Source organism: Argiope bruennichi, chromosome 7, assembly GCF_947563725.1.
Source record: "Argiope bruennichi chromosome 7, qqArgBrue1.1, whole genome shotgun sequence".
NCBI classification, from domain to species: Eukaryota; Metazoa; Arthropoda; class Arachnida; order Araneae; family Araneidae; genus Argiope; species Argiope bruennichi.
Genome location: NC_079157.1, coordinates 10,375,622 through 10,519,800, shown reverse-complemented (window position 1 = coordinate 10,519,800; position 144,179 = coordinate 10,375,622). Strand labels below are relative to the sequence as shown.

General features: G+C 32.9%; 1 protein-coding gene and 21 non-coding genes across 27 annotated transcripts; 21 read left to right on the top strand and 1 right to left on the bottom strand.

Moving 5' to 3' along the window:
* Positions 1–573: 573 nt before the first annotated feature.
* Trnaf-gaa (transfer RNA phenylalanine (anticodon GAA)) lies at positions 574–646 on the top strand. The gene has a single exon. It is a non-coding gene; the product is annotated as a tRNA-Phe (tRNA).
* Positions 647–6,201: 5,555 nt separating this feature from the next.
* Trnaf-gaa (transfer RNA phenylalanine (anticodon GAA)) lies at positions 6,202–6,274 on the top strand. The gene has a single exon. It is a non-coding gene; the product is annotated as a tRNA-Phe (tRNA).
* A 1,049-nt stretch (positions 6,275–7,323) lies between these two features.
* Trnaf-gaa (transfer RNA phenylalanine (anticodon GAA)) lies at positions 7,324–7,396 on the top strand. Its single transcript has one exon. It is a non-coding gene; the product is annotated as a tRNA-Phe (tRNA).
* Positions 7,397–8,075: 679 nt separating this feature from the next.
* On the top strand, positions 8,076–8,148 carry Trnaf-gaa (transfer RNA phenylalanine (anticodon GAA)). Its single transcript has one exon. It is a non-coding gene; the product is annotated as a tRNA-Phe (tRNA).
* Positions 8,149–9,203: 1,055 nt separating this feature from the next.
* Trnaf-gaa (transfer RNA phenylalanine (anticodon GAA)) lies at positions 9,204–9,276 on the top strand. The gene has a single exon. It is a non-coding gene; the product is annotated as a tRNA-Phe (tRNA).
* Positions 9,277–10,331: 1,055 nt separating this feature from the next.
* On the top strand, positions 10,332–10,404 carry Trnaf-gaa (transfer RNA phenylalanine (anticodon GAA)). Its single transcript has one exon. It is a non-coding gene; the product is annotated as a tRNA-Phe (tRNA).
* Positions 10,405–10,790: 386 nt separating this feature from the next.
* Trnad-guc (transfer RNA aspartic acid (anticodon GUC)) lies at positions 10,791–10,862 on the top strand. The gene has a single exon. It is a non-coding gene; the product is annotated as a tRNA-Asp (tRNA).
* Positions 10,863–11,835: 973 nt separating this feature from the next.
* On the top strand, positions 11,836–11,908 carry Trnaf-gaa (transfer RNA phenylalanine (anticodon GAA)). The gene has a single exon. It is a non-coding gene; the product is annotated as a tRNA-Phe (tRNA).
* Positions 11,909–12,294: 386 nt separating this feature from the next.
* Trnad-guc (transfer RNA aspartic acid (anticodon GUC)) lies at positions 12,295–12,366 on the top strand. Its single transcript has one exon. It is a non-coding gene; the product is annotated as a tRNA-Asp (tRNA).
* An 8,853-nt stretch (positions 12,367–21,219) lies between these two features.
* Positions 21,220–21,292, top strand: Trnai-gau (transfer RNA isoleucine (anticodon GAU)). Its single transcript has one exon. It is a non-coding gene; the product is annotated as a tRNA-Ile (tRNA).
* A 380-nt stretch (positions 21,293–21,672) lies between these two features.
* On the top strand, positions 21,673–21,744 carry Trnai-gau (transfer RNA isoleucine (anticodon GAU)). Its single transcript has one exon. It is a non-coding gene; the product is annotated as a tRNA-Ile (tRNA).
* Positions 21,745–21,965: 221 nt separating this feature from the next.
* On the top strand, positions 21,966–22,038 carry Trnaf-gaa (transfer RNA phenylalanine (anticodon GAA)). The gene has a single exon. It is a non-coding gene; the product is annotated as a tRNA-Phe (tRNA).
* Positions 22,039–33,296: 11,258 nt separating this feature from the next.
* On the top strand, positions 33,297–33,368 carry Trnad-guc (transfer RNA aspartic acid (anticodon GUC)). The gene has a single exon. It is a non-coding gene; the product is annotated as a tRNA-Asp (tRNA).
* Positions 33,369–33,964: 596 nt separating this feature from the next.
* Trnay-gua (transfer RNA tyrosine (anticodon GUA)) lies at positions 33,965–34,037 on the top strand. Its single transcript has one exon. It is a non-coding gene; the product is annotated as a tRNA-Tyr (tRNA).
* A 9,515-nt stretch (positions 34,038–43,552) lies between these two features.
* On the top strand, positions 43,553–43,625 carry Trnal-caa (transfer RNA leucine (anticodon CAA)). Its single transcript has one exon. It is a non-coding gene; the product is annotated as a tRNA-Leu (tRNA).
* Positions 43,626–46,565: 2,940 nt separating this feature from the next.
* On the top strand, positions 46,566–46,638 carry Trnay-gua (transfer RNA tyrosine (anticodon GUA)). Its single transcript has one exon. It is a non-coding gene; the product is annotated as a tRNA-Tyr (tRNA).
* A 2,942-nt stretch (positions 46,639–49,580) lies between these two features.
* On the top strand, positions 49,581–49,653 carry Trnay-gua (transfer RNA tyrosine (anticodon GUA)). The gene has a single exon. It is a non-coding gene; the product is annotated as a tRNA-Tyr (tRNA).
* Positions 49,654–51,086: 1,433 nt separating this feature from the next.
* On the top strand, positions 51,087–51,159 carry Trnay-gua (transfer RNA tyrosine (anticodon GUA)). The gene has a single exon. It is a non-coding gene; the product is annotated as a tRNA-Tyr (tRNA).
* Positions 51,160–52,970: 1,811 nt separating this feature from the next.
* Positions 52,971–53,043, top strand: Trnay-gua (transfer RNA tyrosine (anticodon GUA)). The gene has a single exon. It is a non-coding gene; the product is annotated as a tRNA-Tyr (tRNA).
* A 2,565-nt stretch (positions 53,044–55,608) lies between these two features.
* On the top strand, positions 55,609–55,681 carry Trnay-gua (transfer RNA tyrosine (anticodon GUA)). Its single transcript has one exon. It is a non-coding gene; the product is annotated as a tRNA-Tyr (tRNA).
* A 1,057-nt stretch (positions 55,682–56,738) lies between these two features.
* On the top strand, positions 56,739–56,811 carry Trnay-gua (transfer RNA tyrosine (anticodon GUA)). Its single transcript has one exon. It is a non-coding gene; the product is annotated as a tRNA-Tyr (tRNA).
* A 15,038-nt stretch (positions 56,812–71,849) lies between these two features.
* On the bottom strand, positions 71,850–119,170 carry LOC129976680 (E3 ubiquitin-protein ligase Arkadia-like). 6 transcript variants are annotated; one of them, XM_056090380.1, is made up of 16 exons: positions 119,051–119,126; positions 117,527–117,610; positions 105,861–106,404; positions 100,068–100,227; positions 98,494–98,541; positions 95,038–95,241; positions 92,667–92,841; positions 89,987–90,077; positions 86,511–86,722; positions 85,575–85,639; positions 82,277–82,600; positions 80,795–80,909; positions 78,336–78,500; positions 73,777–73,875; positions 73,575–73,657; positions 71,850–73,055 (listed from the first exon to the last, which is right to left on the bottom strand). In XM_056090380.1, the coding sequence occupies exons 2-16, from the start codon at positions 117,551–117,553 to the stop codon at positions 72,929–72,931; spliced, it is 2,439 nt and encodes an 812-aa protein (XP_055946355.1). In that variant the 5' UTR covers positions 117,554–117,610; positions 119,051–119,126; the 3' UTR covers positions 71,850–72,928. The 6 variants fall into 6 exon arrangements, with proteins under 6 accessions (XP_055946355.1, XP_055946359.1, XP_055946356.1 ...); XM_056090379.1 differs by having other exon boundaries at positions 71,852–73,055; positions 82,277–82,618; positions 117,527–117,576; positions 119,051–119,170; XM_056090378.1 differs by having other exon boundaries at positions 71,852–73,055; positions 82,277–82,618.
* Between the last annotated feature and the right edge of the window lie 25,009 nt (positions 119,171–144,179).

Genomic DNA, 144,179 nt, shown 5'->3' with positions numbered 1-144,179 from the left:
TATTTTTATTGGATAACACTAATAATTCTACATGTGCGCTTTCGATTGACTTTAGAAATCTTGACAAACCACATTCGCTGAGTAACACAATTCTTCCTTAGATGTATCTTCTCTCGTCCTTTTATGAACAAATAACATCGTGCTGATTCTTTCCAGTTTCATTCTGGTAAAGCTGCTTTCCGATTTCTCCTAGGCGTGCCGAAATAGCTCAGTTGGGAGAGCGTTAGAATGAAGATCTAAAGGTCCCTGGTTCGATCCCGGGTTTCAGCAAGCGTAACTGTCCTCGGCAGTATAGTGATCAGTATCCCCGCCTGAAAAGCGGGAGACTGGGGTTCGATTCCCCGCCGGGGAGTTTGTGATATATCAATAATCTTTATAGTTTTATTGGATAACACTAATAATTCTACATGTGCGCTTTCGATTGACTTTAGAAATCTTGACAAACCACATTCGCTGAGTAACATAATTCTTTATTAGATGTATCTTCTCTCGTCCTTTTATGAACAAATAGCATCTTGCTGATTCTTTCCAATTTCATTCTGGTAAAGATGCTTTCCGATTTCTCCTAGGCGTGCCGAAATAGCTCAGTTGGAAGAGCGTTAGACTGAAGATCTAACGGTCCCTGGTTCGATCCCGGGTTTCGGCAAGCGTAACTGTCCTCGGTAGTATAGTGGTCAGTATCTCCGACTTAGACGCGGGAGACCGGGGTTCGATTCACCGCAGGGGAGTTTGTGATATATCAATAATCTTTTTATTTTTATTGGATAACACTAATAATTCTACATGTGCGCTTTCGATTGACTTTAGAAATCTTGACAAACCACATTCGCTGAGTAACACAATTCTTCCTTAGATGTATCTTCTCTCGTCCTTTTATGAACAAATAACATCGTGCTGATTCTTTCCAGTTTCATTCTGGTAAAGCTGCTTTCCGATTTCTCCTAGGCGTGCCGAAATAGCTCAGTTGGGAGAGCGTTAGAATGAAGATCTAAAGGTCCCTGGTTCGATCCCGGGTTTCAGCAAGCGTAACTGTCCTCGGCAGTATAATGATCAGTATCCCCGCCTGAAAAGCGGGAGACTGGGGTTCGATTCCCCGCCGGGGAGTTTGTGATATATCAATAATCTTTATAGTTTTATTGGATAACACTAATAATTCTACATGTGCGCTTTCGATTGACTTTAGAAATCTTGACAAACCACATTCGCTGAGTAACATAATTCTTTATTAGATGTATCTTCTCTCGTCCTTTTATGAACAAATAGCATCTTGCTGATTCTTTCCAATTTCATTCTGGTAAAGATGCTTTCCGATTTCTCCTAGGCGTGCCGAAACAGTTCAGTTGGGCGAGCGTGAGACTGAAGTTCTAAAGGTCCCTGGTTCGATCCCGGGTTTCTGCAAGCGTAATTGTCCTCGGTAGTATAATGGTCAGTATCCCAGCCTGAAAAGCGGGAGACTGGGGTTCGATTCCCCGCCGGAGAGTTGGTGATATATCAATAATCTTTTTATGGGATAACACTAATAATTCTACATGTGCGCTTTCTATTGACTTTAGAAATCTTGACAAACCACATTCGCTGAGTAACACAATTCTTCCTTAGATGTATCTTCTCTCGTCCTTTTATGAACAAATAACATCTTGCTGATTCTTTCCAGTTTCATTCTGGTAAAGCTGCTTTCCGATTTCTCCTAGGCGTGCCGAAATGGCTCAGTTGGGAGAGCGTTAGACTGAAGATCTAAAGGTCCCTGGTTCGATGCCGGGTTTCGGCAAGCGTAACTGCCCTCGATAGTATAGTGGTCAGTATCTCCGACTGAGACGCGGGAGACCGGGGTTCGATTCCCCGCAGGGGAGTTTATGATATATCAATAATCTTTTTATTTTTATTGGATAACACTAATAATTCTACATGTGCTCTTTCGATTGACTTTAGAAATCTTGACAAACCACATTCGCTGAGTAACACAATTCTTTATTAGATGTATCTTCTCTCGTCCTTTTATGAACAAATAACATCTTGCTGATTCTTTCCAATTTCATTCTGGTAAAGCTGCTTTCAGATTTCTCCTAGGCGTGCCGAAATAGCTCAGTTGGGAGAGCGTTAGACTGAAGATCTAAAGGTCCCTGGTTCGATGCCGGGTTTCGGCAAGCGTAACTGTCCTCGGTAGTATAGTGGTCAGTATCTCCGACTGAGACGCGGGAGACCGGGGTTCGATTCCCCGCAGGGGAGTTTGTGATATATCAATAATCTTTTTATTTTTATTGGATAACACTAATAATTCTACATGTGCGCTTTCGATTGACTTTAGAAATCTTGACAAACCACATTCGCTGAGTAACACAATTCTTCCTTAGATGTATCTTCTCCCGTCCTTTTATGAACAAATAACATCTTGCACATTCTTTAAAGTTTCATTCTGGAAAAGCTGCTTTCCGATTTCTTCTAGGCGTGACGAAATAGCTCAGTTGGGAGAGCGTTAGACTGAAGATCTAACGGTCCCTGGTTCGATCCCGGGTTTCGGCAAGCGTAACTGTCCTCGTTAGTATAGTGGTCAGTATCGACGCCTGTCACGTGGGAGACCGGGGTTCGATTCCCCGCCGGTGAGTTTGCGATATTTCTTTAATCTTTTTATTTTTATTGGATAACACTAATAATTCTACATGTGCTCTTTCGATTGACTTTAGAAATCTTGACAAACCACATTCGCTGAGTAATACAATTCTTCCTTAGATGTATCTTCTCTCGTCCTTTTATGAAAATATAACATTTTGCACATTCTTTAAAGTTTCCTTCTGGAAAAGCTGCTTTCCGATTTCTCCTAGGCGTGCCGAAATAGCTCAGTTGGGAGAGCGTTAGACTGAAGATCTAACGGTCCCTGGTTCGATCCCGGGTTTATTCAAGCGTAACTGTCCTCGGTAGTATATTGGTCAGTATCCCCGCCTGTCACGCGGGAGACCGGGGTTCGATTCCCCACCGGGGAGTTTGTGATATATCAATAATCTTTTTATTTTTATTGGATAACACTAATAATTCTACATGTGCGCTTTCGATTGACTTTAGAAATCTTGACAAACCACATTCGCTGAGTAACACAATTCTTCCTTAGATGTATCTTCTCTCGTCCTTTTATGAACAAATAACATCTTGCCCATTCTTTCCAATTTCATTCTGGTAAAGCTGCTTTCCGATTTCTCCTAGGCGTGCCGAAATAGCTCAGTTGGGAGTGCATCAGACTGAAGATCTAAAGGTCCGTGGTTCGATCCCGGGTTTGGGCAAGCGTAACTGTCCTCGGTAGTATAGTGGTCAGTATCCCCACCTGTCACGCGGGAGACCGGGGTTCGATTTCCCGCCGTCGAGTTTGCTATATTTCTTTAATCTTTTTTATTTTTATTGGATAACACTAATAATTCTACATGTGCGCTTTCGATTGACTTTAGAAATCTTGACAAACCACATTCGCTGAGTAACACAATCCTTCCTTAGATGTATCTTCTCTCGTCCTTTTATGAACAAATAACATCTTGCTGATTCTTTCCAATTTCATTCTGGTAAAGCTGCTTTCCGATCGCTCCTAGGCGTGCCGAAATAGTTCAGTTGGGAGAGCGTTAGACTGAAGATCTAAAGGTCCTTGGTTCGATCCTTGGTGTTGGCAAGCGTAACTGTCCTCGGTAGTATAGTGGTCAGTATCCCCGCCTGTCACGCTGGAGACCGGGGTTCGATTCCAAGCCGGGGAGTTTGCGATATAACATTAATCTTTTTATTTTTATTGGATAACACTAATAATTCTACATGTGCGCTTTCGATTGACTTTAGAAATCTTGACAAACCACATTCGCTGAGTAACACAATTCTTTATTAGATGTATCTTCTCTCGTCCTTTTATGAACAAATAACATCTTGCTGATTCTTTCCAATTTCATTCTGGTAAAGCTGCTTTCCGATTTCTCCTAGGCGTGCCGAAATAGTTCAGTTGGGCGAGCGTTATACTGAAGATCTAAAGGTCCCTGGTTCGATCCCTGGTTTCGGCAAGCGTAACTGTCCTCGGTAGTATAGTGGTCAGTATCCCCGCCTGAAAAGCGGGAGACTGGGGTTCGATTCCCCTCCGGGGAGTTTGTTATATATCAATAATCTTTTTATTTTTATTGGATAACACTAATAATTTTACATGTGCGCTTTCGATTGACTTTAGAAATCTTGAGAAACCACATTCGCTGAGTAACACAATTCTTCCTTAGATGTATCTTCTCTCGTCCTTTTATGAACAAATAGCATCTTGCTGATTCTTTCCAATTTCATTCTGGTAAAGATGCTTTCCGATTTCTCCTAGGCGTGCCGAAACAGTTCAGTTGGGCGAGCGTGAGACTGAAGTTCTAAATGTCCCTGGTTCGATCCCGGGTTTCTGCAAGCGTAATTGTCCTCGGTAGTATAATGGTCAGTATCCCAGCCTGAAAAGCGGGAGACTGGGGTTCGATTCCCCGCCGGAGAGTTTGTGATATATCAATAATCTTTTTATGGGATAACACTAATAATTCTACATGTGCGCTTTCGATTGACTTTAGAAATCTTGACAAACCACATTCGCTGAGTAACACAATTCTTCCTTAGATGTATCTTCTCTCGTCCTTTTATGAACAAATAACATCTTGCTGATTCTTTCCAGTTTCAATCTGGAAAAGCTGCTTTTCGATTTCTCCTAGGCGTGCCGAAATAGCTCAGTTGGGAGAGCGTTAGACTGAAGATCTAACGGTCCCTTGTTCGATCCCGGGTTTCGGCAAGCGTAACTGTCCTCGGTAGTATAGTGGTCAGTATCCCAGCCTGTCCCGCGGGAGACCGGGGTTCGATTCCCCGCCGGGGAGTTTGCGATATAACATTAATCTTTTTATTTTTATTGGATAACACTAATAATTCTACATGTGCGCTTTCGATTGACTTTAGAAATCTTGACAAACCACATTCGCTGAGTAACACAATTCTTTATTAGATGTATCTTCTCTCGTCCTTTTATGAACAAATAACATCTTGCTGATACTTTCCAATTTCATTCTGGTAAAGCTGCTTTCCGATTTCTCCTAGGCGTGCCGAAATAGTTCAGTTGGGCGAGCGTTAGACTGAATATCTAAAGGTCCCTGGTTCGATCCCGGGTTTCGGCAAGCGTAACTGTCCTCGGTAGTATAGTGGTCAGTATCCCCGCCTGAAAAGCGGGAGACTGGGGTTCGATTCCCCGTCGGGGAGTATGTGATATATCAATAATCTTTTTATTTTTATTGGATAACACTAATAATTCTACATGTGCGCTTTCGATTGACTTTAGAAATCTTGACAAACCACATTCGCTGAGTAACACAATTCTTCCTTAATGTATCTTCTCTCGTCCTTTTATGAACAAATAACATCTTGCTGATTCTTTCCAGTTTCATTCTGGTAAAGCTGCTTTCCGATTTCTCCTAGGCGTGCCGAAATAGCTCAGTTGGGAGAGCGTTAGACTGAAGATCTAAAGGTCCCTGGTTCGATTCCGGGTTTCAGCAAGCGTAACTGTCCAAAGTAGTATAGTGGTCAGTATCCCCGCCTGAAAAGCGGGAGACTGGGGTTCGATTCCCCGCCGGGGAGTTTGTGATATATCAATAATCTTTATATTTTTATTGGATAACACTAATAATTCTACATGTGCGCTTTCGATTGACTTTAGAAATCTTGACAAACCACATTCGCTGAGTAACACAATTCTTCCTTAGATGTATCTTCTCTCGTCCTTTTATGAACAAATAACATCGTGCTGATTCTTTCCAGTTTCATTCTGGTAAAGCTGCTTTCCGATTTCTCCTAGGCGTGCCGAAATAGCTCAGTTGGGAGAGCGTTAGAATGAAGATCTAAAGGTCCCTGGTTCGATCCCGGGTTTCAGCAAGCGTAACTGTCCTCGGCAGTATAGTGATCAGTATCCCCGCCTGAAAAGCGGGAGACTGGGGTTCGATTCCCCGCCGGGGAGTTTGTGATATATCAATAATCTTTATAGTTTTATTGGATAACACTAATAATTCTACATGTGCGCTTTCGATTGACTTTAGAAATCTTGACAAACCACATTCGCTGAGTAACATAATTCTTTATTAGATGTATCTTCTCTCGTCCTTTTATGAACAAATAGCATCTTGCTGATTCTTTCCAATTTCATTCTGGTAAAGATGCTTTCCGATTTCTCCTAGGCGTGCCGAAATAGCTCAGTTGGAAGAGCGTTAGACTGAAGATCTAACGGTCCCTGGTTCGATCCCGGGTTTCGGCAAGCGTAACTGTCCTCGGTAGTATAGTGGTCAGTATCTCCGACTTAGACGCGGGAGACCGGGGTTCGATTCACCGCAGGGGAGTTTGTGATATATCAATAATCTTTTTATTTTTATTGGATAACACTAATAATTCTACATGTGCGCTTTCGATTGACTTTAGAAATCTTGACAAACCACATTCGCTGAGTAACACAATTCTTCCTTAGATGTATCTTCTCTCGTCCTTTTATGAACAAATAACATCGTGCTGATTCTTTCCAGTTTCATTCTGGTAAAGCTGCTTTCCGATTTCTCCTAGGCGTGCCGAAATAGCTCAGTTGGGAGAGCGTTAGAATGAAGATCTAAAGGTCCCTGGTTCGATCCCGGGTTTCAGCAAGCGTAACTGTCCTCGGCAGTATAGTGATCAGTATCCCCGCCTGAAAAGCGGGAGACTGGGGTTCGATTCCCCGCCGGGGAGTTTGTGATATATCAATAATCTTTATAGTTTTATTGGATAACACTAATAATTCTACATGTGCGCTTTCGATTGACTTTAGAAATCTTGACAAACCACATTCGCTGAGTAACATAATTCTTTATTAGATGTATCTTCTCTCGTCCTTTTATGAACAAATAGCATCTTGCTGATTCTTTCCAATTTCATTCTGGTAAAGATGCTTTCCGATTTCTCCTAGGCGTGCCGAAACAGTTCAGTTGGGCGAGCGTGAGACTGAAGTTCTAAAGGTCCCTGGTTCGATCCCGGGTTTCTGCAAGCGTAATTGTCCTCGGTAGTATAATGGTCAGTATCCCAGCCTGAAAAGCGGGAGACTGGGGTTCGATTTACCGCCGGAGAGTTTGTGATATATCAATAATCTTTTTATGGGATAACACTAATAATTCTACATGTGCGCTTTCGATTGACTTTAGAAATCTTGACAAACCACATTCGCTGAGTAACACAATTCTTCCTTAGATGTATCTTCTCTCGTCCTTTTATGAACAAATAACATCTTGCTGATTCTTTCCAGTTTCATTCTGGTAAAGCTGCTTTCCGATTTCTCCTAGGCGTGCCGAAATGGCTCAGTTGGGAGAGCGTTAGACTGAAGATCTAACGGTCCCTGGTTCGATCCCGGGTTTCGGCAAGCGTAACTTTCCTCGGTAGTATAGTGGTCAGTATCCCCGCCTGTCACGCGGGAGACCGGGGTTCGATTCCCCGCCTTGGAGTTTGCGAGATAACATTAATCTTTTTATTTTTATTGGATAACACTAATAATTCTAAATGTGCGCTTTCGATTGACTTTAGAAATCTTGACAAACCACATTCGCTGAGTAACACAATTCTTTATTAGATGTATCTTCTCTCGTCCTTTTATGAACAAATAACATCTTGCTGATTCTTTCCAATTTCATTCTGGTAAAGCTGCTTTCCGATTTCTCCTAGGCGTGCCGAAATAGCTCATTTGGGAGAGCGTTAGACTGAAGATCTAAAGGTCCCTGGTTCGATCCCGGGTTTCGGCAAGCGTAACTGTCCTCGTTAGTATAGTGGTCAGTATCCCCGTCTGTCACGTGAGAGACCGGGGTTTGATTCCCCGCCGGGGAGTTTGCGAAATTTCTTTAATCTTTTTATTTTTATTGGATAACACTAATAATTCTACATGTGCTCTTTCGATTGACTTTAGAAATCTTGACAAACCACATTCGCTGAGTAACACAATTCTTTATTAGATGTATCCTCTCTCGTCCTTTTATGAACAAATAACATCTTGCTGATTCTTTCCAATTTCATTCTGGTAAAGCTGCTTTCCGATTTCTCCTAGGCGTGCCGAAATAGCTCAGTTGGGAGAGCGTTAGACTGAAGATCTAAAGGTCCCTGGTTCGATCCCGGGTTTCGGCAAGCGTAACTGCCCTCGGTAGTATAGTGGTCAGTATCCCAGCCTGTCACGCGGGAGACCGGGGTTCGATTCCCCGCCGGGGAGTTTGCGATATAACATTAATCTTTTTATTTTTATTGGATAACACTAATAATTCTACATGTGCTCTTTCGATTGACTTTAGAAATCTTGACAAACCACATTCGCTGAGTAACACAATTCTTTATTAGATGTATCTTCTCTCGTCCTTTTATGAACAAATAACATCTTGTTGATTCTTTCCAATTTCATTCTGGTAAAGCTGCTTTCCGATTTCTCCTAGGCGTGCCGAAATAGTTCAGTTGGGCGAGCGTTAGACTGAAGATCTAAAGGTCCCTGGTTCGATCCCGGGTTTCGGCAAGCGTAACTGTCCTCGGTAGTATAGTGGTCAGTATCCCCGCCTGTCACGCGGGAGACCGGGGTTCGATTCCCCACCGGGGAGTTTGTGATATATCAATAATCTTTTTATTTTTATTGGATAACACTAATAATTCTACATGTGCGCTTTCGATTGACTTTAGAAATCTTGACAAACCACATTCGCTGAGTAACACAATTCTTCCTTAGATGTATCTTCTCTCGTCCTTTTATGAACAAATAACATCTTGCTGATTCTTTCCAATTTCATTCTGGTAAATCTGCTTTCCGATCTCTCCTAGGCGTGCCGAAATAGCTCAGTTGGGAGACCGTTAGACTGAAGATCTAAAGGTCCTTGGTTCGATCCCGGGTGTTGGCAAGCGTAACTGTCCTCGGTAGTAAAGTGGTCAGTATCCCCGCCTGTCACGTGGGAGACCGGGGTTCGATTCCCCGCCGGGGAGTTTGCGATATTTCTTTAATCTTTTTATTTTTATTGGATAACACTAATAATTCTACATGTGCGCTTTCGATTGACTTTAGAAATCTTGACAAACCACATTCGCTGAGTAACACAATTCTTTATTAGATGTATCTTCTCTCGTCCTTTTATGAACAAATAACATCTTGCTGATTCTTTCCAATTTCATTCTGGTAAAGCTGCTTTCCGATTTCTCCTAGGCGTGCCGAAATAGCTCAGTTGGGAGAGCGTTAGACTGAAGATCTAAAGGTCCCTGGTTCGATCCCGGGTTTCGGCAAGCGTAACTGCCCTCGGTAGTATAGTGGTCAGTATCCCAGCCTGTCACGCGGGAGACCGGGGTTCGATTCCCCGCCGGGGAGTTTGCGATATAACATTAATCTTTTTATTTTTATTGGATAACACTAATAATTCTACATGTGCTCTTTCGATTGACTTTAGAAATCTTGACAAACCACATTCGCTGAGTAACACAATTCTTTATTAGATGTATCTTCTCTCGTCCTTTTATGAACAAATAACATCTTGCTGATTCTTTCCAATTTCATTCTGGTAAAGCTGCTTTCCGATTTCTCCTAGGCGTGCCGAAATAGTTCAGTTGGGCGAGCGTTAGACTGAAGATCTAAAGGTCCCTGGTTCGATCCCGGGTTTCGGCAAGCGTAACTGTCCTCGGTAGTATAGTGGTCAGTATCCCCGCCTGTCACGCGGGAGACCGGGGTTCGATTCCCCACCGGGGAGTTTGTGATATATCAATAATCTTTTTATTTTTATTGGATAACACTAATAATTCTACATGTGCGCTTTCGATTGACTTTAGAAATCTTGACAAACCACATTCGCTGAGTAACACAATTCTTCCTTAGATGTATCTTCTCTCGTCCTTTTATGAACAAATAACATCTTGCTGATTCTTTCCAATTTCATTCTGGTAAATCTGCTTTCCGATCTCTCCTAGGCGTGCCGAAATAGCTCAGTTGGGAGACCGTTAGACTGAAGATCTAAAGGTCCTTGGTTCGATCCCGGGTGTTGGCAAGCGTAACTGTCCTCGGTAGTAAAGTGGTCAGTATCCCCGCCTGTCACGTGGGAGACCGGGGTTCGATTCCCCGCCGGGGAGTTTGCGATATTTCTTTAATCTTTTTATTTTTATTGGATAACACTAATAATTCTACATGTGCGCTTTCGATTGACTTTAGAAATCTTGACAAACCACATTCGCTGAGTAACACAATTCTTTATTAGATGTATCTTCTCTCGTCCTTTTATGAACAAATAACATCTTGCTGATTCTTTCCAATTTCATTCTGGTAAAGCTGCTTTCCGATTTCTCCTAGGCGTGCCGAAATAGCTCAGTTGGGAGAGCGTTAGACTGAAGATCTAAAGGTCCCTGGTTCGATCCCGGGTTTCGGCAAGCGTAACTGTCCTCGTTAGTATAGTGGTCAGTATCCCCGCCTGTCACGTGGGAGACCGGGGTTCGATTCCCCGCCGGGGAGTTTGCGATATTTCTTTAATCTTTTTATTTTTATTGGATAACACTAATAATTCTACATGTGCTCTTTCGATTGACTTTAGAAATCTTGACAAACCACATTTGCTGAGTAACACAATTCTTTATTAGATGTATCTTCTCTCGTCCTTTTATGAACAAATAACATCTTGCTGATTCTTTCCAATTTCATTCTGGTAAAGCTGCTTTCCGATCTCTCCTAGGCGTGCCGAAATAGCTCAGTTGGGAGAGCGTTAGACTGAAGATCTAAAGGTCCTTGGTTCGATCCCGGGTGTTGGCAAGCGTAACTGTCCTCGGTAGTATAGTGGTCAGTATCCCCGCCTGTCACGCGGGAGACCGGGGTTCGATTCCCCGCCGGGGAGTTTGTGATATATCAATAATCTTTTCATTTTTATTGGATAACACTAATAATTCTACATGTGCGGTTTCTATTGACTTTAGAAATCTTGACAAACCACATTCGCTGAGTAACACAATTCTGTATTAGATGTATCTTCTCTCGTCCTTTTATGAACAAATAACATCTTGCCGATTCTTTACAATTTCATTCTGGTAAAGCTGCTTTCCGATTTCTCCTAAGCGTGCCGAAATAGTTCAGTTGGACGAGCGTTAGACTGAAGATCTAAAGGTCCCTGGTTCGATCCCGGGTTTCGGCAAGCGTAACTGTCCTCGGTAGTATAGTGGTCAGTATCCCCGCCTGAAAAGCGGGAGACTGGGGTTCGATTCCCCGCCGGGGAGTTTGTGATATATCAATAATCTTTTTTTTTTTATTGGGTAACACTAATAATTCTACATGTGCGCTTTCGATTGACTTTAGAAATCTCGACAAACCACATTCGCTGAGTAACACAATTCTTCCTTAGATGTATCTTCTCTCGTCCTTTTATGAACAAATAACATCTTGCTGATTCTTTCCAATTTCATTCTGGTAAAGCTGCTTTCCGATTTCTCCTAGGCGTGCCGAAATAGCTCAGTTGGGAGAGCGTTAGACTGAAGATCTAAAGGTCCCTGGTTCGATCCCGGGTTTGGGCAAGCGTAACTGTCCTCGGTAGTATAGTGGTCAGTATCCCCGCCTGTCACGTGGGAGACCGGGGTTCGATTCCCCGCCGGGGAGTTTGCGATATTTCTTTAATCTTTTTATTTTTATTGGATAACACTAATAATTCTACATGTGCGCTTTCGATTGACTTTAGAAATCTTGACAAACCACATTCGCTGAGTAACACAATTCTTTATTAGATGTATCTTCTCTCGTCCTTTTATGAACAAATAACATCTTGCTGATTCTTTCCAATTTCATTCTGGTAAAGCTGCTTTCCGATTTCTCCTAGGCGTGCCGAAATAGCTCAGTTGGGAGAGCGTTAGACTGAAGATCTAAAGGTCCCTGGTTCGATCCCGGGTTTCGGCAAGCGTAACTGTCCTCGTTAGTATAGTGGTCAGTATCCCCGCCTGTCACGTGGGAGACCGGGGTTCGATTCCCCGCCGGGGTGTTTGCGATATTTCTTTAATCTTTTTATTTTTATTGGGTAACACTAATAATTCTACATGTGCGCTTTCGATTGACTTTAGAAATCTCGACAAACCACATTCGCTGAGTAACACAATTCTTCCTTAGATGTATCTTCTCTCGTCCTTTTATGAACAAATAACATCTTGCTGATTCTTTCCAATTTCATTCTGGTAAAGCTGCTTTCCGATCTCTCCTAGGCGTGCCGAAATAGCACAGTTGGGAGAGCGTTAGACTGAAGATCTAAAGGTCCTTGGTTCGATCCCGGGTGTTGGCAAGCGTAACTTTCCTCGGTAGTATAGTGGTCAGTATCCCCGCCTGTCACGCGGGAGACCGGGGTTCGATTCCCCGCCGGGGAGTTTGTGATATATCAATAATCTTTTTATTTTTATTGGATAACACTAATAATTCTACATGTGCGGTTTCTATTGACTTTAGAAATCTTGACAAACCACATTCGCTGAGTAACACAATTCTGTATTAGATGTATCTTCTCTCGTCCTTTTATGAACAAATAACATCTTGCCGATTCTTTACAATTTCATTCTGGTAAAGCTGCTTTCCGATTTCTCCTAAGCGTGCCGAAATAGTTCAGTTGGACGAGCGTTAGACTGAAGATCTAAAGGTCCCTGGTTCGATCCCGGGTTTCGGCAAGCGTAACTGTCCTCGGTAGTATAGTGGTCAGTATCCCCGCCTGAAAAGCGGGAGACTGGGGTTCGATTCCCCGCCGGGGAGTTTGTGATATATCAATAATCTTTTTATTTTTATTGGATAACACTAATAATTCTACATGTGCGCTTTCTATTGACTTTAGAAATCTTGACAAACCACATTCGCTGAGTAACACAATTCTTCCTTAGATGTATCTTCTCTCGTCCTTTTATGAACAAATAACATCTTGCTGATTCTTTCCAATTTCATTCTGGTAAAGCTGCTTTCCGATTTCTCCTAGGCGTGCCGAAATAGCTCAGTTGGGAGAGCGTTAGACTGAAGATCTAAAGGTCCCTGGTTCGATCCCGGGTTTGGGCAAGCGTAACTGTCCTCGGTAGTTTAGTGGTCAGTATCCCCGCCTGTCACGTGGGAGACCGGGGTTCGATTCCCCGCCGGGGAGTTTGCGATATTTCTTTAATCTTTTTATTTTTATTGGATAACACTAATAATTCTACATGTGCGCTTTCGATTGACTTTAGAAATCTTGACAAATCACATTCGCTGAGTAACACAATTCTTTATTAGATGTATCTTCTCTCGTCCTTTTATGAACAAATAACATCTTGCTGTTTCTTTCCAGTTTCATTCTGGTAAAGCTGCTTTCCGATCGCTCCTAGGCGTGCCGAAATAGTTCAGTTGGGAGAGCGTTAGACTGAAGATCTAAAGGTCCTTGGTTCGATCCTTGGTGTTGGCAAGCGTAACTGTCCTCGGTAGTATAGTGGTCAGTATCCCCGCCTGTCACGCGGGAGACCGGGGTTCGATTCCAAGCCGGGGAGTTTGCGATATAACATTAATCTTTTTATTTTTATTGGATAACACTAATAATTCTACATGTGCGCTTTCGATTGACTTTAGAAATCTTGACAAACCACATTCGCTGAGTAACACAATTCCGTATTTGATGTATCTTCTCTCGTCCTTTTATGAACAAATAACATCTTGCTGATACTTTCCAATTTCATTCTGGTAAAGCTGCTTTCCGATTTCTCCTAGGCGTGCCGAAATAGTTCAGTTGGGCGAGCGTTAGACTGAAGATCTAAAGGTCCCTGGTTCGATCCCGGGTTTCGGCAAGCGTAACTGTCCTCGGTAGTATAGTGGTCAGTATCCCCGCCTGAAAAGCGGGAGACTGGGGTTCGATTCCCCGTCGGGGAGTATGTGATATATCAATAATCTTTTTATTTTTATTGGATAACACTAATAATTCTACATGTGCGCTTTCGATTGACTTTAGAAATCTTGACAAACCACATTCGCTGAGTAACACAATTCTTCCTTAATGTATCTTCTCTCGTCCTTTTATGAACAAATAACATCTTGCTGATTCTTTCCAGTTTCATTCTGGTAAAGCTGCTTTCCGATTTCTCCTAGGCGTGCCGAAATAGCTCAGTTGGGAGAGCGTTAGACTGAAGATCTAAAGGTCCCTGGTTCGATCCCGGGTTTCAGCAAGCGTAACTGTCCTCGACAGTATAGTGGTCAGTATCCCCGCCTGAAAAGCGGGAGACTGGGGTCCGAATCCCCGCCGGGGAGTTTGTGATATATCAATAATCTTTATATTTTTATTGGATAACACTAATAATTCTACATGTGCGCTTTCGATTGACTTTAGAAATCTTGACAAACCACATTCGCTGAGTAACACAATTCTTTATTAGATGTATCTTCTCTCGTCCTTTTATGAACAAATAACATCTTGCTGATTCTTTCCAATTTCATTCTGGTAAAGCTGCTTTCCGATTTCTCCTAGGCGTGCCGAAATAGTTCAGTTGGGCGAGCGTTAGACTGAAGATCTAAAGGTCAAGGTTCGATCCCGGGTTTCGGCAAGCGTAACTGCCCTCGGTAGTATAGTGGTCAGTAGCCCCGCCTGAAAAGCGGGAGACTGGGGTTCGATTCCCCGCCGGGGAGTTTGTGATATATCAATAATCTTTTTATTTTTATTGGGTAACACTAATAATTCTACATGTGCGCTTTCGATTGACTTTAGAAATCTCGACAAACCACATTCGCTGAGTAACACAATTCTTCCTTAGATGTATCTTCTCTCGTCCTTTTATGAACAAATAACATCTTGCTGATTCTTTCCAATTTCATTCTGGTAAAGCTGCTTTCCGATCTCTCCTAGGCGTGCCAAAATAGCACAGTTGGGAGAGCGTTAGACTGAAGATCTAAAGGTCCTTGGTTCGATCCCGGGTGTTGGCAAGCGTAACTGTCCTCGGTAGTATAGTGGTCAGTATCCCCGCCTGTCACGCGGGAACCGGGGTTCGATTCCCCGCCGGGGAGTTTGTGATATATCAATAATCTTTTTATTTTTATTGGATAACACTAATAATTCTACATGTGCGGTTTCTATTGACTTTAGAAATCTTGACAAACCACATTCGCTGAGTAACACAATTCTGTATTAGATGTATCTTCTCTCGTCCTTTTATGAACAAATAACATCTTGCCGATTCTTTACAATTTCATTCTGGTAAAGCTGCTTTCCGATTTCTCCTAAGCGTGCCGAAATAGTTCAGTTGGACGAGCGTTAGACTGAAGATCTAAAGGTCCCTGGTTCGATCCCGGGTTTCGGCAAGCGTAACTGTCCTCGGTAGTATAGTGGTCAGTATCCCCGCCTGAAAAGCGGGAGACTGGGGTTCGATTCCCCGCCGGGGAGTTTGTGATATATCAATAATCTTTTTATTTTTATTGGATAACACTAATAATTCTACATGTGCGCTTTCTATTGACTTTAGAAATCTTGACAAACCACATTCGCTGAGTAACACAATTCTTCCTTAGATGTATCTTCTCTCGTCCTTTTATGAACAAATAACATCTTGCTGATTCTTTCCAATTTCATTCTGGTAAAGCTGCTTTCCGATTTCTCCTAGCCGTGCCGAAATAGCTCAGTTGGGAGAGCGTTAGACTGAAGATCTAAAGGTCCCTGGTTCGATCCCGGGTTTGGGCAAGCGTAACTGTCCTCGGTAGTATAGTGGTCAGTATCCCCGCCTGTCACGTGGGAGACCGGGGTTCGATTCCCCGCCGGGGAGTTTGCGATATTTCTTTAATCTTTTTATTTTTATTGGATAACACTAATAATTCTACATGTGCGCTTTCGATTGACTTTAGAAATCTTGACAAATCACATTCGCTGAGTAACACAATTCTTTATTAGATGTATCTTCTCTCGTCCTTTTATGAACAAATAACATCTTGCTGATTCTTTCCAGTTTCATTCTGGAAAAGCTGCTTTCCGATCGCTCCTAGGCGTGCCGAAATAGTTCAGTTGGGAGAGCGTTAGACTGAAGATCTAAAGGTCCTTGGTTCGATCCTTGGTGTTGGCAAGCGTAACTGTCCTCGGTAGTATAGTGGTCAGTATCCCCGCCTGTCACGCGGGAGACCGAGGTTCGATTCCAAGCCGGGGAGTTTGCGATATAACATTAATCTTTTTATTTTTATTGGATAACACTAATAATTCTACATGTGCGCTTTCGATTGACTTTAGAAATCTTGACAAACCACATTCGCTGAGTAACACAATTCCGTATTTGATGTATCTTCTCTCGTCCTTTTATGAACAAATAACATCTTGCTGATACTTTCCAATTTCATTCTGGTAAAGCTGCTTTCCGATTTCTCCTAGGCGTGCCGAAATAGTTCAGTTGGGCGAGCGTTAGACTGAAGATCTAAAGGTCCCTGGTTCGATCCCGGGTTTCGGCAAGCGTAACTGTCCTCGGTAGTATAGTGGTCAGTATCCCCGCCTGAAAAGCGGGAGACTGGGGTTCGATTCCCCGTCGGGGAGTATGTGATATATCAATAATCTTTTTATTTTTATTGGATAACACTAATAATTCTACATGTGCGCTTTCGATTGACTTTAGAAATCTTGACAAACCACATTCGCTGAGTAACACAATTCTTCCTTAATGTATCTTCTCTCGTCCTTTTATGAACAAATAACATCTTGCTGATTCTTTCCAGTTTCATTCTGGTAAAGCTGCTTTCCGATTTCTCCTAGGCGTGCCGAAATAGCTCAGTTGGGAGAGCGTTAGACTGAAGATCTAAAGGTCCCTGGTTCGATCCCGGGTTTCAGCAAGCGTAACTGTCCTCGACAGTATAGTGGTCAGTATCCCCGCCTGAAAAGCGGGAGACTGGGGTCCGAATCCCCGCCGGGGAGTTTGTGATATATCAATAATCTTTATATTTTTATTGGATAACACTAATAATTCTACATGTGCGCTTTCGATTGACTTTAGAAATCTTGACAAACCACATTCGCTGAGTAACACAATTCTTTATTAGATGTATCTTCTCTCGTCCTTTTATGAACAAATAACATCTTGCTGATTCTTTCCAATTTCATTCTGGTAAAGCTGCTTTCCGATTTCTCCTAGGCGTGCCGAAATAGTTCAGTTGGGCGAGCGTTAGACTGAAGATCTAAAGGTCAAGGTTCGATCCCGGGTTTCGGCAAGCGTAACTGCCCTCGGTAGTATAGTGGTCAGTAGCCCCGCCTGAAAAGCGGGAGACTGGGGTTCGATTCCCCGCCGGGGAGTTTGTGATATATCAATAATCTTTTTATTTTTATTGGGTAACACTAATAATTCTACATGTGCGCTTTCGATTGACTTTAGAAATCTCGACAAACCACATTCGCTGAGTAACACAATTCTTCCTTAGATGTATCTTCTCTCGTCCTTTTATGAACAAATAACATCTTGCTGATTCTTTCCAATTTCATTCTGGTAAAGCTGCTTTCCGATCTCTCCTAGGCGTGCCAAAATAGCACAGTTGGGAGAGCGTTAGACTGAAGATCTAAAGGTCCTTGGTTCGATCCCGGGTGTTGGCAAGCGTAACTGTCCTCGGTAGTATAGTGGTCAGTATCCCCGCCTGTCACGCGGGAACCGGGGTTCGATTCCCCGCCGGGGAGTTTGTGATATATCAATAATCTTTTTATTTTTATTGGATAACACTAATAATTCTACATGTGCGGTTTCTATTGACTTTAGAAATCTTGACAAACCACATTCGCTGAGTAACACAATTCTGTATTAGATGTATCTTCTCTCGTCCTTTTATGAACAAATAACATCTTGCCGATTCTTTACAATTTCATTCTGGTAAAGCTGCTTTCCGATTTCTCCTAAGCGTGCCGAAATAGTTCAGTTGGACGAGCGTTAGACTGAAGATCTAAAGGTCCCTGGTTCGATCCCGGGTTTCGGCAAGCGTAACTGTCCTCGGTAGTATAGTGGTCAGTATCCCCGCCTGAAAAGCGGGAGACTGGGGTTCGATTCCCCGCCGGGGAGTTTGTGATATATCAATAATCTTTTTATTTTTATTGGATAACACTAATAATTCTACATGTGCGCTTTCTATTGACTTTAGAAATCTTGACAAACCACATTCGCTGAGTAACACAATTCTTCCTTAGATGTATCTTCTCTCGTCCTTTTATGAACAAATAACATCTTGCTGATTCTTTCCAATTTCATTCTGGTAAAGCTGCTTTCCGATTTCTCCTAGCCGTGCCGAAATAGCTCAGTTGGGAGAGCGTTAGACTGAAGATCTAAAGGTCCCTGGTTCGATCCCGGGTTTGGGCAAGCGTAACTGTCCTCGGTAGTATAGTGGTCAGTATCCCCGCCTGTCACGTGGGAGACCGGGGTTCGATTCCCCGCCGGGGAGTTTGCGATATTTCTTTAATCTTTTTATTTTTATTGGATAACACTAATAATTCTACATGTGCGCTTTCGATTGACTTTAGAAATCTTGACAAATCACATTCGCTGAGTAACACAATTCTTTATTAGATGTATCTTCTCTCGTCCTTTTATGAACAAATAACATCTTGCTGATTCTTTCCAGTTTCATTCTGGAAAAGCTGCTTTCCGATCGCTCCTAGGCGTGCCGAAATAGTTCAGTTGGGAGAGCGTTAGACTGAAGATCTAAAGGTCCTTGGTTCGATCCTTGGTGTTGGCAAGCGTAACTGTCCTCGGTAGTATAGTGGTCAGTATCCCCGCCTGTCACGCGGGAGACCGAGGTTCGATTCCAAGCCGGGGAGTTTGCGATATAACATTAATCTTTTTATTTTTATTGGATAACACTAATAATTCTACATGTGCGCTTTCGATTGACTTTAGAAATCTTGACAAACCACATTCGCTGAGTAACACAATTCCGTATTAGATGTATCTTCTCTCGTCCTTTTATGAACAAATAACATCTTGCTTATTCTTTCCAATTTCATTCTGGTAAAGCTGCTTTCCGATTTCTCCTAGGCGTGCCGAAATAGTTCAGTTGGGCGAGCGTTAGACTGAAGATCTAAAGGTCCCTGGTTCGATCCCGGGTTTCGGCAAGCGTAACTGTCCTCGGCAGTATAGTGGTCAGTATCCCCGCCTGAAAAGCGGGAGACTGGGGTCCGATTCCCCGCCGGGGAGTTTGTGATATATCAATAATCTTTATATTTTTATTGGATAACACTAATAATTCTACATGTGCGCTTTCGATTGACTTTAGAAATCTTGACAAACCACATTCGCTGAGTAACACAATTCTTTATTAGATGTATCTTCTCTCGTCCTTTTATGAACAAATAACATCTTGCTGATTCTTTCCAATTTCATTCTGGTAAAGCTGCTTTCCGATTTCTCCTAGGCGTGCCGAAATAGTTCAGTTGGGCGAGCGTTAGACTGAAGATCTAAAGGTCAAGGTTCGATCCCGGGTTTCGGCAAGCGTAACTGTCCTCGGTAGTATAGTGGTCAGTATCCCCGCCTGAAAAGCGGGAGACTGGGGTTCGATTCCCCGCCGGGAAGTTTGTTGTATATCAATAATCTTTTTATTTTTATTGGATAACACTAATAATTCTACATGTGCGCTTTCGATTGACTTTAGAAATCTTGAGAAACCACATTCGCTAAGTAACACAATTCTTCCTTAGATGTATCTTCTCTCGTCCTTTTATGAACAAATAACATCTTGCTGATTCTTTCCAGTTTCATTCTGGAAAAGCTGCTTTCCGATTTCTCCTAGGCGTGCCGAAATAGCTCAGTTGGGAGCGCGTTAGACTGAAGATCTAAAGGTCCCTGGTTCGATCCCGGGTTTCGGCAAGCGTAACTGTCCTCGTTAGTATAGTGGTCAGAATCCCCGCCTGTCACGTGGGAGACCGGGGTTCGATTCCCCGCAGGGGATTTTGTGATATATCAATAATCTTTTTATTTTTATTGGATAACACTAATAATTCTACATGTGCTCTTTCGATTGACTTTAGAAATCTTGACAAACCACATTCGCTGAGTAACACAATTCTTTATTAGATGTATCTTCTCTCGTCCTTTTATGAACAAATAACATCTTGCTGATTCTTTCCAATTTCATTCTGGTAAAGCTGCTTTCAGATTTCTCCTATTCGTGCCGAAATAGTTCAGTTGGGCGAGCGTTAGACTGAAGACCTAAAGGTCAAGGGTCGATCCCGGGTTTCGGCAAGAGTAACTGTCCTCGGTAGTATAGTGGTCAGTATCTCCGACTGAAAAGCGGGAGACTGGGGTTCGATTCCCCGCCGGGGAGTTTGTGATATATCAATAATCTTTTTATTTTTATTGGATAACACTAATAATTCTACATGTGCGCTTTCGATTGACTTTAGAAATCTTGACAAACCACATTCGCTGAGTAACACAATTCTTCCTTAGATGTATCTTCTCCCGTCCTTTTATGAACAAATAACATCTTGCACATTCTTTCCAGTTTCATTCTGGAAAAGCTGCTTTCCGATTTCTCCTAGGCGTGACGAAATAGCTCAGTTGGGAGAGCGTTAGACTGAAGATCTAACGGTCCCTGGTTCGATCCCGGGTTTCGGCAAGCGTAACTGTCCTCGTTAGTATTGTGGTCAGTATCCCCGCCTGTCACGTGGGAGACCGGGGTTCGATTCCCCGCCGGGGAGTTTGCGATATTTCTTTAATCTTTTTATTTTTATTGGATAACACTAATAATTCTACATGTGCTCTTTCGATTGACTTTAGAAATCTTGACAAACCACATTCGCTGAGTAACACAATTGTTTATTAGATGTATCTTCTCTCGTCCTTTTATGAACAAATAACATCTTGCTGATTCTTTCCAATTTCATTCTGGTACAGCTGCTTTCCGATTTCTCCTAGGCGTGCCGAAATAGTTCAGTTGGGCGAGCGTTAGACTGAAGATCTAAAGGTCAAGGTTCGATCCCGGGTTTCGGCAAGCGCAACTGTCCTTGGTTGTATAGTGGTCAGTATCTCCGCCTGTCACGTGGGAGACCGGGGTTCGATTCCCCGCCGGGGAGTTTGCGATATTTTTTAATATTTTTATTGGATAACACTAATAATTCTACATGTGCGCTTTCGATTGACTTTAGAAATCTTGACAAACCACATTCGCTGAGTAACACAATTCTTTATTAGATGTATCTTCTCTCGTCCTTTTATGAACAAATAACATCTTGCTGATTCTTTCCAATTTCATTCTGGTAAAGCTGCTTTCCGATTTCTCCTAGGCGTGCCGAAATAGCTCAGTTGGGAGAGCGTTAGACTGATGATCTTAAGGTCCCTGGTTCGATCCCGGGATTCGGCAAGCGTAACTGTCCTCGTTAGTATAGTGGTCAGTATCCCCGCCTGTCACGTGGGAGACCGGGGTTCGATTCCCCGCCGGGGAGTTTGCGATATTTCTTTAATCTTTTTATTGGATAACACTAATAATTCTACATGTGCTCTTTCGATTGACTTTAGAAATCTTGACAAACCACATTCGCTGAGTAACACAATTCTTTATTAGATGTATCTTCTCTCGTGCTTTTATGAACAAATAACATCTTGCTGATTCTTTCCAATTTCATTCTGGTAAAGCTGCTTTCCGATTTCTCCTAGGCGTGCCGAAATAGTTCAGTTGGGCGAGCGTTACACTGAAGATCTAAAGCTCCCTGGTTCGATCCCGGGTTTCGGCAAGCGTAACTGTTCTCGGTAGTATAGTGGTCAGTATCCCCGCCTGATAAGCGGGAGACTGGGGTTCGATTCCCCGCCGGGGAGTTTGTGATATATCAATAATCTTTATATTTTTATTGGATAACACTAATAATTCTACATGTGCGCTTTCGATTGACTTTAGAAATCTTGACAAACCACATTCGCTGAGTAACACAATTCTTCCTTAGATGTATCTTCTCTCGTCCTTTTATGAACAAATAACATCTTGCTGATTCTTTCCAATTTCCTTCTGGTAAAGCTGCTTTCCGATTTCTCCTAGGCGTGCCGAAATAGCTCAGTTGGGAGAGCGTTAGACTGAAGATCTAAAGGTCCCTGGTTCGATCCCGGGTTTCGGCAAGCGTAACTGTCCTCGATAGTATAGTGGTCAGTATCCCCGCCTGTCGCGTGGGAGACCGGGGTTCGATTCCCCGCCGGGGAGTTTGCGATATTTCTTTAATCTTTTTATTTTTATTGGATAACACTAATAATTCTACATGTGCGCTTTCGATTGACTTTAGAAATCTTGACAAACCACATTCGCTGAGTAACACAATTCTTCCTTAGATGTATCTTCTCTCGTCCTTTTATGAACAAATAACATCTTGCTGATTCTTTCCAATTTCATTCTGGTAAAGCTGCTTTCCGATCTCTCCTAGGCGTGCCGAAATAGCTCAGTTGGGAGAGCGTTAGACTGAAGATCTAAAGGTCCGTGGTTCGATCCCGGGTTTCGGGAAGCATAACTGTCCTCGGTAATATAGTGGTCAGTATCCCCGCCTGTCACGCGGGAGACCGGGGTTTGATTCCCCGCCGGGGAGTTTTCGATATATCAATAATCTTTTTATTTTTATTGGATAACACTAATTAATCAAAGCACAATTAATCAAAGCAATTAAACAATAACAGAATTATTCAGATTCTTCAGTTCCCTTAAATGTACTATATAATGTGCTGAACAATATTTCAGAGGTAAGAAAATTAATTGCTCCTTATTAACTTTCACAACAGCAAAGAATTAAATAATTTTTCAACTGTATGGAAGATGTTAATTACATATTTTAGAAAATCAAAAATTATACCATTATTTAAAAAAAAATTAAAGATTTAATCTGCTCAAATACAGTTCACAAAAAGAAGACAGTTCACATAAACATTAATAATTTTTTTAATTCTGAAAATAAATTTTCTTAGTTTTAATGACTATCTACGGGTGTCAATATCTCTTCGTCTTAATTATTGTACGAATTTCTTCGTGTAGCATTTGTCTTTAATAATGAATATTCAGTGGATTCGAAATAGCCGGTTTTTGATGAATAAAGTCGATCAAAACCCATTTTTTATCACACGACCATAGAACATTTTGGAAATGTGTTTACAAATTAGTTTCATATTGGCGTCAATCGCGCCATTCTTGGCAACTACGTCAGTACCAAAGCCGTGCACGATTGGTTGAATTTCGTTTGCAAACAATCTTTCCGTCGCTATCGTCTACATTTTCAAGCAGGTTTGAAAAAGCTCACGATGACGGAAAACTTGCTTGACCGGTTGCCTGCGGGTAAAAACGGAAAATTGCCCACGAAAGTGTAGACGGTATTTGCCCGTGTGATAAGGCCTTTAGACTGAAAATCTAAAGGTCCCTGGTTCGATCCCGGGTTTCGGCAAGCGTAACTGTCCTCGGTAGTATAGTGGTCAGTATCCCCGCCTGTCACGCGGGAGACCGAGGTTCGATTCCCCGACGGGGAGTTTGCGATATTTCTTTAATCTTTTTATTTTTATTGGATAACACTAATAATTCTACATGTGCGCTTTCGATTGACTTTAGAAATCTTGTCAAACCGCATTCGCTGAACAGATGCAAGTAGAAAAAAAATTTAATTGATAATGTTCCAAATATGGAACTAATTTTTATTTGCTTAAATATTGCACATCGGCGTATTTTTCCAGTCACTTTTTCATTGAATTAGGTGAAATATTGTCCGAAAATATGGTCTGTTGTCTATAAAATACTGTCTTTAATGGAGGTTAACAGTAAAAAGGTTTTAAAAATTTAAATTTTTAGCCGTCCGTGAAAGAGGACCATTATAAATTACTAAAATGTTTCTATTATAATCATCAATATATACAAAAAGTTTCAAGGTTTCTGACAATAAAATTTGGAGAGATATAGTTATTTTTAAATGTAACGAGACTAATAACTAATTCAAGTAGAAATATTTATTTTTAAAATGCAAATTTTTCCAATATACATAAAACTGCTACATGCAAACATATGTCTAGTAGTACATAATTCTCGATTTAAAAGAAATTTGCTAATCAAGCATAACTTTGTTTACTTTGATTGATCGGCAGTTGAAATTTCCATCTCACAAGGAAGAGAAAGAAAATTTGAAAAAGTCAGCATTTCAGACATCCCAGAGTAGTACTTAAATGCCGAAAAAGAAAGTAAAATTATTTGCTCGCAATTGTGCGCTTTCTATAAGAATGATATAATTTATAACAAAGAACGTTTGGGAATAGTGATGATTTATAATATGTAATCATAATGCTGAAGTAGTTGTAGAATACAAATGCGGTCTTTCGAATTCGCGGCATTCTAGAAAGTGAATTTACATGGTTTAGCAATAACAAACTATAGGATCCTTATTTCTCCGGGAAGGAATGGGGAAAATGAGACATTATAAAATCATACAGAAATTGACAATTTGACTTTTTTAAGTTACTCAACGCTACAGTTCAAACCATAACATTCCAAAAAAAAAAGACCATATAGTAAATATTTCAGTTTAATAATTGGCATACAACATTCCTCAAGTCTACTTTACTGTGTTAGAAGTGACATAGTCAACACGATTGATTTTTATAATTTTACAATTGAACCCTATTTCAAGGTTTATCTTTACCTTATAAATGTACAATAATTTGGACAAACGAATGTTGTTATTTTAATCAAAAAAGAAGCATTAATCCTCAAAATGTTCCCGAATCAAATTCTTCGTATAAGTTCATTATTAGTGGCAATTTTCTATGAATGTGTAGAGAGGCCTTTTTAGAAACTCTTTGGTTAGTCCTACTTTGGGCAACAATATACTGAATAGTTACCGATATATTTGGCATGTTTTGATTGGCATTATGCCTACAATAAGGGATTAGTTGCCTCTGGCATTACATGATCTATAGATCTTTACCGACAAACTCAAAAATCCTGTCTTTATGTCATAATTATGAATTGGATCGCACAAACACAAATACTGTTAAAAGAATGCATTATTATTTTTTTATTCTTCCCTTTTAATAATATTTTGTGATATATTATCAATGAAAATTAAAGCGAAAGTCTAGCTGAAGCACCGATCATAAGTATGGATAGGTATAGTCTAAATAAATTTATCTTTTAATATCTCAGAAACTTTTACAGACAGAAGCAAGAAAACTTGCAACCTTATGGACGAATTTAAGAAAAACATTTTTCTCGTTGACTCTTTACATTATGGAAGTCGCATAAATATTTACTTTTTGCCATTTTTTACTATCCATCTCTAAAGGAACCCAAGTATTTTCATAAGTTTGAGAACCTTGTTTGATGAAACTTTGCAACTAGAGTATGTATCTAGTTGAATTAAAATATTTCAGAAAATACTTGTTCGACTTTGGGAGGACACACTATACATTAAAACTAATTGCTACACCCGGCGCTGCTCGTGATTAAAATCCTCTCGTGTAATATTTTTTTTTTTTAATAGAAATTACTTTTACGTAAAATACGAGGAATGGAACTCTTATATAGGCAACACTGCTGTATAGACGCCAAGCAACGAAACCAAATAATGCCGGTTTATACCATAAGTTAGTTATATAACCTCTCTTACCTCAGAGCAAAAGAACGCTTGTAGTGTGAGGAGAACTGAATTTTGTGTTAGTTTGTGGGAACGTTTCCGAAACAAGAACAAAAAATTGAGTGTGCCAGAAATCGTACAACATGACAGTGTCATGAAGAGACTTGTAGTAAATCTGCATTACTTTACAGAACAATAGCAAGGTGGGTAAAAACTTTTAAAGAAGGACGCCAAGATTTGGCAGACATGCGTCGGCCATGTCGTCCTGTCAGTGAAAAAGTGTATGTTGTTGCCGCACTAATGAACAGTGATCGACGCCATCAGATTCCTGAACTAGCCCAGAAGACAGGATTATCGCTTACGACTATGCTTCATATTCTGAAGGAACGCCTGGGCATGCTAAAAACTGTCTCATGATGGATTCCACGCAATTTAATGGAAATGCAGAAACGGTTTTGTATCATTACGTTAGGCGAGGCATGGGCCAAACAGTACGAACCACAAATGAAATGTCAATCGTACAGATAGCGTTATTAAGGGTCACCACAAAATTCGAAATTTAGCCAGAATCCCAGCAGTGTGAAAGTTATGGTGATTCTAGTGTACGATTGCGTACCACCGCAGCAAACCGTCAATGCACAGTATTACTGTTCATTCTTGGAACACAATCTGAGATCAGCTTTGAGAAAAAAAACAGCGATACTTTCTGCAGAACCATAACAATGCTCGATAACACACGGCGTAAGCTATGGTTGGTTTATTCGATCGATGAGGCTGGGAAGTGCTATACCATCCACCAAACTCCTCGGACTTGAGCATTTGCGATTTTGATTTGATTCCCAAGATGAAGGAACTACTTCGTGCCATTTACTTCAGAACTGTTCCAGAAATTCTTCAGGCAGTAGACAGCACCATTCGAACCATCAACAAAACAGGTGCTGCCACAGGTATCTTAAGACTTTCACATTGTTGGCAACCGGTTGTTCACAAGGATGGTGTCCATATTGAAGGGCAATAAAACTTAATAACATGTACCACTTTTGTATTATATATAAGTAAATAGTCGCCGCTATTAAAATTCCAGCCATTTCCTCATTTCAGATTCATCTGCGTTAAATTTTCTGAAGATAACATTTGAGAAAAAAAAAATTGCACGAAAATGTAATTGATATGGCTGAAAATGTAAAATTTTTAATTTTACAGTGTAATTAATGTTAAAAAAAACGAAGAGTTGGTTAATTTCTAATTAAATGAATATTCCAATTAATTTTTGAACTTTAAAAAGTTAACAATATTTTTTTTAGCTTTAAATAAGAAATGTGCAGAATTCGAGTTAAAAATTTAGAGGATGTGGAACATACATGCAATTACTTCTATTTATATTAAGATTAATTTTTGATATAAAAAAGATTTAATGATATTTTCAATTAAAAAAGCAACATAAGTAAAAAAAAGGGGGGGTGTAATATTTAATTTTAATTTCACATCTATTAAAACTTCCAAGAATGCAATAGAAAATGAAAAAAAAAAATTCTTTAATAAATAAACAATTTATAAATATTTGAAGTTGCCTTTAAGTAAGTTTTTTTTTTTTTTTTTTTTTTTTGCAGAATTTACATTCTGAACTGAAAGACACTTAACATGATTAAATGACACTGCCTTAAAACCTGCAGTCACATCCTAAGATTTTTTTATACATGCATATAAAATTTGGCAAAATTTTAATGAATTGTTTTTGAGATATGCTTTCCATGAAGCAATCATAGTGAAAAATTCTTTCTTCAGAAAGTATGTTTTAAAAAATTACACATAAGCTCTTCTTAATATATTACAAACAAATCGCATTCTTAAAATTTTCACAAAAAATAAAAATTTGTAAAAATATGAAAAATAACTGTTTTGAGTCATTCTGAAGACAAATAGCTTTTAGAAGAGCTACAATAAAGATTTAGAGAATTAAAATCAAAAATTATATCATAATATGTAGTAAATTACAGAGAAAAAATTAAAACAAATTACGCATATTATAAACTTTATTTAGTTATATTTACAATTATAACTGTACAATGTTTATACTTTTATAAGGAACAAAAATCTTTTTAATTCTAATTTATCAAGTATATTGCTGCAAAAAAATAGATAGTTGTAGCATGACTGACAATTTATGACTTAGCAACAGTGATTTTAAAGAAATCAACACACATATAATCATTGTGAAAAGAAAAATACAATAACCCACAAAACACAGGATTTCAAAAAATATTGTTAATCATTAAATCCGTACAAAAAAAAAAACCTGAATATCTAGTAAAATTAATAGGAAAATGACACTAAAAAATAATTTAAGAAAATAACACATGGAAAAACTATTCGTTGGAAACATAGTAATAGTAAATTTATAACAAAATAAAAATTGGATAATATAAGCTGAACTAATGTAGTAATTCTCATTCAATATTACATAAAGCATGAAGACAATATAAACTATTTTTAGGCATAAGCTTAAACACCACAAAATTCTGTATAAATCACGGAGGACAATTTTGATTAGAAATTGTTACTATAAGGGAATTGATTCAAAGCACTTTAAGTGTCTAAATACACTGGATAGATGTTGGGTGGGGGGATAAAACGAGGAGAAATTCTCAAGGTCACTTAAAATGTTCTATATGTCATTCAAAGGCATAAGTTGCAAGATAGTAGCTAGCTTGCCCTAGTATTATTAAAATAAATACAAAGCCAAAACCAGAAACATCAATATCTGTCCATGCACACAGTACAAACTTACAAAAGTTAAATGCACAATATTAAACAATCACTGAGAGATAAATATCCTGCCTCAACTTTAGCATTTTGTGTTGCTTTTTATACAAATGGCAGCTGAATACAATGTCATTTACATTACAAACAAAGTGCTTTTTATTCAATCTTTGGATAAGATTTTAAGTGACACACATAATTGTAACATTGTAGGCGCTTGTAATATTTTACAATTTCTATCAAAACACACATTCCAATCACATAACACAATCTGAGAAAGAGATTTTTAACATTCTTTTTTATCATCGAATTATAGTTCACATGAAAAGGTAGATTTATCGATCCTACAGGTAAATTGCATAGCAAATAGTTAATATAAACTGACTATTTAATTCACTTCAATTTTTAATTCAAATGCAACATTTATGAAATCCATTGCTAAATTATTATTAGAAATTATTATTATTTCAAGATGGATAAAAATAGGAATCCAATTAAAGCAACATGAAAGTTTCTTAGAAAAAAATACAATTGAATGTGTTTTAAAAGGGGAAAAAATTATTAAGCTGAATGCTAAAGTAAATAAAAAACAAAACAAAATAGTCAACTACATTAAAACTATCATCTAAAACTGATTACTAACACCTTGCATTACTTGTTATAAATCTAAATAATAAAATCCAAAGAAAATAATTTATTTTTCCCCTAAGGTAGAATCAATATAAAAATTTCAACAAATTAAACATTTCTTGATTACAAGCAAAGAAAATAATAATAATAAAGGAAAAGTCCATCCAAATACTTTTAAACAGTGATTATATCAATTATGTACAGAAATAAAAAATTTTAATCTAGAATGAAATAAATTGAAATTATTCTGATCCAAAAAGTAACATTGCAAATTCCTTCACTTTCATGAAATAATGCATTATGTTCAAAAATAATATCTAAATATCAAATAAGAGTGAGATTCAAACTGTAACTGATTGCAGCTTTGAAAACCGACTATTACCAATGATAATGAAAAGTTAATCATTCAAATCTCCTACCATGTATACTAATAGATATTTCACTAACAAACAACTTCACTGAATTAATTCTCACACTTTGTCTACAAAATTTATCACTCTCATCTCTCTAAAAGGCATTCAATTATATTGCCATGATACAGATTTAAAATATTTTCATACAAAACAATATTAAAGATAACAAAGCTAGATTTTAATAGAAAATATGAATGAGGGGGGAACAAAAATATGAAAAAGAGAAAAAAAAAACATTTGGGAAAAGAAAGAAAGAAAAAGAAAAAAATTGAAAAACTGAAATTTTAGGAACTTATTCAGTCAATTCACAGTTTTAAATGGGAGGAAAAATCCTATACACATGCAAACTATTAATTTTATTAAACAAGGGAAGGGCTTACATAAAAATGAAATATCACAGTTAGATTATTAATTGACAAATGCAGATTCATTATTCACAAACAATTCCCACACAACTCTTTAAGAATAGCAAGGAATACTTTTAAGAGCACCAATGCTATCTCAAAATATTAAGCACAGTTATACAGTATTACTAGGAAAAAAAGTCAACTAGGGAAAAATAGAATGCCAATTTCTTAGAGCCCAAAATTATTATAATTAGAGGACTGGAGTATTAATCATTTTTATTATATAATACTACAGATGGAAATATAAAAGAGTATTGTCTACATTGAAATTTTGTGACTATTTTGTATTTTCTTTCAACTATGAGTAATATTAAATCAGCTCTAATAGTTGATAATCTAATAACTAATCAAAACTCAATCAAAATTAAAAAAAATCTAAATTTAAAAAAAACTTGAAATGTAAGAAAATGAAATAAATAATGGTATTACATTATTTTTAAAATTGCAAAAATAGAATTGTATTCAGTAAATTAACTAAAGTTAAAATATTTTTTTGTATAAATATTTAAACATTATACATATTTTTTCATGATATAAAGAAATTTAACAATAAAAAAAGAAATGAAAATTGTAAGTGTTGTATTAAGATCTTTAAAGATAGAAATTTTATTAAAAAATACAATATACTGCTATTAAAGAAAGTAAAATTTCATTTAATTCTAACATGAAAGTAGCATTACAAGCTATAAAGTGCACTTTAAATTCTACAACCTAGCATGAAACTTTCATTAATTAGTAAACGGATAAGTAAAATAATTTTGATTTCAATAAAAGACTGATAATTAACAAATAAAAGGTTAAAATCCACATCTATGCATGCTATAAAATATTACTTTCCCCCAATTTATAATCCTTCCACAGAGGGTTTGAATATGTAAGTGAATAAAGTTTTAAAATAAAATGGATGCAGATAAAATATAGTTAATACATAAAAGCATGGTTAAACAAAGTTAAAGTTTTAAAAAATATAATTATTAATTAAAACGGAAGGAATTATATTAGGGGAGTTTGCGATATATCAATAATCTTTTTATTTTTATTGGATAACACTAATAATTCTACATGTGCGCTTTCGATTGACTTTAGAAATCTTGACAAACCACATTCGCTGAGTAACACAATTCTTCCTTAGATGTATCTTCTCTCGTCATTTTATGAACAAATAACATCTTGCTGATTCTTTCCAATTTCATTCTGGTAAAGCTGCTTTCCGATTCCTCCTAGGCGTGCCGAAATAGCTCAGTTGGGAGAGCGTTAGACTGAAGATCTAAAGGTCCCTGGTTCGATCCCGGATTTCGGCAAGCGTAACTGTCTCGGTTGTATAGTGGTCAGTATCCCCGCCTGTCACGCGGGAGACCGGGGTTCGATTCACTGACGGGGAGGTTGCAATATAACATTAAACTTTTTAATTTTATTTTTATTGGATAACACTAATAATTCTACATTTGCGCTTTCGATTGACTTTAGAAATCTTGACAAACCACATTCGCTGAGTAACACAATTCTTCCTTAGATGTATATTCTCTCGTCCTTTTATGAACAAATAACATCTTGCTGATTCTTTCCAGTTTCATTCTGGTAAAGCTGCTTTCCGATTTCTCTTAGACGTGCCGAAATAGCTCAGTTGGGAGAGCGTTAGACTGAAGATCTAAAGGTCACTGGTTCGATCCCGGGTTTCGGCAAGCGTAACTGTCCTCGGTATTATAGTGGTCAGTATCCCCGCCTGTCACGCGGGAGACCGGGGTTCGATTCCCCGCCGGGGAGTTTGCGATATATCAATAATCTTTTTATTTTTATTGGATAACACTAATTATTCTAGATGTGCGCTTTAGATTGACTTTAGAAATCTTGACAAACCACATTCGCTGAGTAACACAATTGTTCCTTAGATGTATCTTCTCTCGTCATTTTATGAACAAATAACATCTTACTGATTCTTTCCAATTTCATTCTGGTAAAGCTGCTTTCCGATTCCTCCTAGGCGTGCCGAAATAGCTCAGTTGGGAGAGCGTTAGACTGAAGATCTAAAGGTCCCTGGTTCGATCCTGGGTTTCGGCAAACGTAACTGTCCTCGGTAGTATAGTGGTCAGTATCCCCGCCTGTCACGCGGGAGACCGGGGTTCGATTCCCCCCCGGGGAGTTTGCGATATATCAATAATCTTTTTATTTTTATTGGATAACACTAATAATTCTACATGTGCGCTTTCGATTGACTTGAGAAATCTTGACAAACCACATTCGCTGAGTAACACAATTCTTCCTTAGATGTATCTTCTCTCGTCCTTTTATGAAAAAATAACATCTTGCTGATTCTTTCCAATTTCAATCTGGTAAAGCTGCTTTCCGATTTCTCCTAGGCATGCCGAAATAGCTCAGTTGGGAGAGCGTTAGACTGAAGATCTAAAGGTCCCTGGTACGATCCCGGGTTTCGGCAAGCGTAACTGTCCTCGGTAGTATAGTGGTTCAGTATCCCCGTCTGTCACGTGGGAGACCGGGGTTCGATTTCCCGCCGCGGAGTTTGCGATATATCAATAATCTTTTTATTTTTATTGGATAACACTAATAATTCTACATGTGCGCTTTCGATTGACTTTAGAAATCTTGACAAACCACATTCGCTGCGTAACACAATTCTTCCTTAGATGTATCTTCTCTCGTCCTTTTATGAACAAATAACATCTTGCTGATTCTTTCCAGTTTCATTCTGGTAAAGCTGCTTTCCGATTTCTCTTAGACGTGCCGAAATAGCTCAGTTGGGAGAGCGTTAGACTGAAAATCTAAAGGTCCCTGGTACGATCCCGGGTTTCGGCAAGCGTAACTGTCCTCGGTAGTATAGTGGTTCAGTATCCTCGCCTGTCACTCGGGAGACCGGGGTTCGATTCCCCGCCGGGGAGTTTGCAAAATATCAATAATCTTTTTATATTTATTGGATAACACTAATTATTCTAGATGTGCGCTTTAGATTGACTTTAGAAATCTTGACAAACCACATTCGATGAGTAACACAATTCTTCCTTAGATGTATCTTCTCTCGTCCTTTTATGAACAAATAACATCTTGCTGATTCTTTCCAATTTCATTCTGGTAAAGCTGCTAACCGATTTCTCCTAGGCGTGCCGAAATAACTCAGTTGGGAGAGCGTTAGACTGAAGATCTAAAGGTCCCTGGTACGATCCCGGGTTTCGGCAAGCGTAACTGTCCTCGGTAGTATAGTGGTTCAGTATCCCCGCCTGTCACACGGGAGACCGGGGTTCGATTCCCTGCCGGGGAGTTTGCGATATATCTTTAATCTTTTTATTTTTATTCGATAACACTAATTATTCTAGATGTGCGCTTTAGATTGACTTTAGAAATCTTGACAAACCACATTCGCTGAGTAACACAATTCTTCCTTAGGTGTATCTTCTCTCGTCCTTTTATGAACAAATAACATCTTGCTGATTCTTTCCAATTTCATTCTGGTAAAGCTGCTTTCCGATTTCTCCCAGGCGTGCCGAAATAGCTCAGTTGGGAGAGCGTTAGACTGAAGATCTAAAGGTCCCTGGTACGATCCCGGGTTTCGGCAAGCGTAACTGTCCTCGGTAGTATAGTGGTCAGTATCCCCGCCTGTCACGCGGGAGACCGGGGTTCGATTCCCCGCCGGGGAGTTTGCAATATATCAATAATCTTTTTATTTTTATTGGATAACACTAATAATTCTACATGTGTGCTTTCGATTGACTTTAGAAATCTTGACAAACCACATTCGCTGAGTAACACAATTCTTCCTTAGATGTATCTTCTCTCGTCCTTTTATGAACAAATAACATCTTACTGATTCTTTCTAATTTCATTCTGGTAAAGCTGCTTTCCGATTCCTCCTAGGCGTGCCGAAATAGCTCAGTTGGGAGAGCGTTAGACTGAAGATCTAAAGGTCCCTGGTTCGATCCCGGATTTCGGCAAGCGTAACTGTCTCGGTTGTATAGTGGTCAGTATCCCAGCCTGTCACGCGGGAGACCGGGGTTCGATTCCCCGCCGGGGAGTTTGCGATATATCAATAATCTTTTTATTTTTATTGGATAACACTAATTATTCTAGATGTGCGCTTTAGATTGACTTTAGAAATCTTGACAAACCACATTCGCTGAGTAACACAATTCTTCCTTAGATGTATCTTCTCTCGTCCTTTTATGAACAAATAACATCTTACTGATTCTTTCCAATTTCATTCTGGTAAAGCTGCTTTCCGATTCCTCCTAGGCGTGCCGAAATAGCTCAGTTGGGAGAGCGTTAGACTGTAGATCTAAAGGTCCCTGGTTCGATCCTGGGTTTCGGCAAACGTAACTGTCCTCGGTAGTATAGTGGTCAGTATCCCCGCCTGTCACGCGGGAGACCGGGGTTCGATTCCCCCCCGGGGAGTTTGCGATATATCAATAATCTTTTTATTTTTATTGGTTAACACTAATAATTCTACATGTGCGCTTTCGATTGACTTGAGAAATCTTGACAAACCACATTCGCTGAGTAACACAATTCTTCCTTAGATGTATCTTCTCTCGTCCTTTTATGAACAAATAACATCTTGCTGATTCTTTCCAATTTCATTCTGGTAAAGCTGCTAACCGATTTCTCCTAGGCGTGCCGAAATAGCTCAGTTGGGAGAGCGTTAGACTGAAGATCTAAAGGTCCCTGGTACGATCCCGGGTTTCGGCAAGCGTAACTGTCCTCGGTAGTATAGTGGTTCAGTATCCCCGACTGTCACACGGGAGACCGGGGTTCGATTCCCTGCCGGGGAGTTTGCGATATATCTTTAATCTTTTAATTTTTTTCGATAACACTAATTATTCTAGATGTGCGCTTTAGATTGACTTTAGAAATCTTGACAAACCACATTCGCTGAGTAACACAATTCTTCCTTAGGTGTATCTTCTCTCGTCCTTTTATGAACAAATAACATCTTGCTGATTCTTTCCAATTTCATTCTGTTAAAGCTCCTTTCCGATTTCTCCAAGGCGTCCCGAAATAGCTCAGTTGGGAGAGCGTTAGACTGAAGATCTAAAGGTCCCTGGTTCGATCCCGAGTTTCGGCAAGCGTACGTGCCCTCGGTAGTATAGTGGTCAGTATACCCGCCTATCACGCGGGTGACCAGGGTTAGATTCTCCACCGGGGAGTGTGCGATATAGCATTAATACTTTTATTTTTATTGGATAACATTAATAATTCTACATGTGCTGTTTCGATTAACTGTAGAAATCTTGTCAAACCGCATTCGCTGAACAGACGCAAGTAGAAAAAAAATTTAATTGATAGTGTTCCAAATATGGAACTAATTTTTATTTGCTTAAATATTGCACATCGTCGTATTTTTCCAGTCACTTTTTCATTGAATTAGGTGAAATATTGTCCGAAAATATGGTCTGTTGTCTATAAAATACTGTCTTTAATAGATGTTAACAGTAAAAAGTTTTTAAAAATTTAAATTTTTAGCCGTCCGTGAAAGAGGACCATTATAAATTACTAAAATGTTTCTATTATAATCATCAGTATATACAAAAAGTTTCAAGGTTTCTGACAATAAAATTTGGAGAGATATACTTATTTTTAAATTTAACGAGACTAATAACTAATTCAAGTAGAAATATTTATTTTTAAAATGCAAATTTTTCCAATATACATAAAACTGCTACATGCAAACATATGTCTAGTAGTACATAATTCTCGATTTAAAAGAAATTTGCTAATCAAGCATAACTTTGTTAACTTTGATTGATCGGCAGTTGAAATTTCCATCTCACAAGGAAGAGAAAGAAAATTTGAAAAAGTCAGCATTTCAGACATCCCAGAGTAGTACTTAAATGCCGAAAAAGAATGTAAAATTATTTGCTCGCAATTGTGCGCTTTCTATAAGAATGATATAATTTATAACAAAGAACGTTTGGGAATAGTGATGATTTATAATATGTAATCATAATGCTGAAGTAGTTGTAGAATACAAATGCGGTCTTTCGAATTCGCGGCATTCTAGAAAGTGAATTTACATGGTTTAGCAATAACAAACTATAGGATCCTTATTTCTCCGGGAAGGAATGGGGAAAATGAGACATTATAAAATCATACAGAAATTGACAATTTGACTTTTTTAAGTTACTCAACGCTACAGTTCAAACCATAACATTCCAAAAAAAAAAGACCATATAGTAAATATTTCAGTTTAATAATTGGCATACAACATTCCTCAAGTCTACTTTACTGTGTTAGAAGTGACATAGTCAACACGATTGATTTTTATAATTTTACAATTGAACCCTATTTCAAGGTTTATCTTTACCTTATAAATGTACAATAATTTGGACAAACGAATGTTGTTATTTTAATCAAAAAAGAAGCATTAATCCTCAAAATGTTCCCGAATCAAATTCTTCGTATAAGTTCATTATTAGTGGCAATTTTCTATGAATGTGTAGAGAGGCCTTTTTAGAAACTCTTTGGTTAGTCCTACTTTGGGCAACAATATACTGAATAGTTACCGATATATTTGGCATGTTTTGATTGGCATTATGCCTACAATAAGGGATTAGTTGCCTCTGGCATTACATGATCTATAGATCTTTACCGACAAACTCAAAAATCCTGTCTTTATGTCATAATTATGAATTGGATCGCACAAACTCAAATACTGTTAAAAGAATGCATTATTATTTTTTTATTCTTCCCTTTTAATAATATTTTGTGATATATTATCAATGAAAATTAAAGCGAAAGTCTAGCTGAAGCACCGATCATAAGTATGGATAGGTATAGTCTAAATAAATTTATCTTTTAATATCTCAGAAACTTTTACAGACAGAAGCAAGAAAACTTGCAACCTTATGGACGAATTTAAGAAAAACATTTTTCTCGTTGACTCTTTACATTATGGAAGTTGCATAAATATTTACTTTTTGCCATTTTTTACTATCCATCTCTAAAGGAACCCAAGTATTTTCATAAGTTTGAGAACCTTGTTTGATGAAACTTTGCAACTAGAGTATGTATCTAGTTGAATTAAAATATTTCAGAAAATACTTGTTCCACTTTGGGAGGACACACTATACATTAAAACTAATTGCTACACCCGGCGCTGCTCGTGATTAAAATCCTCTCGTGTAATATTTTTTTTTTTAATAGAAATTACTTTTACGTAAAATACGAGGAATGGAACTCTTATATAGGCAACACTGCTGTATAGACGCCAAGCAACGAAACCAAATAATGCCGGTTTATACCATAAGTTAGTTATATAACCTCTCTTACCTCAGAGCAAAAGAACGCTTGTAGTGTGAGGAGAACTGAATTTTGTGTTAGTTTGTGGGAACGTTTCCGAAACAAGAACAAAAAATTGAGTGTGCCAGAAATCGTACAACATGACAGTGTCATGAAGAGACTTGTAGTAAATCTGCATTACTTTACAGAACAATAGCAAGGTGGGTAAAAACTTTTAAAGAAGGACGCCAAGATTTGGCAGACATGCGTCGGCCATGTCGTCCTGTCAGTGAAAAAGTGTATGTTGTTGCCGCACTAATGAACAGTGATCGACGCCATAAGATTCCTGAACTAGCCCAGAAGACAGGATTATCGCTTACGACTATGCTTCATATTCTGAAGGAACGCCTGCGCATGCTAAAAACTGTCTCATGATGGATTCCACGCAATTTAATGGAAATGCAGAAACGGTTTTGTATCATTACGTTAGGCGAGGCATGGGCCAAACAGTACGAACCACAAATGAAATGTCAATCGTACAGATGGCGTTATTAAGGGTCACCACTAAATTCGAAATTTAGCCAGAATCCCAGCAGTGTGAAAGTTATGGTGATTCTAGTGTACGATTGCGTACCACCGCAGCAAACCGTCAATGCACAGTATTACTGTTCATTCTTGGAACACAATCTGAGATCAGCTTTGAGAAAAAAAACAGCGATACTTTCTGCAGAACCATAACAATGCTCGATAACACACGGCGTAAGCTATGGTTGGTTTATTCGATCGATGAGGCTGGGAAGTGCTATACCATCCACCAAACTCCTCGGACTTGAGCATTTGCGATTTTGATTTGATTCCCAAGATGAAGGAACTACTTCGTGCCATTTACTTCAGAACTGTTCCAGAAATTCTTCAGGCAGTAGACAGCACCATTCGAACCATCAACAAAACAGGTGCTGCCACAGGTATCTTAAGACTTTCACATTGTTGGCAACCGGTTGTTCACAAGGATGGTGTCCATATTGAAGGGCAATAAAACTTAATAACATGTACCACTTTTGTATTATATATAAGTAAATAGTCGCCGCTATTAAAATTCCAGCCATTTCCTCATTTCAGATTCATCTGCGTTAAATTTTCTGAAGATAACATTTGAGAAAAAAAAAATTGCACGAAAATGTAATTGATATGGCTGAAAATGTAAAATTTTTAATTTTACAGTGTAATTAATGTTAAAAAAAACGAAGAGTTGGTTAATTTCTAATTAAATGAATATTCCAATTAATTTTTGAACTTTAAAAAGTTAACAATATTTTTTTTAGCTTTAAATAAGAAATGTGCAGAATTCGAGTTAAAAATTTAGAGGATGTGGAACATACATGCAATTACTTCTATTTATATTAAGATTAATTTTTGATATAAAAAAGATTTAATGATATTTTCAATTAAAAAAGCAACATAAGTAAAAAAAAGGGGGGGTGTAATATTTAATTTTAATTTCACATCTATTAAAACTTCCAAGAATGCAATAGAAAATGAAAAAAAAAAATTCTTTAATAAATAAACAATTTATAAATATTTGAAGTTGCCTTTAAGTAAGGTTTTTTTTTTTTTTTTTTTTTTTGCAGAATTTACATTCTGAACTGAAAGACACTTAACATGATTAAATGACACTGCCTTAAAACCTGCAGTCACATCCTAAGATTTTTTTATACATGCATATAAAATTTGGCAAAATTTTAATGAATTGTTTTTGAGATATGCTTTCCATGAAGCAATCATAGTGAAAAATTCTTTCTTCAGAAAGTATGTTTTAAAAAATTACACATAAGCTCTTCTTAATATATTACAAACAAATCGCATTCTTAAAATTTTCACAAAAAATAAAAATTTGTAAAAATATGAAAAATAACTGTTTTGAGTCATTCTGAAGACAAATAGCTTTTAGAAGAGCTACAATAAAGATTTAGAGAATTAAAATCAAAAATTATATCATAATATGTAGTAAATTACAGAGAAAAAATTAAAACAAATTACGCATATTATAAACTTTATTTAGTTATATTTACAATTATAACTGTACAATGTTTATACTTTTATAAGGAACAAAAATCTTTTTAATTCTAATTTATCAAGTATATTGCTGCAAAAAAATAGATAGTTGTAGCATGACTGACAATTTATGACTTAGCAACAGTGATTTTAAAGAAATCAACACACATATAATCATTGTGAAAAGAAAAATACAATAACCCACAAAACACAGGATTTCAAAAAATATTGTTAATCATTAAATCCGTACAAAAAAAAAAAAAAACCTGAATATCTAGTAAAATTAATAGGAAAATGACACTAAAAAATAATTTAAGAAAATAACACATGGAAAAACTATTCGTTGGAAACATAGTAATAGTAAATTTATAACAAAATAAAAATTGGATAATATAAGCTGAACTAATGTAGTAATTCTCATTCAATATTACATAAAGCATGAAGACAATATAAACTATTTTTAGGCATAAGCTTAAACACCACAAAATTCTGTATAAATCACGGAGGACAATTTTGATTAGAAATTGTTACTATAAGGGAATTGATTCAAAGCACTTTAAGTGTCTAAATACACTGGATAGATGTTGGGTGGGGGGATAAAACGAGGAGAAATTCTCAAGGTCACTTAAAATGTTCTATATGTCATTCAAAGGCATAAGTTGCAAGATAGTAGCTAGCTTGCCCTAGTATTATTAAAATAAATACAAAGCCAAAACCAGAAACATCAATATCTGTCCATGCACACAGTACAAACTTACAAAAGTTAAATGCACAATATTAAACAATCACTGAGAGATAAATATCCTGCCTCAACTTTAGCATTTTGTGTTGCTTTTTATACAAATGGCAGCTGAATACAACGTCATTTACATTACAAACAAAGTGCTTTTTATTCAATCTTTGGATAAGATTTTAAGTGACACACATAATTGTAACATTGTAGGCGCTTGTAATATTTTACAATTTCTATCAAAACACACATTCCAATCACATAACACAATCTGAGAAAGAGATTTTTAACATTCTTTTTTATCATCGAATTATAGTTCACATGAAAAGGTAGATTTATCGATCCTACAGGTAAATTGCATAGCAAATAGTTAATATAAACTGACTATTTAATTCACTTCAATTTTTAATTCAAATGCAACATTTATGAAATCCATTGCTAAATTATTATTAGAAATTATTATTATTTCAAGATGGATAAAAATAGGAATCCAATTAAAGCAACATGAAAGTTTCTTAGAAAAAAATACAATTGAATGTGTTTTAAAAGGGGAAAAAATTATTAAGCTGAATGCTAAAGTAAATAAAAAACAAAACAAAATAGTCAACTACATTAAAACTATCATCTAAAACTGATTACTAACACCTTGCATTACTTGTTATAAATCTAAATAATAAAATCCAAAGAAAATAATTTATTTTTCCCCTAAGGTAGAATCAATATAAAAATTTCAACAAATTAAACATTTCTTGATTACAAGCAAAGAAAATAATAATAATAAAGGAAAAGTCCATCCAAATACTTTTAAACAGTGATTATATCAATTATGTACAGAAATAAAAAATTTTAATCTAGAATGAAATAAATTGAAATTATTCTGATCCAAAAAGTAACATTGCAAATTCCTTCACTTTCATGAAATAATGCATTATGTTCAAAAATAATATCTAAATATCAAATAAGAGTGAGATTCAAACTGTAACTGATTGCAGCTTTGAAAACCGACTATTACCAATGATAATGAAAAGTTAATCATTCAAATCTCCTACCATGTATACTAATAGATATTTCACTAACAAACAACTTCACTGAATTAATTCTCACACTTTGTCTACAAAATTTATCACTCTCATCTCTCTAAAAGGCATTCAATTATATTGCCATGATACAGATTTAAAATATTTTCATACAAAACAATATTAAAGATAACAAAGCTAGATTTTAATAGAAAATATGAATGAGGGGGGAACAAAAATATGAAAAAGAGAAAAAAAAAAAAAAAAAAAAAAACCTTTGGGAAAAGAAAGAAAGAAAAAGAAGAAAAAAAATTGAAAAACTGAAATTTTAGGAACTTATTCAGTCAATTCACAGTTTTAAATGGGAGGAAAAATCCTATACACATGCAAACTATTAATTTTATTAAACAAGGGAAGGGCTTACATAAAAATGAAATATCACAGTTAGATTATTAATTGACAAATGCAGATTCATTATTCACAAACAATTCCCACACAACTCTTTAAGAATAGCAAGGAATACTTTTAAGAGCACCAATGCTATCTCAAAATATTAAGCACAGTTATACAGTATTACTAGGAAAAAAAGTCAACTAGGGAAAAATAGAATGCCAATTTCTTAGAGCCCAAAATTATTATAATTAGAGGACTGGAGTATTAATCATTTTTATTATATAATACTACAGATGGAAATATAAAAGAGTATTGTCTACATTGAAATTTTGTGACTATTTTGTATTTTCTTTCAACTATGAGTAATATTAAATCAGCTCTAATAGTTGATAATCTAATAACTAATCAAAACTCAATCAAAATTAAAAAAAATCTAAATTTAAAAAAAACTTGGAATGTAAGAAAATGAAATAAATAATGGTATTACATTATTTTTAAAATTGCAAAAATAGAATTGTATTCAGTAAATTAACTAAAGTTAAAATATTTTTTTGTATAAATATTTAAACATTATACATATTTTTTCATGATATAAAGAAATTTAACAATAAAAAAAGAAATGAAAATTGTAAGTGTTGTATTAAGATCTTTAAAGATAGAAATTTTATTAAAAAATACAATATACTGCTATTAAAGAAAGTAAAATTTCATTTAATTCTAACATGAAAGTAGCATTACAAGCTATAAAGTGCACTTTAAATTCTACAACCTAGCATGAAACTTTCATTAATTAGTAAACGGATAAGTAAAATAATTTTGATTTCAATAAAAGACTGATAATTAACAAATAAAAGGTTAAAATCCACATCTAAGCATGCTATAAAATATTACTTTCCCCCAATTTATAATCCTTCCACAGAGGGTTTGAATATGTAAGTGAATAAAGTTTTAAAATAAAATGGATGCAGATAAAATATAGTTAATACATAAAAGCATGGTTAAACAAAGTTAAAGTTTTAAAAAATATAATTATTAATTAAAACGGAAGGAATTATATTAGGGGAGTTTGCGATATATCAATAATCTTTTTATTTTTATTGGATAACACTAATAATTCTACATGTGCGCTTTCGATTGACTTTAGAAATCTTGACAAACCACATTCGCTGAGTAACACAATTCTTCCTTAGATGTATCTTCTCTCGTCATTTTATGAACAAATAACATCTTGCTGATTCTTTCCAATTTCATTCTGGTAAAGCTGCTTTCCGATTCCTCCTAGGCGTGCCGAAATAGCTCAGTTGGGAGAGCGTTAGACTGAAGATCTAAAGGTCCTTGGTTCGATCCCGGATTTCGGCAAGCGTAACTGTCTCGGTTGTATAGTGGTCAGTATCCCCGCCTGTCACGCGGGAGACCGGGGTTCGATTCACCGACGGGGAGGTTGCAATATAACATTAAACTTTTTAATTTTATTTTTATTGGATAACACTAATAATTCTACATTTGCGCTTTCGATTGACTTTAGAAATCTTGACAAACCACATTCGCTGAGTAACACAATTCTTCCTTAGATGTATATTCTCTCGTCCTTTTATGAACAAATAACATCTTGCTGATTCTTTCCAGTTTCAATCTGGTAAAGCTGCTTTCCGATTTCTCTTAGACGTGCCGAAATAGCTCAGTTGGGAGAGCGTTAGACTGAAGATCTAAAGGTCACTGGTTCGATCCCGGGTTTCGGCAAGCGTAACTGTCCTCGGTAGTATAGTGGTCAGTATCCCCGCCTGTCACGCGGGAGACCGAGGTTCGATTCCCCGCCGGGGAGTTTGCGATATATCAATAATCTTTTTATTTTTATTGGATAACACTAATTATTCTAGATGTGCGCTTTCGATTGACTTTAGAAATCTTGACAAACCACATTCGCTGAGTAACACAATTCTTCCTTAGATGTATCTTCTCTCGTCCTTTCATGAAAAAATAACATCTTGCTGATTCTTTCCAATTTCATTCTGGTAAAGCTGATTTCCGATTCCTCCTAGGCGTGCCGAAATAGCTCAGTTGGGAGAGCGTTAGACTGAAGATCTAAAGGTCCCTGTTTCGATCCTGGGTTTCGGCAAACGTAACTGTCCTCGGTAGTATAGTGGTCAGTATCCCCGCCTGTCACGCGGGAGACCGGGGTTCGATTCCCCCCCGGGGAGTTTGCGATATATCAATAATCTTTTTATTTTTATTGGATAACACTAATAATTCTACATGTGCGCTTTCGATTGACTTGAGAAATCTTGACAAACCACATTCGCTGAGTAACACAATTCTTCCTTAGATGTATCTTCTCTCGTCCTTTTATGAAAAAATAACATCTTGCTGATTCTTTCCAATTTCATTCTGGTAAAGCTGCTTTCCGATTTCTCCTAGGCGTGCCGAAATAGCTCAGTTGGGAGAGCGTTAGACTCAAGATCTAAAGGTCCCTGGTTCGATCCTGGGTTTCGGCAAACGTAACTGTCCTCGGTAGTATAGTGGTCAGTATCCCCGCCTGTCACGCGGGAGACCGGGGTTCGATTCCCCCCCGGGGAGTTTGCGATATATCAATAATCTTTTTATTTTTATTGGATAACACTAATAATTCTACATGTGCGCTTTCGATTGACTTGAGAAATCTTGACAAACCACATTCGCTGAGTAACACAATTCTTCCTTAGATGTATCTTCTCTCGTCCTTTCATGAAAAAATAACATCTTGCTGATTCTTTCCAATTTCATTCTGGTAAAGCTGCTTTCCGATTTCTCCTAGGCGTGCCGAAATAGCTCAGTTGGGAGAGCGTTAGACTGAAGATCTAAAGGTCCCTGGTACGATCCCGGGTTTCGGCAAGCGTAACTGTCCTCGGTAGTATAGTGGTTCAGTATCCCCGTCTGTCACGTGGGAGACCGGGGTTCGATTTCCCGCCGCGGAGTTTGCGATATATCAATAATCTTTTTATTTTTATTGGATAACACTAATAATTCTACATGTGCGCTTTCGATTGACTTTAGAAATCCTGACAAACCACATTCGCTGCGTAACACAATTCTTCCTTAGATGTATCTTCTCTCGTCCTTTTATGAACAAATAACATCTTACTGATTCTTTCCAGTTTCATTCTGGTAAAGCTGCTTTCCGATTTCTCTTAGACGTGCCGAAATAGCTCAGTTGGGAGAGCGTTAGACTGAAGATCTAAAGGTCCCTGGTACGATCCCGGGTTTCGGCAAGCGTAACTGTCCTCGGTAGTATAGTGGTTCAGTATCCCCGCCTGTCACACGGGAGACCGGGGTTCGATTCCCCGCCGGGGAGTTTGCAAAATATCAATAATCTTTTTATTTTTATTGGATAACACTAATTATTCTAGATGTGCGCTTTCGATTGACTTTAGAAATCTTGACAAACCACATTCGCTGAGTAACACAATTCTTCCTTAGATGTATCTTCTCTCGTCCTTTTATGAAAAAATAACATCTTGCTGATTCTTTCCAATTTCATTCTGGTAAAGCTGCTTTCCGATTTCTCCTAGGCGTGCCGAAATAGCTCAGTTGGGAGAGCGTTAGACTGAAGATCTAAAGGTCCCTGGTTCGATCCTGGGTTTCGGCAAACGTAACTGTCCTCGGTAGTATAGTGGTCAGTATCCCCGCCTGTCACGCGGGAGACCGGGGTTCGATTCCCCCCCGGGGAGTTTGCGATATATCAATAATCTTTTTATTTTTATTGGATAACACTAATAATTCTACATGTGCGCTTTCGATTGACTTGAGAAATCTTGACAAACCACATTCGCTGAGTAACACAATTCTTCCTTAGATGTATCTTCTCTCGTCCTTTTATGAAAAAATAACATCTTGCTGATTCTTTCCAATTTCATTCTGGTAAAGCTGCTTTCCGATTTCTCCTAGGCGTGCCGAAATAGCTCAGTTGGGAGAGCGTTAGACTGAAGATCTAAAGGTCCCTGGTTCGATCCTGGGTTTCGGCAAACGTAACTGTCCTCGGTAGTATAGTGGTCAGTATCCCCGCCTGTCACGCGGGAGACCGGGGTTCGATTCCCCCCCGGGGAGTTTGCGATATATCAATAATCTTTTTATTTTTATTGGATAACACTAATAATTCTACATGTGCGCTTTCGATTGACTTGAGAAATCTTGACAAACCACATTCGCTGAGTAACACAATTCTTCCTTAGATGTATCTTCTCTCGTCCTTTCATGAAAAAATAACATCTTGCTGATTCTTTCCAATTTCATTCTGGTAAAGCTGCTTTCCGATTTCTCCTAGGCGTGCCGAAATAGCTCAGTTGGGAGAGCGTTAGACTGAAGATCTAAAGGTCCCTGGTACGATCCCGGGTTTCGGCAAGCGTAACTGTCCTCGGTAGTATAGTGGTTCAGTATCCCCGTCTGTCACGTGGGAGACCGGGGTTCGATTTCCCGCCGCGGAGTTTGCGATATATCAATAATCTTTTTATTTTTATTGGATAACACTAATAATTCTACATGTGCGCTTTCGATTGACTTTAGAAATCCTGACAAACCACATTCGCTGCGTAACACAATTCTTCCTTAGATGTATCTTCTCTCGTCCTTTTATGAACAAATAACATCTTACTGATTCTTTCCAGTTTCATTCTGGTAAAGCTGCTTTCCGATTTCTCTTAGACGTGCCGAAATAGCTCAGTTGGGAGAGCGTTAGACTGAAGATCTAAAGGTCCCTGGTACGATCCCGGGTTTCGGCAAGCGTAACTGTCCTCGGTAGTATAGTGGTTCAGTATCCCCGCCTGTCACACGGGAGACCGGGGTTCGATTCCCCGCCGGGGAGTTTGCAAAATATCAATAATCTTTTTATTTTTATTGGATAACACTAATTATTCTAGATGTGCGCTTTAGATTGACTTTAGAAATCTTGACAAACCACATTCGATGAGTAACACAATTTTTCCTTAGATGTATCTTCTCTCGTCCTTTTATGAACAAATAACATCTTGCTGATTCTTTCCAATTTCATTCTGGTAAAGCTGCTAACCGATTTCTCCTAGGCGTGCCGAAATAGCTCAGTTGGGAGAGCGTTAGACTGAAGATCTAAAGGTCCCTGGTACGATCCCGGGTTTCGGCAAGCGTAACTGTCCTCGGTAGTATAGTGGTTCAGTATCCCCGCCTGTCACACGGGAGACCGGGGTTCGATTCCCTGCCGGGGAGTTTGCGATATATCTTTAATCTTTTTATTTTTATTCGATAACATTAATTATTCTAGATGTGCGCTTTAGATTGACTTTAGAAATCTTGACAAACCACATTCGCTGAGTAACACAATTCTTCCTTAGATGTATCTTCTCTCGTCCTTTTATGAACAAATAACATCTTACTGATTCTTTCCAATTTCATTCTGGTAAAGCTGCTTTCCGATTCCTCCTAGGCGTGCCGAAATAGCTCAGTTGGGAGAGCGTTAGACTGTAGATCTAAAGGTCCCTGGTTCGATCCTGGGTTTCGGCAAACGTAACTGTCCTCGGTAGTATAGTGGTCAGTATCCCCGCCTGTCACGCGGGAGACCGGGGTTCGATTCCCCCTCGGGGAGTTTGCGATATATCAATAATCTTTTTATTTTTATTGGTTAACACTAATAATTCTACATGTGCGCTTTCGATTGACTTGAGAAATCTTGACAAACCACATTCGCTGAGTAACACAATTCTTCCTTAGATGTATCTTCTCTCGTCCTTTTATGAAAAAATAACATCTTGCTGATTCTTTCCAATTTCATTCTGGTAAAGCTGCTTTCCGATTTCTCCTAGGCGTGCCGAAATAGCTCAGTTGGGAGAGCGTTAGACTGAAGATCTAAAGGTCCCTGGTACGATCCCGGGTTTCGGCAAGCGTAACTGTCCTCGGTAGTATAGTGGTTCAGTATCCCCGCCTGTCACACGGGAGACCGGGGTTCGATTCCCCGCCGGGGAGTTTGCAAAATATCAATAATCTTTTTATTTTTATTGGATAACACTAATTATTCTAGATGTGCGCTTTAGATTGACTTTAGAAATCTTGACAAACCACATTCGATGAGTAACACAATTCTTCCTTAGATGTATCTTCTCTCGTCCTTTTATGAAAAAATAACATCTTGCTGATTCTTTCCAATTTCATTCTGGTAAAGCTGCTTTCCGATTTCTCCTAGGCGTGCCGAAATAGCTCAGTTGGGAGAGCGTTAGACTGAAGATCTAAAGGTCCCTGGTACGATCCCGGGTTTCGGCAAGCGTAATATCCTCGGTAGTATAGTGGTTCAGTATCCCCGTCTGTCACGTGGGAGACCGGGGTTCGATTTCCCGCCGCGGAGTTTGCGATATATCAATAATCTTTTTATTTTTATTGGATAACACTAATAATTCTACATGTGCGCTTTCGATTGACTTTAGAAATCCTGACAAACCACATTCGCTGCGTAACACAATTCTTCCTTAGATGTATCTTCTCTCGTCCTTTTATGAACAAATAACATCTTGCTGATTCTTTCCAGTTTCATTCTGGTAAAGCTGCTTTCCGATTTCTCTTAGACGTGCCGAAATAGCTCAGTTGGGAGAGCGTTAGACTGAAGATCTAAAGGTCCCTGGTACGATCCCGGGTTTCGGCAAGCGTAACTGTCCTCGGTAGTATAGTGGTTCAGTATCTCCGCCTGTCACGCGGGAGACCGGGGTTCGATTCCCCCCCCGGGGAGTTTGCGATATATCAATAATCTTTTTATTTTTATTGGATAACACTAATAATTCTACATGTGCGCTTTCGATTGACTTGAGAAATCTTGACAAACCACATTCGCTGAGTAACACAATTCTTCCTTAGATGTATCTTCTCTCGTCCTTTTATGAAAAAATAACATCTTGCTGATTCTTTCCAATTTCATTCTGGTAAAGCTGCTTTCCGATTTCTCCTAGGCGTGCCGAAATAGCTCAGTTGGGAGAGCGTTAGACTGAAGATCTAAAGGTCCCTGGTACGATCCCGGGTTTCGGCAAGCGTAACTGTCCTCGGTAGTATAGTGGTTCAGTATCCCCGCCTGTCACACGGGAGACCGGGGTTCGATTCCCTGCCGGGGAGTTTGCGATATATCTTTGATCTTTTTATTTTTATTCGATAACACTAATTATTCTAGATGTGCGCTTTAGATTGACTTTAGAAATCTTGACAAACCACATTCGATGAGTAACACAATTCTTCCTTAGATGTATCTTCTCTCGTCCTTTTATGAAAAAATAACATCTTGCTGATTCTTTCCAATTTCATTCTGGTAAAGCTGCTTTCCGATTTCTCCTAGGCGTGCCGAAATAGCTCAGTTGGGAGAGCGTTAGACTGAAGATCTAAAGGTCCCTGGTACGATCCCGGGTTTCGGCAAGCGTAACTGTCCTCGGTAGTATAGTGGTTCAGTATCCCCGTCTGTCACGTGGGAGACCGGGGTTCGATTTCCCGCCGCGGAGTTTGCGATATATCAATAATCTTTTTATTTTTATTGGATAACACTAATAATTCTACATGTGCGCTTTCGATTGACTTTAGAAATCCTGACAAACCACATTCGCTGCGTAACACAATTCTTCCTTAGATGTATCTTCTCTCGTCCTTTTATGAACAAATAACATCTTGCTGATTCTTTCCAGTTTCATTCAGGTAAAGCTGCTTTCCGATTTCTCTTAGACGTGCCGAAATAGCTCAGTTGGGAGAGCGTTAGACTGAAGATCTAAAGGTCCCTGGTACGATCCCGGGTTTCGGCAAGCGTAACTGTCCTCGGTAGTATAGTGGTTCAGTATCCCCGCCTGTCACGCGGGAGACCGGGGTTCGATTCCCCCCCGGGGAGTTTGCGATATATCAATAATCTTTTTATTTTTATTGGATAACACTAATAATTCTACATGTGCGCTTTCGATTGACTTGAGAAATCTTGACAAACCACATTCGCTGAGTAACACAATTCTTCCTTAGATGTATCTTCTCTCGTCCTTTTATGAAAAAATAACATCTTGCTGATTCTTTCCAATTTCATTCTGGTAAAGCTGCTTTCCGATTTCTCCTAGGCGTGCCGAAATAGCTCAGTTGGGAGAGCGTTAGACTGAAGATCTAAAGGTCCCTGGTACGATCCCGGGTTTCGGCAAGCGTAACTGTCCTCGGTAGTATAGTGGTTCAGTATCCCCGCCTGTCACACGGGAGACCGGGGTTCGATTCCCTGCCGGGGAGTTTGCGATATATCTTTGATCTTTTTATTTTTATTCGATAACACTAATTATTCTAGATGTGCGCTTTAGATTGACTTTAGAAATCTTGACAAACCACATTCGCTGAGTAACACAATTCTTCCTTAGATGTATCTTCTCTCGTCCTTTTATGAACAAATAACAACTTACTGATTCTTTCCAATTTCATTCTGGTAAAGCTGCTTTCCGATTCCTCCTAGGCGTGCCGAAATAGCTCAGTTGGGAGAGCGTTAGACTGTAGATCTAAAGGTCCCTGGTTCGATCCTGGGTTTCGGCAAACGTAACTGTCCTCGGTAGTATAGTGGTCAGTATCCCCGCCTGTCACGCGGGAGACCGGGGTTCGATTCCCCCCCGGGGAGTTTGCGATATATCAATAATCTTTTTATTTTTATTGGATAACACTAATAATTCTACATGTGCGCTTTCGATTGACTTTAGAAATCCTGACAAACCACATTCGCTGCGTAACACAATTCTTCCTTAGATGTATCTTCTCTCGTCCTTTTATGAACAAATAACATCTTACTGATTCTTTCCAGTTTCATTCTGGTAAAGCTGCTTTCCGATTTCTCTTAGACGTGCCGAAATAGCTCAGTTGGGAGAGCGTTAGACTGAAGATCTAAAGGTCCCTGGTACGATCCCGGGTTTCGGCAAGCGTAACTGTCCTCGGTAGTATAGTGGTTCAGTATCCCCGCCTGTCACACGGGAGACCGGGGTTCGATTCCCCGCCGGGGAGTTTGCAAAATATCAATAATCTTTTTATTTTTATTGGATAACACTAATTATTCTAGATGTGCGCTTTCGATTGACTTTAGAAATCTTGACAAACCACATTCGCTGAGTAACACAATTCTTCCTTAGATGTATCTTCTCTCGTCCTTTTATGAAAAAATAACATCTTGCAGATTCTTTCCAATTTCATTCTGGTAAAGCTGCTTTCCGATTTCTCCTAGGCGTGCCGAAATAGCTCAGTTGGGAGAGCGTTAGACTGAAGATCTAAAGGTCCCTGGTTCGATCCTGGGTTTCGGCAAACGTAACTGTCCTCGGTAGTATAGTGGTCAGTATCCCCGCCTGTCACGCGGGAGACCGGGGTTCGATTCCCCCCCGGGGAGTTTGCGATATATCAATAATCTTTTTATTTTTATTGGATAACACTAATAATTCTACATGTGCGCTTTCGATTGACTTGAGAAATCTTGACAAACCACATTCGATGAGTAACACAATTTTTCCTTAGATGTATCTTCTCTCGTCCTTTTATGAACAAATAACATCTTGCTGATTCTTTCCAATTTCATTCTGGTAAAGCTGCTAACCGATTTCTCCTAGGCGTGCCGAAATAGCTCAGTTGGGAGAGCGTTAGACTGAAGATCTAAAGGTCCCTGGTACGATCCCGGGTTTCGGCAAGCGTAACTGTCCTCGGTAGTATAGTGGTTCAGTATCCCCGCCTGTCACACGGGAGACCGGGGTTCGATTCCCTGCCGGGGAGTTTGCGATATATCTTTAATCTTTTTATTTTTATTCGATAACATTAATTATTCTAGATGTGCGCTTTAGATTGACTTTAGAAATCTTGACAAACCACATTCGCTGAGTAACACAATTCTTCCTTAGATGTATCTTCTCTCGTCCTTTTATGAACAAATAACATCTTACTGATTCTTTCCAATTTCATTCTGGTAAAGCTGCTTTCCGATTCCTCCTAGGCGTGCCGAAATAGCTCAGTTGGGAGAGCGTTAGACTGTAGATCTAAAGGTCCCTGGTTCGATCCTGGGTTTCGGCAAACGTAACTGTCCTCGGTAGTATAGTGGTCAGTATCCCCGCCTGTCACGCGGGAGACCGGGGTTCGATTCCCCCTCGGGGAGTTTGCGATATATCAATAATCTTTTTATTTTTATTGGTTAACACTAATAATTCTACATGTGCGCTTTCGATTGACTTGAGAAATCTTGACAAACCACATTCGCTGAGTAACACAATTCTTCCTTAGATGTATCTTCTCTCGTCCTTTTATGAAAAAATAACATCTTGCTGATTTCTTCCAATTTCATTCTGGTAAAGCTGCTTTCCGATTTCTCCTAGGCGTGCCGAAATAGCTCAGTTGGGAGAGCGTTAGACTGAAGATCTAAAGGTCCCTGGTACGATCCCGGGTTTCGGCAAGCGTAACTGTCCTCGGTAGTATAGTGGTTCAGTATCCCCGCCTGTCACACGGGAGACCGGGGTTCGATTCCCCGCCGGGGAGTTTGCAAAATATCAATAATCTTTTTATTTTTATTGGATAACACTAATTATTCTAGATGTGCGCTTTAGATTGACTTTAGAAATCTTGACAAACCACATTCGATGAGTAACACAATTCTTCCTTAGATGTATCTTCTCTCGTCCTTTTATGAAAAAATAACATCTTGCTGATTCTTTCCAATTTCATTCTGGTAAAGCTGCTTTCCGATTTCTCCTAGGCGTGCCGAAATAGCTCAGTTGGGAGAGCGTTAGACTGAAGATCTAAAGGTCCCTGGTACGATCCCGGGTTTCGGCAAGCGTAACTGTCCTCGGTAGTATAGTGGTTCAGTATCCCCGTCTGTCACGTGGGAGACCGGGGTTCGATTTCCCGCCGCGGAGTTTGCGATATATCAATAATCTTTTTATTTTTATTGGATAACACTAATAATTCTACATGTGCGCTTTCGATTGACTTTAGAAATCCTGACAAACCACATTCGCTGCGTAACACAATTCTTCCTTAGATGTATCTTCTCTCGTCCTTTTATGAACAAATAACATCTTGCTGATTCTTTCCAGTTTCATTCTGGTAAAGCTGCTTTCCGATTTCTCTTAGACGTGCCGAAATAGCTCAGTTGGGAGAGCGTTAGACTGAAGATCTAAAGGTCCCTGGTACGATCCCGGGTTTCGGCAAGCGTAACTGTCCTCGGTAGTATAGTGGTTCAGTATCCCCGCCTGTCACGCGGGAGACCGGGGTTCGATTCCCCCCCGGGGAGTTTGCGATATATCAATAATCTTTTTATTTTTATTGGATAACACTAATAATTCTACATGTGCGCTTTCGATTGACTTGAGAAATCTTGACAAACCACATTCGCTGAGTAACACAATTCTTCCTTAGATGTATCTTCTCTCGTCCTTTTATGAAAAAATAACATCTTGCTGATTCTTTCCAATTTCATTCTGGTAAAGCTGCTTTCCGATTTCTCCTAGGCGTGCCGAAATAGCTCAGTTGGGAGAGCGTTAGACTGAAGATCTAAAGGTCCCTGGTACGATCCCGGGTTTCGGCAAGCGTAACTGTCCTCGGTAGTATAGTGGTTCAGTATCCCCGCCTGTCACACGGGAGACCGGGGTTCGATTCCCTGCCGGGGAGTTTGCGATATATCTTTAATCTTTTTATTTTTATTCGATAACATTAATTATTCTAGATGTGCGCTTTAGATTGACTTTAGAAATCTTGACAAACCACATTCGCTGAGTAACACAATTCTTCCTTAGATGTATCTTCTCTCGTCCTTTTATGAACAAATAACATCTTACTGATTCTTTCCAATTTCATTCTGGTAAAGCTGCTTTCCGATTCCTCCTAGGCGTGCCGAAATAGCTCAGTTGGGAGAGCGTTAGACTGTAGATCTAAAGGTCCCTGGTTCGATCCTGGGTTTCGGCAAACGTAACTGTCCTCGGTAGTATAGTGGTCAGTATCCCCGCCTGTCACGCGGGAGACCGGGGTTCGATTCCCCCTCGGGGAGTTTGCGATATATCAATAATCTTTTTATTTTTATTGGTTAACACTAATAATTCTACATGTGCGCTTTCGATTGACTTGAGAAATCTTGACAAACCACATTCGCTGAGTAACACAATTCTTCCTTAGATGTATCTTCTCTCGTCCTTTTATGAAAAAATAACATCTTGCTGATTTCTTCCAATTTCATTCTGGTAAAGCTGCTTTCCGATTTCTCCTAGGCGTGCCGAAATAGCTCAGTTGGGAGAGCGTTAGACTGAAGATCTAAAGGTCCCTGGTACGATCCCGGGTTTCGGCAAGCGTAACTGTCCTCGGTAGTATAGTGGTTCAGTATCCCCGCCTGTCACACGGGAGACCGGGGTTCGATTCCCCGCCGGGGAGTTTGCAAAATATCAATAATCTTTTTATTTTTATTGGATAACACTAATTATTCTAGATGTGCGCTTTAGATTGACTTTAGAAATCTTGACAAACCACATTCGATGAGTAACACAATTCTTCCTTAGATGTATCTTCTCTCGTCCTTTTATGAAAAAATAACATCTTGCTGATTCTTTCCAATTTCATTCTGGTAAAGCTGCTTTCCGATTTCTCCTAGGCGTGCCGAAATAGCTCAGTTGGGAGAGCGTTAGACTGAAGATCTAAAGGTCCCTGGTACGATCCCGGGTTTCGGCAAGCGTAACTGTCCTCGGTAGTATAGTGGTTCAGTATCCCCGTCTGTCACGTGGGAGACCGGGGTTCGATTTCCCGCCGCGGAGTTTGCGATATATCAATAATCTTTTTATTTTTATTGGATAACACTAATAATTCTACATGTGCGCTTTCGATTGACTTTAGAAATCCTGACAAACCACATTCGCTGCGTAACACAATTCTTCCTTAGATGTATCTTCTCTCGTCCTTTTATGAACAAATAACATCTTGCTGATTCTTTCCAGTTTCATTCTGGTAAAGCTGCTTTCCGATTTCTCTTAGACGTGCCGAAATAGCTCAGTTGGGAGAGCGTTAGACTGAAGATCTAAAGGTCCCTGGTACGATCCCGGGTTTCGGCAAGCGTAACTGTCCTCGGTAGTATAGTGGTTCAGTATCCCCGCCTGTCACGCGGGAGACCGGGGTTCGATTCCCCCCCGGGGAGTTTGCGATATATCAATAATCTTTTTATTTTTATTGGATAACACTAATAATTCTACATGTGCGCTTTCGATTGACTTGAGAAATCTTGACAAACCACATTCGCTGAGTAACACAATTCTTCCTTAGATGTATCTTCTCTCGTCCTTTTATGAAAAAATAACATCTTGCTGATTCTTTCCAATTTCATTCTGGTAAAGCTGCTTTCCGATTTCTCCTAGGCGTGCCGAAATAGCTCAGTTGGGAGAGCGTTAGACTGAAGATCTAAAGGTCCCTGGTACGATCCCGGGTTTCGGCAAGCGTAACTGTCCTCGGTAGTATAGTGGTTCAGTATCCCCGCCTGTCACACGGGAGACCGGGGTTCGATTCCCTGCCGGGGAGTTTGCGATATATCTTTGATCTTTTTATTTTTATTCGATAACACTAATTATTCTAGATGTGCGCTTTAGATTGACTTTAGAAATCTTGACAAACCACATTCGATGAGTAACACAATTCTTCCTTAGATGTATCTTCTCTCGTCCTTTTATGAAAAAATAACATCTTGCTGATTCTTTCCAATTTCATTCTGGTAAAGCTGCTTTCCGATTTCTCCTAGGCGTGCCGAAATAGCTCAGTTGGGAGAGCGTTAGACTGAAGATCTAAAGGTCCCTGGTACGATCCCGGGTTTCGGCAAGCGTAACTGTCCTCGGTAGTATAGTGGTTCAGTATCCCCGTCTGTCACGTGGGAGACCGGGGTTCGATTTCCCGCCGCGGAGTTTGCGATATATCAATAATCTTTTTATTTTTATTGGATAACACTAATAATTCTACATGTGCGCTTTCGATTGACTTTAGAAATCCTGACAAACCACATTCGCTGCGTAACACAATTCTTCCTTAGATGTATCTTCTCTCGTCCTTTTATGAACAAATAACATCTTGCTGATTCTTTCCAGTTTCATTCTGGTAAAGCTGCTTTCCGATTTCTCTTAGACGTGCCGAAATAGCTCAGTTGGGAGAGCGTTAGACTGAAGATCTAAAGGTCCCTGGTACGATCCCGGGTTTCGGCAAGCGTAACTGTCCTCGGTAGTATAGTGGTTCAGTATCCCCGCCTGTCACACGGGAGACCGGGGTTCGATTCCCTGCCGGGGAGTTTGCGATATATCTTTGATCTTTTTATTTTTATTCGATAACACTAATTATTCTAGATGTGCGCTTTAGATTGACTTTAGAAATCTTGACAAACCACATTCGCTGAGTAACACAATTCTTCCTTAGATGTATCTTCTCTCGTCCTTTTATGAACAAATAACAACTTACTGATTCTTTCCAATTTCATTCTGGTAAAGCTGCTTTCCGATTCCTCCTAGGCGTGCCGAAATAGCTCAGTTGGGAGAGCGTTAGACTGTAGATCTAAAGGTCCCTGGTTCGATCCTGGGTTTCGGCAAACGTAACTGTCCTCGGTAGTATAGTGGTCAGTATCCCCGCCTGTCACGCGGGAGACCGGGGTTCGATTCCCCCCCGGGGAGTTTGCGATATATCAATAATCTTTTTATTTTTATTGGTTAACACTAATAATTCTACATGTGCGCTTTCGATTGACTTGAGAAATCTTGACAAACCACATTCGCTGAGTAACACAATTCTTCCTTAGATGTATCTTCTCTCGTCCTTTTATGAAAAAATAACATCTTGCTGATTCTTTCCAATTTCATTCTGGTAAAGCTGCTTTCCGATTTCTCCTAGGCGTGCCGAAATAGCTCAGTTGGGAGAGCGTTAGACTGAAGATCTAAAGGTCCCTGGTACGATCCCGGGTTTCGGCAAGCGTAACTGTCCTCGGTAGTATAGTGGTTCAGTATCCCCGCCTGTCACACGGGAGACCGGGGTTCGATTCCCCGCCGGGGAGTTTGCAAAATATCAATAATCTTTTTATTTTTATTGGATAACACTAATTATTCTAGATGTGCGCTTTAGATTGACTTTAGAAATCTTGACAAACCACATTCGATGAGTAACACAATTCTTCCTTAGATGTATCTTCTCTCGTCCTTTTATGAACAAATAACATCTTGCTGATTCTTTCCAATTTCATTCTGGTAAAGCTGCTTTCCGATTTCTCTTAGGCGTGCCGAAATAGCTCAGTTGGGAGAGCGTTAGACTGAAGATCTAAAGGTCCCTGGTACGATCCCGGGTTTCGGCAAGCGTAACTGTCCTCGGTAGTATAGTGGTTCAGTATCCCCGCCTGTCACACGGGAGACCGGGGTTCGATTCCCTGCCGGGGAGTTTGCGATATATCTTTAATCTTTTTATTTTTATTCGATAACACTAAATATTCTAGATGTGCGCTTTAGATTGACTTTAGAAATCTTGACAAACCACATTCGCTGAGTAACACAATTCTTCCTTAGATGTATCTTCTCTCGTCCTTTTATGAACAAATAACATCTTACTGATTCTTTCCAATTTCATTCTGGTAAAGCTGCTTTCCGATTCCTCCTAGGCGTGCCGAAATAGCTCAGTTGGGAGAGCGTTAGACTGTAGATCTAAAGGTCCCTGGTTCGATACTGGGTTTCGGCAAACGTAACTGTCCTCGGTAGTATAGTGGTCAGTATCCCCGCCTGTCACGCGGGAGACCGGGGTTCGATTCCCCCCCCGGGGAGTTTGCGATATATCAATAATCTTTTTATTTTTATTGGTTAACACTAATAATTCTACATATGCGCTTTCGATTGACTTGAGAAATCTTGACAAACCACATTCGCTGAGTAACACAATTCTTCCTTAGATGTATCTTCTCTCGTCCTTTTATGAAAAAATAACATCTTGCTGATTCTTTCCAATTTCATTCTGGTAAAGCTGCTTTCCGATTTCTCCTAGGCGTGCCGAAATAGCTCAGTTGGGAGAGCGTTAGACTGAAGATCTAAAGGTCCCTGGTACGATCCCGGGTTTCGGCAAGCGTAACTGTCCTCGGTAGTATAGTGGTTCAGTATCCCCGTCTGTCACGTGGGAGACCGGGGTTCGATTCCCCGCCGGGGAGTTTGCAAAATATCAATAATCTTTTTATTTTTATTGGATAACACTTATTATTCTACATGTGCGCTTTCGATTGACTTGAGAAATCTTGACAAACCACATTCGCTGAGTAACACAATTCTTCCTTAGATGTATCTTCTCTCGTCCTTTTATGAAAAAATAACATCTTGCTGATTCTTTCCAATTTCATTCCGGTAAAGCTGCTTTCCGATTTCTCCTAGGCGTGCCGAAATAGCTCAGTTGGGAGAGCGTTAGACTGAAGATCTAAAGGTCCCTGGTACGATCCCGGGTTTCGGCAAGCGTAACTGTCCTCGGTAGTATAGTGGTTCAGTATCCCCGCCTGTCACACGGGAGACCGGGGTTCGATTCCCCGCCGGGGAGTTTGCAAAATATCAATAATCTTTTTATTTTTATTGGATAACACTTATTATTCTACATGTGCGCTTTCGATTGACTTGAGAAATCTTGACAAACCACATTCGCTGAGTAACACAATTCTTCCTTAGATGTATCTTCTCTCGTCCTTTTATGAAAAAATAACATCTTGCTGATTCTTTCCAATTTTATTCCGGTAAAGCTGCTTTCCGATTTCTCCTAGGCGTGCCGAAATAGCTCAGTTGGGAGAGCGTTAGACTGAAGATCTAAAGGTCCCTGGTACGATCCCGGGTTTCGGCAAGCGTAACTGTCCTCGGTAGTATAGTGGTTCAGTATCCCCGTCTGTCACGCGGGAGACCGGGGTTCGATTCCCCGCCGCGGAGTTTGCGATATATCAATAATCTTCTTATTTTTATTGGATAACACTAATAATTCTACATGTGCGCTTTCGATTGACTTTAGAAATCTTGACAAACCACATTCGCTGCGTAACACAATTCTTCCTTAGATGTATCTTCTCTCGTCCTTTTATGAACAAATAACATCTTGCTGATTCTTTCCAGTTTCATTCTGGTAAAGCTGCTTTCCGATTTCTCTTAGACGTGCCGAAATAGCTCAGTTGGGAGAGCGTTAGACTGAAGATCAAAAGGTCCCTGGTACGATCCCGGGTTTCGGCAAGCGTAACTGTCCTCGGTAGTATAGTGGTTCAGTATCCCCGCCTGTCAAACGGGAGACCGGGGTTCGATTCCCCGCCGGGGAGTTTGCAAAATATCAATAATCTTTTTATTTTTATTGGATAACACTAATTATTCTAGATGTGCGCTTTAGATTGACTTTAGAAATCTTGACAAACCACATTCGCTGAGTAACACAATTCTTCCTTAGATGTATCTTCTCTCGTCCTTTTATGAACAAATAACATCTTGCTGATTCTTTCAAATTTCATTCTGGTAAAGCTGCTAACCGATTTCTCCTAGGCGTGCCGAAATAGCTCAGTTGGGAGAGCGTTAGACTGAAGATCTAAAGATCCCTGGTACGATCCCGGGTTTCGGCAAGCGTAACTGTCCTCGGTAGTATAGTGGTTCAGTATCCCCGCCTGTCACACGGGAGACCGGGGTTCGATTCCCTGCCGGGGAGTTTGCGATATATCAATAATCTTTTTATTTTTATTGGATAACACTAATTATTCTAGATGTGCGCTTTAGATTGACTTTAGAAATCTTGACAAACCACATTCGCTGAGTAACACAATTCTTCCTTAGGTGTATCTTCTCTCGTCCTTTTATGAACAAATAACATCTTGCTGATTCTTTCCAATTTCATTCTGGTAAAGCTGCTTTCCGATTTCTCCCAGGCGTGCCGAAATAGCTCAGTTGGGAGAGCGTTAGACTGAAGATCTAAAGGTCCCTGGTACGATCCCGGGTTTCGGCAAGCGTAACTGTCCTCGGTAGTATAGTGGTCAGTATCCCCGCCTGTCACGCGGGAGACCGGGGTTCGATTCACCGCCGGGGAGTTTGCAATATATCAATAATCTTTTTATTTTTATTGGATAACACTAATAATTCTACATGTGTGCTTTCGATTGACTTTAGAAATCTTGACAAACCACATTCGCTGAGTAACACAATTCTTCCTTAGATGTATCTTCTCTCGTCCTTTTATGAAAAAATAACATCTTGCTGATTCTTTCCAATTTCATTCTGGTAAAGCTGCTTTCCGATTTCTCCTAGGCGTGCCGAAATAGCTCAGTTGGGAGAGCGTTAGACTGAAGATCTAAAGGTCCCTGGTACGATCCCGGGTTTCGGCAAGCGTAACTGTCCTCGGTAGTATAGTGGTTCAGTAGCCCCGCCTGTCACACGGGAGACCGGGGTTCGATTCCCTGCCGGGGAGTTTGCGATATATCAATAATCTTTTTATTTTTATTGGATAACACTAATAATTCTACATGTGCGCTTTCGATTGACTTTAGAAATCTTGACAAACCACATTCGCTGAGTAACACAATTCTTCCTTAGATGTATCTTCTCTCGTCCTTTTATGAACAAATAACATCTTGCTGATTCTTTCAAATTTCATTCTGTTAAAGCTCCTTTCCGATTTCTCCAAGGCGTCCCGAAATAGCTCAGTTGGGAGAGCGTTAGACTGAAGATCTAAAGGTCCCTGGTTCGATCCCGAGTTTCGGCAAGCGTACGTGCCCTCGGTAGTATAGTGGTCAGTATACCCGCCTATCACGCGGGTGACCAGGGTTAGATTCTCCACCGGGGAGTGTGCGATATAGCATTAATACTTTTATTTTTATTGGATAACATTAATAATTCTACATGTGCTGTTTCGATTAACTGTAGAAATCTTGTCAAACCGCATTCGCTGAACAGACGCAAGTAGAAAAAAAAATTTAATTGATAGTGTTCCAAATATGGAACTAATTTTTATTTGCTTAAATATTGCACATCGTCGTATTTTTCCAGTCACTTTTTCATTGAATTAGGTGAAATATTGTCCGAAAATATGGTCTGTTGTCTATAAAATACTGTCTTTAATAGATGTTAACAGTAAAAAGTTTTTAAAAATTTAAATTTTTAGCCGTCCGTGAAAGAGGACCATTATAAATTACTAAAATGTTTCTATTATAATCATCAGTATATACAAAAAGTTTCAAGGTTTCTGACAATAAAATTTGGAGAGATATACTTATTTTTAAATTTAACGAGACTAATAACTAATTCAAGTAGAAATATTTATTTTTAAAATGCAAATTTTTCCAATATACATAAAACTGCTACATGCAAACATATGTCTAGTAGTACATAATTCTCGATTTAAAAGAAATTTGCTAATCAAGCATAACTTTGTTAACTTTGATTGATCGGCAGTTGAAATTTCCATCTCACAAGGAAGAGAAAGAAAATTTGAAAAAGTCAGCATTTCAGACATCCCAGAGTAGTACTTAAATGCCGAAAAAGAAAGTAAAATTATTTGCTCGCAATTGTGCGCTTTCTATAAGAATGATATAATTTATAACAAAGAACGTTTGGGAATAGTGATGATTTATAATATGTAATCATAATGCTGAAGTAGTTGTAGAATACAAATGCGGTCTTTCGAATTCGCGGCATTCTAGAAAGTGAATTTACATGGTTTAGCAATAACAAACTATAGGATCCTTATTTCTCCGGGAAGGAATGGGGAAAATGAGACATTATAAAATCATACAGAAATTGACAATTTGACTTTTTTAAGTTACTCAACGCTACAGTTCAAACCATAACATTCCAAAAAAAAAAGACCATATAGTAAATATTTCAGTTTAATAATTGGCATACAACATTCCTCAAGTCTACTTTACTGTGTTAGAAGTGACATAGTCAACACGATTGATTTTTATAATTTTACAATTGAACCCTATTTCAAGGTTTATCTTTACCTTATAAATGTACAATAATTTGGACAAACGAATGTTGTTATTTTAATCAAAAAAGAAGCATTAATCCTCAAAATGTTCCCGAATCAAATTCTTCGTATAAGTTCATTATTAGTGGCAATTTTCTATGAATGTGTAGAGAGGCCTTTTTAGAAACTCTTTGGTTAGTCCTACTTTGGGCAACAATATACTGAATAGTTACCGATATATTTGGCATGTTTTGATTGGCATTATGCCTACAATAAGGGATTAGTTGCCTCTGGCATTACATGATCTATAGATCTTTACCGACAAACTCAAAAATCCTGTCTTTATGTCATAATTATGAATTGGATCGCACAAACTCAAATACTGTTAAAAGAATGCATTATTATTTTTTTATTCTTCCCTTTTAATAATATTTTGTGATATATTATCAATGAAAATTAAAGCGAAAGTCTAGCTGAAGCACCGATCATAAGTATGGATAGGTATAGTCTAAATAAATTTATCTTTTAATATCTCAGAAACTTTTACAGACAGAAGCAAGAAAACTTGCAACCTTATGGACGAATTTAAGAAAAACATTTTTCTCGTTGACTCTTTACATTATGGAAGTTGCATAAATATTTACTTTTTGCCATTTTTTACTATCCATCTCTAAAGGAACCCAAGTATTTTCATAAGTTTGAGAACCTTGTTTGATGAAACTTTGCAACTAGAGTATGTATCTAGTTGAATTAAAATATTTCAGAAAATACTTGTTCCACTTTGGGAGGACACACTATACATTAAAACTAATTGCTACACCCGGCGCTGCTCGTGATTAAAATCCTCTCGTGTAATATTTTTTTTTTTTAATAGAAATTACTTTTACGTAAAATACGAGGAATGGAACTCTTATATAGGCAACACTGCTGTATAGACGCCAAGCAACGAAACCAAATAATGCCGGTTTATACCATAAGTTAGTTATATAACCTCTCTTACCTCAGAGCAAAAGAACGCTTGTAGTGTGAGGAGAACTGAATTTTGTGTTAGTTTGTGGGAACGTTTCCGAAACAAGAACAAAAAATTGAGTGTGCCAGAAATCGTACAACATGACAGTGTCATGAAGAGACTTGTAGTAAATCTGCATTACTTTACAGAACAATAGCAAGGTGGGTAAAAACTTTTAAAGAAGGACGCCAAGATTTGGCAGACATGCGTCGGCCATGTCGTCCTGTCAGTGAAAAAGTGTATGTTGTTGCCGCACTAATGAACAGTGATCGACGCCATCAGATTCCTGAACTAGCCCAGAAGACAGGATTATCGCTTACGACTATGCTTCATATTCTGAAGGAACGCCTGCGCATGCTAAAAACTGTCTCATGATGGATTCCACGCAATTTAATGGAAATGCAGAAACGGTTTTGTATCATTACGTTAGGCGAGGCATGGGCCAAACAGTACGAACCACAAATGAAATGTCAATCGTACAGATGGCGTTATTAAGGGTCACCACTAAATTCGAAATTTAGCCAGAATCCCAGCAGTGTGAAAGTTATGGTGATTCTAGTGTACGATTGCGTACCACCGCAGCAAACCGTCAATGCACAGTATTACTGTTCATTCTTGGAACACAATCTGAGATCAGCTTTGAGAAAAAAAACAGCGATACTTTCTGCAGAACCATAACAATGCTCGATAACACACGGCGTAAGCTATGGTTGGTTTATTCGATCGATGAGGCTGGGAAGTGCTATACCATCCACCAAACTCCTCGGACTTGAGCATTTGCGATTTTGATTTGATTCCCAAGATGAAGGAACTACTTCGTGCCATTTACTTCAGAACTGTTCCAGAAATTCTTCAGGCAGTAGACAGCACCATTCGAACCATCAACAAAACAGGTGCTGCCACAGGTATCTTAAGACTTTCACATTGTTGGCAACCGGTTGTTCACAAGGATGGTGTCCATATTGAAGGGCAATAAAACTTAATAACATGTACCACTTTTGTATTATATATAAGTAAATAGTCGCCGCTATTAAAATTCCAGCCATTTCCTCATTTCAGATTCATCTGCGTTAAATTTTCTGAAGATAACATTTGAGAAAAAAAAAATTGCACGAAAATGTAATTGATATGGCTGAAAATGTAAAATTTTTAATTTTACAGTGTAATTAATGTTAAAAAAAACGAAGAGTTGGTTAATTTCTAATTAAATGAATATTCCAATTAATTTTTGAACTTTAAAAAGTTAACAATATTTTTTTTAGCTTTAAATAAGAAATGTGCAGAATTCGAGTTAAAAATTTAGAGGATGTGGAACATACATGCAATTACTTCTATTTATATTAAGATTAATTTTTGATATAAAAAAGATTTAATGATATTTTCAATTAAAAAAGCAACATAAGTAAAAAAAAGGGGGGGTGTAATATTTAATTTTAATTTCACATCTATTAAAACTTCCAAGAATGCAATAGAAAATGAAAAAAAAAATTCTTTAATAAATAAACAATTTATAAATATTTGAAGTTGCCTTTAAGTAAGTTTTTTTTTTTTTTTTTTTTTTTGCAGAATTTACATTCTGAACTGAAAGACACTTAACATGATTAAATGACACTGCCTTAAAACCTGCAGTCACATCCTAAGATTTTTTTATACATGCATATAAAATTTGGCAAAATTTTAATGAATTGTTTTTGAGATATGCTTTCCATGAAGCAATCATAGTGAAAAATTCTTTCTTCAGAAAGTATGTTTTAAAAAATTACACATAAGCTCTTCTTAATATATTACAAACAAATCGCATTCTTAAAATTTTCACAAAAAATAAAAATTTGTAAAAATATGAAAAATAACTGTTTTGAGTCATTCTGAAGACAAATAGCTTTTAGAAGAGCTACAATAAAGATTTAGAGAATTAAAATCAAAAATTATATCATAATATGTAGTAAATTACAGAGAAAAAATTAAAACAAATTACGCATATTATAAACTTTATTTAGTTATATTTACAATTATAACTGTACAATGTTTATACTTTTATAAGGAACAAAAATCTTTTTAATTCTAATTTATCAAGTATATTGCTGCAAAAAAATAGATAGTTGTAGCATGACTGACAATTTATGACTTAGCAACAGTGATTTTAAAGAAATCAACACACATATAATCATTGTGAAAAGAAAAATACAATAACCCACAAAACACAGGATTTCAAAAAATATTGTTAATCATTAAATCCGTACAAAAAAAAAAAAAACCTGAATATCTAGTAAAATTAATAGGAAAATGACACTAAAAAATAATTTAAGAAAATAACACATGGAAAAACTATTCGTTGGAAACATAGTAATAGTAAATTTATAACAAAATAAAAATTGGATAATATAAGCTGAACTAATGTAGTAATTCTCATTCAATATTACATAAAGCATGAAGACAATATAAACTATTTTTAGGCATAAGCTTAAACACCACAAAATTCTGTATAAATCACGGAGGACAATTTTGATTAGAAATTGTTACTATAAGGGAATTGATTCAAAGCACTTTAAGTGTCTAAATACACTGGATAGATGTTGGGTGGGGGGATAAAACGAGGAGAAATTCTCAAGGTCACTTAAAATGTTCTATATGTCATTCAAAGGCATAAGTTGCAAGATAGTAGCTAGCTTGCCCTAGTATTATTAAAATAAATACAAAGCCAAAACCAGAAACATCAATATCTGTCCATGCACACAGTACAAACTTACAAAAGTTAAATGCACAATATTAAACAATCACTGAGAGATAAATATCCTGCCTCAACTTTAGCATTTTGTGTTGCTTTTTATACAAATGGCAGCTGAATACAACGTCATTTACATTACAAACAAAGTGCTTTCTATTCAATCTTTGGATAAGATTTTAAGTGACACACATAATTGTAACATTGTAGGCGCTTGTAATATTTTACAATTTCTATCAAAACACACATTCCAATCACATAACACAATCTGAGAAAGAGATTTTTAACATTCTTTTTTATCATCGAATTATAGTTCACATGAAAAGGTAGATTTATCGATCCTACAGGTAAATTGCATAGCAAATAGTTAATATAAACTGACTATTTAATTCACTTCAATTTTTAATTCAAATGCAACATTTATGAAATCCATTGCTAAATTATTATTAGAAATTATTATTATTTCAAGATGGATAAAAATAGGAATCCAATTAAAGCAACATGAAAGTTTCTTAGAAAAAAATACAATTGAATGTGTTTTAAAAGGGGAAAAAATTATTAAGCTGAATGCTAAAGTAAATAAAAAACAAAACAAAATAGTCAACTACATTAAAACTATCATCTAAAACTGATTACTAACACCTTGCATTACTTGTTATAAATCTAAATAATAAAATCCAAAGAAAATAATTTATTTTTCCCCTAAGGTAGAATCAATATAAAAATTTCAACAAATTAAACATTTCTTGATTACAAGCAAAGAAAATAATAATAATAAAGGAAAAGTCCATCCAAATACTTTTAAACAGTGATTATATCAATTATGTACAGAAATAAAAAATTTTAATCTAGAATGAAATAAATTGAAATTATTCTGATCCAAAAAGTAACATTGCAAATTCCTTCACTTTCATGAAATAATGCATTATGTTCAAAAATAATATCTAAATATCAAATAAGAGTGAGATTCAAACTGTAACTGATTGCAGCTTTGAAAACCGACTATTACCAATGATAATGAAAAGTTAATCATTCAAATCTCCTACCATGTATACTAATAGATATTTCACTAACAAACAACTTCACTGAATTAATTCTCACACTTTGTCTACAAAATTTATCACTCTCATCTCTCTAAAAGGCATTCAATTATATTGCCATGATACAGATTTAAAATATTTTCATACAAAACAATATTAAAGATAACAAAGCTAGATTTTAATAGAAAATATGAATGAGGGGGGAACAAAAATATGAAAAAGAGAAAGAAAAAAAACATTTGGGAAAAGAAAGAAAGAAAAAGAAGAAAAAAAATTGAAAAACTGAAATTTTAGGAACTTATTCAGTCAATTCACAGTTTTAAATGGGAGGAAAAATCCTATACACATGCAAACTATTAATTTTATTAAACAAGGGAAGGGCTTACATAAAAATGAAATATCACAGTTAGATTATTAATTGACAAATGCAGATTCATTATTCACAAACAATTCCCACACAACTCTTTAAGAATAGCAAGGAATACTTTTAAGAGCACCAATGCCATCTCAAAATATTAAGCACAGTTATACAGTATTACTAGGAAAAAAAGTCAACTAGGGAAAAATAGAATGCCAATTTCTTAGAGCCCAAAATTATTATAATTAGAGGACTGGAGTATTAATCATTTTTATTATATAATACTACAGATGGAAATATAAAAGAGTATTGTCTACATTGAAATTTTGTGACTATTTTGTATTTTCTTTCAACTATGAGTAATATTAAATCAGCTCTAATAGTTGATAATCTAATAACTAATCTAAACTCAATCAAAATAAAAAAAAAATCTAAATTTAAAAAAAACTTGGAATGTAAGAAAATGAAATAAATAATGGTATTACATTATTTTTAAAATTGCAAAAATAGAATTGTATTCAGTAAATTAACTAAAGTTAAAATATTTTTTTGTATAAATATTTAAACATTATACATATTTTTTCATGATATAAAGAAATTTAACAATAAAAAAAGAAATGAAAATTGTAAGTGTTGTATTAAGATCTTTAAAGATAGAAATTTTATTAAAAAATACAATATACTGCTATTAAAGAAAGTAAAATTTCATTTAATTCTAACATGAAAGTAGCATTACAAGCTATAAAGTGCACTTTAAATTCTACAACCTAGCATGAAACTTTCATTAATTAGTAAACGGATAAGTAAAATAATTTTGATTTCAATAAAAGACTGATAATTAACAAATAAAAGGTTAAAATCCACATCTATGCATGCTATAAAATATTACTTTCCTCCAATTTATCCTCCTTCCACAGAGGGTTTGAATATGTAAGTGAATAAAGTTTTAAAATAAAATGGATGCAGATAAAATATAGTTAATACATAAAAGCATGGTTAAATATAGTTAAAGTTTAAAAAAATATAATTATTAATTAAAACAGAAGGAATTATATTAGAAATACTGGAAACAGTAATAATAAAACATGCAAAGATGGGAAAGGGCCAATATGCTAATATAAAAAATAGTTCTATGTTACAGCCAAATATTATTATTATTTCTTTCAGATAAATGAAAGCTGCAACGTATATCTGTTTATTTCTTCTTTTAAGTGTAATGCAGAATCAACTTGAAATTAAAATCTATTTATAACAACAAAAGCTGGAATATACTTATATTTTAAGATAAAATATTTTAATTAAATATACTAAAAGTATTTTAAAGCAAATACACAAAGACATGCAGCTTTTTTTCATTTGATAATCAGCGCTTATATCACATACATTTAATAAATTTATACAATTTGTTGGGAAAAATTTATTGCAATTTAAGCAAATTCACGCAAAGACAAAGAAAATACAAAATTAAGCTTACATTTTGCATTATTATGCAAATATTATAAACTATCTCTCACAAAAATAGATTAATATGTATCATATCACTTCAAAATGGCAAGCATTTTTATTATTGTAAGATGCAAGACATTAACGCATTCACTTTATAAAATCTTTACTCGAAAACACAGACATTTAATTATTTTGAAAGCATAATTTATTACTGAGTAGGCCATTAAAAAAACAACTAGTATATGAAATTTTTTATAGGGGGAGGAGAGGAGGAAGTATGTAAAGAAATTATTTTGTTTGTATTTATATTTATTGCATTTCATATCAATATCTACAAAAATAAAGTTGAAATTTATTCTTAAAGCACTCACATTGGAAAGTTTGAGACACATAATCTCAAAATTTATAGATTTGCATCAATAAATTATAAATATTGATTTGTCACTCACTGAATTGAAACATCCTTGTTAATATACAAAATCCATAAAGAAGCAGTTGGGAAAAAAGAATAATACATAAAAATTTAATAGAGGAGTTTTCAATTTCATGCATATCTAAAGTCTTTTCTTATGAATGAGTAATTAAGGTAAAAACTCTGATAATATTTGACAGAAAACATTGAAGATATTGGCTAATGTAAAGCAATATTACTATATCTTAATTTTAAAACAAGCACCTTGGTTTTCTGCATTACATCAAAAAAATTAAAATTTTCATAAATGTTTCTGGAAAAGGGCTACATATATCTCTAAAGATTTAAATTCCATGAAGTAAATCTTGGAAAAATGTCACAAGAAAATACCTAAAAAGATCTGAAATACTTTGGTCAAGCAATGACTAATAAAATTGAAAATAGAAAAACACACATGAAGTTAATGTTTTATGTTATCTAAATTGAAAGATACAAGTAATTTTTTTTAAGATCATTTCACAGTAAATAAATAAGAGTAGACAAATAGATATTAGAGAATAAAACTAACTTTTTCTAACGCCATATAGGAGAAAACATTGCTTAAAAACATATGCATTACAATGATGATACACAATAAATGGTTTTAATTAGAAGATTTATGCACCACAAGATTTCTGGTACAACTAAATGCAAACCTGCTAATTATTTACATTTTCTTTTTATAATAACTGATAAAATTTCAAATAATGGGTTAAACATGAAATTTACTGAGAAAGAAAAAAATTCCACTAAAAAAAGTTTTAAAGATTCCAATTATTTATTCATGCAGTTAATTTACAAAAATGATAAAATAATGATGAATAATTAAAAAAAAGAATTTGATTAGAAATTTATAAACAATTCTTTGTACTTTTAATATAAATTTATATGTAAAATGCTTTAAAAAATAAATGATCTTTTTTACAAAATTATATCTTGTTTACAAACAAAATCTATTTTTAAATTAAAAATAAAATATCTCATTAACACATTAAACTGTTAACTGATTCCTATTAAAAGAAAAAACATTATTCAGAAGTGGGAGGGAAGAGAAATAAGAAAAATGAGTTGCTTTTACAAGAAATATAATAAAAGCAAGGCAAAATAATGCAAACAGGTAAAACTCAAATTTAATTTTTTATACAGATTATATTTAGGCTTTCTAAATTTTCAAAAAATTCTTTGAGCAATTGACAGCTTTATACATAATCTGCACACACATATTCACACTGACAGCATTCTTCTGATTCCAATGTAATCAGTATCTAGCACAAGTAGATTATACATAATTTGCCTTAAAGAAGCATGGACAGCAACATGCACACACACATAACTTAAGTTTGCAGAAAGAGTTGAAAGAGGTAAAAATTTTTTTAAAAAGTCATTCACACTTATTGCTTATCATTTGGCAGAGTGCAAATAGGTTTGCAAAAGTCTTTATGAAAATATTACCTACAAAAAACATAGAATTGAAGTTTTAAAACAGACCTATACCGATTTCAAAATTTATAAATGAGGGAAGAGACTAGATGCAGTCGATTCTCCATTTAAAGAAATTTTCTCACACAATAGTTATTAAAAAAACTAAGCATTAATTTTTTATTAAGAATTTATTTATTTATTTATTTATTTTTTTGCATTAAGATATTTTCAATTTAAACAATACTTTTCAAAGAATTGATTTGCTATCATTTAGAATAATAAAAGAATTAAGTTGGAAATTTGCTTATTATTAAATTATAAAAATGTAATGTTTATAGCCTTAATAAAATAAAAAAATATTTTACTGGGGAATTGAATAATCGTTAAATATTCCTTTTAGAACATTTAATAAATAGTAATAAGCTTTCAACCTACTTAACAAATAATACAAGAAAATTCTTTAAATTTGTTTTAATCAGTATTTGTTCCAAAATCGAGATTTCTTTAAACGGAGTAACACAAAATTAAGAATTCAGGACAGGTCTATTTTATATCTCTATATAGCAAAAAAATATTGCTAAACACATAACAAATGTGCAGAAAGCATATTTCTTGAATAAAAATTCCATTTTTAAGGCATGAATGAACTATCAGATTTTTTTCAAGGCCTCCATTTCCAGTATAATTATTGTTCAAACACCAGGAAAATGTTTCAACTAACATTTACACACATAAATAACGTCTTTTTTTGCTCACAAATGAATTACCCGTTATAATCAGCAATTACCTGAATAACAATAGATTTAAAAAATGAATTCACAAGATAAACAGAAACTACTGCTAATCAGAATAAACAGGCTAATTTTTACAAAATATAAAACAATGTGTCATTTTATTATTGGTTACAACAACAGAGATGTAAAAATGTGCTTATGATTCTTTCTGTTAAATGAAATTCCCCAATAGTTATCTATATGATTAATAATTTGAACAGAGTGAATGGTGATAAATTTGAAAAATAAAAAGCATAAACATTCTTACAACATAATGATGATGATTTTCTTCAAAGCATGCATATTTTGTTACTGGCTTTTAATGTTAAATACAAATACAAATATAAAACAAAATAGCCCATTCTATCATAAATGAAACAAAAAATATTATCCAAAGTTTGAAAGAAAAAAAAAACAGTCTAGTTAAACTTAGATGGGAAAAAAAATACATCTGTAAGTTCATGCAATATGAGTAATCTTGATTTTAAAAGAAAAAATAAAATAAATCTGAAATTTCTATTTTTCCTAATATTTGCAATTTTGAAAATAACCATTTTCCAATTCATAAGCATTGCAAAAAAAAAAAAATCAGTGGCAGATAAAAAAAGTGCATTAGGCTTTAGTCTCCCCATTGTGAATTCTTTTAAAAAAATTCTTTTTATGATTTATGAAAAGCATGATTTTTGTTATTAAGATTTACTCCATTATTTATTATGTTTATGTGTTGTTTATATAAATAAAAATCATTATTTTTGTTTTCCTAACATTAATTTAATCCATATTACTTGACAGCATATATATATAACTAATTTTTCAATTTACCATTTTGGTTTAATTCTAATCTATTCTTTTCAAAATATTCATTTTTGCTTAAAAGGAACATTTCAGATACTAAGGATACACAATTTAGCTTACACAAATGATACTGTAATTTAATTGGAAACAATAAATGACTAAGAGAATTTTAATAAAATCACAATTTAAAAAAAATGGCCAACTTAACAAAAAAATTAAAATATAACATTCTTTATATGAAATATACATATCCAGTTTAAAATTTTGTCCTGTATATAATTTTAAATTACAATAGAAGAGTAAAATATTGAAGTAACTTTAAACCAACATTATTTAAGAAATTTTTGATTGTATTTTGATTACTAAAATATTTTTGCAATTTAAAGTATACCAAGTGTAATTCTCTTTTATTTTTACTATTTCTACTATAAGAAAATTTAACTTGAAAGATCAATTAAATTGCAAATAATATTTAATTGGCTAGGAAAAATAGAAGACGCGACAACATGCTTAATGAATCATAAATTGCTTCTCTGAATACATGAAATGAAGAAAGTTTAATTCTTATAGAATTAAAGATTTATGAATATGAAACGTGTTTAAAGCTAAAATGTTTCATAATTATTCACATAAAACAATTATGGCTCAAGTGTATTAGTTGCCATTCTAAGATAAACATTCAAATATATGAAATAATCTATTTTTAAAAAAATTGTAAAATAAATAATTAAAAGATAACCAATATTAATCCACAGAAAAAAGTAAATGAAATGATTAATGCATAACTCTAAAATTTTAGTCTGGTGAATTAAAAGGGGGAAAAAAACTCAATCTTCTAGAATTCCATAATTTATTTTTTTTAAAAAAAATCAAGAAAAGGAAAACATTAACATGAATACAATCTAAAAAAACAACAGTCGTCTTATATATAAAAATATACATTTTAAAAATCGGATCTCACAAAAATAAAATCGATTCTACAAAACATGTGAGTCAGAAATATTCAATAAACCAACCAATTAAAAATTGAACAGTAAAAAAAACACAGCAAATCTAGCTAATGATAAATAAAAGCATTATAAGCATGCAATTTGGTCTTGTAATGGCTTCTAGATTGGAGATAATTACCAATGGAAAACCCCTTTTATAAATAATAATCTTGTTTTACAAGTAAAAAGTAAATTATTACACTGAATAACAGAATACAAGAAATATTGATCTTATGATACAAAATCATACATGAAAATTTAATAAATGCCATTTACAAGTTTATTTCTATTCTGGTTTACACCATAATTTTAATGAATAAAACATAATTAATCCACAAAACTAATACAGTGAATTCTTTAAAAAAAAAACTATGCATGAATTGACAGACAAGTAGTTTCCCAAAACTAGTCATGGACACTTCCATACATCTTTGGTACAACCAACAAACAAAACATAAGGTTCACTCAATTCAAAAATAAATTATTAAATACTACCAAAAATAATTTTCTTTGTTTCAACACTTGCATGCAGTGTATTTACTGCAATACAATTTATAAAGCTGTGAATGTACATAAAAAAAAAAGAAATAATCCATTACAATTTCAAAGAAATTGCTACAGAAAGAAAAAAAAATTGCATTGCAAACCTGGGGTTCTATTTTAATATACCATATGCGCAAGTATTATTACAGATTTTCATACCACTAAGCTCATCGTTGTGTTTCGTTACATTTGAACAGTTATTTGGAAGATGATACACACTTATAAAATGTAGAAAAACAATCAAGTAGAAATATTTTTAGTGCAATAAGATATAAAACATCAGTTCAATGACACTGAAGTTAAATTTCCTAACACTATACCATAGTATTTGGAATAGTAATAGCAATATCACGAAGTAACGCCAAAATCTTTTAAGTGATCCTCAATGTCAACTCTACAAATGGGGCAGCGCTTGTTGGTAGTCAGCCACTGATCAACACATTCTATATGGAACAAATGCATGCAAGGAAGTCTCCTAAATAAGATAGAAAAATGCATTGCAACAAAAAACGTATAACATAAAAAGAATTATTATACATATAACATTACATATATTCTAAAATAGCCATAATTTCCCCATCCCAGTAAAGTTATATGAAGTACTTCTGAAACTAAAAATTTGCCAAGCAAAGAAAAAAAAAATGTTTAGGCAAATTCTTAAGAATACAAATAATTTTTTAACTGATATCAGTTTGATACTTAAAAAATATAGTAAGAATTATTTCACATTTTTTTATTCACTTCAATTTTCTCACATGTTAAACTTAATAGCATATTAATTGATACTGTGAAATTTTAATAAAGAAAACAAATTAGCAAACAGAATGATTTTTAACACTAATATTATCTTAGATAATTAATGATAATGACACAGATATCAATTCAAAGCTTGAATGTAAAATAGAATCTAATTTTTATTTTTTTTATTTTACAATGCTAGTAAATCCAAATTCATTTCTTGATAAGATTTAAATAATGAAAAATACTTAAATACCTGACATCTTCATCATCTTCAAATTCACATAAACATATTGTACATTTTTCTAAATTGTCTTCATTTTCGTTGCATTTCATTATCTGAAAAAATGGCAAACAATGAATAAATTTTTTTTTTTTAAAAATCAATAATATAATTTATAATGTAAATAATTTTAATAAAAAAATGAAAAAAAAATTTAAATTTTTAAAGTTCAAACCTTCTTATATTTGTGAGGCAATGTATTTCTTTCAATGGTACTTTGGGATGCACCACGATTCATTCCCATTCTTCGTTGATCAACAAATCTCATGTAGTCCTAAAAAGCAAACATGTTAAATTATAAGATCCCAATATATAAGGAGTACAAAAAAAAATCTTATTATTCTGCATAAATAAAGGAACATTAATATAGTCTAATTCATTTCATCACATAGATACAAACTATGGTTTTAATATATTAAAGCATTACATTTAAAAATGTACAATTTCTTAAAATTTTCAATTAAAAAAATTCTTTCAGAAAAATTACAGTTGAACTAAATTAGCAAATCTTGCCAACATATTGTAATAATTCTTTGGAAAGAAATAATTCTCATATAATTTGTGTAAATTAACTCTTTAAACAGTGAATCAAATTAAACCCACATTATAGAATATCCAAAGTATCTACAATTTTAAAATAGCATTTCAAATAAAAAGCCTTTAAAAAAATTTCAAATTTTTATTTATTAAACACTAACCACCTTTAGCAACCAACTAGAAATACTTGTTTAAACAGCTGGTTACATAAATTAATTCAATTAATTTTGTGTTGATAGCTCTCTAAGAAAAATATTTTAAATTTTGAATTTTGATAGTCATGGAAGTTGATATACTTTATAAGTTTTTTTTTTTTTTTTTTCCTCTCTCTACAGTTTTTTATGCTATATTTGGACTTAATATTGCACATTGTTTTGAAAGCTCTCCGATTCAATTCAAAAAACAGCAACACACTACAGTAGAAAGCCAAATGTCAAAGCTAAGAGAGTCATATTTAAAAATCAGCTTTAAGTAAATCATTTTCGTCATAGCTTACTTCTGAAGTTAAATGACAAATACAACTGTCATACTTTCAAAAATTTTATTATAAGTATGTTTTTAACTGAAGCATATTAAATGTGGAAAAATAAACAGATTTTTCCTGCCTGGGCCATCAACAATGGATGAAAAAATTGATTTTGGTTATATTGATAACAATAAAAATCTATATGGATAAAACTGAATGTCCATTAGTTTGTTTGAACTTTATAGTATGTTTTCATATAAATCTGTCCACACCTTGTGATAGACCGACACAAAATTTGGGACATGTTCTTTAGCACTTTCAAGCATTAATTATACTATTAAAATTGTCTTATTTCATAGATGAAATAAGGATTTTTTTAAAAAAGATGTAGGGACTTCCTATCATAATTTTGAACATATACCACAAATTTTTTACATCTTAATCGACTAAATATTTTTTAGCTGTTTGTTTAATTCTGTGCCATAATTTAGCACCTAAAAAATTAATGTATCCAACAGATAAATTGTGTCATTATTTTAACAATTTTTTCCCCCTTCCTCTCTTTTAATTAGATTCCTTGAATAAAATTTTGTTTCATTTGATAAGTGTGTCAGTTTTATACATTTTCCTATCATTTTTATTTGATTTCAAAGCCATACATTTAAAAAGTATGAATGGGCATTTACTTAGTTTTTCTTTTTTTAACTACAGATTTTTCACATTACTTTAACTTCACGATGTCTAATATTTAATCATTTTTTCTTTTATGTTAACTATTATTGTTGTATCATTAGGCTTAAAATCTAGAGGTACGTTTTGAATATTTAATAAAACTTGATAGAAAATTTGAATATCAAATTCATGAAAGAGAACAAGTTTGAAAGTGGATCATTAAACTAGCATCAAACCAAAGATGTTTTCATAATAAATCCAAAAATATTTTCTAAATATATGGTCCTTTATACGCACGTTGGCATTCTTCAATGCTTATTTGAAATTTTTTATGCCATGAAAATTACTTATGCACTATCTGAATCTGTAACCATGAAATTTTATTTTTAGTAGTATGTATATTAAGATGTCTATGTGCTTATCACATCAAGTATAAAATCATAGGACAATTAATTGAGAACAAAGAATTTAATTTACCTTCTCCTGATATTAATAATCTTTGAAAATAAAATTTTAAAAAACTTGAAGGAACCTTGGAAACTTAATATTTCTCCAACAAATTTATATATATACATAAAAAATTTTGAAAGCAAAAATGTCTTCTACCCAAATGTAATATAATATAAAATAATAAAAAAAAAAAAAAAGTGTAAAAAAAATTTGCTTATAATATTAAAATAAAATGTGTAACACAGAAGTTTATATGTTTTGCTTTTTCTTACCAACAAAAAGATCAAATAAACTGATAAAGTCATAATGATTAATATTCTTATAAAATATACTTGAAAAAAAACTTTGAACGTAATTAGAGATAAGATTATTGCAACTGAATATGTATCACAGAAAATAATGTTCTGAATTTTAAGATGTTGTAAAGAACAAAGCATTATGTTTGGAAATAATAACTTAAAAACACACCAAAATTTCATTTAATTTTAATTAATTACAATTCTTTAAAAAATCACATCAAGGTGCATATGCACCAAGGTTGTAGCTCTAGGACAAATAATCTGACTTATAAAGTGCCAACACATATGCACATACAAACAGAGTTATCATTAGTAGATTTAATTGTAAAAATTATTAAAAGGTGATTTGTTTCTGAATAAAAAGGAAAAAATATTTTTTCAATTTTTTTTTTTTTTTTTTTTTTTGAGGATCTGTCACAATAACACAAGAGCAATGTATGTTATAAAGAAAATAATATCAAAGAGATTTTAACCCGATCCTTTTAATCTTATTAGTTGGAAACCAGCTGGACCACCAAGAATAATGATTGTATTTAATTTAAATTAATTATCTTAGGTAAGATTTAAAGTTCATGGCTGTATCAGCAAAAAGTTTTTAAGCATCAAATTATCCCAGACATTAAAATTGTGTTGTCTTGATAGAATTTGCTTTGTTTATTACGAGCATAAACTTTTCAAATGGAATCAGATCCAAAATACCAGAGGGCTATTAAAAATATAATTATCTAGCTCTTTAAAATTTCACAGTAATGTAACTTCATTCTTTTAATCATGTACATAGACAGATATTAAACACAATTCTTCCTCCTTAGATTTGAGGAAATGAAGAACATCATACACTGATGAAACAATAAAAATATTTTGAATTTCAAGGCAACAATAATCCACTGTAGAAAATTAAGCAAAAATAAATAAATACTATTTTTTTTGCATAATTGGTAAAAGTTATCCAACTATTTTTAATTAACCCTTATCATAGCAAGATTGCTTCTTTGAAGAAAAGCAAAAAAAAAAAAAAAATGCATATAGGTAGCTGATTTTATATTTTTATATTTTACATTTTTATATTTTATATATATTTTTATTTTATAGTGGTAGTATATTTTTATAAAGTTGTATGTATGATATACTATACAAAATGAACATAAGGGTTAGTGAAATTTTTTTAAAGAATCTCTCAGATATTCATATTCCCCAATTAAAATTGATTTCTGTCAAGATAGATAACTCTTAGTCAAATAGTTCAATCCCCAGAAAACAAACACATCTACATTTTTTTATATATATATCATAGGTTCCCAAAGTGGTCCAGGTAGACCCCCAGGGGTCCATAAGAGACCACACGGGGGTCCACGTAGACGTGAAAAGAAAACAGGGGTTCACAAGTTGTAAGTGGGGGTCCACAAAAAATTTTCTGGTTTTCATAATAAAGAACAAAAATTTTGGATGGATTTACCTAACAACGTAGGCAGGTAGCATCATTCACTAGGTAGGTACTCAAAAATATTCGAGACTCAGTTCAAACACAGAATGGAATAGAACAATAGATAATAGTACAAGTGTACACCACGGAAGAGGCGAATGCGGTATTACAAGAGGAGCTACTTGAGCTCAGCACCTACGAGGAACTGAAGGTGAAATTTAAAAAAGGCTATCAAACATTTTGGCTGCAGGCAGAAATCCCCGAAAAATATCCTGGGCTGTGGGAAATTGCGAGAAAATTTTTGATAGCGTTTCCCTTGTTATATCTTGTCGAAAGAAGTTTTAGTGCCGTTACCAACCTTTTAACAAAAAAAAAAAGGAGCAGATTGAACATCACAGAACGGGGAGATTCGAGATTACTTCTTACAAAACTGAAGTCAAATATTGATTATTTGCTGTCAATTCATCAAGTACATCAGTCTCATTAAAAGTATGACTATTTTTTATTGTTGATTTACATTTCAGAGTTCATTGTTGATTTTTTTGTCAATTGTTGATTGTTTGTAATAATAAATGTTTATAATTTTGTATAACCACAAGTATTATTTTAATAAACAAGACACAAGAAAATGTGCTACTTTTTCTTCTTAACACCCCCAATTTAGGGTGATATTTTTTAGGAGTTTTGGGAATACAGTAGAAATGTAGCAGCAGGGGGTCTACCGAAAATAGTAAAACTTTTAAAGTGGTCCGCGAGAAAAAAAAGTTTGGGAACCTCTGATATATATAAAGAGAAATTGGTCTATTTGATTAAAAAAAATTTTTTAAATCATAAGATTTCATTAAAAAATAAATAAATTTTAATTTAAATGTAACCAACCACAATACCTGGAATATATTCCCATTAAAGGCTAAAGAAGAGTCTCTCACCTCTAGCCTAGCATGCATTTGACGTGGCAGCACAGGTATGTAGTGGGTGAGCATTGCAGGTGTAGGAGGAAGCTCAGTCATTTGAGGCAAGGCAAAAATATCAGGAGGCCTAATACTCATAGGCTAAATGAAAAAGAAAAGAATCAGGTAAAAACATTTTGAAATTTATATATCCTATTTTTAATAGAATAACATCCTGTTTTAAATATCTACCAACAAACTACTGAGGTCACACTTATATGAGGTGAGTGAAGAATCATATGCGGAAGACAATCATATCTGAGTCATGCAACAATGGCTTAAAGATCAGGGAGGTGGGTTATCGAGAAGCGGGGCACAGATTTATGGGTGTCAAAGAGAAAAAAATATGAGCATGTTCAGATCATTAAAAAAAATATTGCCATGCTTTAGGCACCATCTATATTTCAAATAAGCAATAATGACAAGATAGAAAAAATTATATAATGCTTCAGGTGTCTGTTACCCTTGCAACAGCATTTGTTAACATTAAAAACTCCACAGTTCATCATTTAAGTATGTAAAGACTCAAAAAAGCTAGCACAATTCACTTTTTAAAGGTCTATTTACATTTATATACCATTAAATCTTCTATCTACTACAGAAATCCCAGAATTCTATTGGTAAACTTTGAGAAAAAAGAAGAAAGAAACTAATGAAGTAAAATATTCTAAAGGAAAAAAATCTAGACTTTTGGAATTAAATGATGCTTTTCTTAGATTAATATAATTATTTGTAGTCAGCATTCGTAAAGTAAATGAATTTTCAATAAATGTAGCTGAATGTGATTACCGGAATTTTAAAATTTTAGTAAAATAAACTGTTTGATAATAATAACTGAAATGAATGAAAGCTATGTTTTTATCATAGGGGGGTAGTGTGGATGTAGTTCTAATTTTCTTTTCAAAAATACCAATTAAAAACTTTATTTAATTATTGCTTATCAACAGTTATTCCCAAACAGCTTATTTATAAAGTATTCATACTTGCACAATCTTTTAAAATTGGTTGAACGATGATTATGGATTTCCAATATCAACTGTTTGACTCATTTTCAGCATTTACTAAAAGGTTCCCCCCCCAAAAAAAAAACAGATCCATTTCTGTCATTAAACATGATTATCACATCATTGATGGTTTTCATTCTTTTTGAACTATCAATATTTAATGCCTTGGCTAACTCATACAAAGATTATAATTTTTCAAAAATTTTCTTAGCAGCATAGCTATCAGTTTAAATCAATTCAGATTACTCTAAGCCAGACAAAAGAATGTGTGTCCATTGCCTTTACCAGGAAAAATGACTTCTAGATGTTTCCTTACAAGTGGTACAAACAATTCCATGAATGTCAATCATTAATGGTGCTTGAAAATAAAAGATGGATGAATTATTTACTTCAAAACATAACGTTAAATGACAAAGTGATCACATTAAATGAACATTTTTATATACATCAGAATATGTAGGTTCAGGACCAGAGGTTTTTGCTAAAATAAAGCAAATGTTAATATTAACTATGATAACATTAAGCAAGTTTACTTTATCTTAAGTATTTCATATGTATATGAGTGAAAAACAAACAATACTTTGTCATTATAATTAAACATAATGCACTTCACAATTGCCTTATTCACATTATCATTGATGACACTACTTTCACTCCACTAAATTTAAACAGAAGAATTGAATATATAAGTTAATTTAATGTTATCAGACCTCGATATTTCACGTATTACGATCATTATTTCATTCAGAAAGGAGCTAAGAGCTTCCTTCAAATATCAAAAATAACTTAATACAAAATACTCATTAAATTATTTAATAGGACTTTGTAAATAAAGATAACAAACATATTAAAGAAAATTAAAATATTGTAACAAATAACTGCTTGTAAAAGGACAGAATAAAATCAAAAGGCATTTGAAATTATGGAATCCAAACCACCCATTATGTAACAATAATATACTTAACTAAAATGAACCAAATGAAAGAAAAATTAAACAAAATTACATGCATTATAATGTATTGCATTATAATGCATAGGATTCAATCTGCAAATTTAATTAGCAACATCAATTACAGAACTGAATTTATTCAACTGAATAAATATAAAGCAATATTTACATGATATCAGCTATTGTAGTGTAACATGATGCCATGCCGACCTCAAAAAGATCGCATGGGCATGATGGGAAAATGACAAACAATCATCTCAAAGGGACAACTATTTGACATCCCAAGGAAATTGTCCTAAACACAAACATTAGAACAAAAGCAATAAAACTATTGCTATTGATGAGTAAATATTTCTTTAATCTGCATCCTATATAAATTTGTATGGTAAAAAAAATCAATAAACAAAATTATATGCACATACTGAATAAACTAAAATACTTACCATTCCTGTTGGAAGACCAATTACAGATGGCACACTAAAATGATGCAATCTTGGAGGAGGCGGATGATGATAGTGATGTTGATGAATATGATGATGGTGAATATGTCCTCCTTCACTGTAAACATGAATTTAAAGCTTAATATTACATAAAAGCTGCAGAAAACATAATGAAATATCTCAAGAACATGATAGGTATTTTTAATGACAAATTTTATTTTTAAAAAAAACATTATTTTATAACAAAAAGAAAATCACAGAAAGGTTAAAATTCATCATTCAAATGCAATTTAAAATTAGCTTTTTTTTTTTTTTACACAAAGCAGAATTTTGTAAGTATGTAACGCAACTATTATCAACAACTTTAATTATTTGATACTTACTAATCAAAAGAAAAATTTGATAAGCAGATGAATGAAATATTTCAATATTTAAAATTAAAATTATTTCACACACTTAATAATAGCTATAAAAAACCAATGCTTGAGAATGATTTTATACAATTTAAGTTGATACAAGTCACAGTTATAATATTTCCAAACACAAATCAAATCAACACGAATACACATCAACTGAAAAACAAGCAAAAATGTTGAAAGCAATAAAAATATTAATTAAAATGAGTGAATATTTCAATAAATATTTCAATAAACAAGAAAATATTAATTAAAATGAGTGAATATTTCAATAAATATGAAATTTCCTGAAAAAAGCTAATAAAAACAAATTACGAAAGTCCAACTCAATTCTCCATAAAAAACATTCTTAAAATTCTCTGTACTGTTCTATCCGATTTCACAAAGATATAATATCCGTCCTCTAGAATGGCTCACATAAAATTTGAGGTGAAGATAGTTTTTCTCAAATCTCCAATACAATTTTTTCTTTATTCCGATTTGAGGGGAGTGTCACGGAGTGCTTGAACTCAAGTTCTTAACCTTCCAACATAATCGATGGATACAGAAATGGTATGGCAAAGAGATGACTTAGTAAGTTTTTCTTTACTCTCAGCATGATAAAAAAAAAATTATTATTCATTATTTCGAATTTAGTTTTGACCTTATTGAGAACCATAAAGTCCATTTAATTTTATGGAGTTTGTATAAAAGCTTGGAAATTGAATGTGGAAAGTAAAAATTGAAGTGCTCTAATTCCATGCAATGCCAATGGTGTGATGGCAAAAATCAAAATCTACCATCAATGAAATATAGCCCTTTCGCCACCAACATAATAATTAAGATTTCAATGCAATTTTATACCAATCCCAAGTATGATAAAATACTTTTCCAAAAACATAATAGCATTTCAGCAGAAATGTATTATATCTTTTAAACGGTTAAACAAGAAAATAGAATAAAACACAACCCTTTAGCAGTTTAACATGGAACAAATGTGAACGATACAAATTCTTTCACCAAAAGCAGGCTCAGTTGTGTAGTTATAAATTAATACATTCACTGTTTCATAGAATGAAGTTACACTCACGCATTTGATCCTGTAACCAGAGCTTCTGCTTGCATGGCAATGGCATCGGCTTCTGCCGTACAAGGAACCGTCTGGCTGGGCACTGAGGTAGGCAAAGTTGGTGGCGGTGGTAGAATAGCCGTCGAAGGGCCAGGAGGGTTGCTGCCCGGATTGGCCGGAGGTACCAGTAAGGAAGTGTGCATAAGGTGGGGTTGGCTTGTTGTCACAGGCGCAGCAGCGGCAGTGGCGTTGATACTTTGAGCTGTATCTGGACAAAGGAAATAGGTTTGTGTTGGTGTTGGGTGAGCTTGGCTTTCCATTAGCTGCATAGTCTGTTCCTGCATTCTGGAAGCAACAGTGTTACTAGAATAAATATTAATAATTAGATGTAATATGAAACAGATTTGCTGTCAATAATCAACATTACAAATAAAGTTGGAACATATACATAAAAAAAGAGATTACTTTTGTAATAAGAAAGTAAAATCTTAAAATATTATGAACAATTTTCAAATTAAAAAAAAAAAAGTTTCAACAAAGTACTCAATTTCCTCAATGGAACAACAGATTAAAAAACAAAACAAAAAAAGTCCCATTGAAAATAAAAATTGAAAAGTTTAAAAAATAAAATTCAACAGATCCATTTTAAGTTTAAAATATGAAATTAAAAAATTTCAAAAAAAATTTTAAGGAAAAAAGAGTTAATATCTGATAAAGACAAACAAAACAAACCAGAGAGAGAAAAAAATGAAAAGAAAAATTTTTTTCTATTCATAATGCATAATAAAACTAGCATCATTTCAGGATATACACTAGCAAGCAAAACTTAAGAGCACCAACAATTAGAATGCATAAATAGCATGTAGCAATTAACCAAATGAACTTTCTCCAATTCGGAAGAAGGTGATGTGCATGTCAGCAAGACCTTCCAGATCAAGTGCAAACCTTGTAACTGGCATCATACAGTACATGATGATGCACAAAATAAAAATGAAGGGTGCTGCTGCTGTACATTTAACCCTCTGGACTAGCTACTGCACATTTAACCCTCTGGACTAGCTGCTGCACATTTAACCCTCTGGACTAGCAAGTACCAGAACCTGAATCTCCCTATAACGATGACAAAGAACAACTTTCTACTTTTCAACTTAATTGGTGGAACTTGTAGGAAGCTGGTTGAAAGGTTAGTTGAATTTTGAGAGAAAGAAATGAATAGAGATAAATCTCAATGATTTCATATACAAAGGAATTGTTAGTAATGATTTGGTTTTCCTTTTATGAAGAGCTTAAGTTCCAACCATAGGTAAGAGAGAAAAAATGTTGTTTTGCAAAAAGCATTGCTTTAGGAAATGATCTTCTATGCATATATAAACATTGGCAAATGCAGAATTGATTAAACAACTATCAACATTTAAACCAGGATATGCTAGATAAACTTACTAGTCCTTTTCAAAGAAACATTTACTTGCCTCTCCCCCCCCCCCAAGAGAAAATGCTTTTTGCAAGTTTCTCTCACACAATTCTTTTTAGTTTGAATCTTTAGCACATCTTTATTCCTCACTAAAGCAATATCATCCCCCACCCCCTTTTGCTACATTTGGTTATATGAGATAATTAAAATATCAATTTCATACCCTATGGACACTTTCCTATTAAATTACCAATCTGTCAATTTTATGTGCAATGTCCTCTAGTTTTACATGCTAGTGTATTAACATAAATACATATTTTTATAATAATAAAAATAAATTAAATCTTATAATATATCATTCAATTTTTTAAAAATTATGGATACTTGTGTGTTAAATGCATGGTAGCCATGACTCACCAAATGATGTTATGTTCATTGCATTTATTGATTAAATAATTGCCCCTCCTCCCAAGAAAATCCCAAAGATGATATATTATTGATTATGTTAGGGGATAACATGCAGTTAATAAATAAATATAAGATAATGATTAAGAAAGGAATTAAGAAAGTGATAGAATAAAAACATAGTCTTGTGTAATCTTTGAGGTGAAAGGCAATTTATGACGAAGTTTCAATTCATCAAGACTGGCCATCATTTCAGCTGTTTGAATGTCCCCGACATTTTCAGACATTTTAAGAAATTTCCCACATCTTTAGGATTTTCTAATATTTTTCCGAATGATGATACTTTATTGTATTTTCCTTAATTATTTCACAATATGTTCTTAACTGTATTTGAAAAATTGTTCTACTCTTTTAACTAAAATTTAATTCTCCGAAAAAATTACTTTTACTTATTGAATATCAGATCTCCCCAATTTTTTGCAAATATCTTAACTAACACTACAAGATACATGCCCATCTAGACAGACTTTTAGCCAACCAGTCATATCATGGAACTATTTGTTAAATTTACTAACAAAAAATGCAGTAAAAAATATATGCACATTGGTAGAGTGCTAAAGTATGAAATGATTTGTTTCCTTCCAGTGGGGTCTCTTATCTTTACTGTTTACCAAAACAGCAGTCAGAAATAGTAGTGAAACTGCCCACATCATAAAAATTATTAGAATTAACTTTATGATTAATATATGGATTTTTACAAAAATGACTTTAAAAATGTAATGTATTTACTCCCATACAACTGAGAAATGTACATCAACTGCATTAATAATAGAAAAATCACCCTTAACAGATTTCAATACTTTCTTTTAAATTATGTGAAAAAATAAAAATTATAACTGTGATGCATAGTTAAATTCTATAAACGATTTTATATTTATATAGAAAAACTATTGATATGTCAGTAAAAATTCCATTAAAAAAGTCTTCTTTATGGATATATATATTAAATCTCTTTAAAATATAAAAAATATTACATTCAAATTTCTGGGATTATTTTAAATTTACTCAGCAGAAAAAGAAAAGAAAAATGCTAATTCATGGCATTTTACTTCAAAATCTGGTTAATAAGTGTCATATGCCAAAGAAAAACTATTTATGAATTTGGGAATGCACATTGACTTATTATAAAAAGGGAAGCTTGGATTATACTATTAAAAAAAGGAACTACTGTAATTATTCTATAAATAGGATGTTGGAAGTTAATAAGTCAATCAACAATTTTTAATTAAAATATTTTTAGACAGAATATTATAAAATATTATATCTGAACTCATTAAGGTATATATCATACTAATTAAACATTATATTTGAATATTATTAACTTCACATATTCAAAATAACCAAAAACGAATGCTCTTTTTTTATTTTTTTAATTCCTGCTTAAAGTGATTGCTTAAAACATAATTAAATTATTACATTAAAAAAAAAATCAACTTTACTTACATTTGCATAAGCACACTATGTTGATGGAATCGTCTTCTATTAACTTCTTGCATACGTTGCTGAGACTGAAAAAAAAAATCATTTATTTACAAAAAAATAAATAATAATTCAAAATCACCATTCCTAATTATTCCTAAGAAAAAGAAATTGAGCAGGAAAAATATTTGCCTTTTAACACAAAACATCAACAATTAATTTATTGCTATTATTTATCCATAAGTTCTTTCTTTTATTTTTAAGAAGAAAGATTCTTTTCCCTTGTGAATTCATCAGACGGATTGAAAGTACTTAAAGACATGCTGAAGAAATTAGATATTGACTGGCTCATAAGAAATAGGTGTCAAAATGTTTTGAGCCTCAAAACATCCTTTAAAATTCAAGAGACTAAATTTGTAAAACTAAGTATGGTAAAACTAAACATATGGCATATGCCTGCATAAAAAGAATTTAATATTTTTCAATATTAAATGCATAAAAAAACCAGCAGGACTTGTCTCCTCATTGAGTGTTTCAGCTATCAGGTTTATATGTTTCTGGAAGTACAGACCAATTCCTTGTTGTCGACACTATAGATGTCAAATTTGTGTAATAAATGTTATTGGGCCAACTCGCTTTATTTTAAAGTTGTCATGTTAGCATATATTCGAACAACTGAACAGACAGATTTCTTCTGGATGGATTTCGCACAAAATTTAAGAGAAATCTACAAATTTGATGTAAAAACAGTATATTAAATTTCAAAGTATTTTGGAGTTATCTTTGTCACAGATAGACATTTTCAAACTCAAGGAGATTTTTCCGAAGCATGGAGATTTATCAAAATTTCAAGTTTAAATTTTTGGTGATCACCAAACTGTGTCTATATTCCGTATACCAGAAAATTGGGAGGGGGGGGGGAGAGAAATTAGGCTAATTTCACTGGATGATGGTGCTTACCTGCCAGATTCTTGAATGAGTAGGATTCATCCTCACCAAGCTAGGAGGAGGGTGGGGATGCATAGTTGATGGATCATGGTGGTTGGAAGGAGTTGAGACAGTGACAGAATGGTAAATCTGGTCGAATGTTGGCTGGTTATTTAGAGCAGGATGATGATGAACAGGATTATGCACACCAGTAGGCACATAACTGAATTGTGGACTTGAAGGAGCTGCAAAACAAAACTTATCTCAACACACCATCCAATTATATGAAAACTATGCTTCAAGTATTTCTATTTTATATATTATAAATACCATACAGAAAATGAATTCATATATATCACTGATTCATATATAAAAAAAAACATTAAAATACAGTAAAACTGTAAAAAATTTAATTATACAAGTGAATTCAAACCCATATGCTTATGATGCTTTAAAGATATACTAAAAAACAATCTTATTTCTGCCCCAATATTCCTTTTTTTTTCTCTCTCTCTCTTACATTAGAATTTGTGCATAAATTGTAAATTATACTTTAATAGCAATAACATTTTTAAGGAAAATTGATTATATAAATAAACATTTAATATTTACATAATTATATTGCAAATATTTAATTAGTTCAGACATCTATATGTATTTATAGATGAATTTTAATTTCTTTCCGAAATTAAGGCATTGTAGCGGATGGTTATGAGCGCAGATAGAACCTGGGACCTTGTGGTTAGCAGCCAAATAACAAGACCACAATACAAAAATAATTATTCATTTAGCTGGCTTATAAGCTTTCACCACAGACTCTCCATCCAGTGAGTTGGAGGTGAGACAAACGATATGGCTAGTGAGTGGTGATGTATCATGGCTGTTGAGTTTAATGCGTCTTACCCCTTTTGATTTGGCGAGAGTGTGTGTGAGTGGTTGCTGTTACGTCAAGTGAGTCTGACGACTTTGGGTTGCTGCGTCAAGTGAATCTGACGACTTTGGTTTGCTGTGGGTAGATGGTGCCACAACAGCTGAATGAAGATTAAAGGTTCATCGTCTGAGGTCACCAATGTAGCGGATCGGTATGAGCGAGGATAGAACCTGGGACCTTGTGGTTTGCAGCCGAGTAACAAAATCACAATACAAAAGTAATTACTCATGTATCGCAGCTACAAAGCTTTCACCACAGCATACTGATGTAAAGAATAAAAATTAAACTAAATGTCGGAAGTCACTGAATGATGGAATTTCACACTAATGAATGATGACTTCTTTAAATTACTCAAAGATCTGATAAAGCATATTTTGCATGTTTTTTGAGAATATTAAAAACTGTTAAGAAAATGTCTAAAGTCTGTTAAGAAATTATCTATACATATAAAATGCTAAAGTAGATACAAAATCAAGCTAAATTTGTAAATCATGAATCAGCACATTTGGACTTTTTGCATGCTTGCTTCGGCCAAAAATCGTTATATCTTTTGTTGTAAGATAGTATGAAAAAATGAGTTTAAATTAAGCTAGTAAAAATTGAGAAATTACAGCAAATGAAAATATTGAAGCATTATTTGCAAGATGTTATATCGAGTCAAACTGAATGGAATAAAGGTGTAAATCTTTTTTGAGTATGGAGTGAAGTTTCTGAAATATGAGATTATTGGCAATTAATTTTGCCACTTTGAAGAATGTTCTACTATTATTGCACCCAAGTACAATATAAAATAATATGATAAAAAAAATAGCATCTTTTTGAGATATGATGTAATTTATCAAAATTTATTGACATGACTAAATCTTATTAACACTTGCCATCTAAAACATATATTTCAAAGTTATTAATATTATATCAACCATTTTGATGAAATACATCTTTTTAAAACAAAGGAAAAGAAGCACATTCACTTTTAATTTTAAACATCTTAGAATTACATATTTTTACTTTCTAACATTTACATACGTCTCTTGACTAGATTAATTAATTCCCATTAAAATCTGAATTTTGGGCATTTTAATTTTAGAAATTGACGATTTAGATTTTATTAACTGATAAAAAGTTAATGCTAAACAATATCATGTAATTTAAATTATTTAACTTTACTTTCAGTAATTAATTTATAATTTAATATTACTAGCAGAAGTACACAACAAAGCAAAGCAAAAGAAGTGCAAGCAAAATGAGCTAGAATCATGTAATATTGCCATAAGAATAGCCTGTTCCTTAGGGTTTGATATGTGAAGCGAGCAGGAATGTATGCCCCTAGTTCTTAGTAATTCAAGTGATTTTGTACCTAATATGTATGTAATTATTGAGTTTAAAATAATAATTGAGCATATAATTCTTCTTCAATAAACATACATTCATTTAATTATGAAGTGAGTAGATGATGACAATAATGACAAACATTAAGTTTCAATAAAAAACCAACATGAAGAAAGGAAGGCAAAACATGAAAACATTAGAAAGAAGATTGGAAGTTTTTTTACACAATTTATATGTTATCTATTGCTGTTTGTATAGATTTTGAATGAACATGTTTTTTATTCATCTCATTCATTTAATGGCATAGATTTTAGATTCACTACTTTTTATTCAATACATTTTATTCTTTCCCCTACTCATGAAGCCATGTTTATATCTGACATTTTTTTAATTTATATAACCCTGAAACAAATTTTTATATATGAACATAACTAATTTTGAAACCAGACTTGATTTAAAGCTTCCATATATTTAGCATAATAAAGAAGAAAAAAGAATGATATAATAAAACAAGAAAAAAAATATTTCTTTCAAAATTTACCCAGATTTACTTTTAAATTGAATTAAATGCAATTATAAGAAATTGAGAGAAAAAATATTTTATAATTCCACTTAAAAAATTCCAAATTATAGCTTTAAATACTCTGAAAATGAGTAACATTTTCAAAAACATTGTAACATATAAAATAATTGCTTCCCATATAAAGACACTTCATTAAAAAAAAATGCATGCTGCAGTACATACTAAAAAATGAGATAGGAAAATTAAGTCATAGATCTAAAAGAGGAGACCCATAAACAGAAATAATAAAAACTCATGATATAAAATTTGAAAAAACCCTAGATTTAGATAAGTATATCTAATAAAAATTTTCAACTACAACCCATTTTAAATCATTTAAGCTTCCCCTCAGAATGATTTTGAAATAAAGGCAAAACTAATTTCAAACTACTTAACTATCTAAAAAATACTACTCTCTAAACATTAATTTTAAAAAAAAAAAAAAGTAAAGGAAAAAAGTTAAACTAAAATTGGGTTTTAGTACCTCTGCCTGCAGTCATGCCTGAAAAGAAGGTAAGTGCCCAACACAGTTCTAATGAATACAAGCAGCGTAAAAGATAAAAAGAGAAATCTTACCATACTTAACAAAGATACATTGTCATACTATCAAAGATTTATTAAATAATGTATTTATTTATAAACAGATAAAATATATATAATAAAAAATAGTAAAAACTGAAGTTTTACTTGGATAAAGATTATGGTGCGGATGCAGGCATCGAGTTCGTGTAGGTAGGCAACCAAATGCAAGGCAGGGATTAGGAACAGGAGCCGAACCCTTATGGAAATATGATATAATTAACAATCATCCACCATCATTTAAAACTGATTTATATCAAAAATTATTATCTTACATTAATAAAAACCTGAAATTTCTTAATTTAAATACATATTGTTTTTAAAAAAATAACACCTTAATCCGTAAAAATTTCATTAAAAAGAAATCTTTAAAAGCACAAAAAGTAAAGTCCTACAGTAACAAGTACAGGGTGGGCAAAAAGTTCATAATAACTTTAAAAAATTCATAAAACCTAAAAAAATATCCAAACTAAAAAAACAGTTTGCAGGTTTGGTATCAATAAGTCACAGTTTTTTTTTTTTTTTTAGATAAGATTAATTAATTCAAAATAAGATTAAATAATAATAAGATTAAAAAATTAATTCAAAAAACACGACAGGTAGCATTTTGTACATAAGTGAAAGAAAAGATGCATAAATAACAAAAATAATGTTATTAAATCATTCATTACAGCAATATGTGCTCCATATGTCCACCACTACAGGTAATAATACATTGCAGGTGTGTCACAAATCCCGCAGCGGCAGAGTGCAGCATGTCCGGCTGTATCATGACAGTTTTCGGTAGACTGGATGGATGGGATCGAAACTTGCAAAGTCTACTAATGATAACTAATGTCGCAATGGAGCAAAAAATGAGCTTCATCTGTCCACAAGATGTTAAAGACTCAGAAGGGATCTCGTCCAATTTTGGAGAGAACCCATCTCGCAAATGCTTCTATCTTTATGGTATCCGAAGGCAAAAGTTTATGGCAATACTGTAATTTCTTTGGATACTGATGAAGAACTCTATGAAGAATGTTATGTATCAAGGATGGTGGTAAGCCCAAGTGTCAGCCAGCTTCCTGTGTACTGCTAATCCCTGCAGTGGATTCTGACGCTAATGTTTCCATTCGGCTACAATACTTACCAAACATATTCCCCATAGACTTGGTTGTCTGGACCTTACATGATCCTCCAACAATCCAGTTTCCTCAAATCGCTGAACAAACTTTATGAAGCCTGCCACTGTTCAAGACTCTTTTTCAGGCTTCAAACTTTTCTGTAGCCAGTTGCTGATTCCTTGTTCACTTACATTTCATGCAACGGAGAACTAGTTCTAGATCAAGAGCGTATCTCATTTGCATGTTTCCAACTAAGTTGTACCAGCACCATCAGTTGGCTTTTTTCACCTTATCTTAAACAAGTAATAAAAAAATAAAAAAATTTAAGTCAATTCTAATTTTGTAAGAATTGAACTCGCATTCTTCACCTTCACATGAAAAATACTGAAATTCTTTCATTTTACCGATTGAGCTACTGCCTGTTGATTTCAATTTTCATTACAAACTGCTAAAACTCTATTTAAAGTATTAAAAATTAACTAAATTTAATAATTAATGAATTAAATATTTGAAAAACTGTATTAACATGTCATCCACTACAAGTTTTAAAAAATGTATTTGAACTTGAGTGGATGAATAAAAAGTATTTTATTAACGATTGAAAAATTGAATAAGATATATAAATATATATAGGGAGAGTGTGAACTAATAGTAGGAATTGAAAAAAAAAATCCCGTATTCCATCAATACTTAACCTGCAAACCGTTTTTTATTTCGGATATTTTTTTGGGTTTTATGAATTTTTTAAGTTTTTACGGACTTTAGTTCTACTATTTCCAAAAATAGCAGAAAGTCTTCTATTTCATGGGTTGACCATACTTATTCCTTACTTGAATATTTCTTATTTGTATAAATAATCAGATAAAAAGTAACAGCATATTCCCTTCAGCCATGACAGAGGATGGCCACAAGGGATTCTCTCATAACAAATCAGATTACTAGAATTAAGTAATTCTTCTGATATAGAAAATTGAAATGAAACTCTAAACAGGTCTAGTTCTGCTACTAACATGAATAGAACAAAGTCTTCTGCCTCATGAGTTAACAATACTTATTCCTCATCATCACATAGTAATTTTCGAATTCATAGTGATGTTATAATTAAAGATTTTAAATAGATTTCAAGAATTAATACGACTGATGCATACTTATGGGTTTGGAAACTCAGCTCAATATATCAATGAGAATGAGAGAGCTAGTTAAAAAAGAGAGAAACTGAACAAAAAAATTCTCCAGTGCAGTATTTATTTCAATACAGTGAGGCGTCATTCCAAAAGAAAAACCAAAGGACATCGAAGACGACATAAGAAAAGTAGTCAAAAGAAAAGCCTCTAACCCCATTCCAATAGTTGAAAAAATGTAAGCTCTAGAAGATCAGGATATTTCAAAGTATGAAATTAACAGCAGAAACCAAAATCAAATTAGTCAATCTAAAAAGAAATTTTCAAAATTTCCTAAAATTCTGAATAAATGTTATAAGACTTACAAAATTATTATTGAATAAGTATATATCTTTTTTATAATATTTCATTACATTACACATTAATTCAGACTTAATTTAACAATAGATCACATGATATATACAAATACTATATTACATTTTAAAAAATAAAAAATTTGCAAAAAGAGTCGAAAATCATTTATATATATATATATTTAAAAATTATAAAAATTGAAGCACTCACAAGAGTTCTGAGTCCCGTATCGGGAGTTTCGTGGAAAGGAATCGATGGCTGATTAGTTGAATGATAGCGGCAACTGGAAAACTGAACAACAGGATAAACAGGGGGATGTCTATTATCTGGAAAGGTATCCCAATAGGATGGAGGACTTGGATTACGTTCAGACACAACATTACAACTGAAATAAAACAAAACATTTTTAGAATTAACTTAATGTCAATGAGGATCTAGAAAACTCTTGAAATGTGTTTAAAAAAAAGACAAAAATGAGTTATTCCTAAAATGGTGACATTAAAATTGAAGAAGTTTCATTTACACATTCTAAGAAATCATCCATATCAATTTATATCTAAATACTTTAAAATAATAAAGAATAAAATAATTCCCCAGCCCTATCACCAGTCTCCAATTTTGTTAATTTCTTTTTTTCATAACATATGAAATGACATTCCACCATCCTTTATTCCAGAAATAAATTCAAAAAAAACCACTTCATCATACATTCTCTATGCAAAAAAATCCACGACAGCCACAATCATTCAGCCTAATCGTATTATTGTAACAATAAAGAAATTTTTATTTCAAATAAAAGCAATAAATCATCAATGGCTGTCTGCCTTCTTTCCTCTGGGAGATTAGGAGACGAAAGAGGGGTGGAGTAGATAGACTGGGAAACAATTCAGCTTAATTAAAAAGCTGAATTTGGTGTCCCATGATAACATTAAAAAATATTATAACAAGAAGAAAAAAAAAATTACACCATCTCAAAATTTTAAAAATTATCTTTTTTTTTCCCCCTATACCAAGTTAATAATCATGTGAATTTTTGTTACATTTTTATAAAAATTTTGTCTGATTTCCAATGATAGATCACATTTCTGCCCTGAAGTTCAAACCGTTTTCATTATTTTATCAAATATAAAATAACACGATTTTCTTCCATTGTTGAAAAACAAAGTACAAGATAATATCTGTGTAATTTACGAGATATGCCTAAAGAATGGAAGTTATAATTCCGGGAAAGAAGATAGACGAACCAGATATTTACGTTTCGATTAGTGACATGATATCATGGGACTGATCTCCATTAGAAAGGTTTATGTACACAACAGACAGAGCATATATAAGAGACAATTAAAATAACATAGCCTTAATATCTAAAAATTTGGTGGAATCACAGACACGAAATTATATTTATACGATTTAAAGAAATTCAATATAACTAATATTGTCAGCAAAACAGCTAATAACCAAAGGCGAATAGTTTAAAAAGAAAAGTCCACTCTATTGTAACTAAAACTGATTGAGCTGAAAATTTGAATTTTACTAGTTTCTAAAATTGCAATATTTTAAACCATTCAAGAAGATGCATCCATCAGGGTTCAGAGTTTTCCCCAAGCCTGATTGGTCTAAGATTATGAAAATATTGATTTTTTTAAAAATTGTAAGTAATATTTAAAACCTTACATTTTAACTATTTCTTTTTTTATTTAAAAGTTGGTGTGACAATAGTATTTCATAAAATAGGATTCATTCGGAAAATAAAATTTTATTACTTGCATCATTTAAGATCTTTTGGAAATAAAACTAAAAATTGAATTTAACGATGAATCTGAGAAATTTTTATTGAATAATTCTTTGAGATATTGCAGAAATTATGAAAATTATTCTGTATTGCATATAAAAACTCATTACCAAATGATTCTGTTTTCTGAACTCATATTTAAAGAGAGAAATCATGCTTGATTTCAGGGGGGGGGGATGTATTAGTTGAAGTTTCATCATTTCCACTTTAATTTGGAATTCACATTTTACAGAAGCTGACAGAAAATTGGAGATATATAGCACAATGAACAGAACAGTTTAAAGCTTCTATAATTGTATGAGAAACATGACTCAAAATCTGAAGCTTAAAAATATTTTCCTAAAGAAGCTATTAAGAAACCAAGGTACATAAAATGTTTAATTGAAAATTTTAACAAGCATTAATCTTAGAGAAACAGCTGATCACCAATGGCAGATAGTGCAATATGAAAAGAAAGAACAAGGAAAATGTACACTTATTTCACAGATTTCTATGATAGATTTTTCTGCTGAGATTTATTTGCAGTACTTACAAACAAATTCAACTACCTTTCTGAAGAATGGGAATTGCTATTTAAATGAAATGCATAAAAGTTAATAATTCAATATTATAATATAATATTGTAATATATATTATAATGTTTAATCTATAATAAAATAATTCATGAAAATTTTATAAACAAGATGCAATTCATTAGTTGTACAAAAGATGAGGGTTAACACACTAAACTAAGCAAAAATCATTTATTTTTTTTTAATATCCTACATTCAAAACAATCAGAATACATACCCCACAGTACTGTTTATTGTGGGAGCTGTTGATCTGCTAACAGCAGCAGAAGTTGATTGAGTATCATCATCAGACTGTGTCAAATCAACCACAATAGGTCGTTCTAATTTGATACCCAGATTCCGCGTAGCACGAGCTGCATTAGAAGTATTACTTTGGGAAACAGTGCGATTGGTCCTACCTCTCACAGCTTTTGAAACAGGTCTGAAAAATGAATGAATAAAACTTTAAACACATTGCAAGAGATTCTTAAATTATGCAATAATAAAATTTAAAATAAAACTTTCATCTCTTCTTTTATTAAATACAAAGAGATAATGATCTAATTTTTTCTGGTTATAAATAGTGAAAATATAAAAAAAATTTAAATATATAATAATTATATAATAAGAGAGTAAAGGAATAGTTATAATAATTTATGGAAAATTCTTTGTATTTTTTTTTATTTCTGATTTTCTGATGTATCTATAATCAAATTCTTTCATTCAAAATGTGCATAATAATCAAATCCCTTCATTCATAATATACATAAAAAAATTAATTGTTCATGTAGTGCATTCAGATTTTTTTTCAAAATTTGTTCCCTTTTAAAATTAAGTTGTAACAAACCTGGGACAAATAGTAAAAATAAAAATAAGAATACTTAAAATTAATCTCTTGTTATTATTCCTTTATAATTAATGTACATAAGACATCTGACAATTATTATGACTAGGCATAATGATAATAAACTATATCATACGAATTACAGTAAAATAAAGATAAAATTTATTTAAACAATCAACATATTCTTCTCTTTCAGAATCACAGTTAAAGTAAAGAAATGATTAAATACTTTATACTATACACATTTTGTATCTAAATTTTGGAATTAAGCAATTTCCTTTACCATGGCTATGACCAACAGTGGCAATATTTCAGCTTTAGGACTAAAGGTACCAGTTTTCCTCATCAGTATTCCTCAGTGGATTATGATTATTTAAATCAGGATCCACTGAGGAGCCTATGTGTAAATTGATCGAGTGAACACTGAATCCCTTAGGACCAAATGTTATCCCCAATGCTGTGGTGCAGAACCGTTGAATGAGGGTACCATTTCAGGCACTATCCTAATTATCTAAATGCTATTCAAAAGTAAGAGGTTTGTAACAAAATAACCCTGGTGTTATTTCAAAATGGAATATTAATGTAATGTACTTTATATTATATATTATCAGAGTTGCTATACACATCTCTGCAAACTAGGCAAAATCATTCTTCTTTTTCAGAAGCTGTCAAAGAGTTTAAAATCTTTTTCTTCACCCTTTCTTCCCCAGTTTACCGTTTTGAATTCCTCCCCTCCCAGTCTTTCCATTGTCCCTTCATTTCTCATTTTTATTTTAATTATGCTGACAAATTCTTTTACAGTTGCTACTTTATTAGGTAGGACAGTTAAAATGAAAATTTCTTTTTACATGAGCCTTTATTAAATTCATTCCAAATTAATGTTTTAGGGAAAGGTCGGATCATTGAGAGCACATATTAATATTTAAAGCAGATCTAACAATAAAAATCAAATATAAATCTCAGGAGTTGTTAGCATGTTATTACAAACCCCAAGATTTTATTACACTATGCCTAACTGCATAGATCAGTTTAAAAGATTTTTTTAAAATGCCATTAAAAAAAAAACTTTAGCAACTATTAGAAAAAAATTAAAGCAATTTTAGAAACTTTAATAAACAGACAAAATCAAAAAGTAAAAATATTTTTTAAAGACAATCAGCATAAATCAATATTTAGAAAATATTTTTCCTCATTAATTAGCTAAAACGGAGTGCATTTTCACAAGTTCTCACTAAACATTTTGGTTAGGCACTGATGTAACAAATGTATAAAAAAATTATATTTTAAAAAATTCCAATTAAATTTTAAAAAAAAAACACTTATGTTGTAACATGCATTACTGTCTTACAACTAACCCATATTTAATCATAGTGAAATATATTGTGAATAATATACTTTACTATAATGTGAAGCATATTAATAATAAAAAGTATTTCAATTTCAATAAAGAAACAAAAAAGCATAAGAATCCTTCCATATGAATTTTGAAAACTTTGAATATTCCAAAATAAATCATTCCTAAATAATTTTCTGTGTTGGATTTTTTTTTTTTTTCAATTAAGAAACATTGCTTTAAGGCATAAAAAATGCATTGTTGTGAAAAATGTAATAGTTTGCATTTTAATGTTTCTTTTATATATTTTCTTGTCTATACCATATATGAAAAAACAATTTGCAACTATTAGTATTTTAATTTTAATTCAAAATTGAAGCTTACTTGTAATTTATTAAAAATAAACTTACAATTTTTGATAATGCAATAAAAAGTGTGTATCACACAAGCATTCAATATAAACAATGAATTCTTTTTAAAACCATAATTTAAAATTTATTCAAAAATGATAATTTCATATGAAGTAGTTTTTTCAAATAACAGATGAAATCTCAGATACTACATACTATCTTTGCACCCCCGCACCCCCCCCCCAAAAAAAAATTAAATATACTAAAATTCTTACATTGACATCATTCTATACATTTGGAATATTCAATAAAGATTTTAACTTTCTAGAATTTAAAAGATATTCCACTTATAAATAAAAAAAAAATTAATAAAATAGGACTGTTCACAGTACCAATCAAAATGATCCCCTAAATATCACTTTTTCCTATTCATTTAAGAAAACAGCATATTCAATTATTTAAAATACTATTCTATTTTAGGTTCAATTACGGATATTAATTTTAGGAAATAAACATAAGTATAACTCATTTTTTTTAAGGTTCAATTATAGATATTAGTTTTAGAAAATAAACCAAAGTTTAACTCATTTTCTTAAGGCAATGATATCTTTAATATTCTTAGCAAAAAAATTACCAATTAAATGCCCAATAAAATCTTTCATGTTTGAATCTTTATAATTTTAATTACAATTTTGAAATAAAAAAAACTTTTTTTTTTCAAAACACAAAAAATTTTTAAATCATTAATGATAGTTCATTAATTAAAATGTAGACTTTGAATTCAGAAAACAATTTTTTAATATTCTTTTTTCTTCCTTTTTTTAAATGTGCACAAATATCTCAATAAAATCAATTTTACAACAAATATTTGTATCACCACTTTTATATCCATATATTTATTTTCTTTATTGTCAAATTTGCAGCAAGATTTTATCGGCAAAAAATATTTTTATAACTTTTACATCTGCTCTGAAAAATTATCTTTTTGTGACAAGATAATTGTTGCAAGCCATTAAAAAATGTGATACATGACTAGTGATTACAGCAATTACATCAAAAGTTTACATAAGTTGCTTTGTTTGATTTTTGATATATAATATTTTGATAAAAGAGTGAGAATAAATCTCTATAAATGGGTGTAATAAAAAAAATTATTAAAATTCAGACCTAGAATTGGTAGATGTTAGGGAGCAGGGAGTGGAACCTCCAAGAAGTCTGAAAAGTAATAAATAAACAATTACAGTACCTGCATTTTGAAAATTTTTGTTGCATATGAAATTTTAATTTCATTAAAATTAATGGAAGTAAACATTCCACAAATAGTAATGGAATTATATAACTAAACTCAGTTTCACTAAATTCATATGAACCTAAACTCAGTTTCCCTTTGGGCTCCATCGTGAAGAATTTTCTCAAAGCTAAGCTACAACAGAACATTTAAGAAACTGAATAAAATTGTGATTTAGGATAAAACATGTATTTAAATTCAAAAAAGTTTTATATTTTTATTACTAAATAATATACTTACAATAAAATATTATTAACCCCTTACCAGCTTTGGTCATACAAAAATTCAGTGTTCAGATCAAGTCAAGCTTTAAAGAATGTCTTCTACAAAAAAAATAAGCTTTCTTCTTAAAATAAATAATCTCCTCTCTAGCACTATCAAGATGTTCAGTAAAGTAGTCTAAATGGCTACTTAATTTTTCCCATATTACAGCCAAGATCACTGAAGTTATTAAACTTGCTATTAAATATATCAACATTATTTTTAGCTTTGTACCTGACTCCAGGTACTTGACAATAAGGATAAATGAAGTATACACTTTTAATTCGGACTCATTCAGTGAATCCACAAGAGAGAATCATTTACAAGCATTAAAAAATTCCGCCTTAAGTATTTCTCAACTATTCCAGGCATCTTTTTGTTCCATGAAAGCAAATTAAGGGTTCAGTAACCAAGAGCTGTCATGTAATTGTGTCCATTAATAATAGTTTATACTGCAGAAACCAGATAACTCTTATTTTGCTAAGAGTTCACAAACATTTTTTCCACTAACAATCATATTCTCTCAAGTAGTTCTTTTTTTTTTTTTTTATTAAGAGTGTTATTTGGTACCATTATTGAGAAAATAAACAAAGCAAAAAAAGGATATTTCATGTGATCTTCTAATTGATCAAGAATATCATTTTTATGTCCATACAAATTGCCCACTGATGCTCTTAAACTTCATCTTTTCCATGATTACAGCTATAGTATCATACTGTTTTTTTATTTAAAATAGGACTTCCTGTGTTAGAATAAATATTAATATTCTTACATTTATTACCTTTTTTCTTTTCAAGTCATTCCATCTCCTCAAATCATTCAAGGTATAATTATTTCTTTAATCATCCACATATTTATAATTTAACAATACATCTCAACAAGTAGAACTCATGGAAAAAAATAGTTTTCCAAATTGAAATCTGTAGACCAAATAATTGTAATTTCTTGAATAATTAACACACAAATACACAGTTGTTCATACAAAAACTTTATGACAGGAATATATAAATGACAAATGGGAATACTAATATTTAAATAATGAAATTACTACATAAACATAAGAATACCACAATTATTATAAGAAAAATAAAATACTTAATCATAGATATTATGTAATTTAAAATTAACTTACATGCATTACAATGTTGCAATAAATTATAAAAGATATATAATAATAATGTAAAATTAATACCTTGGTGGCTCAACTCCAACAACTTCCACGCTGCTATCATCATCTTCATCTGTAAAAAGGCAATCTAATTGTAAATCAGGAGCTACAGGCCAATCATTTTCTTTTCCTTTATTACAATTTTTGGCTTGGAATCTTTCATTATTTTGACTTGAGGAGGGTTCTAAGAAATAGGACAATTACAATTATATGTAAAAATTAAAGTATCTGACAATGTCTTAATGACCTAAATACTTATATAATTATTAAATAAATAATTATATACTTATATATACTTAGGATAGATATACTTATATAATTATTAAATATATAAATATTCTTAAAAGATAATTAGAACATACATATATAATAAAACAACAAAATATTTAAGGAGAAATTACTAGGAAAGGAAATAATGATAACTTTGTTTCAAATGAGTTAAATTGTCAGGAAAGATAATCAGATTTATAATTAATTTAATAACAAAATAAAATTTGAAATTATATTTACAATGCATTACTCATTAAAGTATTTTACAGAATAACTATTTTATGTATTTAGGGGTTTTTTTTTTTTTTCCCATTAATGTTTACAAATGTTATTAAGTTATGCCATATGACATATTTACAAATGTTATTATTACACCATATAAGCTTTTAAATATTATACTGTCATAGAAACTTATAGATAAAAAAACTAAACTTATATATTCATGAATAATTTGTGCAACTTTTTAACATTTCAAAATAACTGTAAACTATAAGTTCAATATACTTCATTAACTACAGCAGAACTGGTTGAAATTCCTTCTTAAAACAATAGGTTAATACTTAAAGTTTATAGAAACAACTCTTATCTCATAAAGAATAACATTGAAAAAAACATAATTTCTAAATTCAAGCTTAAATTACATATGAATAAGATAATAATAGTATGTTTAAATTAGTCCAGATAAAATTTAGGCAATACTCTTTTTGTTATATAAGTTAAGGATTAAACTAAGTTAATAATACCACAGGTAAAAATAAATCAAGAAAAAAAAATGATAAAATATTTTAGTTATACAATATGAACATCTTTGATAGTATAATTATTATTTCAGTTATAGAATAAGAATAATATAATAATAACAAGAATAGAAAATTTTTGATAGTACCAATACTCAGATCTAGCTTTATAAAACAAAAGAAAGTCATTTTTTTTAATTAGATACATTATAACCTACAATGGACACTACTACATATCACTATTATTACAACAAATTTCACGAAATTTGTTATTTTAGGAGTATTTATCCAAAAATATTACTAACAATTTGCATAATTAACAATCCTACAACTTTCTTTTTTCCTCATTTAACACAGTATGTGTCATGGATAGAATTATAGACAGTACAGACTTCCATGAAAAGAATATGAAAAAGATTTCAAATTATAAAATATATGCAGAACTGATGTGTTAAGATGGCACCTCTTATATAATTATATCTGTTAGATGATAGTAATGAAAAAGAAATAAAATTATGTTCTATATATTAAAGGAAGCTCTGTCACACTTCTTTCAATATTTTACTAGCAGATTCATCAGAAGAATCAAATTTAAGGGATTCTGAAGCTGTGATATTCTGCATAATTACTTAAAAAATAATAATTATTATTATGTAAAATCTGAATAGTCATAAAGTATTAATATATATATATAGCACAAAACCACAAAGAAGCATTTCTTCACTATTACCAACAATAATAAATGATTAAAACTAATTATTTTTCTAACATTATACAAATGTGAATATTTTTAAAAATTAATTGTTTTAAGAAAACAGTAATAATTTTTTTTAAAACACAACAGCCATATTTTTTCCATCTTTTCCAAGGATTACTACTAGCAAAGCAGCCATAATACCATGTCATAACAAAAAGTACAGTAAAAAAAAAATATCAAATGCAACTTTTACTTGGGGAAGAAACTTAATCTATTTTTTACTTTTAATTTGAAATGTGAAGACAGCTCTTTAAATTCCTTTTCTAAATACTGCCTTTTTTTTTTAACAGTGAGAGGAATTATTATATTTCAATTCAAAATAAACATCCAATACACAGAAATTTCAATTAACGAATCTTTTTAATCTCAGCTGCTTGTTTGGATCCATCGTAATTATGAAACAGCCATCTTTTTCTATCAACTGGTTTGCCAGGAATATTAGGCATGTTAATAGACATGATCATAATGATTCCCTCAAGAAAATATCTAATTTATCAAACTGAGACATGCTAAAACCAACATGTTTTGCTAGTAGTGATTATGTATATGTCTCAAAATCTTATTTTCTTTTTTAAAACATAACTCTCCAATTTACCTATCTTCTAAATTCCACAGTACCGTACCTCATTTTCTTAGCCTTCATGTAAGCTGAATAGATAATAAAAAGAATCCTTCTTTCTTAACTTTCAACAATGGAGGAAAAATCTCATGATTAAACAATTTATAAAAAATTAAACTTTAAATTATATTGGAACAATGAAATTTATTGTTGAAACTTAAAGCAAGAAATATTTCTTTTAAAGAATTGCCAAAATTTAGGTAGCATTTACACAACAATTAAGTTGGTATTAAAAAAATAATTTTTTAAATCTTAAAATCAGCTATATGCAATAACATTTTCAAACATAACTGCAAAAAACTCCACTGAAATTTTATTTAATAAATTAAAATTTTAAAAGATAATCTGATGTGCATGTCCCCATATACCTTATGTCAAATTTGGTAACTCCAAGACAAACAGTTTTTGTTAAGTTGAGGTTAATACATTCTCCATGAAATAGATTTTTAATAATAAATATGAAATTTTATCTGTACTAAATTAATTCAATTGTAACAAAATTTAAAATGTTCAATTGCAATATAAGAAATCAATTACTTTTTAAAGTTGTAACCTAAATCTTTCTCAAGGCTTATAATATTATCATTACACCGAGATTAATGCTTATTTTAATACAAACATGATTTCATGATAAAAGCATTTTCAAAAGACTAGTATTAAATTATACCAAGAAAACTTCAACACTAAAATTTCCTTTAAAAATATGTATATGTTCAATGCCTAAAGTTACACTATTAAAATAATTAACCTAATTTTGAATACATAAACTAGCAAATAATAATTGTTAATTTTACTTTAGTGCAATTATTTTGATTGGATAATTTCAAATATATACACCACCCATGTGTGTGTTAATGGTGGCAAAAACATGTAGACATTATTTGTAACAAAAACGAATTTTTAACTATCAAGAGACAAAAACTACTTCCATAAAAAAAACACATAATCAAGACATTTAACTTCATTATAAAATCTACTTATGGCATTTAAATTCATTTACAAATCAGTCATATTTGAATTCTACAGAATTATCAGTATAAAACAATTTTAGGATAAATAATTGCATAAATCTATTATGAGAGGGGGGCATATCATATCTGTGCATACCTGTATACACAAGGATACCTGAATACACCTATATCTTGTGCATGTCTGTATACCATATTTATACAATGCACTTAAGGGAAAAGGAAAGTTTGTAAGGATGCATGTTTGCATGCAAGGAAAGTTTAAGTTCTGCTAAATATCAATAGAAAAACAATAAAATGCCCTTAAATTAATAAGTAAATCTAGAATAAAATAAATTTGGAAATCTTCAGAATTCTAAAAATTATAATGGAAATTTGGCTCTCAGAATCTGTGCTGGAATTTCATACAAAATGAATGAAATTGCACATCTTAACGCAAGATAATATCTATCCACCTCAAAAAGCACATTCCAAATAAAAACATACAATGGATCAACAGATTTCTTAGTTTTGCTTACAGGTTGATACATATGTTGTATCACTAATCTATTAAGATTTTATTTGCCATGCAATGCCAAAATTTAAAATCTGGCAAAATCTTGTCCTAGATATTCCTTTTCTTTCTCTTACTTTATCACAATACACATGAAAGTTACAATATTAGCAAGGAAAGATAAGAATAGGTAGCACCACAGGTAGTTTAAAAAGATCTCAAACTTTTTCATTTAATGGTTTTAAAATATTTAAAAAAATCCATTTCTCTTCAAAAATGTTAGTATTGCTGAGCACTTAGTGATCTTGGACATTGCCTAGCCATAATATGAAGATTAACAGATATCAATTCAAAGCAATCTAGGGATGCCAATGTGTGAAACAAGGAGCAGCTTGAAAAAAAAAATCACAAAAAATATATTTTTAAAGACTTTGAAAACAATTTTCTATCCGAAGGAAGGGAGATGTGATGATTATTAGCTAACTAAACAATGTTTCACAATTGGACAAGAATATAATTTCCTAGGACTAGATTAGAAGATCATTCAAGTTAATAAAAAGAAAAAACAGTGAATGAAAATATGAAAATTTTCATGTACAAGAATAACAAAATGACATTTATTTTATTTAAGAATTTATTTTTTTCTAATTATCATAGATGTTTAGAAAAATGACTTTTTAATGAAAACTTTCAAATATTTCCTTTCAATTTTTTTAAATATTAATACTCAATTCTGATACATCTATGTATTTTTTTACATCAATCTTTAAATATCATCATTATAATAAATATCTTAATCATTTATAATATTAGAAGAGGGTCAAGAATGGCCTCGCAATTCTGTTTAAATAAAAATGTACTAATATATGTAACTAGGGCGATATCTAAATAAAGGTAAATCTTTTTACTCAAAAAATTGAAAAAATATTACAGGTAATACTAAGCATACAGAGAATATTTGAGTGATAAAACATAAAAAGGTTCAAATCTAATAAACAAACATCAGGAACTCAAAACTAAAAGGCTTAAAATAGTTAACTTCCAAATACAGAATATTTATTTGCCACATACACATATTTAAAAATAAGAATGGATATTGTTAAACAGAATACCAAAATTAAGAAAACCATATTTAAAATTATTTTTTCCGTTATATATTTATTTCAACTATAAGTATATGTTCATTCATAACTAACATTTAATTTAATAGCAAATAATAAAGATATGGTAAATCTTAAATTGATAAAACAGACATATTAAGATTTTTAATATGTCTAGGTAAGAAATATCAATAATACATTGATTAAAAATTATTCGTTATGCTTTGTTAAAATATTCATAGCTTAATCTATTGCTTATATAAACACATATAAAAAAAATTTAATTAAAACCTGCACATAAAAAAGAAATATCATTGTTTCTCATTATAAATATTTATATCGATATTGAAAGCAATATAACAGGAAAAAAATTATTTTTATCATTAATAAGCAACAATACTTAAATGAATTTTAGCGACAAATAAACGACTTTTAGAAAATAACTGATAAAAATTATATATAAATATTATATAATAATATATATAATAAATATTATATATAAGTAATAAATACAAACAGTATATATTTTTCTTTTGCCCTTATGAATCCAAAATTAAAATATTTTCCATCATCTAATCACTTCACAGTCAAATATGAAAATAATACTCACTCTCCAAAAAATTAGAATACATAATATTAAGATGAAGAAATGTAAAAAAAAGTATTATTTGAATTTTTTAGTATATTTTAAATGTTCCTTGATATCAATTAAAATTAGAGACTCGTTACTTTCTGCTTATAATTTACTCATCATAAGTAAATAACAGGAATGAAGAGATAAAAATTTAAAATTGTACTATTTATCCACTTTATCCATCTTTAAAAAAACAAAAAATAAAGTTCAAAGTTGGTTTTAAAAAGAGCCATACTCACCATTACTAACATCTGTAACCATTTCTACATTATTATTAGAATTCCATATATCTATATAGGTATGATCATGATTTGGAACAAGAGCAGTTACATTTTCAGGAGGCTGACCATTTGTTCTTAAACTGACAATATCAATGTCACTGTCACTATCCGTCGTGTCAACTATCAATTCAGGTGTTGCTGATTCAAACAGATGAAACAATTGATTTTCACTATTCACAAATCCCATAGCTCCACTTGCAACACTAGGCTCTGTATCAATGGCAATTTCTTCTTGAATCATTGGCGCTACACTCATTGTAGAAGAATTTTGAAAGTTTGAATCACTGTTCATCTCACATTGAACGGCCTGATCAGAAAAACTGGAGTTCTCTGCATAGAATGTGCATACACCAGCCTGTAGATTCTCCTCCAATGTTTGATTACTGATTTTTTTCTTTAAGCGAGGTGTTTCGATGGAGGTATCAAAGATCTTTTCACTTGTGCTGGGTTTGTTGATGTCCACAGTGTGTATTCCTATCTTTGTTGCCTTCATTCCTACATCCTGAAATTTTAAATAAAAATAAACATAAATCATACAAATTAAAATAACCAAGTACTAATAATTATTTTTTTAAATCTATATTTTAAAGAATATAAATAATTTTAAATTATTGTTATAGGTTAATTTTTAGAAGAATAAAATTACAAAACCTGCTAAAAAATGGAACTTAAATGCTTAAATGATAGCCTAAGATTTAACTTAAGAATTTTTACGATTAAGGAATGGAAAATGTTATCCATTGTATTTCAAGAATTAATACTTTACAGGGTTGCCACTCAAATCTGGAAAAAAATTTCCTGTTTTCTCTGTACTTATTCAAAATATGAGGAAATGCGTGAATAGCACTTATGTTATAACAAAATATGGTTTTAAGGATTAGAAAAAACAAGGAAAGGAAGCAACAATTTATTTCTAAACAGTATATTAAAAGAGAAAATTTCTATTTACATACAGAAGAAAAAACAATTTTATCTTTCTTTATTATCCAGAATTTATCTTTATAATCCAGAATTTAGCAAAACATTCATATATTAAGGGGGAGGGGGAATATATTACCTCTCATGCTCTTTAACTGTAAGTCATACAAAATTAAGGACTCGGATGAAATAAAAACACAAAACATTTTTGTTACGATATAAATCATTTAATTACTTCAAAAACATTACTAAGCAAAAATTTTTATTTATTCAATTTTGCCAATTCAAGTATTTGGGTAATAATTTCTGCAACATCTGCAGATTTTTTTAGCCTTCAGTTTCATGGAGCTAATGGACCTAATCCATAACAAATAAGGTATAACATTTTTGTGCCACCTAACATATGTTTTTTAGCTATTTCACTTTCATTGAACATATTATGTGAAAATATTTCCAATATATCATTGAATGTATTAAATGTCAAATGTGACCCAACAAATTTTAATGCCCATAAAAAATTCAGCTTTAAATGATTGTTCTTGAACTAAAAATTTCAGAAAATATTATTTTCAGGCATTAAATTAGATGTTTTTGGATTTAATGTGTCATCTTTTCCCTGTACTCCTTTTAGATACTAATTCCAACATCAATGATGACTCTTTGGAACTGACATGCAGTCTTGTATGTTTTCTTCTTTTGATATGACTAGTAAGTGCCTGTTTCCCCATATTACTTGGGTTTATTACCTTCTTACAAAGAGAGCAGTACACAATAAATGGATTTTGTGGAACTTCTAAAATCCATTCAGCAAAATCAGGATTGCTTTTTTTTATCCATCCAATTCGTATTCAATACAAAGTTTGAGCAACTCATTGTTTTTAAAAAAATTCTCTAATCTACTTTGAATAAGTGTAAAGTTTCTCAAATAATAACCAAACCATTCAATAAACTCAAATATGGTTGACTAAAACCCACTATGCTGCTCCTGCATAATGAATTTTGCTAATCCTGCCAGAGAAATGCCTTTTATTCTTTCATGCAGTTACAGAAGTCTTGTGCATTCTCATTAGTCGTGCAATTTGGGAATTTCATGGAAAAAGAATAACTGCCTCGCAAATCGAAACTGGACTGATCAATAAAAAAAAACAAGCTGACATAGAAAAGGGACGAGTTTTTACACAACTGCAAATGGTTTCGTTATGGGAAGCTATGACTATGATTTTTATTCTTGTAATTACACAATTGCAAATGGTTTCATTTTGGGAAGCTATGACTATCATTTTTATTCTTGCAATTACACAATTGCAAATGGTTTCGTTTTGGGAAGCTATGACTATGGTTTTCATTCTTGCAATCTTTAGAGATCAAAATTTTTTAGATGGCAAAAGAATAACAAAGAAACTTAAAATTCCCAGTATTTTTCCTATTTTCTTAAACAATTTTTAAATTCCTTGTGTTTTTCCAGTCTTCCCTATTCTCCTGGTGGTGTGGCAACCCTGCTTTATGAATTTTAATAAGAAATTCACTCTAAGATAGTTAGTTCAAAATCTTCTAGAATTTATATTAAATTATTAAAAAAGTAACAAAAATAAGAATTTTTTTTAATTGTGTGCAACTTAAATTAGAAAAAAAATCAAATTTAATTAAATTTTTGAATTCTAAATAGCTTTCTTTGCCAAGAATAATAATTAGACATAAAATAATTAATTATTAGACAAAATATTTAAAATAGTTATTTAGGCCTGAAAGAAACTCATCTCTAACATAAATATCATACATACATACATTATCTAATATTATCTAAACTAACATACATACATTATCTAATATTCTAAAAATTGTCCAAACCATTTCAAACTTTCTAAAATTATATCAGAGTAAGCATTTGAACAATGAAAGACTCCATGCAAATGAGAGAATGTGAACAAAAATAAAGTGCCCAGGCACAGTTATATGTTATAAATTAACATAATTATAAATTATTTTTATCTGCATTACAACCTCAATTATAGCATTAACATGAAGTCAAAATACAAGACACAACCTGTAGATATAAGAAATATTTTAATTTTTCATCAGTATCTAATTCAAATAAATATAATCTATTATCATTGGCTCACTGCTATTGAAATATAACTGTTCATAGCCATCTATCAACTACATGCAATGCTTTCAAATAATAAAAAAAAGGTCTTATTACATCTTATATGCATTACAAATCTGTGAACCCCGAATTAAAAATAAACTTATCAACCATTGTCTCAGTGATTTAAACTTTGGCTTTTTAAATATGGGTTATAACAATAAAGACTGAGTACAATACATGCAGCCATTTTACTTCAACTTTCACATCTACAAGCAAAAATCACCTCAAACAAATGTTTCAATAAATTTGGTTAATACCTGTTTTATACTAAAAATCCTGTATTAGCTATCATCAATTAGTAATTCATTTAAAATTATTTTTCAGTATTGAAAGAATAATAATTTCTTTTTTTCTGGAAGCATTCATCGATATAAATTAGAACAAACAGTTTAAGAAGCCATGATTTAAAATTTAACAAATGGAACTGAAAATACAAAAGAAAACAGTTATGCATGGAGACATAATATATATATATATATATATATATATATATATAGAGGAAATGTAACAATAAATTAATGATATATATAATTTAAAAATGGATTTCTATATTAATAATAAGTTAAATTTCTAAGTAAACAAAGGACTAAATAAATTTGATTTCAATCTCTATAACTATCAACAGCGTTCTTGAATCTGATAAAAACAATAAATTACATAACTGCCTATTTTATGTTAAATGATTGGCCATATTGTGAATATTAAATAAAAAGTAAATAATATTTACTTTTGATAAACATACTTACGTTAAATAATATTTGATAAAATATAGTAAAAATATTTAATTACAAACTAAAATAAGTACGTTTCATTAGAAATAAATATTAATTGTTAATGATTAAAGATATAAATTATTTAAATAATTTATATAATCATTTTTAATTTTAAAAGTTAAACTAAAATATATTATTTTTAATACAATATATGAATTAAAGTAATTAATCCCTGCAAATCTGTCATTCATAAATAAATATACCTTGACGAAACTGTCTAATATTTATATAAACCAATCGGCATTTTTACATCTAAAATTTCAAGAGCTTAACACACATAACTTTTGTTTTAAAAAAATCCAGCATAGCTTAAAAATTGAATCCATCATAATGCTTAGTATCACATAAGCAGGACATTTATCAAGGTTCTTAAGGATAATAAAAGAGTGCAAATAAAATGTAAACATGTTTTTATAATCACGAGAAAATGGTGAATTCTATTTTATGTCACTGCTGATTATTTAAAGACAGTGTATTTTTGTATTTTACTTTGTATTTTTCTTTAAGAACTTTATATGCCCGTACCAATTTAGAAGACCAATTTAGAAAATTAAAACGTACCAACAGAGGGAACAAAATAAGACATATGAAAAAATAGAGAAGTAGTTGTTAAGTAAATCCAGAATAATGGCCTTGCTTTTATTTTCAGAGTATCAAGATTAAGAAGACTTAGCAACACCAGATTTCCATAAAACTGATTCAGCTATATAAAAAATGCCTCATGTCTCCCATAAAATATTGTTACTGACATTATGTAAAATCCATATTGGCAATTAAAAAATCTGTAATAATAAAAATTTAATAAATTTTATATAAAGTTGACGAATAGAGTATTAAATCTACAAAATTGTACATTTAATATCCCTTGTTTGAAGAAGTATTTATAACTAATTTTTTTCTAAACCATAAACAATTTTTGAAAACAAATTTATTATTTTTGAGGGGGGGGGAGTGTTTTATTTTCTTAATGTTAACAGAATAATACAGAAATTAATTGGAATTGGATACAAAAGTTTAAAAAAATGAACATTCAAAGACAATCTTTTCTAAAATTAATACAATAAATAGAATACATATTCAGAGAATATGTAACAGGAAATACTAATTTAACCAAAGGAAATGCTTCATTCCAAAAATAATATTCCATGTGCTTCAGAACTATAATGCAACAGCCTTCCCCCCCCCCTCCATACATGCAACAGATAACAGGCCTTTAAAAAAAAGCTGAATAAATTCATAAAAGAAAAAATTAAATGGTAAGCAAATTCTTCACTGCAATAGAATGTAGCAAAATACAGGAATTTAATCTTTAAATCACACAAAAACTTCTGATTTAGACTCTTTGACTGCTATTTATGAATATAACAAGGATCTGAAATAATTTCCCATGAGAAACATTGGATTACAAAATAATGATTTTTCTTCAACTGCATTTTTAATAAAGTCTGACAGTTTATAAATATATGATGTGGTTGATTTTATTATTATTTATCCAATCATTCTCATTATTTATATTATCTTAATCCTTTCCAAAGCTATTTCCCTGTGTCCCATTTTTTTAATCTTTACTTCTACTTAAAGATAATCACCACTATTTAAAAAGAGATAAAGAAATAAATCAGGAAACATATAGCTTAAAGGAAAAAAAACCTGAAAATTACTATGTTTGTATAGTTCATAATTAGTTCAATAAAGATTTTTTTTTTTTTTTTTTCCCTGGACTGCATGAAGAAAGTTATTATTAAAATATCCAAAGCTATTTTTAAATTAGGAACAGTTTTTCTTCATCATTCATTTGGCCCTATTTTAAATTATCATTTTATACTTTAAACATCCAGTAAATTCTGCTTTTTTCAGCTACAGTTTAACTAAGCAATATTATGCAAGTCCTACTCAAAATGTTTTTCATTTCCTGCTATTGTAGCAAATCATGTAAACATTTCTTTTAAATACAGATATAACATACAATTTATCTAGCATTAATCAGCGACCTACAATGAGTTAATATTATACTAATACCAAAAATATGTTTTCTACTAACTTTTAACAATATGATATTGTTTGCAAATTAAGCTTAATTTATACTATGGAGATAGGCAAATAAAGGCAGCATGCATATGCAACACAGTAGTATTTTGAAGGCGTTGAGATATCAAAAAGAAAGGTCAAGTCCAATTGAGAATAATTTTTTCATGTCAAAAGCATGAACATTAAAAAATCACATACCAATCAATGATATTCCTATCAATAGGAAAATCATTTTTTAAATGGAAGATCAGATAAAAAAGATTAATGTAATTAAAAAACAAGCAGAAAAAGTTATTTGCCACTTTATTTAACATAAACTCTACCAATAATTATTTAAACAAAAAAATCAACTGGTATCATTTAATTCTATTTAAATTATCATTATTAAACAGAGAACCCTTCATAATCTTGCAATAATTGTACAGAACTATTAATACATAAATTATTTGTTCAAAAAGCAATGTTATTTTCAATAGTTCAATTCTAAGCAGAATGATAACAACCAAAAATCTGCCAAAATATTCATTTAAATCAATTAATATGTAGCTTATAAGAAACAGAGTGGAAAAAAATGAAAGCAAATATGAATAAAAATTAATTTTTTAATATGAAGAATACATGCAATTTATACTTTAATGAATGAATATATGAATTATTATTCATGATAACATTCATAAATATTGACATATTACTCAAATTTTGAACAATTATTATATATAGTTTTATGTAAATATTATGATAAAAATATCATTTTGCTTGAAGCTATTTCTATATAGTCTAATTTTAATACTTAAAAGCAGCACTTACTTTAATTTCCATTTTCATATTTTCAAGTGCAATTATCAACTAAAAGTCTATTATAACACTAATTATCTTTAATCTTCACTCTAAAAGAATTTAAAAAAAGAAGAAGCATTTTATAGAGAATAGCTTAATCAATATAATTCCAAAAAAGAATTTAACCATTTCATTAGATTAAAATAGTAATTTTTTTTTTCTTTTAGTGAAAATATGTATACAATTATTAAAAAATGTGAACTAATTCTAATAAATCAATATCATTACACCATTTTTCTCAACTATATATAGTATAAATATCAGCATATTTTTGTATGCATTCTAAATTGTATTAGAAGGTTGATCGCAAATCGAAAGGCCATAGTATTTAAATTACTAAAAACTTCTGGTAAGAATAAACATTTTACTCTTATTTCACCTTATTCAATTTAAGAATTTTAGATTTTCCATTATGATTGGAAGAACTTTCAACTGTGGATGTTTAATCTTTCATATTAATGAAATGCATTTTCATATTAATGAATATTTATCTGTTTATGGCACAATATAAACAGATTAAAGAATATATTCTGCTAAAAATTTTATCCTCTATTGAATGTCTCTGAACAGTTTTGAGAAATAATATAATATTCCAATATTTTCAATTAAAATAATTGTTTTAAAACATCCTATGAAAAATCTTATTAAATTTTTTCCTGAAATTCTCCCAAATAACTTGCAAAAATACTTGAACTAACAGAAAAACAGGTAAAAAGGCAGCGCATTTAAAAAATGCTTTTTTTCTTTTCAACTGAGCAGCAATAGTTAGCATTTTATTATTATTATTATTATTATTAGTCTTAATTTTTTTTAAGGTAAGTAACAAAAGTAAAAACATTAAGAAAAAATTATAAAAGTTCAGGAAATTTATAAAATGCTCATAAATGCTACTTTTGAAAATAGGAGCCTGCATAATAATGAGCAAACTAATTGTTTGTTTTTTCCCCCAAATTAGGTCATCTAAAGGCAACAGGGTCAGTATCTTACACATATACACAATTCATAAAATACTTAGTAATTCCTTAAATATGTTCCTTATTACATGGTCCACCAACTGTTAAAATCTAGAATAACCAACTTTTACAGAGCAGACAGCTGCGAGACGTACAGGAAGGGAATCAATTAGGTTCCTGAAAGTGTTTACTGGGATGTTGAGCCATGCCAATTCCAGTGCCATGGCCAGCTGTACTAAGTTATGCGAGTGAGGATCCATGGTACGAACAACCCGATCAAGGTGATCCCACAGATTCTCAATTGGGTTCAATTTCAGACAATTTACTGGCCAAGGGAGTACGGTAAACTGATCCTGGTGCTCTTCGAACCACGCACACACACTGCAAACTTTATGACACGTCACATTGTCGTGCTGGCAGATGCCCTCATCCTAAATAAAAACAATTCGCATGTAGGAGTGAACATGGTCTGTAAGGATAGATGCATACTTGTGTTGTTCCATCGTGCCTTTCACAATGATCAGTAGACCCAAAGAATACCACGGAAACATTCAGACCATACCGCTCCCTCCTCCAGCTCAGACTCTTCCAGCAATTGTTGCAGGGTGTTTGCTTTCAGATGTTTCATGCTGTATACGCCAACGTCCATCTGTCTAATGAGGCATAAAACATTATTCATCGAAAAAAGTCACCTGTCTCTACTCAGTAAAAGACCAGTTGTGGTATTGGCGTGCAAATTCCAGCCTTCACTGCCCATGAACAGCAGTCAGCATAGGTGCATTAATCAGGCATTTGTTGCGGAGGACCATATGTAACAATGTTCGCTGACCCGTCATTGTGGAGACACTGTTTGTAGCCACTTGGTTCATCTGAGCGGTCAGTTGCTCAACGATTGCATGTCTATTTGCCAGAACACATCTCTGCAGCCATCGTTCACTTCTGCCATCTATAGCCCATAATGCACCCCATTTGCCACATCGCTGATATTGGATTGTGCCATTTTGGTATACTTTTACCATAGTGGCCCGCCAACAGTTTATAAAATTAAATGTTTCGGAAATGCTTCCACCCTTGGCCCGAAAGCCAATGATCATGCAATTTTGGATGTCGATTAAATCGCTCCCTTTCTGAATAACTGCAAGAACTGAAATTTTTTTTCCCAAATCCTACAATACACTTTATATATCCACCAAATTAGCTGATAACATGTGGCTTTAACGCTGACGTCAAAAGTTGGCAGTGGTCACATTAATATGACTGGACTGTGTATATAAACATTATCTTAAAATATTTTTAAAAAAAGAATATCACAGATGAATAACCTGAAAATGTTTTATCAATATTTTTAAAGTAAAATGAAATTATTCTCAAAATAAGAATATCACTAATTTAATAATACCTCCCCCAAAAGTTTTTTTCAAAACAATGTTATTTTTACTTCATAATCTAAAAGATAATTTTAGATGTTGCATGCAACTTTTTCAATGTTTAGAAAGAATATTTTTAGATGTTTTAAAAAGTATATTTACCAATAAAAGAAAAATCAGCAAAAATTAGTATATAGTAAAATTATAACTAAGCAAAAAAAAGTAAAGTAGATAATAAAATTATTACATAAGTGAAAGTTTTATTATTAGTACATATTATATAATTTAACCATATACTTCAGTTGGAGGGGGGGGGGGGGGGGGGGGAATTTGAAATTTATTTATAAAAGAATATTTTTTCTTTAAATTTAAACTACAAGGCCCCTAAAATGCTTTAATGTTTATTTACTGATTGAATTACGGAATACACTTGAAATAAATAAAAGTCATAAATAAATGTATTTAATTGCTTTGATATAAATTCATAAATTTTGGCTTCGTCTTGATTAGTGCTTACGTAATATAGTGCAACCCACACACCCTTATGCTTAGAATTATGCCATGATTACCAAGTTCCATTATATAGAATGCAGTCATTTTGATAGTTTTGGATTGCATCTGGGGACCATAATAATACATAGGTACCACTTTTTCTATATTTTTCATAAAGAAGAAAAGATCACTCAGCGACGTATATGAAAATATTGTGTATTGATTTTAAAGTAAAATTTTCATAAAATTAATTTTTAAATTTCGTCTAAAATAACTAACATTTTGTTTCAAATAAAATATTTGGCTATGAAATGAACTGCTTACAGATATAAAACTAATAACTGTACTCTGATTATACAGCTAATAACCATATAGTGTTTTATATAAGTTTTCAGGCTGGATTCATTATATCTTTCTTTTTGGTTCTTTTGCTTTAAACTTAATATTTATTTCTAATACTAATAAGATATAACCAAATTAAAATAAATATAACTTATTTTGTGTCTTATAACTATACATAGATAACTTTTACTAGAATTTCAGTTTAGTTTCATTTCAAAGCGTAATTATGTTTCATAAAAAAATGGCTATCAAACTCAATTCCTTCACATTAATTCTCATTCAAAAATAAATACTTTAAAATGTTGTGGTCGTACAAAACTATATCTATTTATCAGTCAATGTACATTACAATTTTTTGTGGATGAAAAATCTAAAGAAGCACATTTCAGAAACTCTATTCCCTTGAAGACTTAATTACATTATATTTTTCTAGTTTTATAATTATACTACCCAAACATCATAAAAACTTTTAACTCTCTTTAAAAATTTTAAATATGTTTAAAAAATTTTCCAAAATTCCTAAGTTAAAAAACCTATATTTCGTAATTAAATTTCTTTAAAGGTACCACTAAATGTATTCAATTCATGCACTTTTACTATAAAGAAACCAGTACTTGCACATAGGAAAATATAATTATTTACATTATGATGAATGTCCTCTCCTCCCGACATCCAAAATACTACATTAATTAACCACATAAAACAATAAAATGTATATATTATACTGTGTGGGAAAACACTCAAGTATAATTAGAACAGTATGAAAAATGCATATGCTACAAATTCCATTGAATTTAGTACTAATAAAAAAATATTCAAAATTGCATCATATTAAATCTGTACCAAGTAATGAAAAAATGCTAATGCCATATGCTGATTTAAAAAATTTTATGACAGGAACATATGTAAATGAATAATTTTAAATACCATAAATTATTATAGCAAAAATATATCATTAAATCATTTTGTTGGAAAGTTAGAATGCTCATTTAGCTTTTAAAATTATTACATATTTAACAAATTGAAATGTCAAATTAACAACAAAGAGAACTAAGAATGTCAAAATTCATTCGAATAAACTCGCTAAATGTCTCTATGTTTAAAATGTCTTATGAATTGGTATGATAAAAAAAACTAAAGTACTAAATATTTGCTATGAAAAATAAAAGTCTATCAGCTGGCTGCATATCAGTTTTTTATTTAGTTATTCCATTTCACTTCTAAATAATAAGAACAATTATCTTAGAAGACCACACCCTAACAAATTAATAGCATTGCTCATAGCAATATTCAAACTAATTGCTCAACAATACTCAAACAACATTTTACATGAATAAATAATTCTTAAATTGGACAAACACTAGAAAAATATGAAGCTTTTTATATTATTCGGATGATATAAGTGGCAAGCTCAATCAATTTCATAATTCAAATATTTGTATAATGTTCATTCATAGTATAAGAGGGCATATCACAAAATAAACATATGTAGGTATAGTCTATCAAATAATTAAATTCTTCATATAAATTACTTTCAAAAACTCAAATTATATTACTTAAGTAAAAAAGTCTAAACCATAAATAATTTTGGATTTCTAATTAAAGTCAGTAAAAATAAAAAGACTACACTTTTTTTTATCTCAGAAAAAATGCAATAAGACAGATTAACCAATATGAACTAAATATTAGAAAGCCATATCAAATAAATAGTACTTCAACAAATAAACAAAAATATAATGCTTAAATAATAATAATAAATCTAACTCACTACTGAAAAACTTTTTTTTCTTTTCATAATTTTCCTGCTTTCATAATATTCTGGAATGGAATCGTAAGTTTAAAAAGCTTCAATCTAGGTTAAGAATTAAAAATACATAAAAAACTGATCAATAAACATAAATAAGTAAACAAACATTCCAGAAATTTAATTCACAAATAATTTAATTTCAACAAATTTCATATAATTTTCATCAGGTCTTCCTTGAAGGTTTAAATCTGCATTAACAAATATAAGGTAAAGATGTGATAAGAGATCATGACTAGATTTGGATGATAAGAAGTCATTAGAAAAAGCATAAACAAAAACTTTCACACAATTTGATAATAGAGTTCTTAAAATTAAAACCATTTACAGCAATAATAAAAATAAAAATATATAAAAATTAGAAATAAAGGAATTTAATTACTCAATGCAAACAATTTTAAAATAATACGTATAAAAAAGAAATGACATAATGAGTTGCATTTGAACTTATCACATTTTATACGAACCAGCATGAATATTGACACAATTCCTAAATATAAATATCACCAAAGTTCATTCAAAAAAATATAATTAATCTATATAAAAAAACTGAATTTCAAGAAAAAAAAATTTTATCTGTAAAGACAATATTGATTTTCCATCAGTTTCATAATAATTTTATATTATAGACTAATTATTAAGTTTTCAATCACAAATGCCAAAAGATTTAAAAAGAAACCCCCTTCCCCAAATTACTAAAATCTTATTTATAAGCAGTTTAAATAGACTAAAAACTGTAAGCTTTTAAGTCTGCATCAAAAAATATACTTGGTTATCACCATTAACATCAATTCAACTAAGTATTTTAATTTTGAGAATTCAAAGTTAATTCTCATGTTACTTTCGATATATGGATTCCGATGTAACAAAGTATTTATCAAAAAATATTAAAAAAAATAACTGTTTTTAAAGAAGAAAAGATTATTTTTTTCTTTAAACTGATAAAATTCACGATTCTGAGATGGCGAGAAATCACTCTTAATCATATTTACATTACTAGCATGAAAATTTCTTATTCTTTTTCTTTAAAAAAATTAACAATTCTCAAAAAACAGAAACATAGTATTAATATCGTATTTATATAAATCAAATTACAAGAATTCTGGAGATACTTTAATATCGAGATATATTTACAATTTCCATCGATGTTGATTTGCCATGCAAGAGTTGACAATCAATTTGACATTGTAAATAAACAAAAGTGCGAAACTAAAATTTAAAAATTCTTGCCCCCATTTTTTTTGTAAATATATCGTTATATAACAATGACAAAATCATAAATTAATTAGAATCCACGTATTCGCCTGTAGATGCAAGTTTATTATGACGCTTGTATTTCCCTGTGAGCGAAATCAGACGCCAACAATACATCTATAGGTCAATAAATCGCTTGCATTCTATTATGTAATTGTTTTCGAGGCATTGCGAAATCATAAAAAATTTAGTTAGTAATATCATAAGATAATATTCAAAAAGTAAGAAACTTACTATTTCTGATCCTGATTTAATTTTAAAAATAAATTTGATGGAAATTGAACAACATCATCCGCCATAACTGTTTTGGGAAACCCTCTACTATTTCTTCTTCTTCAGTAGGTCAATACAGTCTCATCATCATCATCATCGCCATACACATGTTGGCTTTGTAATAGTTTCAAAAATTTAATTTTATACGGAAATGATATTCTTATGCTTAAGCTGCTGTTTGTCAAAAATATTCTAAATAAACTAAACATTTTTCAATTTAAATATGTTTATTAGAATTTTATTTCTAACAGAGAAGGCATCTGATTATAGAATTGCAGGAAAAGAAGAGGTGTCTGTGTTCTATGTCCTGGGGTCTTATTTTTGAGATTTGCACTTTATGAAGCAAAATCGGCAACATCATAAAGGCATAATATTGCTCTAACTTCTAATCTTATATTTTACAAGTATAATTAGATTGCTATTTAGTTCTGAATTTTATTACAGAGAGAGAATTATGATATCTCAAAAAGGAACAAAATGCATACATTTCTTTACAGAACACCTGGACAATAGTGGAAAGTTAAAAATGACATTCAGATTTTTTTTTTTTTAATGTTTATATTTTATTTTTTAAAAATCGATTAATGTTACAATATGTATGTTTTTGTGATATTATTTTAAATTGATTTTGGTTCATAATGCTGAAGGCAGAAAAAATTTGAAATCAATTTTAAGGAAATAAAACTTTATCTATATCTATATCTATATCTATATCCATATCTATATCTATATCTTCTATATCTATATCTATACTTATAATAAAGCTCAATGTGTGTGTGTGTGTGTGTGTGTGTGTGTGTGTGTGTGTGTTGGCGCTCTACAGGCAAGGTCATTTGACATACAGCTATCAAATTTGGTACATGTACACCTTAGAGGTCGGGAATGTGCACCTGGGGTCCCTTTTTTTGAAATTTTAATTAGAATTTTAATTATTAATTAAAAACTAACTTTCCCGCCAAAAAAATCTTCCATTTTCCCCACCGCCAACTTTTTCGCCAAAAAAATCTTCTATTTTTCCCACCGCCAACTTCAATTTTTTTTTCTCCCAACAGAAATGAGGCTAGGGTTAACATTTTTCGGCGGAATTTTTCAAACGATTCTGTTTATTTTCTTAATGTTTTATGCATTTAAAATTAAACATTGTTAATTAATCCATGTTTCAGATTCATTCTGAAGTACTTTTGAATTAAAATAACACAGAATAAAGGAAATTAAAAATGTATAATCTGCATAGCGTTACCCCAACTGGCGTAGAAAAATTCACGCATCTGTGTTACCGGAGCTGGCGAAGAAAATTCACGCATGCGCATTTTGATTGTTGCCATGACAACCGTTATCAATGGTTGATTTAAATTATTTTTAGGTTAGTTGCATGCTTTTGTAAGTAAATTGTATTTATGTTAGTTATATATTTTTTGTATATGCTTATAGTTTTAAGTACATCGTTTTTTAAGTAGATTTTTTTAACCTGTTTTCAATGATTTAAATTATTTTTAGGTTAGTTGCATGCTTTTGTAATTAAATTGTATTTATGTTAGTTATATATTTTTTTGTATATGCTTATAGTTTTAAGTACATCGTTTTTAAAGTAGTTTTTTAAACCTGTTTTCGACCGATTATTTTAAACGATTCATTTTATTTTCTTAAAGTTTGATGCATTTAAAATTAAACATTATTAATGAATCGATCTGTTCATGATGAATCTGATAAAATTTTGTTGACAAATTCTTGAGATATTACATAACTTAAGAAAGATATTCTTTAGTGCCCATAAAGTTTAAACGCTCAGTGACTCTATTATCAGTATTCATATTATTAAAAAAAATGCTTTGTTTCAGTAAAAAATATTATATTAATTGCAGTTTAGTCATTTCCATTTTAATTTTAAGCATAAATTCTACCGGAACTAACAGAAAATTAGAGAGATACATATTATGTTATGGCTGAAGGACTTTATATTATTATGAGTGAATTACATGACTCTCAAAATTTGAAGCTTTAAAATATTTGATGAAGAAGCTATTAAAGTAGGAATTACATAAAATATTTAATTATTAAAATTTAACGAGCATTAAGATTGGCGAACCGGCTGGTCGCCAAAGGCGGCTAGTCTTTAATAGAACAGACATGCAAACATTCATGTAAAAAGTAACTAAAAATTGTTATAACTAGATTCAAATGAGAAGTTGTAATGTCTGATATTGTAATGTCAATCAGACATTACAACATCTCATCATCATTTCATTAATGAAATTGACACTTTTCTAACATAACGAATTTTGCTAACATAACATACAGATATCAAGTCCAAATTAGTACCGCAATGCATGGAGGTAGACAACTGCACCGAATATAAATGAATTGTATGCTGGTGCACATTGCATCTGCCAGGCTCAATATTATTAAATTGGTGTAGTAGGGAATTTTAAACAATGAAGTGTCAACTCAATTGCCGACCTCGATATCTGAGCGTGGTTCAAATCTACAAAGTCTGTTCAGATATAGCCATCGTATTGCCTTGAAATCAAATATTAATCTAATTAAATTAAGTTATCTAGAAAAATCTTTTTTTCAAATTTTCGCACTTTTTTTTTTATTTTTTCATTAAAATTTCTTCGTTTAATTGTATGGAATTTAATCATCAAGCACATTTTTATATCGTAATAATTTGGTCAATCCACTATCTTATGGCTAAACTACTCGCCATCTGTTGAAAGCGTATCTTGTACTTTTTAAAATAGAATAATTTTATTGAATTTAAGACTAAAACATCAAACGCTTTCTGAATACGACATCCTCACCTAACGGGAAAAATGTGACTAACCATGCATGTAATTTACACATTATCTTCACGGAAAATTTTCAGTAAAAACCGTGATCGGAATAGATAGCTTTTTTTTCCAGAATAGCTTTTTTTTTTTTACTAATATAATCTATTAATCTAACTTATCTTACTAATTAATCTATCCCGATGAAATAAACAACACCCTGGCCTCTTTCTCCCCAATCTAACTTTCAAAATATGGAACGTTTATAAAAATACGAAAATCTGAATAGCATTCAAATGTTATTGCAAACAACAGCTATACTAATAATAAAGGAGAATATGTGTGTGTTGTTTTTCAGTCTCGTTTGAATTAAAGAACCAATACTGCAGCAGATAAATTTTTGGAGAGTAAAAATATGCACGTCGGAGAAACATTTTTAAATTCTTATTTCATTCACTTAAAATTAATCAAGATTATTGTGTTATCAAACGATGATATTATTCTACAAAACATATTTTTATTACATTTTTAAATTTAAATAAAATGTCTTACTAATATTTCATAATCTAAAAGTCGTTCTAATAATATAATAATAAATGTTTGCGTTTTTTTATATATATATATGGTTTAGAACTTTATAATTTGTATTCCTTGCTATTCTCTTTTTTATTCATGTTTTAATTTTCTTTGTAGTTAGTGTACCTTGTATGTTTTTTATCAATGGACTTTGTAAAATGCAGCCAGTCTCTTATTTCAAATAAATAAATAAATATCGATTTAACTATCATTACAATTAATTTTATAATTTTAAATGGTTTATTTATTTATTTTTGCATAATTTTCATTATGGTAATAAATTTCGAACTATTTCCTTAAACATTAGTCACATGATTTTTTTCTACTGTTAAAAAAAATTGACGAAGAATTCTGTTTATTATCTAACCAGCTTACTTCAAGAATAAGAAAGCGAAATAACAGAACAATGAAATACAGCATGCAATTTTAGTATAAATGCCTACCAAATTGTCAGCGAAACATAGGCGGCGGTAGCAGGGGGGCAAGGGGGGCAATTGCCCCCCCCCCCGTCGGCGAGAGATTGCGAGTTTTGTCGGCAAAAGTCTTCAGGATGATTGTAGAGAGTTGCGCATCATCGAACATGATTATTTAAAAACCACCTTAAAGTTAATATATTGTAAACTTTCCAAATATCCAAGTAATGGTTAAAGCGATTTGACTATATTTGGCAAAATAATCGACAGGTTGCTAGGTCAATAAGAGGACGTTTTTTGCAAAACAATTTTTGATAAACCGACTAAGAACTGAACGCAATGGGGACCTTAAGTTCGCAGATTTTCAGGCATCTGATACAAATATCGTACATTCAGCTTATTATTTGCACTACTTTTGGAAATACAACTGACAAGGTAACAAGTGAATAAGATATCGACAAGGTGATATTCTCATTTTGCGGACAATTTTTGGTCGGTCGACTCTGAACACAATGCGGTGATTATTGATGTATGTCTGCAGTATGATGTATTTCAAATATTTGATTAAAATGTCGTTCAACGAGCTTATAATTTGTCCGACAAAGTGAAAACGATATTTGCATTCCGCTGGCAATTTTTGGACGGCCGACTATGAATTGAATGTTGAGCACTATATCTACAGATTTTCAGACACCTGATTCAAATGTCGTTCATCAAACCTTTAATTTGCACTACTTTTGGCAATATAACCGACAAAGCGACATGCGAACAATATATCACATTTTACCGAACATTTTTAATCGGTCGATTAAGTATTCAATGCGGAGGATGTCGACGATGTTAAGTCCTCAAATTTTCAGTCATCTGATTTAAATGCCGTTCATTCAACTTATAATTTGTACTTTATTTAGTAGAATAATCAATAAACTGGCAAATGAATAAGTTATCGCATTTTTTCCGACTAATTTTTATCTTTCGGCTAAGATGTTATCATAGGTTATGGAGAAAAAAATTGTTTTCATCGAGTAGTCCGATTACCTGCCAGTGGAATTATAAGGGAAATTGAAGCTTTTATATTGCACATGAATAGGGCGATAGAGTTGGTTTTCCTGACTCATCATTCAAATTCAAGTTCTAAAATAAATCGTCATCTTTTTCATCTAATTGTTACTTCCTCGGTAACGAACTAGGGATTTTTTTTTATCTATTTCACTATGAGAATTGTCTGACAAAAATCTAGTTAATGGTTAAATTAAATTTAATCTAAGCACTCTTTTCTTTCGCAACTCTTATGCATATGCATGTTAAGAAGAGTTACTTAATTGAAGCCAAATTATGTGAATTCAATATAAATTCCTGGAATAAGTAAATTGCTTAAGTGTAAATTAAGTTAATTTAACAGTAAAATATATGTTTAATGCAGTCTAATTTATCAGGCTGCAATTATTTCACTAAAAAAATAAACCGACCGCAATTGACGGTAAAAATAAATATATGTGGTATGATAGCTTTTCAGCTACACTAAAAAAAATTTATTCAATAAATGCATTAAATTTGTTAAATAAATTACTACCTAAATTCTTCAGATTTTGCATTCAGTATTATAACTATGTAATTGGGTGGATATCTTTAAATTTTTTCCCCAATTTTTTGTCTTCGTGGCAAAGATTATATAATTACAGGTTCTTCTAAATTTTTAATAGACTTTGGATAAGGATGGCTTGATAAAAAGATGATTAAAATAGTCATTCATAGAATATTTATATATAACATATCAACCCCTTGATATACGAATTTACTTAACTTCTTAATTAAATAGCACATCGTTTTTGGGACAATTATTATTTTAATCCCTAGAATAATATAAAGGTATTTGAGGTAATGTTGGATTTTAAAGTGATTTGTGCATTTTAAATTACTTAATACTTTCATTTAATTGCTGATTTAAAATTAAAAATTTAGCAATTCTATGCGCGAGTCAGACTTGTCATTGTATATGAAGAGGAGAAAAATCAACACATGTAACTGAGGGAATAAAACTAACATTTTGAGAGGCTTGTGGGCTCATTTGCAAAAAACTTCGGGAAGGGGGGGGGGTACTTAAACATAAGAACACATGACTAAAAATGAAGATAAGGGAGATCTATTCAAGATATAATTTAATGCATTGGTTTGTTAATCTAATAAAATGCATTGGTTTGTTAAGCCTAAATATACACTGAAGAATAAATAGATGAAGAATCTAATGTTTAAATAGTCAATTTTGCACAAGAATCTTTTTCATTTCTTATATAAAATATTTCGTTCATATATTTGCAAAACATTTTTTACAACCTTCATAAGAAACATCATTGTATCCTTTCCGTATTCTAAATTGTTCATGTCTGAATTAGAGTAAATTTTTGTTGAGCACATACACGAAATACATCGTACGGATTTGAAATGTCTCTGAATTCCTGCTCGTTGTTCCATTCCTTATTTAAAAATTATTTTAGGTAGGGGACTACGTTAAAAAAAATCAATTTTTTCCGAAAACATCCAATATTTTTTTTATTATTATTCTGGATTTCTAAAATGTTTCTTTTATAAAACTTTTTGAATTTAGTTTCAATAATCATTTCATATTGCTTCTGACATAAAATGATAAGAGCATGCATTTGTTCATTAATCATGACACGTCATTCTGGCACAATTTGTATTTCTATCTATATACAAAATCTAGAGTGAAATAAATTAGATCTCAGAGAAATTAAATCTCAAGAGTCTCATAAAAGAATAGACTCAAATATTGACAATCTTTTGATATTCGGGGGGGGGGGAATTGAGAACATTTTTTGAAAATATCTTTATAAATTTTTAGAGCGAAAGCAAGGTTCAGCATCTGAATAAAAAAAATTATAATAATTAATTTAAAATAATAAAACTTAATAAATGATTCTTAATTTTTTTTGTTAATTAAATGTACAATTAATAAAATCAATGTAAATAATTAATGTATAACTAATTATTATGTGTTATTTTGAAGCCAAAGCGCTTGCCCCCCTGTCGGAGTTGCCTTGCCCCCCCGTCGGCAAATCTCTGCCGCCGCTTCTGCAGCGAAATCCAATAAGGGGTTGACCATTTGTCGGTCTGCACTTTCAGAAACATGTAAATGCGATAACTCAAAAACTCAATGACTTAAACATATCAGATTTAGAATTAGATTTTACAACTTTAAGTGTTGTTTTATGCAATTTTTATTTCAATCGGCTGGGAAGAATGCGTCCAAAACACAAATTCGACTATTGGATACTTTTGATAGAATGCCAAGGATTAGTCGCCAAAACAATTTAATGATCACCCGATAGAGTCAATAAAAATGATAAATTCAAGCCAAAAGTTAATATTTTGTACTATTGTACGCCAATGTGATATACAAGGCGTACAGTGCGATAACATCTTTATTAGAGATAATATGCGAACGTTTTGGTGAGACCTCTCCTGCTGGTTGCGAATTACGATACTCAATGGAATTTAAATTTTTCTATTATTTCTTTATCCATAACTTTATTATCAATGGAAGTACTTTTGACTTATGTTTTGGTGCGTTTTCTGATCAATTTAAAAAAAAAAAAGTTTTCTATTTTCCTTAATTGCGTTTTAAAGAAAAGATGATTTACGATATGAAAAAAAAAGTTATAGTGAGTTTTCAAATCCTTTTGGTCAAAATTTCTTATGATAATTTGTTATCCTGTTTCGTATAAAAAACATACGATGAAGGATTTTGAATCGAATGATAATAAATGTTTTGGTAATTTTACAAGTATAGTAAAAGAACCAATATTGTTTCTTCAAACTTTTAAGTTTATTTTGTAGATTACAGAAAAAGGAATTTTATATGAGCTTTCAAGGGACGTTTGTTTATTTGACTCTTTGAAAATCACAATCAAATAGCGAGATCAAAGTTTCAAAATCGCAATGGGTCATTCTCAACAATCTATGCAAAAATCAATTTCCATTCTAAAACAGCGGGAGAGGTCTCCCCAACACTTATTAATATACTCTCTAACAGGCTTGCCATAGAACAGCTTACATGGCATTGGCATACAATAGTTACGGAATGTTAACTTTTGGCTTAGTTCAGCACTAGCTTGACTCCGTCGCTGCTCTGCTAATCCCTGGAAGACCAGTTCTTCACCGTCGCTTCCGACTACTTTCCTACTTCTCAGGCTGCCTCCTTTTATAGGTCTAAGGAGGCGGGGCTAGAAGCCTCTCAACCAAGCAGGAACTTTCGAGGCGTATCTCGGTTCCTAATGGACGGATCGGGAAAATTCTCGATTTTTCGGGTATAATCTATTTTCTCGCCAAAGTCGCCAAATTCGTCGCCAAGTCGCCAAATGCCCGCCAAGTTTGTCGCTAAGCTCATGGACCTCCAACGCGACACCCGGACTCCGTCTAATACAGATGACTGTAAAACTGTCTTTCTGATGATGGAACCAACTATGCTGAGAAGCCGCATCACAGATTTGTAACAATATATTCGAACTGCCGGACCGACGAACTTCCTCTGAATAGATTTTACTCAAAATTCGATAGAAATCTGCAAATTTGATGTAAAAACAGTATACCAAATTTCATCCATTTTGTTTCTGAGAAAGATAACTCAAAGCGTTTTTGAGTTATCTTTGTCAGAAATAGATAGACGGACGAACATTTTCTAAAAAGTGGTTTTTCGAATTCAGGGAGATTTAAATCGCAAATATACGTCAAAATCTCAATTTCGAATTTTTTGAGGATTATTATACTCTACGTATGCGAGGAAATAAAAATTGATACCGAATTTCTGATTTTGTTTTTTTGATCATAAATTGAGAAGTAAATGCCTTGAAGAATGATTGAAACGTGCAAATCGGGAAAATTGAGATTTTTTTTATGATCAGCATTTTTTCATTTTACAAAATATTTTTATGCGGCTTCGGAGTTCAGTTCAGAATAATGATTTATGAGGTAAGAAATTGAAAAAGAGAAATATCATATTAAAACTACCAATATTTATCAGACGCAAAAATAACTATTCTACAGGAAATTTATTTTAACACATTTAAATACTGTAACCCACTTTTTACATTCTCGAATACGAAATACGCAAAAAGGAAGTATTGTAATCAGCAAAAAATTCCAAATCGAGATTTTTAGAAGTCTCCGCGTTTCAGACCTTCTTGCTTCCGAAAAACCTCCTCTTTTGAAATTTGTCTGTTTGTGACAAAGATAGCTCAAAAATGCTTCGAGGAAGACGGGTGAAATTTTATATGCTGTCTCACAACAAATTTTTAAATTTCTATCAAATTTTGAACAAAATCTTTAAGAGAAAATCCATCTACCCTGCTGTCCGAATAAGCACGATACGTGTAAAACATAGAAAGCTAGATAGATAACATTTGGCACAAAGTTTTAACATTTAAAACGTAGATTTGAACCAAATTTGGAGCTAAATTTTTCTATAGTTTGCCCATCTGTCAGTCTGTACTTTATCGCATATTTACTAGCGGTAACTTAAACACATTACTACTTATCTTCTGAGATTTAATATCTAATCTTGTACCAACATGTCTTGTTCTGTGTCAAATTTTAATTTCAATCGATGTGAGAAAAAGTTTAAAATTTACATTCGGTTTTCTGTTGCTTGTGTAATAACCGCATCTAGATGATTCATCGCCAAAAATCGTACCCAAACGGTCTGTTTCTTATTTTTCAATGTCGTGCATAACCCAGGTAGCAAAGAGTGTTGCGCAATATTGTACAATATTGTAAGATATTATATTTATTAAATATTCAACAATTTTATTCCATATTAGGAATATTGTTAAATATCATATAATATTGTACAATATACGTGTGCTACTGAGGAAGTCCATTTAGTAGTGTAAAGTCTCGAACCAATAAAAGGTAGCGTTATGATCAAATTCTTTATTTACAGCTTTATTTACATAAAATTACAGTTCATCATCTAGGTTAAATGAGTTCTAGGTTAAATGATTCTTATTCGGCACAACATGGAGAGTTCCTCGAATACTTTCGGAGAAACCTCCCAAGAAAACAGCTAGCCGACTCTTAGCGTTCTCGCAAACACAGGCGTATCTCCAGGGATCCACCGAACCTTCTCGGTTGGAATTTTCGTCCGACACACCGCTCTCAGACTCCTTCTCCACAATTCTTCTCTCTTCCAATCTCCTCGCACTTTTATTCTGTTCCCACCCTCATTCACATCGGATCATTTTCCCGGTTATCCAATAATCGTTCAGCAACAGCTTCACTGGTCTATCGTCGACCGTGGGAATGCGTTGGGGAGCCACCCTCCACAATGTAAAGAATGCAGGTTTACATCTGTTTCAAATACAATGCAGATGGGGTCCCTTATCTGGACTCACACTAATTGCCCAGATGTCCTTACTTTAAAGGGGTTGACCACCTGGCACTTCTGGAAGCACTTACACTGCGGTAGGGCGTCGCCATTGCTGATACTGCTGTCTGGATGCTAATTATGGAGCGTGGGAAAAAGAAACATCACCATGGTCAAGCAGGGAAGAAGCTGAATCATTACAGTACAGAGTATTCAAGAGAGTTTCGGGTAAATTTCGTTCCTCGGTGTGTCAAATTTTTCTAAAGAAGAGCAGCGTAATTCTTTGTGAAAGTTATTTTTACTTATGCAGGGGATCATTTATTATTAAATGCAATTTTACAAAATATATTTCAAATCTGTGGTATGATACAGATTTTAAACTCATATCATATTTTCACAAATTCTGGAAAGAAACAAAAACATTCAAGTTCTTGTCACGATCCACCAAAATTGACTGATTCACGTCTCACAATTCAGGCACTCTTCTGTTAAGAAGAGTGCCTGAAGTTCAGTTTTTAAAAGAGTGCCTGAAGTTCAGTTTTTAAAAAGATTCTGTTAAGAAGCTTTTTAAAAACTGAAATAACAACTTTAATATTAACAACAAAACACAAAAAAATAAAGTTCAAAAGAAAATCCCTAAGATGTAAAATTAATATTCGAGAATATGTTTAATTTAAAGTTTTGATCAGCAAAAGGGATTCTCCCCCATTCTGATTTTTTCTTCAATAATCTCTACTAACCTGTATACCAAATTTTAACCATCTGGCTCAAGGCATTTTTGAGTTATCTTTGCCACAGACAAACAGAAGGACATTTTCCAAAAATGTGTTTTTCGAACTCGGAGAGTTCTAAAATATGAAGATCCATCAAAATCTCGTATTCGAATTTTTTAATGATTACTATACTTTCTCTATACTTCGCATACGAGAAAGTAAAAAATGAGCTGCTAATATTAATTTATAAAATTAGAAATTATTGAAAATATGTTTACTAGATATATGCAAAGAAAATTATAAAAACTATCTACAACTATTTAAATTCACTTTTTTTTTCACTCAAAGTGGTATGATTCAAAAGAAAGCAATTTTAACCGGAAATACATGTATCATCATTTGACATTTCCAGTATGAGAAAGCACATGAAATGTATTGAGAAGATGAAAAGGAAACGTTATGAAAAGAAAAAAAACGTTATTGAAATAAAATTGATTTTTTCTTTTTTAATTATGTGTTATTTCCTAAAAGTAAACGATCTTTCACGTATTGTTTTCGAATCCAATGTAAGAAAAAAAAATATTTATATTTGTAAACGCCGAAAAAAAGTGATAAATATTGAAATAAATAATTCTTAGAAATTTATCTGGGAAAGTTTTCATTTGTTTTCGCAATTTTTCTGAAAGTTAATTGATTTTACACTGCGTATTATTTTAATTTCTAATATATACAGTGTAAAAACAAATTACAGTAAAAATCAACTTTGGGATTTTTTTTTGGGGGGGGGGGAATTTTTACGTTTCAAAATTTTCTGAATACAAAAGAAAAGAATGAATTTTTGAGCACAATAATTCAAAAATACTACATCTAGCTAACAAAAAATACATCTTATAATTAAGTATGTTATCTCAGCACAAATTTATAGATTCTTATCAAAATGTGAATAAAATCGGTCGGAAATAAAAATTTAATTAGCTTTAGTGGTCTCACCAAAACTTTCTCGCACACTCTAATAAAATTGAATTTACATTTTAGACGCATTTTTTCTAAACCAATTGAAACAAAAATTTGACACAAAACTACAACTGCAGCCACAATATCAAATATCAGATTTCATGTTTTTGTCTTTGTGTTTTTAGATTATCAGGTTTGCACGCTTCTGAAATTACATCGACCCCCATTTTGAATTTAGCTCGTAATTTGATAGGTGTTTACATTATAGATGTAAAATCTGCATGCCGAATTTTAAGCCCCTAGCGGTCTATATTTTGTATTGTTCGCAAATCTAAAACTCTCCGTGCTTTTGCGCATGCGTTAAGATGGATTTGATTCCACAAAATAGGGATGAGAGGAATAATGAAAGGAAGAAATATTTATATTTAGCAATAAAGTTAATTCTGTAAATCCGCACGTACTTCTGCGTCTCAACCCTAAGTGAGACAAAATCGCCGAAAAGTGGCCGTCTCAGGATACTGAAACGAATAATAGTTACCGTGTTAACTTATATTCGAACAACCGGACAGACTGACCTCAAATGCAATAGACATTTATAAATTTGGTATTTGTCTATACCACAATTCATCTTTTGTCAAAAAGGAATTCGTCAAAATTCATGAGCATGCCGAATTTCATCTATCTATCTCATCTATCATTTTTGAGTCACCTTTGTCACAGACATACAAAAAAACAGACATTTTCTAAAATGTGTTTTTCGAACTACAGGTGGTCTGAAACTTGGAGACTCATAAAAATCTCTTTGAATTTTTTGACGATTACAATATTTTTTCTATGCTTCGCATACGATAAAACAAAACATTATACGAATCAAATTTGATACTTATATTTATGAACAAAATGTATGCATGTATTCAATTTTGGACTAAATATATCTTACCGATGGGGAGGGGTGCAGTTTGTGTCTCTATATTCTTATGCATGTGAATGTAACAATTCAAAAAGGCATTGACTTAGATGCATAAAAATTGGTATTGCTTCTTGTAGCCAAAATTGTAGACCTGTATTATATTTTGGATCCAACTGGCATAAAAGAACACATCCAAAATGCCTAATTGATTTTTACTTTCTTCTATATTAAATAAAGAACTATTGTAATTGTCAAAATTCGGATTTTGAGATTTTGATGAATCTACAGGTTTGAGACGTCTCTGAATCCAAGGAATATATTTTTCGCATTATGCCTGCGTGTTAGTCTATCTACGAGCAGGATAACTCAAGAATACTTTGAGTTAAGACAGCTAAAATTTGAAATTTTGACCAAATTTTTACATTTTTGTCAATTTTTGAAAGAAATTCACTCTCGGGGAAATCTGTTTGTCTGATTATTCTCTAGCACGACTCGATAATTACAAAACGCAAAGAGCTAGGTAGATAAAATTTGGTACGCAGATTTAGCATTTGAAATGTAGATTCTTATTAAATTTTGAACCAATTTCTGCATAAAATGTCAGTTTATATTTCCACATACACATAAACGAAATAACTTATAAACGCAATGATTTAAATCAATGAAATTTAGTGCATTATCTTGTAATTCCAAATGTAGTTCCATGTTAAATTTTAGCGTCAATCGACTCTCAAGAAGGTGTCCAAAATACATTTTCTCGCGATATATTCAATAATTATGCTAGACTCACGCCAAAGATCTACATTTTGTAACTATTTTTCAAACATTGCCATGCAAAATATTCGCAAAATTAGCCAAGTTTCACAATTTTATACGGATGAAGGTGGATAAGATCTTTATTGGCAGAATATGCGAGAAAGTTTCGGGAAGACTTCTGGCTCTGATTTACGTTATGTTACATAGCGCAAAACGCTTCTTATTTCTTATGTATACATGGAAATTAAAAGAAGAAACATTCAGACTGCTGATTGTCATGAGATTTGAGTGTCAGCAGCTGTCCTCCCGACAATGCACTACCCGTGATACGTTCAGAAGATTTTTTATTCTTACAGATAATTCATAGAATAAGTTACATTTCATAAAAAAGATAATGCTAAAATAAAGAATTAAGTTGTAAATGTGGGATTCAAAGATTATTTTTTCACGGCTACTATATATATATATATATATATATATATATATAAGAACAATTTCTTATTAAGAAACAAAATTCCATGGGACGTCATGGCCTGTCAGAAAACCCATATAAGCCAGACAGGCGGAAGCGAAGTCATTCTGTCTTTGGATTGTTGATCGTCTTCTCTAGTTATTTACAAAGCCCTCTTACTATTTTTTTTTTGTTACCGATTTGCTATCTATTTGTGCTGTTAGTATCAACAAATGCTGTTTTTTAAAATTTACCAGTCATACATCATGGCTATGGTTGTGTTCCCTGTACACTGAGTTTTCTGAAATATTCGTCGAATAAAGCGTCGTTTTTCATTACCTAGAGTGTTGCAATTCTATTACCAGACATCCACAGGACGATTTCCATAACAATAAACAGAAGTGAGCAATACATTGCTACTTAAAAGCGAAAATTCACTGTTTGAATTCACAAATTTTCGACATCCACGCTTTTCGACTACAGCATTCCGAATGGAAGAGTCTCCATTGATTAGTATTACACCTACTGTTAAACACAATGTTATAGTAATGATCTGGGATTGTATGACAACAAAATCCAAGGTATAATTCGAGTAATTCTAGGAAATATAAAAGCTTAAAATAATATAAATGAAATACTCATTTTTAAGATTCTAAAGTTTTCTCTCATTTCTGTATCTCTCCTTCTCTCACATACACACGCACTTAAAAACAAGATTAATGAATTGTTTCGATTTTGAAAAAAATTGTCACCATTTTCTCTTAAATGTATCGAATACTTCCAAAAATGGATGTCACTTTAACGTGTGATCAAAAATGATTCTATGTTGTGCAACTGTAAGTTCTGGACTAGTAAACATACAAATACTGGTTTTAAAATGGCTTTTTCTATCACCCATTTGTCAATTTTCTTTCTGTTTAATTCGTAAATTTGATGTTCTCTGGAAGAAATCATTATCTGAAGAAAATGATTACTACACCATCTTAAAATTCTAAAACTTATTTATTTTATGATCGTAATTGATATGTCAATTTTTCTATGAAGAATCAATCCTCCATCCCAGCCACCAGTTCAATTACTCTCGTTTCTATTTCGTACTAGTCACCTTTAGAAACAGTTAGTTCTCCAGGATTGGTTGTTCATACTGTCAATTAAATATTCTGAGTAACTTGATGTTCATGGCAATTTTAGAATTTTTGTTACCTCTCTTGAACTTAATTTTATTCTGCTTATTATACCATTTTAAATCTCAGACGAACTTACTAGGTGAGAAATTTCATCAAAAACTTTTTGCACTTCTAAAAACGATTCATTTTTATTTTCTCGTATACGTAGTATGGAGAAAATATATTTATCTTCAAAAAATTTGAAATCGGCATTTTGACGAATCACCACGTTTTGAGGATTACTACTCAGAGGATTTGAGGAGTCACTATTCAGAGGAACATATATTCGGACTGCCGGATTTTCGGTCCGGCAGTTCGAATATATGTTAACATGAAAATTACAAAACGAAGAGAACTAGATAGATAAAATTCGGTACTCATATTTAACATCTATAGTGTAAACACCTAATAAATTTTGTGCCAAATACAACTAAAGTTTCGCTGTCTGTCGGTCTTTACTTTCAGAAACAAAAGTAAAGTCTTTTGCGATAATTCAAAAACGCAATGACTTAAATATATCAAACCTGGTATGGGATTTTGTGACTATAAATGCAGTTTTGTTTCAAATTTTTGTTTCAATCGGTCGAGAAAAACGTGTCTAAGTCATGAAATCGATTTTTGGATACTGTTAATTCATGCGAGGAATTAATAGCCAAATAGCTCGCCAAGAATGGCACGACAGATTCGGTAAAAATGCTAAATTCACGCCAAAAATCAATATTTCGTGACTATTGAGCGCGAATGCTATGTAAGGTGTTCTCTGGCATGACAAGTTTATTAGAGAGTCAGCGAGGAAGGGACGAGGATATCACTCCCGCTGGTTTTGTAGAATCTAATATTTTAATTTTTAATCTTTGCCGAAAATTGTACTTCATCAGAGATCGATTTAACTTTGATATCTTATATTTTTATTATATATTCCAATTCTATTTAAAGCGGTTTTTATACTGGAACTTTTTTAGAAAACGTTGCATGTTAGGCCTTGTGTCAAAAAACCGTACAATCCAAGAACCATACCATTCCATTCCTAAATAATAATACTTTTACAAACGCATCTGCTTTCAAAGAAGCATACATAATAATAATGCAGTATTGGTAAAAGCAGGTAAAAAAATAGATGCGATTCAAAGATGATGACGAAAATTGCCATTTATGCTTTATTCATTGCCTACGTTATTTCAAGCTTCAAAACCTCCTAACCAAAACCGCATCATGTTCTCACATGATATAAAAAGCAAAAATAAAATAAAGAAATTTTGGCATGCAATCTTTACACCAAAAGTTACAATTTACAAGCTATTACTATATTACAAAATTTACAAGCTATTCGTAAAGGAAATCGTATCTGCTGTGTGCAGTTTAACGATAAAAACGAAACGAGCTAGATCGGAGGAATTTACAATCATGTAAAGTACTGAAGGACTAGACACTTTGATGAGATGGCGACAAAAACTAAATTTAGTTGGTGCCGATTGGCAACGTGGAGAAAGAAGCGTGGAGTGGAATGATGTAAAAGGAACACTTCATGGAATAGTTTATTAAAATTTAAAATGTTTCATGTTTAAATGTTAGTCTTTGTAAAGTTGTGTAATGTCCTATGTGTCAAAAAAGAAATAAACCAATTCGGTTTAAAAATCGGCCTGTTTCTTTGGAATAATCCACGTTACCATATTACAGTCACAATACTAAATGGATATAACTTTTTGGTGAATATCGATTTTAAATTTTTATTTTAGTTTCCTTCGTTGAGGGAGAATTGGTGACTGTTCCATGGCGATGCTAATATATGAAAATCCCTTTTTACTGCTGAAATGTAACACTATGTTGGCGATATTGCTTACATGAATTTCTTATATTTGGTCACATGAGAGTGTTACAGTAAATAGGGGAACTGCATGCTGACTTAACAAATTTATCACAAAGATTGCCGATCTATTATTAATTTTTAGCCAATTCTCTCCAATGTTTTATTAGGAAAAAAAAACGAATTCTATGTTTCCCTTCCACAACAGTTAATTAGATCAATTATTAAAGTATTGATGCATATTATTCTTATCTATTTTTTTATGTCTATCTTATCTATTTTTTTCTGTCTATATCTCTACCCTCTCGATTCCAGCGGGGCGGTTTGAGAATTTACCCTATAACATCCACGTGGGTCGGTTGGGGGCGGCTGTAAGCCGTTTTAGGGGTGATGGGTATTAAAAGAGGCTACTCTACAGAACACTCCAGGAGGTCCTCGTTATCTTTGACAATCGCGGCTTTTTCACAGTAGTTTCCCTTGTGCCTTAGAGCGGTGGGGGTTGAGGAGGAATTCACTAAATGGGTTATTGGCGCACATTTTGTATTTTGAAAGGGTTTTAGTTTCTGTTTTCACGTGTTGTTAGCTCAAAATTGGAAAGATTTTATGGCCATTTATAAAAGAAATTTTCCACTGAAGTTCTCTGGTAACGATGAATGATATATAAGGATACCGACATGTTGTTTATTATTCGGACAAGCATCAGAAGCCCTTTTCAGTAGTAAGACTATTGTAATGATATAAAGACAAACCATTGCATTGTCAATGCGGCCTATTCACATCGCAGTTTTCTCACAAAATGGGTAGCGACACTTGTTACTATGGAAGAAAGTCGTTTTACACTCCAAGCATCTTATTCTTTCATCAAAGGACTGTCGGAAATTCTGAGGCCGTGTACAAACTATCGCTTTTAAAATAGAATTAAAAGACAAAAAAAAAAAAAAAAAGATTGGATGTATCGCCCTCTTCAAAGAATGAGATAAGTTATATAAATACTGAGTTCCTTTTTAGAATGCCATTCTGAAAATTTTTCTTCAGTTGTGAATTTCTGAATCTTTATTTTATGTACTGTGAATCGGGTGTTTGGATTATGAGAGTAATTTTTCTATTGAAACGCTTATTATTTCTTCATTATGAGTAAAAGAAATCGTGAACACACTGAAGAAGAAATTAAAGCAATTTTACTTGATTCTGATGAAAGTGACAGTGATCTATCAACGAAGATGATGGTTGGCCAAAAAATGATACTTTAGCTGATCTCTCGTTTATTCTAAGCAAAGAAGCAGGAGATGAAACTAACGAGTGTCAGATGAACGAGAGAGATAGAGATGAGGAGTCAAAAAATGCTGTATAATGTACATATTATCAAAAATTTGCTAATGATTCCCTCGTGTGGAAATTTGTGAAAATTTAATATGAAGCTTTCGTTCAAAAATTTATCTTGTCTTAACAATCCTATAGAAAACTTCACATAACATTTTAAAATCAGAAATTCAGCTTGAAAAATTCAACATGACAGTTCATACTAAAAATGTAATATTTATGATTAATGTAATTTTAAATGTGTTAAATCTTCATATTTAGTTTATGAAGAATGTAATGTTTTAGTAAAATGTTCAGGCTGAAAACTGAAGGAATGTATTTTCGAAATATATTTCGCTGAGTAATTTTTCCCCCGAATTTTATTTCATTATTAAATGAAGTTTTAAAAATATGTTATCTCATCTATCGAAACAATTCGATAGATGAGATATATAACGTTTGACGTAATATATTCCCTTGGTTAGAAAAAAAATTTAATAGTTATATTTTAAAAGATTAGTAAAAATGAGTGGCAAAATAAAGATATTTTTGGAATTTTTATTTACCCTACATTCTTTTTCGATTATTTAATGTAAAAGCAAGAATGCGTAAGGTTTTGGAAAAAAAAATGTGAAAACTTCTTTAAAAATTTAATTAAAGTTCTAAAACTTTTCTCTTAGTATCACTATTGAAAATGCAAAGTAATATTTTATATTTAAAAATTCAATAAAGATAATCGCTTATACTAAAAAAAAAAATGCTAAAGACAATAAAAAAAAAATCTTAGCTGAGTGTTGAAAGAACATATTATTTTCGAAACATCTTTCAAAAAGAGCAATAACATTTTTTTTTATCCAACGATTGTTTTTATTTCGGTATTAAATGAAGATTTAAAACATTATCTTGTTTATCACTGGAAAGCATTGACATCTATACTATGTAAAAAAATGTACTAATTGCATTGATATATGTATAATGTATGTTTTACATTACTATGTAAAAATTTTTTACATGGTAATATATGACATATTATTTAATTTTGGCAATAAAAAAAATGTAAAAGCCTATTGAGAATTAAATGGAACATAAAGATGTTTTTGAAATTGCTAGTAAAGCCAGTTTTTATTTAAATGGTTTGGAAGCCTAACATGAAACTTACAAAAAAAATTTTAATTATAGAATAAATTTCAAATTTTTTGTAAAAAATATACCCCACAAAGATGATGAGCGAAACACTTCACACTAAAAAATATAAATACATTAGAATAAAACTCTTAAGCGGATGGAAAATGAATCTCGTTGTCGAAAACCGCAAGGCAATTATTCAAGGTAGAGCGTTGACAGTTTTATTACTTCAGAGTGCGGGGAGTAACTGCCCCTCAGCTAGGACGAGTCCATGTCTTTCAGAGCCACGCTGAGAAAGTCTGGATGTTAAAGGGAGTGCCACTTGAAAAGTGCTTGGATGTTAAAGAGTTAATAATAAAGAAGAATGTATGTGCGCTTGTGTAGGTGTATTGATGCTCTACGGTCAAACTGTTAACCTAAAGTTACCAAACATGGCACATCTATACTTTCGAGAGCAAAAATATAAACATTGAAATTTTTTTTTTTTTTTGAAATTTTAATTAATTAAAGGTTTCGAAAAATTTTGTTATTTTTCTGATGTGACTTCCGGAAATACAAAAGGGTGTTCAAATGAAAAGGCACGAAACGTCGTTACAACGCAACCGTTAACATATTTGTTTATGCCGCTATGGGAGAACGTAGCGGCACATCTAGAGATGCTGTTGGTGTCTCTGGTATACAACATGCGCGAGTGCCCGCATGCGCAGGAGAGAACAGAGGCTCTTATAAAGAGAGCCATCCCATTGACGTGGTGAAGTTCACATTGCAAAATTCGACGATTGAAGAGCAGCGCGGCGTTATCCAATTTCTGATAGCGGAAGGTGATTCATCGCTGGATGGTCACCATAAACGGGGAAGACCGTGTGTCAGATAAGTGAGTGAGAAAATGAAGTGCCCGTTTTCGTGCAGACCTTGAGAGTTTGGTTGATGATCCGTGATCAGGCCAGGCAAACACAGTCATCACGGTGGATCTCGTCCACCAGGTGGACGACCAAGTGAGAAGTGATCGGCGTGTCACATTGCGAATGTTGGCGGTGAAGGTGGATGTCAGCGTTGGAACAGTGTGGGCAATTGTTCACGACAGGTTGCGATATCAGAAGGTGTGCGCGCAGTGGGTTCCGGAGCAGATGACCGACCAGCACAAGAAACTGCCTATGGGGCTAGTCAACATTTGTTTTGGTATCATGAAAACCTCGCTTTCCTGGAGCGATCGTCACAGGTGATGAGAGCTGGGGCTATCATTACGAACCAGAGACAAAGCGGGATAGCATGCAGTGGAAGCATGCGTCGTCACCTCCCCCTAAAAAGTTCAAAGCCGTGGCGTCAGCAGGCAAAGTGTTGCTCGCCGTCTTTTTCGACGTTGAAGGTCCGTTACTTGTTGAATTCCTCGAGCACAGAAAATCCCTTAACTCCGATGTGTACTGTGAGGCACTCCGAAGACTACGCAGGTCCATCAAGAACAAAAGACAGGAGTTACTCACGGAAGGTGTGGTTCTGCTCCATGATAACCCTCGTCTACTCGTCTCCAGGTCACACACTCGGAACTAACCAAGTTAAAGTGGGAGTAGCTCGACGATCCGACCTACAGCCCGGACATGCCGCCTTGCGATTTTCATGTGTTTGGTCCACTGAAAAAACATCTGAAAGGGAAGCACTTAAACTCGGACGGCGAACTCAAGGAGACACTGTGAAAGACTGGCTCTCGTCACGGCCACAGAAATTTTGGGAGCAAGAAATCCTTCGGCTCGTTAATCAATGAGATCGTTGTGCTCAGATCTATGGTGTGTACTTTGAATAAAGTCTTCATTTACACCCACTTTGTCGTTTCGTACTTTTTCATTTGAACACTTCTTGTATTACAATGCAAAAATGATCTTTACATCACTTTAAAAAATATATATATCTTTTCAGTAATGACAATATTTTATAGTAAAATATTTTTTTCTATTTACCATCAATTTAAAAAAAAACATTTTTAAGCGAATTTTACAATTTATTTCAATGTTGAAGTGAAAAATTATTTTCTTTGTTGCTACTAATGTTTCATCTTGATTTTTTTTTTTTTTTTTCATTATCAAGGATGAAGTTGAAAAGTTCTCATTTTTTATAATGAGTAAATTAATTAATAACAATATGAAATAAGTTAATAAATTAATAATATAAAATTTAAAATATGATTTATTATTTTTCAAAATTTGTTGCACTTACATTTAAGGCATAACTTTAATGGTAAGTATTAATGAAATTTTTTTGGCATCCTGTATTTGAAAGCTGCATTCATTTTTAAACATAGCTAAGTTTTTATGTAATTTAATTAGATTTTTTAAATAATCTGTATTGATTTCTAATTATAGTGCACTGATTTTTTTTTGTTGTTGTTGTTGAATTGGAGAATTTTTATAGAAAAATCGTCTGCACTCCGAGTCTAGAGAACGAAACCAAATAAGCACGCATGCTTTATTGGCGATGTTAAAACATCTGGCACTTTGCCAGGAACGCCAACTATAACAGTCTATACACAGTCTGAGCTTCTTCTCTTTGTTATTGAAAACATAGTCGATTCCATGGTAATTAACCCCTTCTCGAATTCCTCAACATCATCTTCTGAAAGTGATTTCTGAAGTACGTGCCTTAAAATTTTTCCCAAATAACTGAATAAGCAAAAATAAAAGTGAAGAAAAGAAATCGCCAAATTAAAGAACTAAGCCAAAAAAATGTAGCTCTTTGGCAACCATGTATTTACTTCCGTTTTCTTGACTAGACGAACGGACTACGGATATCACACTAATTACGAACGATGTTTTCTAGTACAATCCCGAACAATTCTATTATCTGTTCTCATGTTTTAAATAAGAATCAATATCATCAAGAATGCCTTTGCATTAGATGAAGTTGAAACATTTCTATCTTTCAAGTTATAGTTCATATTTTAGGTGAGATGATACAAAGTTAGGATGATGACATTGAACTGAGCGGTAGAAGACTTTTAAAACAGTAAGAATTACATATCATCTATCAAATTTTAAGTTTATAAATATATTGCTGAGAAAGCTATCCAGAAAATATTATATATTATATGAAATTTTTAATTGAAAATTTTAGTAGTCTTTAATTCTAACTTGTATCTAAAGGCTACTACTACCTATTAACAATAAAAAAGAAGAAATAAAAGCGACAATCAAATGTAGTAAAAAATGTTTATTAAAAATTTAAAAACAATTGCAAAATCAATCTTTGTTTTTACTTATAAAAAAGATGAATACTGTTCTACCAGTTTTCGTCGATTCTACCTCACTAAGGGGTGAGACGAGGAAGGATGTGGCATTTCTGGAATTAACTTTATTGCTAAATGTAAACATCTCCTCCTTTCATCTTTCCTCTCACCTCTATTTTGTCGAATAAACCCATCCTAACATATGCGTAAAAACGGCGAGAGTTTTAGAATCTATTGGCAAACAATATGTAAGAATCTGTGTGTTGGCGCTCTACGCTCCAGATCATTTGACCTGCAGGTATTAAACTTGACGCACATATACTTTGGAGAATGGAATGCGTACCTCAGACTGATTATTTTTTGATAGTATTTAAATTAAAATATTTAGTAATTTTTTAATAAATCCGGAAATATAATAGTTCGAAAATTATCTTTACATCTTAAAATTCAAACAAATTATTTCTTTCAATGATAACAGTTTTTTGCCATATAAGTTCTTTTTCCCTATATTTAATCAATTTTGTAAAAATAATAAGAATATTTTTTCAAAAAGATTAAAAAAAATATATGAGTTCTGAACGAATTTTAAATGTATCACGAACGATAATAAAAAAATAATAAAAAGAATTCTGGGATTATATCACAGTTATTGATAAAAGTCATTGATAAAGTTGCAGATATTTTTCTGCTTTTGTTTTAATATCCGGAACCGGTATTGATATAAAAAAAATGAAACACGCGAAACAGTTAATCTAAACTTATTATTGGCAAAACGTATTTCAGGAAAACAACTCATATTGCCGCATAATGAACTACTGATATCAATTCCTGTGGCTTGGTTGGCAAGACACGAGACTGTAGACCTTCACGACCCAGGTTCGAATACCAGCCAAGTCAGTTTTATCCTAAGACTGGAATTTTAATTTAAAATGTTATTTATTATTTCTCTAGTTTCTAGTTGATTCTAGATCTTTCTTTAAATGTTCTATCTGGATGTTTCTCGAACATTCTGAGAGTGTATATAAAGCCAAGTGTCACCAGTTGTGGTCGAGTTATCGGTCCTGTACGCTTGAGAGTTACTTTGCTTGAATAAATCTGATTACTTGTTCAACCTAACAGCCTTGTTATTTCCAATCTTCGTGACAAGTTTGGTGGAGGCGCCGGGTACTTATTCCTGCAACCGTGGACGATAGCGAAAACCTACGGAGGAGCCTTCGATTGAGAGGATTATCTCCCGAATTTGGATTTTACTCTCCAGAAAGCAGAAAAAGGACAAAAATGTCGGTAGAAGCCAAGCCCGTAGTAGTGACTGTTCCTACGCCCCAACAACTGAGGAGCCCATCGACATTCTCCGGAACGCCTGGAGAGGACCCTCTTAAATGGCTAAAGGAGTATGATCGAGTTGCCCATTTCAACAAGTGGGATGACATGGTGTGTCTCGCCAATGTATATTTCTTCCTAGATGGCACTGCTAAGCAGTGGTTTGAAAACAACGAAGACAACTTGAATTCCTGGGAAGCGTTTAAAAATGGATTACTAGGACTTTTTGGTGACCGTCAAAAACACACCAAGAAAGCCGAAGAACAACTTAAATACAGAGCCCAGCGCCCAGGGGAGAGTACGCAGTCCTATATTCAGAGCGTATTAGGCCTCTGCCTAGAGGTTAATCCATCGATGTCTGACTGCGAAAAAGTGTCACACCTAATGAAAGGTATTGCCGAAGACATTTATCAGGCCCTTTTAATGAAAGAAATCACCACTATAGCTGATTTCACAAAATGGTGCAACTATATAGAGGATATGAAGCAAAAGAGAGTAAAACGACAGAGATTTGAGAGGCTACCAAACGTCGTACCTGTAGCATCCATGGAGGACGAGCCAGATTTGACGTCCCTCATTCGCAGAATAGTGCAGGAGGAAGTTCAGCGGTTGGTTACCGAACTTAAAGCACCTTCGGAACCATATTCCCAGTCGTTAGAGGACCTGGTGCAAGACGAAGTCGTAAAAGCTTTGGCACCGGTTTCAGTAAAACCAACCGAACCTCGACCAAGACCATCTTATGCAGCTGTGGCCAGACGAACCAGAGCCCCTGCTCAGAGGTTGCCCGTACAGTCAAGAAAAACTGATATTTGGAGAACTGCCGACAATAGACCAGTTTGTTTCCACTGTGGCCGTCCAGGACATGTTGTGCGCTATTGCAGAGAACGGAAAGCTGTATTTGACAATTATCGACGCCGCCAACAGAACTTCGAAACTGACGCTGAAGAAGAAGAATACCGCCGACCAAATACCATCCGCCGTTCCACACCCAGTCCATCTAGAGGCCGATCCCCTACACGCCGTTTCAGATCACCGTCACCGTATCGTCGATCCAGTCAGTCGCCAAGCCGCAGAAATGAGGAAAACTGAACGGAGCGACCTTCCTAGGAGGTGAGGCCGCATGCAACGGAAATCCTCCATCGGCCGCCAAGATGACGGGAAATCAACTGGACGTCATTATAGATAAGAAACCTATACGTGCTCTAGTCGATTCTGGAGCCTCATTTTCGATCATTTCCGATA

Bases quoted from the DNA above. Each gene is read 5' to 3' on its own strand.
- LOC129976680 (XM_056090379.1), bottom strand. From the start codon at position 117,553: ATGAAAAGAAAAAAAAGTTTTTCAGTA. The intron at 92,842-95,037 runs GTATGTATTCTG...GTTTTATTTCAG, and splicing joins ACAATAAACAGTACTGTGGG to TTGTAATGTTGTGTCTGAAC. The intron at 78,501-80,794 runs GTAAGTATTTTA...TTTTTCATTTAG, and splicing joins TTGGTCTTCCAACAGGAATG to CCTATGAGTATTAGGCCTCC.